General features: G+C 44.9%; 4 protein-coding genes across 13 annotated transcripts; all 4 read right to left on the reverse strand.

The window, feature by feature from the left end:
- Positions 1–555: 555 nt before the first annotated feature.
- On the reverse strand, positions 556–50995 carry PLAGL1 (PLAG1 like zinc finger 1). 8 transcript variants are annotated; one of them, XM_055810650.1, is made up of 10 exons: positions 50871–50940; positions 44585–45010; positions 43941–44191; positions 30685–30727; positions 15454–15609; positions 14326–14438; positions 11925–12074; positions 8319–8438; positions 6845–7341; positions 556–6469 (listed from the first exon to the last, which is right to left on the reverse strand). In XM_055810650.1, the coding sequence occupies exons 4-10, from the start codon at positions 30701–30703 to the stop codon at positions 5200–5202; spliced, it is 2325 nt and encodes a 774-aa protein (XP_055666625.1). In that variant the 5' UTR covers positions 30704–30727; positions 43941–44191; positions 44585–45010; positions 50871–50940; the 3' UTR covers positions 556–5199. The 8 variants fall into 8 exon arrangements, with proteins under 8 accessions (XP_055666625.1, XP_055666626.1, XP_055666624.1 ...); XM_055810651.1 differs by lacking the exons at positions 43941–44191; positions 44585–45010; positions 50871–50940 and adding exons at positions 27522–27695; positions 50839–50854; XM_055810649.1 differs by lacking the exons at positions 43941–44191; positions 44585–45010 and having other exon boundaries at positions 50871–50995.
- Positions 50996–53923: 2928 nt separating this feature from the next.
- Positions 53924–68274, reverse strand: RSPH3 (radial spoke head 3). The gene is made up of 9 exons (XM_055811115.1): positions 68033–68274; positions 67630–67717; positions 65848–65989; positions 64371–64516; positions 63611–63814; positions 62417–62579; positions 61268–61354; positions 56440–56721; positions 53924–54212 (listed from the first exon to the last, which is right to left on the reverse strand). The coding sequence occupies exons 1-8, from the start codon at positions 68152–68154 to the stop codon at positions 56459–56461; spliced, it is 1215 nt and encodes a 404-aa protein (XP_055667090.1). The 5' UTR covers positions 68155–68274; the 3' UTR covers positions 53924–54212; positions 56440–56458.
- A 10906-nt stretch (positions 68275–79180) lies between these two features.
- Positions 79181–88293, reverse strand: TAGAP (T cell activation RhoGTPase activating protein). Of its 3 annotated transcripts, none has more exons than XM_055810684.1 (10): positions 87633–88290; positions 87120–87204; positions 86955–87008; positions 86293–86359; positions 84643–84809; positions 83689–83850; positions 83095–83204; positions 82222–82417; positions 81579–81696; positions 79181–81374 (listed from the first exon to the last, which is right to left on the reverse strand). In XM_055810684.1, the coding sequence occupies exons 2-10, from the start codon at positions 87144–87146 to the stop codon at positions 80203–80205; spliced, it is 2073 nt and encodes a 690-aa protein (XP_055666659.1). In that variant the 5' UTR covers positions 87147–87204; positions 87633–88290; the 3' UTR covers positions 79181–80202. The 3 variants fall into 3 exon arrangements, with proteins under 3 accessions (XP_055666659.1, XP_027652490.2, XP_013160268.1); XM_027796689.2 differs by having other exon boundaries at positions 84643–84812; positions 87633–88283; XM_013304814.3 differs by lacking the exons at positions 79181–81374; positions 81579–81696 and having other exon boundaries at positions 82213–82417; positions 84643–84812; positions 87633–88293.
- Positions 88294–98527: 10234 nt separating this feature from the next.
- LOC129784886 (uncharacterized) lies at positions 98528–139326 on the reverse strand. The gene is made up of 4 exons (XM_055810530.1): positions 139229–139326; positions 134194–134678; positions 124364–124452; positions 98528–101343 (listed from the first exon to the last, which is right to left on the reverse strand). The coding sequence occupies exons 1-4, from the start codon at positions 139324–139326 to the stop codon at positions 101248–101250; spliced, it is 768 nt and encodes a 255-aa protein (XP_055666505.1). The 3' UTR covers positions 98528–101247.
- Between the last annotated feature and the right edge of the window lie 347 nt (positions 139327–139673).

Genomic DNA, 139673 nt, shown 5'->3' on the forward strand with positions numbered 1-139673 from the left:
GCATTTTCGCTAAAACTTGAGCTCTGCCAGGTGATTTGCAGAGTACTTTGGGCTAGTGAGAGATCAGTTTCAGTGCTGCCCAACTGTGCTTTCTAGCTGAGAAAGCAGACGTGAGAAACTGGCTTTGAGCGGTGCAAATAAATGTTCTTATTCTTAATGTGTCTGGAAGTGGTTTCCAGGATGAGCTTCTCCATCACCTTCCCAGGGATCAAGGTTTAATCTTCTCAGATAAAATGGAGTGAAATACAAAAGCTGTTTCTATACAAATAACAAGTATATGGCTATATAGCTTCTTGCTGCTTTCAGGCCACAAATCCGCAACAGAAGGTAGAGTGGCTGGTTGGCAAGGATGTGTTAAGGTTTTCTTCTGATGCATTATGGAAGACATTAAGCAACCCAGTTTTCCAGCACCTCTTCCACCTGAAGTGCTACAGCTACCACATGCAATAATAAGCAAATTAATTTCTTTTGTGGCTTACGGCTCCCCGTCCCCTGTCCCCCATCCCCCCCCCCCCCCCCGCTTTGCTGTGATATATTGAACAAGACAAATTAACATTTTGGAATTTCATGTATATATTTAATAGAATCTTCCAGTAAGCAATAAATGATAAATGACAGTGATTGATAAGTGATAAATGGCCATGTGTGCTGTGCATCAGTTTCAAAGCGCTTCAAGTTCAGAATAACTAAACCCAAATCTCATTCTCACATTTAAAAACTTCAATTGCTTTTAGAGATTGATTGGTAAGACAGAAATGTTCTGGAGGCACATCCCTTCTTATTTTTTGGCCACCTGACTATTACCAGCCTTGGATCACCTTGCATAAACTCCAGTGTTTCAACATGTTGGGTCTTTTTAGCCCAAAAATTTCCAATAAGGCTTTCAATTAAAATCCATAGGAATTTTCTTGCCTATTAAATATTTATAAAGTAAATGAAGATGGAAAGTAGTTGGACACAGCAGTAATAAATACCAGACCTTACAGAGTTTAATGAAACACTACGTAGGCTCTAGCTAATAGTGATTAGATAAATACAGAAAGAATTACACTGAAGGAAGTGTAACTCCTAGAGCTAGACTCAGAAACAGCTGGGAAATTAGCCCAAATATATTAAAGCAGTGCTGCTTAGCCTTTTTTTCAATCCAGAAAGAAGAGCGGGGGGAATCTCATGCCAAACTATTCTGTGCAATGTTACCACAGTTGCTTTCTTTTACAAGCAAATCCTCAAAAGTTAGAGCAAGTTTTACTGTATTTTTGTTGTTGCTCCTGCCTCCCTGGTTATTTTCTGTCTGTGTGCAGAAGTGTTTGATTTCACAGCTCACTTTCCAGTAGCTTACATAAAATGTAATTATAGGGGCAGGAACAGTGTATTGAAGAACAGTACTTAAAAATTCTGCTAGCAGGAAATGGATCAATTATTAATACATGGAACTTACCACCCTATTTCAGCCTGTGAAAAACTCCCTGGAATTAACAGCAATTCATTGGTTAAGAAAATGGAGCATCCCAACAGGAACAGCTGGTAAAAACTGAAGGAAAAAAGAAATTAATGTGGTTCCTATAGGGGACTGGAACTGAGCACTAGAAATATTTATGTTTACATGAAGGATGCAGTCTTTTGGTTCCATGTAGTCTAATTTTAGCTCCTTAACGTTATTTCAGCAGGTTTACATGGCTTCCTTTTATTTTTTTGTATGAGACCAAATGTTTTACAAGTTTCACTATTTTATGGTATCATTTGATTATAGTAATTCTGTTGTTTAGCAGCCACGTATTGCTCTGCTTCTACAGATTTTCAAGCAGATTCAGATTAAAAAGTATTTTTATCTCTATTAGGATGTGAGGTAAAAAGGACTGAGATCTCCCAGATCCTTCCGTTCCATCTCTTAGCATGGCGTAGCAGCTGCCTTCCCCCTGCCAGCTCTCTGCCCTTGCACCTTCTTCTCCCATTTGTACCAGAGAGGAGGGAGGACCGGCTACTGGTTGGGCTGCATTCCTCCTCCGCTGCACCCCGGCGTGTGCGGAGCCACCTCTCCCCACACCGGTGCATGAGCCAAAGGCAGTGCCACCGGACAGATGTCCTGCAGCTCTTGCTGCCTTCTCCACTGTCACTGCCTGAAGTCACACGTGCCTGCCTGGTGCAGCCCCATCCTCTCAGACACACAGGTGAGCCCAGGGAGAGCTGGCGAGGACCTGCTCTGTTCCCGCACCCCTCCTTTAGCACTGCCTTGCCTATGATATTAGCCCCACGAAACGGAAACTACTGCTCTTTCAGCAATGCAGTATTCGGGCCCACACCAGGCAGGTCTGCTGAGCCCAAAGAATTTGTTTGCACAGAAACAAATCATTCTCGAGCCTCAGCTACTGCTGGCCTCTCAAAAATGCTCACAGAAGTCCCCCTAACAAACCTATGAGAAAGTCCAGACCTACTTTTATTAGATGACTTGGATGTACCCCCTGAGTTGTAAGACTTTTAAAACAAAACATTTTTTCTGCGAACAGAACCTTTTGAAATAACCTGCCTGCCTTTGTGGTGGGATATCATCAGCTTCCTCTATACTGATGATGTCAAGAATCTGCAAAAAGAAATCTGAATGGACTAAGAGTTAAAGCTGCAATATTACGTATCTAAGGTTTGCTTCTGCTTTACTTTTTGACACAATCATTGTGTGATTTTTTTTTAAAGCATTTTAATATCAAAGGTGGTTATTTTCTTTTTACTTGAATGAGGCTTGGTCTTTAACTTGTAGTTACATATGGTAAGCATCTCTTATCAATGCATCTTTCCATGTTTCAGAACAGGCTGAGGTCAGGCAGCAGCACCGCTCTTGGCAGCTCAGAGCTCAGGCACCCTGCTACAGTTGAGCAGCTGAAAGAACACGTGTCAGTCTAGCTCAGTGTTTGCAAAACGTTTTCTTCTTAACATCTCTGTTTTAATTCAATGTATTTCAGTAATTAGTTACATGTTTTATAGAAGCACAAACCAAAATAAAAAAATGTCTATTAACAGTATACGATCAGGCAGTACTACAAAATTTCTGGGTTGGTTTGTTTGGTTTTTTTCTTACAAGTACATAAGCTTAAATGAAGCCAAGTGAATACAATTTGCAGGAACAAGGAAAACAATGCAGTAAGTGAATATACACACACCTTTCTAAGTCCAGATGAAAATATGAGCCTACCTGTAACAGCTGCTAACTGGGCATGGCTGTGCAGCACCACTCTTCCTCCTCCTGTTATCATTACAAGAATGATCTTAAACTTCCTTCTGGTTTGCCTTATGCCAAAAATTTTCATAACAAAAAATACCCCTCCAACAGTGTATCTGAAGAACATATTCTCGCATGAACTGTAATACAACAACCTTTCCTTAATCCAAGTACTGATAAACTTGTAAGAATATTTGCATCACTGTAGTTGTACAATGTCATTGTAGTTCATTAACAGCAAACCAGCAATCATTTAAAAATATTTTTTATTTGAAGCTGTTGGGAAATATTCCTGTGAATTAATGGGGGGGAAGAGAACACATTTGCTTCATGCTGTATTTGTAATGATCATTAAATACTATTAACTCTCTTTGGATTTAATGGAAGAGTAGCTCTCAGGGTTTGAGAATCTACTCAGATTGAGAAATCCTGTGTCTCTTTTAGCTGCAACGGAATCCATCAGTAACTGCATCATCCACTGAAACCAGGATTATTTTTTTTTTTGTAACTATGGGTTAGGCAAGAAAGTAAATCGTGAACAGTTTGGTTTGTTGGGTTTTTTTTTAAAATGTCATCTGCTGGGAGATGTGATTTTTGCAGTTTCTGCTAGTTCACGCATCAGATGATAGGACTGTCACACCAACACATCATCAACTGGAAATGTACATGGACAATTTACCCCAGGAAACAAACAAAAGTCCACATGGTTCTGGTTTGGAAGAAACTAAGGCTGGAAGTCCAGCTGTAGCTGTCCCAATGCTACTGAGCAAAAGCCCTATGATTAAAATGGCCTCAGCTGTTATCACACCCACTAATTTCAGGCAACACTTGTGAGGCAGGTTCATAACCTGGTTGTAAACAGGGGCCCAGTGTCAACGCACCCCTGCAGCCCTTCTATACATGGACCTGCCCCTGGCACCACAGAGGTGTCACTTGGTCACAGGCTCCCCTGGGCCAGGGTTGGCTTTCTGTGAAGGAATCCACATTTCAGATGGCTATGACTAATGATAATTTCCCAGACTAAACAAAGGCCATTTTTATCAACAAAACGTGAATAAAGGCCCCTTAGGTAGGAAGCATTATTTTTTATTGAGTGTTAAATCAATTAAGCCTTAGCCCAGTGGGGTAACAAGTGCTTAAATTTAACCAAATGCTTCAGTGTTTCATGAGAGAGAAAGAGACAGACCAGTGTCTGATACCTTGCCAGATCCAGTTGTAAGTGAAAACTAATGTTTTGCTCTAACCTTTGAGACAACTCACTTCCCATTCTGAAAGCTGCACGTATACAAGACATCAGTTCTTACACAGTCATGCAGAAGTGGTAGTTATTTCCAGCCCTAGAAAAAAAAATGCAGGAGATGCACACAGCTCAGTTGCACTTCAGAAAACAAAATCTAGTTAAACATAATCACAACAGTTATCTTCTTCATTTAAAAAAAGTGAAAAAAGGAGGGAAGATTTACTCTTGGAATGATTCTGATTTAAATTAAAGATTCATCAAGTTCAGTAATTAAGCGCTTAACAGAAATCTATGTGATGTTGATAAATTGTTTGTTACGTGTATAAATCTGCTGTGATTTATGGCTCATTAAAATGATTTTCCTGTGATTTCCCCCTTCTTCCCATTTATCCTAATCCTATTTCTCCTACTGCAGCAGCCACAGTTTCATTGTGCCTGTTATGATGCTTTGCTGTCATTGCAGGTATTTATTCAGTTGTTTGCATGAAAAGGTAGAAACAAAAATATAGAGGGCGTTGAGGGAAGTATGTTAGTTCTCCTATTTTCATATGCTAAAAACCTAATAGTAGTATGAAAAATAGAGCTTCTTATTTATTAACATCCTGAATATAACTACCATGTTCATAACATGCTTTGAAAATGTTTGGGGCAGTTTTTCTTCAAAACCAAACCAAACCACACCACCCCATCCTAACACATTTAAAAAGAACAGTCTCGAAAAAAAAGCCCAGCCAAACCACAGTGACAGTTATTTGAAGGCATGGTGAAAATGAGGCAACGTTACAGAATTGGTAGTGGATGGAAAGGAACGAGGAAGATGATGCAGATGGTTTATGGCCATCCCACCAGCTGCTAGCTGAAGACCTTGCTGTTGGCCAAGGCCATTCAGCCTGTGTGATGGTTCCTCTGGACCAAATGTCATCGTGATGTCCCCAGTAGTGTTCTGGTTGTCACCTGGTGGGAGCTGCCAGAAACTCATCACATGAGTTAGATCCATGAAAGGCAGGCTCGTAGTTTCAGCTGCTGCTTCTGTCTCCTTGTGCACTGGATACTTGTTAGTATCCCCTGCAGGCCCTGAGGAAGCTTCTTCCAGACTGATTTTGTGGAGAGACTGAGGTTCTGGTAACGGCAGGTCCTCAAGATGCACATTGTAACCTTTAACATCCACTTTTATTGGCAGATTCTTGAGGGATCCTGCTGCAAATGAGGTAGAACTAATGTCATATTTATTAGGCTGCTGAAGGTTCAGGTTGGCAGGAATGGCTGCTGAGCATGGTGCGGGATGGACAGCTGGAAGGCCGTCTGCACAGCCCATCCTTTGCAAGTGAGAAGTTTCAAGAGGAAGAGCGGTTTGTAAGCTCGGCTGGGAATGGAGATGTGAACAGTTGTATTCCTCTGATTCTGAACTATTCAAAATCCCATTCTGCACAGAGACCCCTTCAGGAAAAGGGGGCAGTGTGCTGGCATCTTCCTTCAGTCTGAATGGAAAAAGCTGGTCAAGGAGACCCACTGAATCACCATTCTGCAACCTGCTTTTCAGCAGTTCTTGTGAATGAGTCTTCCTAGTATGGCGGGTCAAGTGGTCCTTCCGCCCAAACCTCTGGGCACAAAACTGGCACAGAAAGTCTTTGCAGCCTGTGTGAACTACCATGTGACGTCGCACATCTTTACGGGTATAGAAGTGACGCTCACAGTGGTCACACTTATGTTTCTTTTCCTTTGTGTTGCCAGCTGGCTTCCCTGCATGGCTTTTGAGGTGTTCCAACAAAACTTCAGTACCACCAAACTCCTGGGCACATACCCTACAGGTAAGGTCCCCACTGGTGGCTGCATGCAGAGCCAAGTGTCTCTTATAGCCTAGCTTGGTGTTGTACTTCTTGCCACAGTCTTCACACTTGAAGGCCATCTTGTTAGGGTCATGAGTCTGAAGGTGGTTCTTTAGATGGTCTTTCCTGTGAAAGGTCTTCTCACAGTAGCCACACTGGTGAGATTTCTGTGGAGAATGAGTGGCTGAATGCCTAAGACAAAAACAACAAAAAATGTATTGGTATTTACATTTACTCTAGTACATTTACTCCTGCAGCTTCAAGACTTGACAACACTGGAGGAAGGCATTTTCAAAAGTTCACAGATTATTAGTATAAGCTTAACTTTTTTTTTTCGGGGGGAAGGTGTTAATCATAAAGCATAGATTAGGTTAAAACTGCTCAACATAATCTTTTTGAGTAGTCACTGCAATTGAGAAAGACTAATTTTCTCCAATTCCACCAAAACAGGAATAATAAAAACTAGAATTCAGAGAATAACTGTCACTAGGACGCCCCAGAGGAAAAAGATGTCCTTATTTTTTTCCCCACACCCCCATCAGATAAGGAATGCCTTCAGAGCTGTACCTGAGCAGTTTATATTTGGAAATGAAGGCTTTTGCGCATCCGTGCTGTGAACACTTGTAGGGACGCTCCCCTTTGTGCACGTAACTGTGGACTGTGAGCTTGTCAATGGAATCGAATATCTTCCCACAGAGTCGGCACGGGTAACTGTCTGGCTGCTTCACTTCTCTTCCCTTCAACAGTGAAGACCGGCTGTTTCTCCATTTAGGTATAAACCTCACAAGAGCATCACAAGTGCTTCCCGAGCTGGCACAGCCAAGCTTTGCAGCAGAGGAACAGGAAATGGTCCCAAAGCACTGAGCAATGCTTTTGCCTAATGCTGTTCCCCTCAGTTTCCCTTTAACTTTGCTTTTTGCTTTTACAGGTCCCAATTTATTTTGTGGTCTGAACTTGGTGGTAACGACTCGGTCTTTAAGGATGCACTGGTGAGATTCCAGCAGAGCAAAAGTTGCAAAAGTGCTTCTACAGCTGGAGCATATCCAAGGGTCTACGGGCTCCTTCTGCAATAAAAAAAGAAACAGGTCCTTCTTGTTAGCCATGCTAAGGAAACGTAATTTTCTTCTCACTGACCCTGCATCTTCTGGGCTTTCCCAAGACCTGTGATTGTCCTTTGATATTTACTTCAACGTACTACCACACAGCCGTTCAGTTTGAAGTGGATTCTCTCTAGAAATCTACAAACTCAAAGGGGAAAAAATGGCTGGCTGAATACTGATTTCCATGGTTTTGTTTAGCGTTTACTGTAACAGTTCCGAGTTGTTCACCTTTGTTTATTTGTGCTTACTGAATTCCAAAGTCTCTACATTTGTTCCTGTTATGGAATTGCTCATAGAAGCAGTTGCAATTTGTATCTTATCCTTAGACTGACACAATTTATCTGCTATTGCAACAGTACAAAAATTGGGTGGGTTTCTGAACACAAATGTATTTTAGCCATACAGGACTTCCCTATATTTTGGGCCAAATCCATGCTTTACCAGGCAGCAATAGTTAATGCCTCCAGGACAGTGTTCCTCGCTTAGCTTGACATTTGGCATTAGACTTTCTTAAACTTAATAACAAACACCTTAGGCTTGGGGATCTCAAACCTATCCTGACTTAGAGGCATTAAAACATTTTTCTGGCAAGCAACACATTATTGGGAAGTATTATTTCTGTGGAAATAAGAGCTCTACTTGCTTCTGTTGGATTCTCTTTAAATATTGACATTCTAAAAATTCCAATGAAAAATAAAAAAACCCCAACAAACCCAGTCACTGATGAAATGTACTTCCAATTAATACACGGCCATGTGCTTCCTTAGCTGCCTCTACATTTTATGTAAGCTTCTCATAACATGTCCTTACTTCCCCTGGCTCTTGGGCTAGCTTGCTCTGGAGAGCATGGTGAGGCTATGTCCACTCTGTTTGAGAAAGCGTGAAAATAAACTGTAATTTACTGTCCTGTGATGGCTTGAATGCAGATTAAGGGTACTTACTCCTACGGGAGGCAAAGGATAGACATCAGATTCTTCTTTAATGAAGACCGCAGAAGCTTCCATAAATTTGGCATAATCGGCAGCATACCACACTTTCAGTTCTGTGTGGGGTTCAATTGGCTGTGAATGGAAGAAATCAGCACGTTTACTTGTGCCAGTTTTCCTGTACCAAACAATACTGCGGGTTGGAGGGGTAGGGGTGCGCAATTTATTGTCCTTACCCAAGCTGTACTCTTTGAATCAGCTCAAATTATTGGTAACATTGTTCTGAGATCCAAGCACTTTTTGAGCGTTACTATCCGCTAGGGTTTGACACTTTCACGGTTTCTAAAAGCAGAAATGCCATATACAGAGATTGGGGGGGGGGGGGGGGGGGGCAGTAACAGGAGGGGTGCCTCGGCCCTCATGACCTTTGTTCAGTGAGATGTGTTGTCTGTGAGGTCCAGACATCCAGCAGTCCTTCCAGGCAACACCCCATGCCCATTCCTTGATGTCTCAAAGCCCAGTGAACACAACACTTAACTACAGGGTACAGGCAAAGGAAAAATGCATCGTGAAAGCACAACAGCTTGGATGCCTCCTGGACGAGTCGCATGGTTGTGTCGTAGTACCCACTGCGCGTGGGTGCAGAGCTGATCACTATGTGGGCTGCAAGTCAAATTTGTGTGTTTCCATGCACTGACTCTGATGTGCCAGACTCACTATACATGTGTTTTACTGCACCTCTGCCCTCCTTTCACTGAAGCCTGCCCACACAGGACTAAGGGAGCCCATAATCTAGTGTTTCCCGTCCAGCCATGCCTGCCCAAATCTTTCCTTAGACTGACTATAACCTCCTCTGACAAATACTTTCAGTCAATAATACAGTAAATAGAAGAAGACAGCACTGATTACACTCACTGGCTAAAGTTGTATTAGTTATTTAAAAGCAAAGGAGAAAACTAACTTTGGGATCATGATTTACATGACTCCCTGGCCCTGTACACAATTTTCTTAAATTCAGCATTGTTGCAACAGGGGTAGAGCCAATCTGCACTGTACCTGTAGTTTTATTTTAAATAAGCTAAACTTGTGCCACTGAAAAGAACCAGCTAGCCTGGAAGGACTGCATCTGAGTCTTATTCCACAAAATGTGACATCTTAAAATGCACTTATTTTATAACATTGGTGTTAGATAAGCATAGTAGGTGAAAGTCAACTCAGATTGTGAATGCTGACAGATGACGGGTAACAGCATGTATAATGTTGAAAACTGAACTTCTGAACTCCCAAGCACAAGCCTGCTTGCTAACTACAACCAGTGTGGGTTCGTTGTATGTTTTGATAACACCTGGCCTAAATGTGCTGAATTCTCCACTCAATAAAGGACATGAGGCAGAGCCACTAACTAGGAGGCTGATCAGGCATCGTGCTCCTGCATATAGTCTATTTAGATGGAGAAAACCAAGCCTCAGGGAGCTTTGCAGGGACAAATGCCTGGGGATGCACTGGGACCTTGGCCAGTGACACCTGAAACTGGTACCCAGAAACAGCTGCACAGCATGATACTGTCATGACTTTCTGCCCAGCATTCCTGGACCAGTGGCAATCTCCTCTGTAGGAAGCTGAGACCCAGTCATCCATGTGACTTTGGAGGGAGAGCAAGTGCATCAGTGTGTGAAATAATCAAGTAAGGTAACAGTAAAACTGAGATTAAACACCAGTATCCAAATCCATTACTAGTTGTCATTTATTGTGTCTCAGAGTCTGAGAACTGTCTCAAAAACACTTAAGAGAAAGCTATGGTAGCACCCACGTGAAACTCCTGTGATCAGACAGACAGCAACCATGGATCACTTTTATCCCCTCACAATTCTATAATTTTTTAAAGCATTTATTTCTAGGACTGCAGTCATTAGATCAGCAAGTACGCCAATGGTGCTGTTAGTATACCACTCACATGTATGCTTTTGTAGCTGCAGTTTCATGTCACTGAAATCCCATCTCTTTGTAAAAACTGAGTAAAGAAGCCAATCCTTCTATTCCCAAATTAACAGACTATATTCAAAATAACTTGAGAAAATATTTTCACAACCAGCCCTAAAGCAGCCTCATGCAGGGCATGCCTAAGTGTAGCAAAAGGCTACCACTTCCACTGAGCAGAACAAAACCTGCAGGATGCCACAGTACCACAAACAATACTAGGACTTTGGAAAAATAAAGCCCAAGTAACTCCCTATGATACACAGCACAGTAAAGGTTCCAAGACACATTCCTAATCCTAAAATACTCTTCATGTCAATATATAGAATGCAACTCTCCATTTGTTCCAATGAGCAGAGTTCTACTAGTTCAATAGTATTTAAATTGTACTGGAAATTGTGAGTTACCAGTCCGTAACTACAACTTCTTAGAAAAGCATTTGTTCATGCTTACCAAATACAGTAGTATTAATCCTCTCAGTTTCACAAGTGCAGCATGCATTTAAGATCAAACTGAAATCTCAAATGGTATGGACTGCATCGGAATCTCAAACGCAGCCTAAACAATGACTCAGATTAGCATATGCTATTTTATGTTGATTTTGTTTTTTTTAAAATAAATATCTTAATATTAATCCAAAAGAAATACTTTATACTGTTATAAAGACTTGGAAGCTGTTAAGTGTTATCACTAGTAACTTACTCTCACATCATCACTGTGTGATAAATATTTTTCTCATGTAAAGGTAGAGAAACACACATACCACAGAAACATATGCCAATCCTGGAAACTAAACTGAAATGCTGGATTTTAATCCCACAGTAACTTCTTTTGACTAAATATTCTCTCTTTTTTTTTTAATTTGTAATGTTGCTCACAATGATATACAAGCATTAACTTAAATATTAAAACGTTAAACAATGAATGTTCAACATAAAAATTTCAGTTTCCTAAGTGTACAAAAAAGTGATTACAGCAAATTTTGCCTGAGAAAGTGGCCAAAGCAAAAAACCCCGAAACTGTATGTTCCAGTGTCATTCATAAATAGAGAGTACTTTGTTCTCTCTCCTCCAATGAAGATGCAGTCCAGAATCTCTAACATAAACTGCTAATTTCATGGCAACATTGCGGTATTTTAAGTTCTGCAGTCAAGTCTTCAGACAATGAGCCCAGAAAATAGTTTGAAAAGATTCTGCTTAGCACCCTATTCCTAAGCACCTGGTAACACACTCAGAATACAATGCATGTCCAAAATTGTAATAAACGAAAGGAATGTGTTCATTCTTTCCAGGATGAAGTAGTTTTGAATGTAACAATGCTAGATAATCTCACCACATGCCTATCTGGAACTGAAGAACTTTGCAACATTCAGGTTTAAACAACCCCATCATGAATGGTATTTCTGTTTCCCCCTGCTCAGTTTCTTCACTACCCACAACAGCAGGTATGCATCACCTTTTACTGGAAACCCCCGTACGCTGTTTGCTTTATTACGGATTAAGTGATATAAAAGGTGGTATGTAATAAAGATCTAGTTGGCAGAATATATTCAACCTTTCATCTGTAAAAGAGGGTTAGCCTTTCAGAATTTTTGCCTATGAATTTCCATTTGGATTTTAGGTGAAGCAATGTGGATTTAACTACCTTAACAGTTGTGAAGTAGACTTCTCCACAGTGCTGATAAGCCACAAGGGTCTGTTCTTCTTGGTTCCGGGCTAGCCGGACAAACATCATCCAGTTTCCACAGTCTTCATTGGGAGTGTCCAGAAAGTACTTCCCTCCATCTTTCAATACCTGAAACAAAGGGGGAGGACAGGAGAAAGAACATGATAAAACCAAGTCCTCTATAGACGCACGCTAGTCTTCTTTAACTTGGAATCATGGCTATCAGTTACTTACCCTGTCTTGGTCACACCCCCTTTGAAATCGTGGTTGTTTTGAAATAGATCACTCTTAAAGAATACCAAGTGCAAAAGAAAGTACGAATGAATACCTGTCAAACAGCTACTAAAATAACTGTGGGCCTTTGTATGTATTTCCAGTTTATATTTCATCATTTTTATGTTATATAAAGATAATATTATAAGAACTAAGTGCAGGCAGGTAGAAAGATAAGCTTTATGCCTTAATGTACTTCCTGAGTACTTGATAATCTCAAACTTTAGTGCTGTATTAACACTACCTCTTGCATGGAACAATTGTATAACTTGTGTAATAAGATCAGAGAGGTAACATACAATACAATGGCATTTTAATTGTCTTCTCTTTTTCCCCTTAACAATGCAAAAAGTAAATACAGATGAAGATTTGTGCCAAAAGATCTCTTCCTTTTTGCTTTACTTCATTCTTCCTACACTCCTTTCCAAGAGAATGCCTCTATGAGGCAAACACTCCCAACCTCATACAAGACAGTTGCTTTTCTGCAATATAGTCTTGAACATGGGCAGCTGAAGCTGTACAACAGACGTCAGTACAGCATGTATCTGTTCTACTAAGCATGTAACTGAGCAATTAACTGGAAAAAAAGGTTGTGTTTCCATTGCTTCTGGGAACTATTTTATCTAACTTTGTCATGTTTCCAATGAAAACACCTGCCTGTAGGACAAGTTTGGTCACATACTCGGAACGCTGCTAGGGAGAAGTCAAGGCAGCTACTGCCGTCATGTAGGAAAACTGGGACTCCAGTCTCCTGAAGAAACAGTCCATTCATCTGTTAGAGCTGTGCTTTTATCATTGTATACCTTTAAGCAAACGGGGCTGACTGATAGAGGATAGGGTGTGGTTTACAATGGCTTGGTGAAGAGGAAGGAACTGGGTGCTTAGCTCATCCATGCTCACAAGCTTGTTAGAGAAGTAAGTTTTCTGCATTTGTGAGAACTAAAGTGTCTCATAAAAAGAGAGAAGAAATTTAGTTATGGAGAAGAACAAATCCTCTCTGGTGTCAATATGGCATGAAAATCCCACAGAAGGACAGCGTTGCTTTCCTAGCAGATCACTCACATGACTTCCACGAGCAAATGAAGTTTACAGCGATTACTGAAGCTATTACTTTTGCTCTCAAAGGAAGTTACAGAAGTGTCTGTATCTATGCCTTCCTCCACATCACACAGTATTTTTCAGTCCCAAGCTTCTGCACAAAGCTCAAATGAAAACATAAAGCATGTCACATGACAGCTGCTGGTGGTCCCTCTCTCCTGGGAGGTGAGAAGGCCTGATAAGAAATGCAGGCTCTGGAAGAACTGGGACCTGTTGGAAGTCCTGATGGAGGCTGTGGCTTGACCACGGACTTGCGTATGACAGAGGTGTGCCCGGGCATGGCCCTGTGCCGCAAAATGCAAAGACTGGAGCCTAGAGGATTATGATCAACTATTGCTCCCAAGGAATTCCTGTGGGAAAGGATGTGCATGTACATTATGTTTAAGCTAGGCTAGTCCTGAGAGGCCAGCATTTGTGCTCAATAAAATACAAACAATAATGTCACAGCCCAGATGCGCATACAGCAAGGGATGGTACCAGCCCCAAATAACAATCTGACTAAATGAACTGAGTTAGAGCACTGTGTGTCAAGGTTTATACATGATCACATCATTAAAAGTGCTTCCCCATCCCTGGCACTGTTCCTCCCTACTAAGCAGGTGCCTTAGTGTATATTTCTGTCACTATTGCTAACTCAGCGCACAAACTTAACCCTCCCAGTGGCATGGTGTTAAGCACAAATCCTTTTGTCTCATCTGGGAAGACAATACTATCCTTGGATACTTCCAGTGTCTATGCTCTGTGAAAAGTTTATTGAGAGTAAATCACCCCGTAAGTGGTAAAACTAGAAAACAGGAAAGCAAAATTCTAGAAAACACAATATACGGGAACATTTTGGTACGTCAGGTTATGCTGTGCTGTCTAGTAATGTGATTTACGTCCATGCATACAGATCAGATGTACAATTGATTAACTAGATCAGACGTCAAATTGACTGGTTAAAATACATAAATGCATACGAACTGTTAAAGATACATATGCACTTCATAGTAAGTCACTGGGTTTTTACCTGCAGGACTAGCCTGCTCTCATCATAGCGGGTCAGTTTTGTAGACAGTTGACCGACATAAGGACCAAACTGTGTTCTCTTCTGTATTACTTTCTTTGCAAATACTCCAAGGACTGTGAATAAAAAAAGACCAGTCTAATATTAATATAGACATCACTATTTAGTGTATATTTACAGTTGTGAAAATGGAGCTAAACACAATAGTTCAGAACCCATGAATAGTTCTTCTAGACAAATAACCCACATAAATAATTCTAATGGAAAGAATCTAAAATGGATATAAATATGTATAGACATTTTTTTTAAAAATGGGTATTACGTTGAATACAGAAATGCCTAAAGTACATGACAGGATATTAAACTGAGTATGCAACACAAATGTGTTGATACTCTTCAACCTACAAGCTGATGTTATCATAGTGCTCTGCTTGTTGGCATAATTTACGAGGTTGTTCTCTCCACATATGAGTGGGGAGATCCTATAAAAACACAGCATTAGCTATCTTAATCATTCTAGTTATTCTCCTACCTAATACCAATGGCATAACAAAACAGGAATCTTGTCATTTTCTTTCTGAAATGCAATCTAGGCAGGACTAATTTTACACAGGTAGCTGTCAAAAATTTGCACACTGAAGATCTCATTCCCTTGTTCAAGTCTGGGCATTCAAATTGCCCTGCTCTCAGAAGGTAACTAACAGTCTTTCTATAATATGAACTGAAGATGCTGCAGAAGGTAAATTAACCCCCTGTGTTCTTCTGAGTTTCCTGATTTGCATGCTTGGGGAAAAGAAAAAAGTATGTAATAGTGCATGGCTGTTACTGTTAGACACAAATTCAACATTCATTAAACTTGTATTGACTGAACAGAGCTAACTGCTCACAGCTAAATGCCATACCACCTCTGGCTAATATTCTGCCATCAGTCTGTGCATCAAAGTTACTAGAAATCAGTCATAAAAAATGGTAGCTGAATGTGAGCTTTAGCTGTGCTCAGCTGACAATAAAAGTAGTCTTCATACTGCTAATACCCAACGATTATGTCTTGAGTTATTGATGAAAAGAAGCTAGTATTAGTACTTTTGCCTCCTCTTCCTCAAATGTGTGAAAAGGAGCCAAAATACTTACTCTGCTGGTTTCCAGCTCGCAGCTCCAACACTCGCAAAGTGAGGTAATGAGGTAGGGTGAGACGGGCTCGGCTAGGAATAACCCTATCTTTAGCCTTGATGAGTGGTCCGTGGAGTCTGCATTCTCCTATAAGGCTTTTACCGCAATCTTCACACCCTACAAATCCAGAAAAGGGAACCTGTTACTAAGAAGGATGTACCGCTCTCCAATTTAAGTCTCTTTAATGTTGTCACCTTGAGAACACGTCTTGAATTACCAGTGCTTTTCTTCACACCACTGTTCCACATTAGGTAGTGAAAAGATAATCTGCAAGCCAAAACTGAACTAAGTTTGAAATAACACCTCCAGTTTGTGGATTCCCTCCTGTGCAAATTGGCGGGTCCTGACCTCCAAATATTTATACGCATGTTCATTTGAAGGTGTCGCAAACTGTGCCTTTGAAGACTAGGATGGCAGCAAAAATGGAGCCCACAACACGCACACCTATAAATCAAGGTGCATATATTTATACAGAAATGAGAAGGGCAAAGTTGCTAGTAATAACCAAGGTAATTTTTGCAGAGATCCAGGGAGTACAAGAAAGATTACTGTGACTTTGTGAGCCTGCACAGACCATTCTCAGAAGACGAGACCCTTGGTGTACCACGAAAAATTAGTATGACGGGTCTTACAGTTACAACTCAGTTGATAATCACGCAAGGGCAACCCCCTCATAGACTGTGCTGCCTGTGGAAGTAAGCAAAAGGGGTATGCCACATGTTCACTATAATGACATCTGCAGGCTGAACACACGAACCATCCAAAGAAGTCGTTAAGGAGAAATGCGTGTCTGCAAACTGACTCTCCCCCAGCACAGCAAGATATTTTTGGTTCAGCGTAGCTCAAACTGGTTGTCAGGGAAACCCTTACGGAACAGCGAAACAACTGAGCAATGAGACTCTCCAGCAGAAGGTCATCCCAGCACTGGTGTCACACAGGGCGATGGGAAAAAGGGGACTTCTTGCACAAAACCTTTTTATAGACAGTAGAAACCAAACCAGTGAGCCAGCAACGCTTTACAACTGAGTTAAAAGGAAAAGCTGATATTGGTCATCCATGACTACCTCTTTTTGTTTTACTTCTGAAAACTCTGCTGAGCAAGTCTATTCAGCAAGTGACAATAAGAAGCAGAGGACAGGAGCCAGAACGGCCAAGAGAGTCCAAGAGAGCCATGGGATGCTGTAGCATAGACTGGGGCAGGAGAGATGAGGCTTCACCACAGACGGGCTCATAGCCAAAGAAAGGTCAAGAGAAGCGTAAGGGCTCAGGTGACACCACCTGGAGGGACATCAGAGATGGTGTTTGAGAAAGGACAGCAGCACCACAAATGCCAGATTCAGGGCAGCTCAAAAAGGTTTCAGTTTGTAAACACAAGTAGGCACTTGACTAAATTACACGCCTCAAGAGCTTAGTCCAAAATCTCCACAAATAGGCCTAACGTGTTCCTGCTGAGTTCTTTGGGATACCCCACCAACCCTAACTGAGGAGGTACACTTACACGTTGGTCAGGCTGCGGGCACTGCAGTAGTCCATATTTTTCTATAATTTGGGGACCATGTAGAAGTTTTGCCATGGCTTGCAGACTGTACACCTGCACTATGAACAGTTGAAATACATTATTTTTTTTTTGCTAGCACTATGGACAAAGGACACGCCACTCTACAGCCATCACTTAAAATGCACAAAAAATAAAAACCACAGCTGCAAAGCAGATTTTTCTTGTACCTGGAAGTCCTTTACAGCTAGACGGCAAGAAAAAAAAATATTTTCTTGGTGATTTAACTTAAACTGACTTTTAAGTGAATTCCCAATGATCTGTGTCTTCTGGGGGCAACAAAATTTTAAGTGTTTCCTGAGCTTACCTAGAATAATAGTGACTTTGTCTCAAGTCGAACAGCTCCTGCTTGGAGAGTTGTCGTATGCAAACTGCCGAAAAACATTACCAAAAGCATAATAGAGACAAAGAACCACTGTTAGAGGGAGGATGTATCTAATCATAAAGTACACGACCTTATCAACCTATGCCATGCCTCTGTGATTCATCACTCCTGAGCAAACCTTCCAGCTGCCCTGGGGCAATGCCCACCGCAGAGGCCCCAGGGTGGGCAGCTCACAGGAAGGCTGGAAAGGGAAAAAAGGGTCTCCGTGAACTGGCCTCCAAATTCAGCGCTAGTGCCCCATTACCAGACCCCCATCAGTCCTCCAGATCCCAGATATAAGGTCTGAAACTACTCACTCAGGTAGTGTGGGTGCTGGGAAGGCATTCCTCCAAAATCAGGCACTGATTTGCATCCGAACGGGTGCCGACCATTCCACCAAGTTTCGTGGCCTCAGAGAGGGCTCCTCACCTGGCACACCTCACTGGCAGGATGAAACCATCAGCTAGCACTGAATGAAATTAGCTGCAGTGCTGGAAGTGGCTTTTAAGCACCTTGCTAGTATGGCTTGGGATTCTGAATGGGTGCATGGCACCTTGAAATATCCAGAGCTGCCCAAGGCTTGTTCTAGGATTTTCTGTTTCATTACATGGTGTATGAAGATAACTAGATGACTTATTTAACAGGTGTCTCAGAATTACATTCACTACACAGTATTTCTGACCCTACACCAGCATGTTAGTAGCCTGACTCTGAATTTATTGCACACTAAAAATTACCAGGTGTAGCAGAAACACAGGAGTGGACTGCTGTCAATATAATGTTAGGGACTACTCTGGGGAATGGGGGTCTTTGTAATTTCTTCCCCCCCAAACTAACAGCACAAAACTGTCAAGTTCACATTCTTCCTCAAAGATAAATACAGACCAAGTCATGATCTTTTGTATTTCAATGCTAAATTACTGATGCCATTGGCAAAGGAATGTATGCATTAACCATAGGTGCCAGCATGGCACTGGTTTGCAAAGCTCACACAGATTATATGCCTCCTTTTAACTTGGCTGCTTAAGTAAAATGTAATTTTTTCAGCAACAGCCTCAGAATACACTCTAACTTGTTCTGAAATACGGAGCATCCAGCTATGGAAACAACACACACTTTATCATATCAGCACCAGGAATGAAATACACTTGGTTAGAAAAATCACTTTCTGTGAAGAAGATTTTTCTGCTTTTTGTTAGGCACTTCAGTACCTCACTTGATGCTTTTACAGTTTCCCTGCTTTCTTAAATTGTATTTACACAAACAAAATTAACGGATCCAACGTCATGTTTACAGGAATGCTTGATAATGTGCAAGCATGTTCCTCTGCTCTGCTGTGATTTAGATGAGTAGGCAACAAAAAGAAATAAACAAGATCCACAGAAGTTACAAGCTGTCAAAAACCAGACCGTGTCATTTAGTGTATCTTTAGAGCAGCAGTGCTATATTGTCCCCTAGAGGGTACCTCTCTGTTCTTTCTCTGTGTCTTTGCAATGATTCTGAAAAAGTTCCAAATAATGCCTTTTTTATCTATCTGTAGATAAAACTACTCAAGCTTAATAGATCTTGTAGCTGGTAAGAGTTTTATTTTGCTGAACTCCACTGCAGCAGTGGGGAGGCACACAACAGAAGAGCCCAGCATGGGTGCAGGGGCAGACTCTGACCAGGTTGCAGGTATGCAGCCACCACCTTACCACACGGACGAGGTGCTCTCGTCCTTGCAAAGCACCGCTGGATGGGCTAAGAGAAGGGGACATCTCCTGTACACTCCTAGCCTGGTACCCCTGTATCTGAACACATCTGCTCCCAGTTCTGCCCAGCCACTGGGAGGCATGGTTGGCAGCCACGGCTTTCTCCTGCTCTTTGGGTCACTGGAAAAATAACTCCCACTGGCTGCAGGAGGCACTCCCACAACATGGGCTGACCAAAACACTGACAGTCGTGTTCCCTGAGTGGAGAATGATCTGTGAATGTGGCTCACCTGTACTGTCCTCACCGTGCTGGCACTTCTCCCCAGTCTAGGTCTTGGTCTAGGTGACAGCTCTCCTTTGCTGCAGACTACAGCCTGGCAGCCTCAGCGGCCAGCTTGCCTTGTCCTCCAGATGGCTCTGGGGCCGACCATGCTGCACAGCGACAAGCTCCCGAGCCCAGCGTTAGCCAAGCTGCCGTGGCGGCTCGGGCAGGCTGGACTTGAGCACAGGTAACAAACTCGAGTTTCCAAAACAGCAGCACCGTGCCACCCCCACAGGCACAAGCCCGTCCTCGGGGAGAGCTCATTAGCGTGGGCAAGGAGCCACAGGCTGCGGTTACACAAAGTCCGGCTGCAGAGATAACAGGAGCTATACATAGCCATACTAGGAACTGCAATCACTGTTGTGATAGCTCGAACATACCACCAGCTACTTAACCAATCAGTGGCAGAACATCACTTTTAAAAATCAGTTTGCTAATAACTAGATGCCTATCTGGCAGTCCTTCCTGCGTTTTCTCCAACCTCTACTTTCAAGCGAGACTTTACAGTACCTGAACACTTCAGTGGACCACAAGATGCCTGAGGTATGATGTATGTGCCCTGTGAAGGCACAGGTAAATCATTCCCTTTAAAATGTCCGCTTTGAGCAAGATGGCCCATGAGAAACAATCATCAGCTGAGCAGCACTCAACATTTGCTGTGTTGTTTTGCAGCATTAGAATTAGCTCCCGTGTGCAGAAGGGAACAAAGATCAGTGTACACAGCAGTCCAAATCCTAACCTAATTACAATCATAAGATTTGCATAGCAAACACCGGTAATTTATCCCAGAGTAAAACCGTAGTGCTCCATTAGTCTTGTACAGCTTGCATGTAGAGGAACGCTGCAAAAATACCTTGTGGACATTTTTTGTCTAAGACACACTGCATGTGAAGTATGCCGGTCTTGGTGGTTCTTACACAAAGGCACATGAGCTTTTCCTGCCATGTGGTCTGCCCTGCAAAGCTCCTTGCTGGGAAAGCTTCAAAACCTTGTTCTACAATACAATTTATTTGGCAAAAAATTCAAAGTATTCAATTAGCAAACAGTTCATCCCAAGATATTATCCTATTACTTGGGCCACTGCCACACATCTCCTCTGTAAAAAATGTTTGTGAAAGAAGCCTTACATGTCATAAGTTTGGTGTGCAAAGAGCATTTACAAAGGAGCTGAAGCTCTTAACTGATTAATAATTCATCCTACTTATATTTTAGTAAAATAGAACTTGTTATAATTACCAGAATTCCGAATGATTTTATTCAAATCCCATTAACCTCTGATATTCTGTCATGTGAAATTTTCTACTAGCGATCTTCACTTTTTCACTGTAATAACCGATACCTAGTCCAACTAGTCCAATAGAAAAACAGGTGAACATTTCTTCAGTGTCTCCTTTTCATGTTTCTTCTACCTCATACAACAAAACCTTGTATTAGCAGAATTTTACCTGCTCAGCTCTGCATGGAAAAAAGGTGAAGGAAAAAAAAAATTGGGAAAACACACTCCAGGCTGACTTTCTAATCATAATTGCTCACCTGAACAAAGACTGAAAACTTGCACTTTCATGCACCACACAGCGTATTAGTTGAGAAGCAGGTATTGTATTTTCCATAACCCTGCACTCAAAATAACAACCCCCCCAAAAAAGAAGGGGGGCAGAGGAGGGGAAGAGACTTATTCCTAAGTGCTTGAGTGGGAAACTTCCAGTAGATTTCAAGCAGTGAGTTCCCATGTCTTTGACACACTGAGACCCTGAAGCCTCACAGTCTGGTGGCACCAGCACAGACATCGTGGAACATGCTACTGGGGCAACATCGGCTCCCTTACCAAGGCCTTGTGCTGCCGACTGCCATCTCTGGGCTTGCAGGCAAGTGGACCACAGCCCCTGTGATGCTGGTGGAGGGGGAGGAAGAGCCTGGTCCTGCACATGGGTGAGCAGCACCCCACAAGTAAATGCCTATGCCTCTTTTGGGGTTGCCTTTCCCCAGGGAAGAGAACAATAGGTGGTTTGCAAACATCGCAGCAATCATCCTTAACATTAAACATATTGACAGGCACACGACCTCACTACTAAAATGTAAAACTTAAAAAATTACTTACTACATTTGGAGACAGAAACAGAGAAATATAAGAGCAAACATGACTTACTGCCACCCCATATGTTCAGTCAAACCAGCAGGTCAAGCTAATTCCTTAGAAGTGGGACCCAGCACTGCAGATGAGCCCAGCCCTCAGGCATCCTGACCCAGCCACTGATTTGCAGTGGCTCTTTCCCTCACCTCACCTCCATCGAGCCCCTGTCTTTATTCCCAAGAGGAAAGAAGATCCAGAGGCACAGTACATCCTCGGGTCTCCAGCAGTGGGAGATCATCCATCAAGGCACTAGTTCCTGCCTCACAGCAGTACAATCCTGTCCAGCACAGCTGTTCTTAGGGAAGGATGCCTCTAGAAGGGAGGCTCAACACTTACCTGACTGTAAAGAAATCTTCTAACACAAAGCACGCATGCATTTTCCTGACAGACACAAGTTCCAGTATGTAAACTCTACAGAACTCCAGAACTATTTGTTATACAAACATATAAAAGATAACAACAACTACGATGCATTACTAGTTCCTAATACGGAGTAATCATGATGACAGTCAAGCACATCTGGGAACAGTAAGCTTTTTGCTTGTTGATTATGAAGCTGTTGACAACAGGCACAGCCACAAGGAATTTAACCAGCTTACCATAAAAAGTCATCCTCCCACCAATCCCAATGAGGCTTTCTACTGTGCTCCTTCCATCTAGCAAATCTTAAGAGCAAAACAGTTAGAGAAGCCTCAAATGCACAGCCAGGCTGTGAAATTCCGCAATGTCACTGCACACAGCAGCTTCAGCAGGTTCCCAAAAAGCTTGCGCAGAATAAGGATACCTGTGCTATGCTGTATCTTGCAAACTTCTCAGCTAGGAGGAAAGAAAAAATTACCTTCACTGTTCGAACACCTGAAAGGGCAGTAACTTATAAAACTTTCCTGCAAACTTACAGAAAAAACCCCAAACCAAGCAAACCAAACAGCAGGGAAAGTATGTAGGTGTGTTTATCAAGTTTAACTTCACCCTGCAGTCTGAGCAACCAGTTTATCAAAGTTCTTGGTAGGTTCATTCATCTAAAAATGACTTGAGATCAAAGCATTGATTGATTGATTGAAAGCTCATTTTAAAAAATAATCTTTTTCTGGTTATTCCTGGCACTAAAATGTACGTGTCACATTTCTGGTACACCACATGGGGTTTGGTTGCTATCAGAACCCATATAGATAATGAGCACAGTTCAAGTGAAGTCACCTCCCGCAGTTTACGTGTAAGAGCTTCTTATCAGCATAGAGACTTCTCACATTGCTGAAAGCTGAATACATTTCAAAGAATCAAACTGAAAAATGCAGTTGGATTTTTGGTGGGGTTTTTTTTTTCCTTCTCTCCCTCTCCCTCCACTGGCTTGGCATGAAGTCATAAAACTGGATCCAGAAACAGGGAAAAAGGTTAACAGCAAATTCACAGAAACAACTACTATTTTTTTTGTGAGAAACAGCCCCAGTCAGCATAGGCTCATCCTACAAAATGCCCAGCAAAAGCTTCCTGAGAGCCAAGCCTTCCTGTTGCACTCTGTCCATCTCCCCCAGCAGCCAGCAGCAGCTGGTCCTGGTGCAAGGCTGTGGCTCCTTGGCTGTGACACTTTGCTTTAAGTCTTCACTAGTGCTGTCCAAACTGCACTGCTTCCATGTTGCAGGCAGCAAAACTAAAATCCCTCCGTGTCCACAGAAATACAGACAGCCATCAAAAGTCATATTCAAACTGCTCATAGGCATCCTATGGTTCCTGGGCCACATGCTGGACCCCCTAATCTACAACTCCCACAGCACTAGTTTTAACTCCCACAGCAAAAGCAGCTTTAGCTGGTCTCAAGCATTTTTCTTTTGGGGAGATCTTTGGCAGGCTTTAAATGATTTGATTTATTCTAGTGTCAGGCCTTTCAGCAGATGTTAATGCTACTGCTGCAATTTAACACAGACACCAGCATCTTCCATCTTTGTTCTAGCAGAAAAATTCACAAGCACGTATGTCTTCCTAAACACAGGTATGTATAAATACACATGCACACAACCACACACACCATGAAGTGCAGTAATACAGTTGGCTGTTTTATACATGGCAGGTCAACACCATGGTTTCAATTCTGATAAACGAAGTGCAGCAATTGTAATGACTAATGCTTAGTATTAATTAGTTGAAAGATTTCCAAGCCCTACAACATTCCCTTAAAAGGAAACCTTAGACTGGGTCTCTCTCTCCTTCACTGAACTTGGTTGCTACTGGCCACCAAGTCCAGATATCATGTGGAGGAGACTGGTGGAGGGCTCAGTGGCAAAAGACACTTTCGGAAACAAGCCCAAATCAATTCTCACTCTTCCACTCATGACACAGCTTTGAACGTGGACTTGTGGAAACTCTCCCATCAAAGGTGCTAGTGGCTGGGATATATTTCCAGCTGATTACTGGTAGAAAGAACCAGGCAGGTAGACATGCTTTGGAGAAGGAAATGTGAGTTTGCTGTAGGATGCAATGAGGAAGCCTGGCACGACAGAGTGAAGAGATGCTGTATTCATCCTGTGGCTGGAGAAATTGAGGTCTTTATAACAATATGAAGCAAGCTACATCTAGTGGGAATAAAAGCGCAGTGTGGAAACCATAGGACCGACTTCTGTGGGTAGAAGTTCATACATATAGCCCTACTGATGTGCGAGTAGCCACGTTATGAAAGAAGGAAGTCCATGTGGAGAAGTGAATACACAGACACTTAGGCCTGCTGGGGGCTGAGACGTTGGACGGCCAATCCTGAAAGAACACTCCAATCCATCTTACGTTCTAAGTCTGAAAAAATCCGGAAAATCAGTTAACTTCCTCAGTGAACTGTCCAAACCTCTTACAGGTATTCCAATTCACCCAAGAAAATAAAACAAAAAAAAATTTACTCATGAAACATAAAGCATATATTTAAAATACTGAAATGTAGGAATCATCTTTTAAAAGCGTTGGTTTTTGTAAATGAATGGGCATTAACAGCTTAGCAGAACAGCTTTAGTTCTTACTAAGCATCACCTTCACAACAGAGGATACAGCCAACAACTCCTGTTATTATTTGCTTGATTTCCAACATGTAAAGGATGTTTGATTCCCAGCTTCTCTGGGTACAAAACAGGTAGGAGTGCCTCATCCTTAGCCTTTATTATCCTGTTAAATTATTCTCCTCTTTTAAGGCATGAAGTGATTTATTTAAAAAACTGTAAACATTGGTAAGCTCTGCTGTTGAACAGACACAAAAATGTATTTCTATGAAATAAATACTCACATGCAGATGTCATACCTGTGTTTCCATTTGCTTGCTCTCTTTTTTTCTGAGATCCAATAGGTACTTCTTTTTTCTACTCTAAAGACTTTAAACGGGAACCATAAGGTAACTACCTAATGTCTTGACTGATGCTGTACTAAAGAAATTATGTCCACCTGAGCTTCTTTAACAAACTAATGAAGAAAGAATAATAAAATAGGCAGATTGGGCAGCCGTATAGTACATTTCCCTTAACATAACTACTCTCCTCAGGTGTAAGGACAGCCTTCAGTCTAGTTCTCCAAAACAAAGTATGCGATTAGAGAGTATTATTGAAGAATTGCATCTGAGAGTTGCAAAAATTTGTGGGTTTAGAAAAAAATGCAGATTTCTTCTGCAGATGAAGCACTCTAATTCAGATTATAATGTACCTCCATAAAGCCCTATTTATTCTTCTGTTGGCAGTCATCTCTGTTTGAGATGAAATAAAATCCAAACATTTTTTCTATGTTTCTGATTAATTTGTAGTTTCTTTAAACTATTTCCGAAAGTCACAAAAATAAAAATAACCGTAGTCTCTATTACTAGAATCTAAGAAGCAACCTTGCAAAGCAAAGATCACAAATAATTTGCTCCCATTTTCATATGTTCCTAGCTTGAAGAACAAGATCAACAGATGGTAAACACATCACCTTGGGGGAAATACACCATTCCTCAGATACTTATTTGTATAACCCTGGTCATTTAACATGCATATTTAGTTAGAGCTGTGTATAATCACATAACCAGGTTTGTATTGGGTGTCTCTTACTCTGTGGATTGGAATTCAATTATTTTATACTCCTTCCACTTCAAAATTGCCTATAGGTCACAATAATACTAGTATTTTATAAAGATCCCTGATGTTAGAAGAGGCAAAAGGACAACTGCTTGCCAAAACATCCCCATGCACTTCCCTACACACATCTGGCTAAGCACCCTCCAGTCCAGTAAGTTAAACATAATACACACTGCCTTGCCTTATCACCCAAGTAACCGAGAAAAATGCCACCTTCTGTGTCACACATGAATCATCTACTTTCTTCTCCATTACACTAACTAAAAAAAGCTCTCACCAACACAGCTTTCCACAATCGTAATTCTTCTCTATTTACACCACTGTAACTACCCAGAAACCCTCATCAGTCAACATTTTAATAACAAATCCAGATTACCGCATTAAAATGACCTACAAGTGTATCTCCTTTCGAACTTAAATTAATAACTTTAAATAAATAAATAAATAAAACAACTTTAAATTAGCTTTAGCTTTAAATTCTAGTGGCTTCCTGTGCCTGTCATGTATAAATATACTTAAGTGATGCCAAAAAAGACTTGACAAATTTGAATAACAAGTATGACAACAGAGCCCACAAACATCAGTATCAGCCTGCTTGAGCTCAGTATTTTTACATTTTTGTCAAAATCATAAATGCATTTGCATTTTTTGTTTTTCCCTCTGAAAATCTTGGAAACTTAAAGACAGAAGCCACAAGCAAAAATGCTGGCGCTCTACAGTTAAGCAATGTATTTTCACTTTCAGGATCACAAAGTATTTTAAAGAAAGCACATTTGCATATGGAGTGCCAACGCTTCCAAGAAAAACAGGTAAGTTATCTGCTGCAGAGAAGAGCAAAATGAGACAAAACTAGTAAGACTGCTGGCTCAAAGTCACTCAGAAAAAGTGCCAGAGTGAGGAACACAAACTACCCCGATAAAATGTGAAAACTTCCCAAGCACTTCCCCTGAAACTAGGGAGACTATCAAGGGCTTTCAAACAACTGCACACGTGCACAGACACTTTTAATCAGGTTTGCAACACAAACCCAGCAATTCCTACTGTCATGTAAGAAGGCGGCAGCACTATGGCAATTATTCTGTTTGGAGCTTGCCCTTACACTCATACTGACAAAGGAAGAAATGACATTACTTAACTTTTTTTCTGCAGTCATAAATGGGCCACACCTGAAAGTTATAGCTGCATGAGCTCAGAATCTTTTGCTTCAGTCACCACAGAAACTAATGCAGAAACTGGCAATTTGTTCTCCTGTTTTCAGTAGAAAATTTACATATGAATTACACACTGAATTCCTTTGGTCTGATAAACCTGTTCTGGACTCACATGAAGAAAATACTGCTGCTTCATTATCATCCTCCTCTTGCTATTCTTTGCCATCTTTACAAAAAAAACTGTAATCTAAATGCAGAAAGTAGTGGTAAGTCCATCTCTTGCCTTAAGTCTATGCATAGAAACAGAGGTTTAGAAATATATCCTTACATTTCAAGGGATTTTAGATTCCCAGATTTTCTGTCAGACAGGCCTGCTTGCTAGGCACTGACTTGTGTGAAGTATTAACGCAGCAACTTGTACCAGTCAAGAAATCATCTGAGGCAATTCAGCTGACTCTCAAGGACATAAAAAATTGCATAGAATAGCCTACATAAATGACTGATGTTCAGGACTTGACTGCAAGTCCCAAATACCAAATTATTTCCTATTACTTTTCATATTCACTAATTACCATTAGATAAAGAACAAAGGGACGTACACAGAGGCTAGAAAGAGCACAAGAGTCACTTGGGTGTTTCCCATAACAGGATACAACTCAAACACTGTTTTTGCACCCGAGAACACAAATGCAAACATTTGATAATCTCACTACATATGGGAAAACAAAACAATTCTTACCTTATTTAAAATGGCATTTTTAATAAAAAGTCAGGCTATGCTAGTACAAGGTGGCAGGAACCATGCTGTCCTCCTCCGGCAGACGCTTCCAAATGTCCCTGTGTTCAACTAAGTCTAACTGCGCGGTTTTGTTTCCCCGGGAGGACCCATTCAGCACCATGTGCTCCTTTTCAGCTGTCAATAAACAGAAGCGGTGAATTCCCCAGCGCTTCACAAAGCTAGTTAGGCATAGCCATTCATTTCTTCAGGAAAACAGGGCATTGATTTCAGCAAATTCCCAGGGAGCAGCTACAACAAAGAGATCAAAGATCCACCTCCTTTCCTGCGTGGCTTTGGCCGTTCGGGCCAAGAGGAGCAGCAACAGGTTTCCCGAAGAGCGGGCTCGAACCCCACCGACCACTGCATGCTCCATTCACGCCCGTCGCCTTCCTACATTCCCGGGACAGCCCCCGGCGCTAACCGTGACAAACCCCTACATTCAGGCAGCATAATATACTGCATGCTAGTTCATCCAAGGATAAAAAGAAAAACAAGCTCCAAGGGAAGTCCGCTGCTTCTCCAACTGGCCAAGCCTCAGTAGCTGCCAGACATTTTATAAACTTTATTTTTTTCCTCAGCTTCTCCACCTAAAACAGTGAAACACCTGCTACCTCAAATTCATCACGCTGAAACGGGATGTTGGCTTTTTCGGTTTATTTCCACAGGCTTGAAGACTTAGCTGCTGGAGTTTGAGGTCTAGCTGCAGCAGCCCTTGTATTGTGCAGCTGTGACATTTTCTTTGTGCAATTGCCCCACACCGCAGCAGTTTTTTTCCTAGGAATCTAAGGGGTTTTGTTCTGGTTTGGTTAGATTTTTTTCTGTTTAATTATACATCTAGTCTTCATTAATGTGACCTGGAACAAGATTTTTAAACCTAGAATATGACCTTGTATTGAACCAAGCATTACTGAAAGACTGTGCTGCAGTCAGGCCTTGGGACTGGGTGGTTAGGCTACATGTCTACTACTAAATAAGCACCAAAGACTTCCCTGGTGCTGAGACCACCTGGCATCAGCTCCACATGTCTAAATGCTCCTCACCTCCTTCTCTTCCCCCCCCTGTCTGGCTACATCCAGTTTCTTACTTGGAACAGAGTAAATGTTATCCCCAAAACACACCTTGGCGTTGCTTGTTAGCATAGGCCAGTACTAAGCCCATGGGCTGGCTCTGTGCTGTTTATTTATATAAAAACAGACATAATGATCTAGAGTCATTTCACATCTGTACAGATTTGCCATGTTATTCTTTAGCGTTCTCCTGTGCACTGACATATTTCCAAGGCACAACCTGGCTGTCACAAAGCCCAGACCACTGGAACCTGGGAAGTCCTCTCTGCGTTGGTACTGCCTCGAGTCTCTTCACACATCTCCTAAGTGAGAAGGCAAACGTCTATCTCTCTAGCACGACCAACTATCACAGGACCCGCCACAGCACAAGCAGTACAATAGTAAGACCAGGGACAGTTAGTCAGGATGACTGATCATTGCATATAAGATAGCTGAGGACACCAAGAAATACAGAACTGCAGAATTATCCGAGTTGCAAGAGACCTGTGGAGATAACTAGCCGAGCCTCTTGTTGAAAGCAGGCCCTTAGGTTAGTGTTACCCAAGGCTCTGCCAAGCCATATCTTGAGTATTTCCACTGTGGAAAATTCCACCATTTCCCCGGGCAGCCTATTCCAATGTTTAATCAATCCCATGGTGAAAATGCCCCTTACATCCAGGAGTATCTCCCCTGAAGCAACTTGTGGTCATCACCTCTTGTTCTGTCACAGTGCATGCTGGGGGAAAGAGTGCTTCCACATCCTTCCCCATAACCACCATTTTCGTACTGAAAAACCATGACTAGATCCCTTCAAGCCTTCTCTTCTCCAGGCTGAACACACCCAACTCCTTCAACCTCTACTCAGGTGATAACTTCTCTAACCCGCTGATCATTAGGAAAAGTGTGAGAGAGGTGCTGACACTGAGCTGAAGAGAGAAAAATGAAACTGCCAGGGCGTAAAATAGCTAAAAGATCAAACCAGCTTTAACATCTAAGTACAGCTGCAGAGTCAAGTGATTCTGACCACGACCACTGTGCAGTTGCCCTGACCTCTCTAACATTTCACCTCTGACAGCAGTTTTGCCTGTTGAATACAGCAGTCAGGCATATTACATTCCTTATTTTAGAGTCCTCCCTGTATCTAAATGGCACTTAAGCATGCCCCAAAATTGCCAGTTAGCAGATAAAATTTTAAAAAATGCACTTTTCACAAATAACTTGCTCTTGAAGTACAGAAACCACCTCCACAGACAGCTGCTATCTGCCAGTAAGCCACTGATGGTTTTATATTTATTAACTGATTACAGTTATTGAAAAAAAAAAAAAATGTTTCCTTTGTTCCTCTGAGGAAGTACTGAAGACTGATAAAATGGGTTTCTGAAACTCCCCTCTCCTATACTGCACAGCGTGCAGCTGGGCAGCCCTTAGAGGCAATGACAAAAAATGGCAGCTGAGGCACTGGAGAGACTCCAAAAGAAAGCATGTAGATCAGAGCAATAAGCATAGAAAATGAGCTTAACGCTGCAGATAACTTAGGCTGGAGCAAGAGAGTGTGAGTATCAGGGAGACATGAGCAGTAGTTTTTTTGCAGTACTTAACAACAGCAAAATATGTCACTTGTACATTCTTTGCTGTTGAAAAAGAAGGATGGATAATAGTGATGAGGTGTGAGATTTGGATGTGACTTGGATAATGACGCCTTGGAAACCCAAGAGTTAAATTCACAAAGTGATTAAAAAAAACCAAGCACATCACTCAGTAGTAATCTGGGATGCTATTTGTGCCAAAAATAGATAAAATATTTTAGACAGAATTATAACTTTAAGTCTCAATGAACCAGTCTGTTCTTATACATGGGCCAGATTTTTACAATTTTACTCGTATTAAGTCATACTTTACTCCAAGAATAATCTCGTTGATTATAATGGTAATGTTGTTCCGCAGATGTCTCAGAAGAAATGCAAATGTAAAAGCAGACTATACTTAAGATAAAAGACATCAATCATGAGCACATCTGGGAATCTGATAAAAACATATGGTACAAAAAAATCATGGTGGGACGATGGAAATGTACTTACATAGCAGGTCTGTGGACATGTTTACAGATCAGGCAAAGGAAACCTACATAAAATAAATGAAAAAAGAATGATCAGTTTTCTAAACTGGCACTATTCATGTTTAAACCTCATGCTAGTTATTATATGCATAGTTTTTTAGTTCTTTAGAAAATAAGGAGAACACATCTAGGGAAATCTAACAAGGAAGAATTTCAGTTTGTAGAGAAAGAGTAAATTCATTTATTTTTTACTCCTTAATAAGTTATTCCACTTCATTTCATAAAAAATGTGAACTGACAATATTCATTTAATGCACTTTAATTAAAAGCAGTTCACTGTATTCCACATATTCATTAACATTTATTATTAAAACAGAATTTTCAGGTGCCATGGATTTTACCCCATTGCATACCATGCTGTGTTTAAGCCTGCTATTTCTGGTATCCATCTTAAACGAGTCCTCACCCTTGCCAAGTCAAAGAGAATATTAACTATATATAGGAGAAGACATTTTATTTGCTCTCTAGGAAGACTTCTGGAGACTTCTAGCTTTCTGTCGAACTCTGTTCATCTTGTTCCCTTCCCATTCATCTGCTGGGTTTTGACTGAAATTTTACTATAAGCACACAGGAGCAGAGCCCGAGTTTTCTGTCTCCCACGCAGTGGGATTCCAATGTGTGGGTAAGGCTACTCGGAGCAACAGAAATAATAAGGCAGGTAATAATATGAGGGCATGCAAATAACTACATAAATCACACCAGCTTATGCCATTTTGTTGTGTCCTGTACAAATCTTGAAAATTTCAGGCAGTGTTTGAAGGTATACGTATATGATTTAGGGTGAAAACTTGACTCTGTTGAAGACAACAGTATTCTGTTTGCTGACCGAAATGGGTCAAAGAAAACACCTTCATTTTTAAAAACACAATGATCCTTAGTAAGATAAGTCCAAATTAATTGGAGCTAGTTTGAAGAACCGATGGAAGAGGAGTATGGGAGAAGGCAATATAGATGACAGGAAAAATGGATGGCGAAGAATAATGAGAACTGAGGAGGAAACAGACTCAAGGACAGTAAAGAAGTAGTAAGATAAGGTGAATGCAGAGCTTGACGAGGCAGGGAGGAGTCTGTGATCTGCTGATGAGTATTGGCCAAGGAAGAAGCTGTGACTCTGTCCATAAACAAGATGAGGAAGCTGACATCCAGCTATCTGCTGAAATCTATGAGCACACTGCAGTGCCATGTTCAAGTTTGAGAAGACTAAGGTAACCTTTCTAGTGATCCACTGTATAAGCAATTAAGTTGGCATCTTATCTTCAGGCCCTTCTGTCTGTCCCTGCATACAAAAGCAGCCATGCTGAGTGTCCCCCCCAGCGTTTACTCAATGATTATGTACATACAGATCATCATTCCTGGGCAACATAACAAGCATGCCGATTACATTAGCAAGTTCACAACTGATAAACCTAACATATCCTCATTTAAGTGCTCACTGACCCAATCCCAAAACCAAGAACACACAAGTTTAAGTAAATCAGACTTGCTAGCTTATGACGTGTCTCATCACAACATACTCAACCTCCCAAGGCTGTAAATTGTCAGTTCTAGCATAAAAGATAATATGTAAAGAAAATGTATTTTATAGATGCTCTGCACTCTGGAACTTGGAAGAGTTCTGACGTCAAAATGTAAGGAGCTGCCTGGCCTTTCCTTCCCACATGTTTAAACATGTCTTTCAAGCCTATGCTGACTTCAACAAAGAAGTACCAGCTTTGCATTTTAAAGAGTGATTTGCAGTGGTGAGGGGTGAGGCGTAGTTAACAGGTGTACTAAGACTTTATTGCAGAAAATTCATAATTTCAACACAAAACCAAAAAATTCCTCCCACCTTTGGGCTGCACACACTCCATAACATCAGTGGGATAAAGCAGCTCATCAGAGACTTTCAGCAGGGAAGACACCACAAAGAAAAACACTTCAATTGCCCATGCACAAGCATCCTGTATCTTTTGAGGTGCCCTAGGACATCTGAAGCACCCACACGAGGCTAACAGCTACAATATTGGTTATATAGAAAAAGGAATCCTCCTGGACCAGGAGCTAGAAGCCAGGTAGGGCTACCCAGGGCATCTCAGACAGCATTAGATGCTTACGTTTCAGCAAAGTAATCAAGTCCTACAGTATTGTAGTTTGCTTTAACAAGAAGCCAGACAGAGAACAGGTGGGCTGCTGGTGCATCACTTCTGTCTGAGATCAAGAGGACTGCAGATGAGGCATGAAACACAGGTGCCAGCACATCAACTTCTCTTCTGTAACCTCCGTCCTCTGCCAAAACAGCTGCCTCCAGTGAACATACAGCTTATAAACTATTTTTTGTCTTTGACTGGGACTGTGTGTAGATGTGAGAGAGAAGCAGTAAAGGGGTCTGCATGCTAAAAGGACATCAGCGAGTCCTCTTTCCAGATGAAAACAGCCATGCTTGCTGAGAGCAGGCTTTCTAAGCAGCAGGTGTCCTAGTCTGATTTCCACCGGCCAGAAAACACTTTCTTTCTGCAAAAAAAACTACTCTGCAGTTTGACTCCATTCTGGCTGAGAGCAAGGCACTTGCCTGTGGTGTTAACTTCTAAGAATTTAGGCCTTGCAGAGGGAACAGTGGACTCTAATAGCATCCATATGTGACTGTACACATGCCAACCTTTGTCATCCCCAGACACAGCAGGCTACATGTTGTCACTGTCAAAGCAGTGCCATCAACTAATAAAGATTTCATCCCCCCACTGAATTACTAAGCAAAATGACTTAATTGTGCTAGCATTCAATCTCCGAGGCAATTACCTGGCAAACCACCACAACATAAACTCTCCGCTGCCATATGGTTTTAGCCAGTAATACACCTTCATCCTCCCACAACTGGACTGCACCAGTCTCCTGTCTTGAGAAAGTCCAGCCTCAGTCCACCCTTTCCCTGTCCCCCACCTGTCTGCCATCCAGACATGTTCCAGTGACACTGTGGTCCATACGCCTCACTTAAGGTTTAGTTGAATTGTTCTGTGGTGTTCTGTGGCATGGAGAAGAAGGAGACATACACTAGCTGGGACAGAAGACCATACCTCTTGACAGACTGTTACAGGTCAGAATGACATCAGAGGGACTCAGATGAAGAGCAGCACAGTCCAGAGCAACACAAACACCCATGAGACACCTCCAATGCAATCAAAAGGCTACTACCTACTGCTGGGGTAGGGGCAGCTACCAGAAGCAGGAGAGAGTTCTCTGTTCACTTATTACTCAAAAGCAGCTACAAAAAACACAGCAGGAAAGACCTGTTGACCAGGTTGCCTCTTTCCTCCCACCACCTTTTGCCCATGCTGACAGGGTTGTCTTCTGCATCTGCAGCCAGGAAGGAATTGGTCTGTCATACTGCCATCTACCTGCTGTCCCTCACGGCATTAAAGGCACTTACCAGTACCCGCAGGTCACCTTGTACAGACCACTACTTCTAACAGTCCTCCTAGGATGTTATCAAAGGTACAACACCCTGCTGCACAAGATTTGCCCCAGAGAATGAGGGCACTATGAAAAGGATAACCATAAATCACCAAAGTGGTTTTCTCCACAAGCCATCAAAGCCTGAGACACCTTCTTTATTCCCATCCCCCGCCATACAGTCCTCTGATGAAGCGGCATTAGCAGCAGCAATCCCATAGCATCCAAGTCCAGCCCTTGGGGAAGGCACAGAGGCTACAGACCAAGAGGGAATGCCTCCGTGAGGGCATCCCAGTCACTGCAACAGAAGCCACTTGCAGAACAACAGAGCAGCAGGTACACCAAGACAAGTAACTGCTCCTCTTCCAGCAGTCGGTCAGGGCGTTATCTCCAACACGGCGAGGATAAGCACAGCGAGTTGTATTTACAGGGCCAAGGAAGTGTAAGCAGAACTACAAGCTCCTTCATAAACTATGGTAGCTCTTCCCTGCAGTTACCCTGAACACGGACCCAGAACTGCCAGTCTTCCTAGCTGCAGAAAACCACCACCATAAATCCCTCTCCTGCTTCAAGGTCAGCCTCTGGTGCATGAGGGCACCTCTTGCACAGTGTACTGCCCCCTGACCAAGCGGGCCCCAACACATGCAGGGTCATGGCAGCCACTTACGCTGCACCAACCAGGCACAGTGCCTGGTGGTCTCTAGCTACATCAGACACATGTCAATCCAACCTTAGGTGGTTGGCCAGCGCTCGTGCTGGCCTCAGTTTAACAGTCCCATTGGCCAATCTTTTGTAGTTTTACTCCTTGTAAACCACACTGACCTTTATATGAAGTACTGCAGGTATACTGGCCAAATCTGCTGTGCTGCCCACACAGCCAAAAGGTTGTGGTTGCTCTTAAATACTGTCCTTTCTCATTAATGAATGGGCAGAAGAGGAGGAAGAGTAGAGTGGGGGATGTTTCCCATACATGAAAATTGCAGCCCTGAAAATGTGAGGCAAAGCCTTTCGAGGTTCTTGCAGGCTTTCAGGTATCAGGAAATTGGCGTATGCATTTAGGTCAAACAGGTTAAGTATAATAGGTGGTTAACAGTCTACAGATAGCAAAACAGCGATTACGGGTACATTGGATGATGAAAAGTTCAATGCTTCATGGTGGTGAAAAGTGGTTATGTGCTGGTTAAGAGGAAATGGGGATGGGTTCTGCACTGCCTACCGAGAAGAAGGACATGTCACAGAGTGAAGGAGCCAGGATTTTAGGTTTTGGTTTTCTTAGTTCCATCATTGCCACAAATTCACAGACTATGCATTTTGTGTTTTAGAAGTGACTGTAGTGCGCACACTGTAGGCATGTATGACTTGGGATAAGTGCACATTATGGTTGTGGGACTGCCCTGGGATGTCCAGGGTTACTTCTGTTCTGATGCAGAGGATATGGGAGTAATGAAATCAGACAGCCTGTTTCCAGGTATGGCCCATGAGGAGGACCTACATGAGGACTGAGATCACTGCTGCACCAGAGGAAATGTGACTCCCACGAGGAGATGCACAGCAAGGGAAACCAGCCCACACAGGACCTCTGGGGCTGTTCATGATGCATGAGACATCCATGAAGGCTGTCAACAACAGCCTTGATAGCTGCCTTGCTTACCAATGGTTCGCATTGAAAGGCAGAGAGAGGGGCAGCAAAGGCTCCACTTTCTACTCCTCCTGTGCCTGCAAAATACTATGATGACACCTGGCTAAAGTTTCTGAATGCGGTTCTCACCCAAAGATCTGTATCCACTGCATGTCACTGCAGATTTCTAGAAGGATGACACAGTTTTACCAACCAGTGCTTGCTTCACTGGCCCTGAAGCTCATCTTTACCGCAGATGACAAACTCCACAGCAAGGGAGGCCAGGAAACTGCTCTGTGAGGGACCTTTGCAAAGTCTACAACGTAAGACTCCAAGCAGCTGTTCAAGAAAACTGTGCGGCATGTAACACCACAGATTTCTCACTTGGGTTCACGTGAGAAGACCTCTTCTGCTGACCTGACTCTTTTCCAGAAGAGGTAAACCTACCTTCCCTGGCATCATAAGCCAGAGGAAAAGCAGGCACTGATGTGGGAAGAGACATAAGTGGCAGCAACAGCAAAACCTTTCATACTGCTACACTGACATCCTGATGCCATCTGTAGATGACAAGAGAACATGCTGTCTGCAAAAGAGACCTATGCCATGGAGAGACAAAGACCAGGATCATAGCTTTTTAATTATGAATTCACTGTGAGTAGAAACACAACTGTTCTGAACCAGTCAGCATCTGCCCCTTCCCAAGCCTCTCAGAGGTTATTACAGAATTCCTTATATTGCTTTCTGCACAAAACCAATGTCAAAAACAAATTACAACAGTCAGCACTGGCACGCTTGTTCTAATTATCTGACATTGCACAGCTCAAACATGCACCTCAGTTTCATGCTGCACACCAAAGAGATGCAATAGTTAACCAGTCACCACCAGAAGACTCTTTTGATGCTATGAAGTCATCTGTCCACTGTACTCATTCGTGCAGCTGCTATAATTCCAATACTTTGAAGAATGTCTAGGACAACCCGTGTATAGATTCACAACAGCCCCATGTAAATGACATTGTTATCCAAGCACCTTTTGTCACATTTTAACTCAGTGAAGTTAAAATGCAAGTAAAAGCATTTTTTCAAGACATCTGTGGTAAGGAAGATGGTTGCAGATGTCTTGAAAATACAGCAGCAAAGATGTGACAGGAAACCCGCACTTAACCTACTTATACTGAGATTAAATCAGGAAGGACTCTCTTCCCCCATTACAGAAATCAGTTGCCAGGGTTTAACTTTCAGCATATGTTATGCCTCAGGTTGCATCCATCAGAAAAAAACCCCACCTTCAGGAGACAACGCATCTGTCACACAGCATTAGCATTCCACTAGTGTCCCTGCTTGTTTTCTTTTGGCTACTGTGAGTGCTCATGCTGGGCTAACTGTATTTCTGCTGACATAGTTTCTCTTCTTCCAAATTCATGATCAGGAAGGAAAATCATAATGATACAGAAATGATTTAAGGATTAATGGAGTATTGAGTTGAGTATGCAGGGCTAAATGCATACAAGTATAAAGGGCTAAAATCACCATTCAGAGAAACCTGTGTAGATCTGCTGAAGTTTGTGTTAGTCCCACATGTGCATTCAGAGTCAGGATGTGGTACACACCAGGTGCAACTCAAACATGTCCAACAGCAAAATTCCATGCATTTTGCATCTACCACATGTAGAGTCCCTCACTGGAGAAAACACGAAATTGTAAATAACTTTATAATTTATCATATAAAATAGCATATACTTGTTTTACAAAATTACATTTTTTTTCCAAATCATGGATTTATTTTATAATTATAAAACAAAGTAACTGTTTTGCCATCATAATGTCTGTCTTTATGCACAGGATACCACATCTTTCCCTGGATTAAGGAAAGAACTTGAGCAGTAAAACACATACATATTACGTCCCCCCTGCAGAAATATGGCTCACTGATACTGCTGAAGTTCTTCAAATACAAGTCACATTTGTGAATGTAAAAAATAATGAAAACCCAAAGTTATATATGGAACACCTCTCTCTTTTACAAAGGACTATGCAGATGTAAAAGAACGGTGCACAAAATCATAAGGCAGACTGTGGGTCAGCAAAAGCCATGCACTCAAGTATATGTTTCCTCTAATGTGTTTACCAAGAATATTTTGTATACCTTCATGGTATTGTTTTAAAGTGTGTATACACACAAAAAAATACTACTCTAATATATAAACTAGTCCCACTGTTGAAGGCAACATTTTAACTATATACATATCTCTACAGATTAAATGCCTTGGTACGCAAGAAACCAAGAACGCTGTCAGTTTCTAGTGCCTTTAAGAGGTCAGGCAATAAAGACACCCTATTGACTTCAAAAATTTTTGGATCAGTTGGCTACTACTTCGCCAAAGCTACACTGAGTGTTAAATTTGCACACATAATAGAGTCCTGCCTTACTATTCCCTGCAGCAACCAATCAATATTCTGACCTGGTTATGATCACCTCAGTATGTAGCATCATCAAATATGGTCCACATATGCACCTAATTATCCAAGCCTATTTTCATTTTAAAGCAAAAAAAAAAAATATCATTAAAAGTAAATCCATTTTATATCCTGTGTCCTGATACCAGACTGATACCAGAAACACAAAGACCGACAAATCCCACTCCTTGTTTCTAAGCAAGTTTTCCTGTTCTGAAATATGGCACTGTCTCTCATCATAATTTTCCTAGCTTTGTGTCTCACTTGATGTTTGTCTATTTTGGTCAGCAAAAGACCTATGGCAGACAAGGCATCAAGTGCAAGTCTTTGCCCATCCCCAGTGCCCTGATAACAGAACAAAAGCTATTAAATAGTATTTTCAAAAAACAATAGTAACAAAGGGAGATAAATCCCTAGGGAATGATACCAAATGGCATCTCATGCCAGCCTGCCTTATTGAGGGCTGCTCTTGTTGTTTGGCTTTGCAAAGCACTCAGCATTTTGATTGCGATCCAGCAAAACGTTTCTGCATTTCCCATGTCTTTCCACCACTGACTTGCAGGGAACTATTTGTACACATGAAGACAAACGTACACTTCAGATTTTTCTGGGTCAGGATCAAGGCACCAATCATCTTCCTGGATCCTTGGTTTTTTATGAGAATTGGTTAAAATAGCATAAAGAAAAAAATATCTTAAAAGTGTGAGTTCTAAAAAGCCTCAAGACCCAGGAACATTCCTAAAATAATTTGCATTCCAGAGCAGCGGGCAAAACCATTTCCATTTCAATGAGCCTGTGGAGAGGACTCTGGTCTGCTCCCTGAAACCCAGGGCTGAACCCCAGCACAAAACAAACACGGGACCCACTTGTACGAGGTCACGTGAAAAAGCACTTTTTCCTGTTCTCCCTCACTGCCTTGGCTAAAACTCTTCTCATCGCTTCAGGCCTGTGTCCCAACACTCATTTCAGGAAGGGTACTGCCACACCTCAGCTGGACAGGCTGGTGGCAGAGAGATCTCCTTTCCCTTCCCTGCATCCTCCTCAGGCTGCTTTCCCGGAAGAGTCAACAAGTCTCCTGCAGCTCCAAAAAGGTTTTACGAAAACCTTGGCTTTAACATGCTCTGCTTTCATAACCTTGCTACAAATAAAATGCATTAGCAGCCACCAGCTTTCCAACAGTGGCGAGCAAAACCCACTGCAGGGACAGCCAGACTGATACGTTCCTGCATGGTGTAACAGCCGCTCCCGTGGCTGGAGAGGGGGATACACGCTCAGCCCAGTACTTCGGCAACGTCAGGAAGTCTCAGCAAATCATAAAACCAGATTTGTCATCTGGAAGCCAACACCCTACCCCACACGTCTTGCTTATATTACCATAATCTAAAACCTCCCAGCCTCAGATACTCACAAACCCTGCACATTCCTGCAACATCATTCCAACATGTCCTAAAGCACTATTGCAATAGTGTAACAGTGTGCAATGTTGCTGCTGTGTTATGTAAATATCAATGTTCAAATGATTTGGTCTAATGTCACTTCGAGAGTCTTGCTCTCAACTCTTGCGTAGCTTTAAATTTCAATGCTGTGAAATGACCACTTCATTCAGAAACTTGTAAAACTGAGAAAGTTTTACCTGAAAAAGCATTTCAGGTTGAGAATATTGGTATTTTTACAAGTATTTTAGATGCAACATGTGATCTCAATGGTGATTTCAACAGGTTTAGTACCTTTGTCTCTTTAGCTGCTTCTATACATAAATTATGTATCAAAACATAATTAATTATCTTCCATAATATGCCACACTATTTGTTAACAGCACCTTGGCTAGTACAAATGTTTTTTTTCCTCTGTCCACTCCTAAAGGCCTCAGACTTGGAGAACTGCTTGAGCCATCTGAAGGAAGTAACACTAATATATCCTCAAAACCCAAACTAAAGCATAAGCTTTTCACTAAGAACTTAACACTCAGGGTAGAGAGAAAACAGCAGGTGATTTCTTTCAAAAGATGCCGCTAGCCTTGCACTGGGTAACAGTTGCCTGTCACATCCCCGCGTTTGTTTGCTGCAGCCTGCACACTCAGATTTTCCTCAAATAGCAGCTAGATTTGCCAGTGGCAAACTCGGCAGCAAAACCAGCCACGTCCTTTCACTCCTGTTGACACACGTGGACTGGCTGGAGTGGGACACTGCATGAAAAATGCAACCTACCAATTCATACGGTACAGATGCAAGAGGCAATTATTAGAACTAATTTACTGAAACGGAGCTATTACATTAAATCATCAGGGACTAATTCTGTTGCAATTAAACTACCTTGAGGAGCGATTTTTATTGCCTTTTCTTAAAGGGTATGTTAGTCTTAGGGGTTGTATTTTCATAGCAGTGCCTGGAATGCCTACAGTGCGCAACTCTTAAAAATAACCAAATTCTCCAAATACTGCATATTTGCTTAATTAATGAAAGCTATACACACTCCCAAATATTACTTAGCTGTTTCCTTAATTTTTCCTTTGATTATGAAGCTATAGGATGATTCTAAAAATCCACAAACGGCTCACAGGTTACTGTTGAGTAAATGTAGATACAGATTCAGATTCAGCACAACAAATCACCATTCATATTCAGCACAGTCACCTGTTTCTCAGATAAAGGAGAGAGATAAAGTTTCTCCCCGCTGTCAACTAAAGGTCAGCTGAACCTCTTGTTCTCCCACACTGAGAGCTTGTAACACAGAGTTATTAATTGGACTTCTGCTTTGCCGAGGTCTGGACTGGAAGCCTTCTCAGCAGTTGTATGTTATACAAATCTTCTTGGGATCCTGTGCCACTTCTTGCACATTACTCAAACAAGAAGCCAAAAAATGTGGCATCACATGCACAGCATTCATGCTTGTTTAAAATTTCATCCTGCAGATGAAAGTTCTACGCTTTTCTCCAGCAAAACTAAAACTTGAATAAATTAAAGGAGACTGGTTCTTCTCTATGCAAGCTTCTTTTTTTGGTGTAGGAGAATGTGAAAGGAATTATGAAACCAGAATAACAAGGCCAACGCTGAAGAGCCCTTTAGAGACCAGTAAAGGAAGAGTTCAGCCACTGCCTCCACAGAATGAAAAAAAAAGTGACCGGTAACTCCCATATCATTACTAAATTAGGAGCTTGAAATTTGGCGTAGCAAAGCGCAGTCAGATATAAAATATACCTAATATTTCAGCAGTTCAGCATTTTTATTACAGTCACTTGTCTGTATGCCATTTTTTCAGAGACAGTTTTGGAATCTGTTTACTTTCTCCAAAGGCTCTAGTAACAGAGGCAAAGAACGCCATTTCTTTACTTAAAAGTTATCCTGATACAGAAGAGCTTGTTACAATAATGTAGTAAAAAGCCTGTGATCTCTAACCTTTCATTAGAAGTTCACCAAGAGGTCATTTGTCCTTATTTCTTCACCCAGTTGCATGACCTCTTCAACTCCAACTTTGACATCTGAAACATCCATTCAGTATGGTTCAGTGAGTTAATGAAAAATAACCCCAAACAACTGAGACGTTTGACATTTGCACCCCACGTTACCAGAAGGTCACTTTAGTAATTTATAAAACCTACATGAACATATTCTGTCAGATGTTTATATGAGATGTGAGGCCTGAAAATGGAAGAATTTAGAGTTACCTAAAAGCGTCCACTATCCAATACTTAGGTGGTTTCAGTCAAGACACTACCAAAGTGTATTTTCATTGTGCACCATGACATTCTAGTCTCCAGGGTCTACCACATGCTAATAAAAACCCAACAGATTTTTCATGAGTGGTCACTGATGACTTGATAACCAGATACACACTGGGAGAATCAGGATGATTCAAGAGCCTCTGCTGGGACAAACTGAAAGCACACGTCACACTTTCCACAAAGATGCTGTTTTAAGTAGTCCTGTAAACTCCACAGATTCTACTTTTGAAGAGCAATCTTGTCAAAATAAATCAAATTAAAATTACAATGTAATGTAATTTAAGATTCTGGGACCCAAATATATCATTAGAAATATGATAGCTACTTAGGGTGCTAAGGTTGATGTGTGACAATTTTTGCTATCAGGTTGGAATTTAATCTTTAAAATTATGACCTGACTATGGGTTTTTCTGAATTAGATGATTAATAAAGTAATCAGTGCAAATCACTGACCATAAAGTCAATTCAGAGACTTACATAGTCTAAAAAATGAATTTGACAAGGAAAAGGTTTTAAAGGAATATATCCTAGTTTTTTTACAGCTAATATTTTTACAGATCAAAAAAGATACTCATTCTACACTGTCTTCAACTATTTTGCAAACCATTTTACTGATTTGGGTACAAAATATTTAAAATAACCTTACTTTTATACTCCATTTTCTGTTAGTTTAAGAAGCCTATACTCATTCTTGTAATGTCCTATTCTAAAACTACTTTAAAATGTAGGTATTTTTAATGCTGGTAAGAGTGGTATGAAAAACTTAACAAAAATTTACCTTTTTTTTTTTTTTTAAAAAAAAAAAAGGACTGAGATCTACAACCCCTTCTCAATCAAGCCACTTTTACAACCTCTGACATCCTCTTACATACTCTGTAACTCTATCTTACATACTCTGTAACTCTAGGGGTCTGTAAATACTTGCTTGTATGGGTGCTGAGTCCTGCAAAGACTGACACGTTCTGAGATTCAGGCTTCAACTTTAACAAATCACTGAAACTCTAAGAACAACTTACAGGAAAAAAAACCAAAATTCACTTAAAGTCTTCTCTTTTCTCTTAGAAGAAGATAAAGAGGAAAAACCAATTTATTCTCCCATTTGTCCTTATTTTGTTTTCTTCCTTGTCAGTCTCTCTGTTTTGGTCAGGACAGCCTCTCTTCATTTTAATCAATAAATGCCTGATAACTAAGATACATTTTACTAACCAAAAAGCTCCACATACCTCAGCAGACTCAGTGAAAAATCTGTATAGCAAATTCACACATTAAAAAGGGAGATGATTCCATCCATCACTCACACTAAGAATATTTTAGAGAGAAGAACAGCATGTAAACGTACACAGGTCAAGTAAAGATGATTTCCAAGCGTGAAAATTATTCTTGTCACTGGCAGCTGTTATGCGAGAAGCAATAAGGTCCAGAAGCCTTGCCGGGCATGACCAGTGATAAGAATATCATTACGATCCATCTGCAATCTCCAAGAGACTCAAAATGAGTCTGCAATCTTTTGTTCTAAGCAAAAGTAAAGATCCAAAGCGACAGGTTTCCAGACCCGGACATTGTGAGTGTCACCACGGCAGTAAGAAACTTTTCACAAACACCCCACCACAACACGTTCACAGAAAAGATAGCAGAGAATACTTTTCAGAACATCAGAATTTCAAGATCACAGATTTTACAGTAAACATGCTTACTTTGCCTGCTTATTTTACTTGTTTTGTAGGGAAAGGAGTGTTAGGTTTGTAAAAACAAGCAAGTCATGAACAAGTCAAAACATTTCCAGTAAAATTTTTGTCTGAATAGGCTGAGTTAACTGAAACCAAAACATTTTGCAGAAATGCATCAGTTTCACTGGCTTTGCCATGAATCAGTGTTACAGGATGTGTTATATTTCACTGGAAGTGTTAGTTTCATCCTCCTTCATTTGGGATATAAAGTGTGTGTCCCCCATCCCTCCCCCCTCCCCTCCCCCCCCCTCAGCTGTGGAAATCCTTACCTGACATGATTTTTCATTAGCACCTGCCACCAAGGACCAGCCACTGAGCAATCTCTTTCCAGTGCCTGGCACCATCAGAATTGGGAAGGGCTATTTGGCTGCCAGGTTTACAAGAAGGAAATGATACATCCACCTGGGATACCCCATATGCTAGTTTTCAAATTTCTCTTCCACCAAAAGAAGAAGTGGTTTTACCCTGGCACATTTGGATTCATTCTGGCCAGCAGCCCAGGCCTTTTCTTGGATGAGCCCTGAGAAATACAAAAAGGTAGTGTTTCAGCAGGTAAATCACTTGATTTCAGCAGGCAAATCACCTGCTGCTGTTTCACTGAGAGAGGTATTAAGTCACTTGTTTGATTAATATGGGTGATTGTTGAGATAAGTGTAGTTGAAGCAGAAAAAAATGTTACTTCTTAGCTTGTTTTAATTGCTTAAGAAGGGTGTAAAGCCTTTCACTCACTAATGCAGGCAAGCCATGACTCCAACTCCCACCAAGATAAAAGAATAAATCAGAAGCCAGAAGCATCCTTGACCACGTTATGTAGAGTCTTTTTGCTTTCTAGAACATAACAAAGTTTGCCTCTCTGCATAGAAAATTATGCTGGTTGCTAAGACCAAACGAAAATTGGATTAAAACAGAACACCTTATGTTGACAAAACAAATCTCTGGGGTTTGCTTCTTCCATTTTTCTCTTCTGCTTCTTCAATCCAACTTCAGTTATGTTTTTAGTAACTTCTTTCCTTCAGCTAATACTTTGAGGTACTTCATTATCTTTCCTTTGCCTTTTGCTTCCCGCCTCTTTGCAGATCTTTGTTCAGCATCACTGCTTCCCTTACTTTCATATTCCCCTTGGTTCTCTGCAGACTGCATCTGTGGTGATGACACTGAAGATAATTCCACCTGACAAAGAAGGAATATCCACCTCTCTGGGGACAAAATAAACTTTGAGCTAGCTTAGCTGTGTCTTTAACATGTGTTTTACTCGTCCTTCCACTGTTTATTACTGCAGGACAATACAACGATTAGATATTTGGTTGGTGTCTTCTTTGGGCGTCAGTACATCAAGGCACTGGCAAAACAGAACATTAATGCTTTATAAATCACTTGTTTATTGCTCAGCCTTGCAGCACTTCAAATTGCAATCTTTAAAAAAGCTGTATTGATTCCAACTTCACTTATCTCTGTAGGACAGGACAAACCAATGCTGTTGATCACATTATACAGCTGCAGTGACTGAAACAACGTTCCAGCTGAAGTAAACCAACAGAACTGTAGTGACAGTTTATGGCCGAAAAAGCACATGGGACTTCCGCTGTTGCAGTTCTCTCCCAAAGATATATGTGACACTCTTGCAGAAGATATCTTTGCTTATCCTCACGAGTCCCTCAACACCATTCATAGCAACAAGAACCTGGAAACAAGACACCAAGTGGAGGAGCAAAGCATAATATTGGTCACTGCACTACATTTGCTTGCTATTGTATATGCTAGCACAAGTTAGATACTGCTACTGTAGTATTTTCCCAAGTGCAATTCTATTACGTGCCCTGAAGAAAACCAAAGCATGTCTACGCTGACTTTGTTACCTGTACCACGGTACAAGACTTGGAGCAAATGCTATGCCCTGCCTTTGTCCGCTCTAGGTATCAGACTGCACATGGGCACAGTGATTATCTCTGCAGTCTCCGTGTGCCTGCACTGAAGGACTCTTTGCCTACCTACACCATGCCTGTGACTTGTATGCCCAGCGCACACAGTTGACCACACTGGTGGCAACTACTGTATGCACTCTACCAGCTGCTACTCTGCATTTGCTTCCAACACATTTTTTGCTACAGTTCTGATGATTGAGAGGCAATGACATCAGAAGATTGGCAGGGGACAGTGCCTCCCCACAGCGTGATCCCAGCAAACATTAATCTGTGGATGAATCTTGCCATTCTGGAGTGACTAGTGCTCCCCAACTGGCAGCACACAACTTTCCCCAACACAGTTAGCATCGCATGAAGACAAAGCAAGGTGCCATCTGCACAATGAATGTGGTAAGCCATTCCACACCGCATGTCTGGGTCACGCAGGTCGTCTGCAACACCTCTCAGCACACAGAGTTGACATGTAACACTGACACAGCTCTATGCGCAACATGCAGGTCTGGGCAGCCACCAGCCACCTTAACCACGAGCACAAGTTTCCCTGTCAGGAGCCCCACTGCCACACGTAAGACAAAAAGAATACTATCACTCCAGACACCCAAGAGATGACTGTTCTCCTATCGTACCTCAACACACAAAAGAGACAGCTCTGCTGCTCCTCCCCAGATACACAGAAAATAGGCAATGAAGAAATATCCTCCCATGACAGACCCATTTCCACCTCCCTCAGAACAGGGAAGGAGGAGACAGAGGAGACAATAATTGGGACAGGGAATCCATCCACATGGATCCATCCACATAGACAGGGGACTCTCTCCCAGCAGTTGGGCTGGGATGAACATTGGCACTTACTCTCTGACCCCTGTGGGTCCAGAGGGGTCAGAGAGTTGGACATCTTAGTCCCCATCACTTGCTGGAAAGTCAGGACTAGGTGCCACGCACAGTGCATCATGGTGATATTCCTGAGATACTCCCTACATCTTATTTTATATTCCAGCAGTAGCAGCAAAGTTAAGAAGAACATGATGAAACACACACAGTTCTTCTGCACAGCTGCTTTTTCAGGCTCTTCACTGACACAGAGAAAAACTAAAGTTTTCATTTATATTTGCCTCATATCTTCAAGGATTTATTCACAGAAAGATTTGGCTCTTTGAATTGTATTTGAAACTTGAGGCTCTCCAGAGGAAAAAAATGACAACAACCAAGGATGTTACCAACCGAGCATGACCGAGCTTGCTTTAAACCCTTTTACAACCCACCTCAAGAACTAGAAATGCACATTTCAATGTGTCTTATTCCCACTGTAATATGTCTTATTCCCGCTGCAGTCTTTCAGGGATTTAAGCATGGGAATATAGTGTCAGTGTGTTCAGGGATGTCCTTTGAAAAATCATGGAAACTGAATGGGAGAAAACACTGGGAGGTAATCAGTGTGATCCAGTTATCTCTCCAACTCATTAGAACTATAAATCAACGCCTTATGATACAATCTCTATTGTAGCACCATTCTGGCTTGGAATTATGAGTAGTTAATGCTATTTGCATCATTTAAATTTTGCTATCTCAAGTTGTTCAGGAAACAGCTTCTCCTAAAATAGTGCTCTAGGTGCAGGAAGGAGAATGATAAAAACAGATTTACTCTGTCCTCCAAGACAGAATTAGTTTACAAAGGCAACCTTGATCCTGGTTTAGCACTGCAACTCATGCCATTTTACAGAAGAACAATCAGTACAGGCAGAAAAAGCAAGAAAAAAAAGAGAAAATACAAAAAGCATACAGACAAAGACCTGTCACTTCTAGATCGTCATGTCAGATGGAACATCTGGAACCCAAAATGCTCTTTCACAGCAAATTCCAAATAGCCCGTATACAGAAGAATGCATGGAAGAAAGAAATAAGTCAGCTAAAAAGCAAAGCCAGAAGTAAAATATTTATTTGGTTATCCTCGGGATAAGCGTGGAATTAAATGTTACGATCAACTTCCAGGATATTCCCATGCAGAATTCAAGTGGACTGACCTTCCTTCTGTCCCAACTTGTTATTTCCTGCTAGTTATAGCAGTATCCTTGGCATCATTTAAAGATATTTCCTATTTCTTTCCACACATGCAAGAAAAGAACAAACAGTTTCTTCTGCGTGACAATTTAGTGACAATTAAATAATGTGGCCAGTCATACAGTGGCACGTGTTTAAGTAGAAGTGTGTGACTGCTGTTCCCTTGGCATTTGGAGCAGTCTCATTTGCTTCATGCTTATCTTTAAAAGCAGGAACATCTTAAAATAAAAACTCAGTGGAGCCAGTAGGGAACTAGTCGGCAATGCGTACTTTAAATACGTGCTGGTTCTGCAAACATCTTGTCAGCCAGATTGCTCTTCCTGAAGAGGACTATTAAGGTTTGTAAAGTTAGGTGTAATGCTGAATGCTCAAACACATGAAACCTTTTAGCAAACCCATGAAACATACCAAACAGACTGTCTTCAGTACAGTGTGTGTATTCACTTATAGACAGAGTGGGGGTTGACGTTTTTGGGTTTTAATCATCCACCAAGAAGTCAGGAGTCTGAGGGAAACAGACAGTGGCTCAGGTCCCAGCCCCTGCAACGCGCTGTACAATAAATGTGGCTGAACAGTCACGGGGGGGAATTATCTTACGCTGTTTCCTTTCCACAGAGCCCTGGCAGAAGGGCAGGCAGGGAGAGAAGACATGTGTGTGCTCACAGAACTTCACAACAAGGAGATTCTTGCTGCAGAGGAGATTACGGAATTGAAAGGAAACAGAAGTTATTGTCTTTAGTTAGAGAGCATGAATCTGTGACCTGCTGGCTTATGTATCTGCAAAATGAATGCAAAACAAGTGTCCATGTTAAAAGAGAGTCCACCTACACGCAACGCACTCAAAACGGTTTAACTCTTCATTTTCATCTTAAAAACTGAGCAATTCTAAATAACCCTGAAGACGCTAATCTAAGGCTTTAACGTGGTTAAACTTGGAGAACTAACCACATGATTTAAAGGCCCCTTCTGCCTTTTTAAGAAGTAATAATTTATTTTGTGGTACTTAAATGCCTTCTCATATCAAACTTTCCAAACCTGCCACTACTGTTCTCACTCTGCTGTGCAGTTCCAGAGAAACTGGTACAGTCCTTCTGATTTTATTTCTAGTTTTCATTCCCACTCATCCCATCTTCCACTTTTTACACAAATAATCATATTATCAATTTACAGCGATCAGAACCATAAGGTTCTATTTAAATGTCAGACATACGCATTTAGAGCACTCAACAATTCAAAACACAGTGGTGATCAGACTGTTACGCAGTTATTCTACTCCAGGATCTATACCAGCTCCCATTAGGTTTGCAAATGAGATTTTGACTGCTTTGACTTACAATGCAGGGCAAGTAAGTAAACACTAATGGCAGAAAATATATTGCACATACAGTGGCACCACAGCAGCAAACACACACAATATCAAATAATAATAACACAATTTGTCAGCGATCCTGTCACTGTACCCATATTTCTGTTCAGCAGAGCTGCCCATGTTCCACCCAGAGCCACCCGCCCACACAGCCCCGTTTTGAGCTGTGCAGTATGACTGCTCCCCAGGCACTGAGGGGGAGCCGTGTTCTGTGCGCTGCTTCTCCAAACCAACAACAGGGACAGAAGGACCGGTCAAGGGAAATTTCCAATGACAGCATCTGTATTTCTCCCCAGCAAAGGGTCAGAGCACAACAGAGGTGCTGCCCGTGCGGGGTCAGTGGAGTACTGCAGACATCATAAGGAAGAAAGATGCTCCTGTCTTGCAGGAAATGTTGCCAAGTCAGGACAGGACCACTTGACACTTCGTGCCGCTGCACATGATTAGGTATCTCAGGCTTAAACAGCCAGATTTTCCACTAAGCATTGGGACAACCAAGAATCAGGTCGCACACGTTGATGTTAATTTTACAACTGCAATACCGAGAGACTAGAGTGGTCAGACTGGGAATCTCTTCCTTCCTCATTCTGTCAGAGCTGAATCTGCTTATCTTATGGCAGTAACGCCAAGCACACCCTCTCCTACCACTTCTTGGAAAGAGAATGAATGTACCATTTGTGTTTACTCAAGATGACCCTCGTCAACAAGGTTATATGAATAATCCTGGATGTTGGACAAAGTACCCGCATACTAATATGTGTGTAGATTTATCACACACCCAAAACCATGGCTTGGATTCTGTCCTACACAGCCCTTTATAAATCAAAAATACTAACTAGAGGTGGGAAGATTACATTTAAACTCACATTTTAAAAGGCAGCTACTACTTTGTGTTCTTCATCAACCACTTTAAATATCTCCTACAAAAGCAGTTAGCCTTATTGGCCCTCCTTTGTAAGGAGGAACATACTTGTTATGCTCAAGTCACACAGGGAAAGCAACAGCCCTTGGAGAGGAGTCTGGCTGTCCCGAATTCACCTTTCCAGAAAAACAAACTTTCATTTGGCTATGGGACACCGACTTTTCACGAGGAAATAAAAAAATGCTGGAAGTTAGGTTTTAACAAAGTTACGCACTTTGAGAAAAATCGTATCATGTGCTAAATTCCTCTTCCACACAGAGAGGAAAAACCAACAAACAACTGTCATGCCTCCTGTAGGAGTCAATGACAGCTCCAGACTTGGCCGCAGCACGCCATCACCCCGCTGAAGAGGGATGCAGAAGGGACACAGACCCGCGCTGCGGCCGCCCCGCCCGCCCGGGCCCGCAGGCGGGAACGAGCCTCCCGCGCCACGAGCCGAGCGCGGGCCGGGGGCGCCGCGGGGCTGGGGGGAGGGCGAAGGAGCGGTAAGGAGAGGTGCCCCCCTCATCGCCGGCCCCGAGGCCTTTCTCTTCCCGGAGGCATGAGGGGCTGCAACGGACCCGAGCGCGTCAGCCCGTCCCGAGGCTCCGGTGCGAGGCTCTGCGGCCGGAGAGCAGGCGAGCCTGCGCGGCGGCTGGGTCTGGCGAAAAGTTGCGGGGAAGAACGGACGGGTAAATAAATAAAAAGCCAAATACAAAAGTCTCCTCCTCAAGGCAGACGCATGTGGCGCAATTCGCTTTCCTGCAGCGGCGGGCGGCCCGCCCGGCCCGCCAGCCCCGGTGCTCGGCGCTGCCGCTCGGCCGGCCCCCGCCACCGCCCCCCCGCCACGGCCGGCCCACCCGGAGCGCGGTCGCCGCTCCCCCGGCCCGCCCGGCCCCGCACGCCGCCGCCCCGCTCACCTGCCGCCCCGGCGCGGCGCGGCCCCGCTCACCTCATGGCCCAGCTCCGCGGGCGCCGCCCGCTCCCCCCGCGCCGGGCCGGGGAGCGCAGCGGCGGCTCCTCCCGTCCCCGCGGCGGTGCCCGGCCCCAGGGAGACGCCTGCCGGCGGGGCGGGCGGGCGGGCGGGGCGGAGGAGGGCCGGGCCGAGCCGCGTCCCCTCCCCGCCGCGCCGCTCGGCTCCGGAGCGGCGGGGCAGCGCGGGCCGGGCGGCCCCAGGGCTTCTGCCCTGCGACGGCGCTGCCGGGAAGCTCGTTGCCACCGCAGCGTGAAGTGTCCCGGCCCGCGGGTGTCCGGCCGCCGGCGTGCCCGCGGCTGTGGCCGGGCGGAGTTGTCCGCACTCGTAAGGACCAGCACAAACCCCCTCACCCGCACTTGCGGCGGTTAATCGCTTCCGAGGCGGGCACCTCGCAGCAGTGAGAATTCCCTGCACAGATACCGATTTTGCTTCGTTATCTCGGGATTTTGTTGCAGACCTGCAGAGGGGCACAGCCACCAGCTAGCAGTTCCCCCGAAGACACTGGTGGCAGTTTCCTTTTGTCCTGCCACAGGTCATCCTTGTGGAAGTGCTTTCACCTTCTCCGTAACCACCATTTAGGCGCTGGGAGAACCATGATCAGATCGAGCTGAGCCTTCCCTTCTCCAGGCTGAACACACCCAGTTCCTTCAGCCTTGCTTCCTGGGGCAAGTTCTCTGCATTTGAACATCTCTGCGGCCCTCCACAGGACCCTCCCCAATTTTTTAGTTACTCTTTGGAACTGGGGAAGACCACAGCTGGGCTCAGTCCTCCAGGTGTGGACCAACAAGTGCCAAATAGAGTGCCTCATAATGGCATCTGTTGGTTATGCTATTGCTGACAAAACCTGGGACATAGTTTGCCTTCATGGCTGCAAGGGACGTTGCTGCTCAGCTTGCAGGCCCCCAGGCACCCCAAACACCTTTAAGCAGTGCTATACCCCAGCCAGCCAAAGTCCAGCCTAATCTAGGGCCCTGCTTTTAGAAGAGTTTGGAGCAGATGACCAGGGATCCCTTCCAACCTAGCTAGACCTTTCAGTGAGCCTGTGATTCAGCACGCTGTGGTTTTGGGAACTGTAGATAACTCGAGTATTATGTCAGCTCTGTTTGAAACAAATGTATTTGATTGATTAATTACCATTAATTGAAATGGTAATGGTTTGCCTGATGGTATTTTCCCCTTAAAAAATCTTTAGGTATACTCTGTAACTCATCATACGTATGAGTACTTTCCAACACGATCATCTTAAAAAAAGGTATGTTTAAAGTAGATATTTCAATTGCCAAAACATGATTCAATCACAATTTCTATTAAGTCAAATTCCACTGTTAGGTCATTTTTCACAGTACACATTGTCTCAGCAGTGACTGTAAAATCCAGCTAGGACTCTGATAGGTAAAAGTAATCTTTCTGAGGCAGCTTCAAGCATTATTGCACCAGCCTCTTTGCCAGACTTTTTGCCAGAAATCATGAACCCCACGGCAGTCAGCAGCATGGGATATGCCGCCACTATGGGTGCTACAGTTCACTGTCGGATTTCTTAACTTAAACTGCCAGGGACAGTATATGTATCTAGTATTGTATGTTAATAGCCAAGGTCTGGGCAACCTGAAGAGTGCCAAACGTTTGTGGTGGGGCTAAGGATAAGTGAGGCAACATAAGGTGGTTTATAACTACAACGATACTGCCATGAAGCAGCATCACAGCTAGACCACTGAAATGTGCTCTGTGTCATGTCTAGCTTCTGGTTTGTACCAGTAAAGAAACCCTAGCAGTGAGAAAGCACACTGAAATAGTTTCACTATGACAGATACTGTCATGCTGGTCTGAAGGAGTCTCCTGCAGGAGGGCAGGAGAGGAGTCTTCATGGCTTGGTGAACACCACAGGGCTGTTGCTGTATATTGCTGTATACTGTTGCTGTTAATGTAATACAGCTTCTGCAGGCTCCCAAGGCTGATGCCATTAGAGATTGATAAGGTGAGGTTCATGTTCAAGGCATGCATATAAGAAGCAAGCAAACACTTTCACAGGTGTATTCTTTTTATTTGTTCTCTCTGCAGCTCTTTGAAACCCATGACTTCTGCCAGCAGCAAACCAGCCATGAACTTTACTCTCACCAAAACGCTCCCAGTCTGCCAGTGTGCAGTGGAGAAATGCAGAGGGTCCCGTTTGGTCCGTTAATATCAAGAGGATCTCGCAAACTGAGTCAGGGCCAGGCAGTATGTCTTTTCTGCGGTTCTGTGAGCTCAGTGTGGACTGTATTGGGAGACCCTGAGTGTTGGCTCCTCATGTTATGAGTAGATTTTGCAAAAGGTCAACAACTTTGGGGTTTAGAAGAGGAGGTAAGTCCAGACAGGTGTCACTACTGCAGCGTGCACCGTGTGCAGCAGGTGACATCAGTGTCTTTCTGCAGCCGGATTGCCGTGGGCTGCCCTGCCCTCTAGCGCCTGCAGTGCCGGCTGCCTCTGTCCCCTCCCCGCTCCCCCTCGCATGCACATGCGAGACCACCCCCGGGCCACCGCGGGTGCAGAGCTGGCTACTCTGCGGCTTACCTGCCTGCCGGGGACAACTGCTGCCGGAGATACTGACCTGAGAAAGGGCATTTGGAGGGGAAGGGCATCAGGAGGGGCCCCCGCGGGGATGCGGTGCGAGGGATGCAGTGCTCACGCTAGGGCTGGGCTGAAGTGGCTCCCCCAGCCACCTGAACGCCAGCCCCTGAGCCACCCTGTCAGAGGCAAGGCTTGCGCCACACCGCCTGCGTGTCTGCCGGCATCACCCCTAACAGGTGACAGCTATGCCATTACCCCAAATCCCTCTTCCCCTCCTTACTGTTGCTCATGGTTTTCCGTTTCTTGAGTGACCAACAGGGTGTGAGGGGTCCCCTCCCCTGCCAACCTGCCTGTATCTGGGGCTGAATTCAAGTACAGGGCTATTAATGGAGAACTGCCAGTAAGGTATAAAGAAAGCTTCACGGCTGTGTGGCCTCATAAAAACAACCAGTTACAGCAAAATCTACACCAATACACAATACTTGAGTTATACCTATAAGTTCTAATGAAGTAAAAAAGCAGGGCATACAATTCATTATTTTTTAATAATAATTTCAGACTACATAATAATACTACAACTTATTTAAATAGAATAATTCAACACTTCAAGTAAAATTTCTAGCAATCAAACACAGAGCAGGAGTGACAAAAATGAAGATATTCCAGGTGATCACCTTCCTCTTGTAATGTTCCAAACCCAAATACTCAAGTCAGCATTTATTTGAATCTTTTCAGGAATGATTATGGCAGTCCTCGAGATTATGCTGTCTCCTGTAAACACATGACAAAACAATCATTCAGTGACGAGGAATCCTTAAAACTGACATACAGTGTTCTGAAAATGAGCTGAAACATTTACAATTCTCATGAATCATGTCAAAAAGCCTTTTCATTTCTCTAGATAAAATTAGCCTGAAGTAATTTACCTGATCTATCTGAAGTGACAGGAGTCTCCATCATCACAGGGAAAAAAACAATGCAAAATCTTGGTCCAACTGAAATTGAGGTAAACCTCCCACCAACTTCAATGTGTAAACCATAGTTTTATTTCAAGCTTCCAATTCCAGTCATATGCATAAAAATAAATTCTTCTTATAAACTTATAGACCGAGCACAGACTACCTTAATTTCACATGCAACACATTTTGCTGGATGCTTTGAGGAATCAATCATAAGTGAAAAAACAAGCATACTTTGTTGAAATACTGTCAACTTAGCAAACAGAGGAGGAGTTTACAGGGGAATATTTCAGCTTTGAAAAGCATCCATGGGTGTGTTTGTCTACAATCTGTACTATGTGACTCTAGACACTCAGTTTTAATACATTCATATTACATCAAGCCACTGAGTGGATTTGTGGGTGGATACTTCTCCTTACTTCTGATTTTCAGCTACCTTCAGAGAGAGGTAAATACCTGAGACCTTCCAAGGGAGCTTTTCCACGTAAGCAATAGCTGCCCTGATTTCACTGGATGTCCTAGCTCAGGATGGAGGGGAGGCAGCATCTGCCTTGGAAGCCACGCGTACAAGTGGCGCAGTGAAAAGTCTGGACATTGATGCCAAAACAGCAGAGTAACCGCTCAGAGACAAATTTTGTCTTTAAGCAGCAAAGGTATTTATTTCATGCAATGTTAGGGAGCTAACCGATTCGCACCGGACAAACTAGCTCCGAAGTTTTCAGTGAAAAGTTAAGTAATTTATACAGTTTTCGTGAGAGGTTGCAACATCTTTACATACATATTAATTTGATTTTGACAACTAATCATTCCATTCATAATAGGTGGGATCTAGGTGGAGTAAACCTTTCAGCTTTCTTTGTTCAACGATTTCCTGACTGGTCTCCTTATCTCCTTCAGGTACCCACCTTATCTTTTCTAATTATTTAGAGTACATTCCTTTAACATCATTTAGTGGAACCTTTTCTTATTCAGAGTACTTTTCCTATTATTGAGTATATTCCTTTAACGTCCTCAGTGGAACCTTTTCTAATTATTCAGAGTACATTCCTTTCTCAACACAAACAGAGCATCACCCAGAGCATTGTACCAAACTCATCCTGACTAATTTTTTTAAGACCTTGTTCCGTTTCAACATCCCTTTTGAGGGTATGAGATGCGGCACAGGTCCTTATCTCTTCAGCTGTCATTCCTGACATCCCCATTCTCAGACTGAGATATAGCCAGCTGACCTGCAGAGAGGAGGCAGCACAAAGCAGTCTGGACAAGGCAGGACTTTTTCCACAGGCACAGCTAGCAAGGAAATGGTGTTGCTGCAATGAAGATGTGCTTTTATGAGTGGGAATGCCCCACTTGAGGAGCTGGCCTGTGTACAGACAGATACACATGGTAGTGCAAGCGCATCTTGTCAGTCACGTCTGGTACCATTTCCACCAGTGAAGCAGCAGGAAAGGAACATTGCAAAGAAAACGGAGACTGGACTTAGCATGTGTCTCCAGCCCCTTACACCAGGAGTCAGGAAGCCGAGGATTTTGCACTGGCAGCAATTCCCAGTGACAGGTAACTCTTTGACCCTGAAAAGCTTCAGGAACAACAGCCTTTGCTCTATTACCTACTGAGATGCCCATCCAAGATTGTCAGGAAAGGAGAGACTAACATGAGCAAAACCAGGTTTATCTAAGTGTTGTAGTAGCTACCTTTCAATATAGGGAAAGTAAAGAAATTCTGTTCTGAGAATGTTATCAATGCACTCGCAAAGGTTGTTAGAATGCTCTCAATGTCCTTCTCATGACCTTCTAGCACTGGGTGTGAGACAGCATTATTTTTCAACTATAAATATACCAGGTTTTGGGACAGAATTTCACTGCCATTCACTGCACTAGTAACGTCCCTCTTGATTCTTATAGCCTGAAACCAGCATATGGAAACACACTTCCATGCTCTGCTGTTGCTTAGGTTCATCCTTCAGCATGGCTAGGGCACAATACTTGTAAATAGATAGGAATTCATTTCTTCTTTCTAAGCCATTCATCTCCACTTACTTGATGACTTGCCTGCTTGTTACTCAGTTTCTAAATCCCCTGTTCCTGCTTGATCCGACTCTTCTAACTGGAAAGAGACGTGACGTGAAGGGTGTTCATCAGCAACAGGTTGGTCACCCCCTTCTTTCTCTGCAACCAGTTGGTCAGCAGCGTCTGTCTCACTGTTCGCCTGGGGTGCTGCATCTGCTGGCCTGAGCTCTTCAGCAGGTGCCTCTGTCTCATCAGACAGAGGCTTATGGCTAAATGCATCTAACCGTTTTTCAACCACTGTACGAATCAAGGCTGAAACAGAGAAAGCCACCATTAATGCACAGAGGAAAAAAACCTGTAATTTGAGATTATTTTATATATTACTGACCTATAACTTCTTAAATGGGAAAAAACCAAAAATAACACTAAAAATGAAAGAACACTTGAATGAGAAAAAACATCCCTGCTGCTGGAGCCTAGTTCCAGCCAAATAAGCAGTTTACCCTGAAAGCAGTGATTTTAAAGGGTTCACCTGGATGGTTTTATACATTTCTTCACTGTTGTTCCTTAGTTCCAGAGCAGGTCACCCCACCAGGAATAAGAACTAGCCGGGTTGCACACAGCGTGGTGTTTTTGGCAGTGGGAAATACTGGAACTATGGGAGGCATCAAAAGATCTTCTTTCTGAAAAGCAGCTGTAAAGCACCTATTCTTTACTATTTTTGCGGCTTAGCCTTTGTGAATTTTTCATTATACCCCTTCCAATGGATACAACAACAAAAAATCAACACTCACTTTGATATACATCATTTAAATATGAAAAACAGAGGCCAACAATGAAAGAAGAGACGTTTAATGCAGAAAATAGGACACGTATTAAGTTCCATTGTTAATTCATGAGCTGACTTCAGGAAGAAAAGGAGGGAATGGTCATCTCTGAGAGGACAAACCTAACTGCCTTACACTGAAGGTTCTTCCTTTGTAGTTCAGTCTTTTATTGGACAGTGACAAAATAAATCCTTTAAGTAGGCAGCTTCATTCAAATAGGTTAACGATGGATCCTTCGACTGTCCCCATATGGCTTCTGCATAAGTGGGGAGAGAAGCCACCAACTACTTCAGCTGAGGCTGTGTCTGCCTCTACAAAACTTGGAGAATGCAATTTGCAGTTCCTTTTGCAGAGAGGATGTTTGTTCAACAGTGGGTGACTAGATATGATACCAAGCTGCATGGTGCAGTCAACATGCGGGAGGGCAGGGATGTCATCCAAAGGGACCTTGACAGACTTGAGAGCTGGGCCTGTGCAAACCTCATGAAGTTCAACACGGCCAAGTGCAAGGTCCTGCATGTGGGTCAAGGCAATCCCAAGCACAAATACAGGCTGGGCAGAGAATAGATTGAGAGCAGCCATGAGGAGAAAGACTCGAGGGGTGTTGGTTGACAAGAAGCTCAACACAGCTCAGTAATATGTGCTTGCAGCTCAGAGAGCCAATCTTTGTACCCTGGGCTGCATCAAAAGAAGCTTGACCAGCAGGTCAAGGGAGTCTGCTCTCATGAGACCCCACCTGGAGTACTGCATTCAGCGCTGGGGCTCCCAGCATAAGAAGGACAGGGATCTGCTGGAGGTCCATGAAGATGATCAGAGGGCTGGAGCACCTCTCCTATGAAGACAGGCTGAGAGAGTTGGGGTTTTTTGGCCTGGACAAGAGAAGGCTCCAGGGACACCTAATAGCAGCCTTCCAGTATCCAAAAGGGGCCTACAAGAAACTGGAGAGAGACTATTTACAAGGGCATGTAGTGACAGGACAACAGGTTAATGGCTTTAAACTGAAAGTGGATAGATTTAGATTCGATCTTGGGAAGAAATTCTTTACTGTGAGGGTGGTGAGATCCTGGAACAGGTTGCCCAGAGAAGTTGTGGATGCCCCGTCCCTGGAAGTGTTCAAGACCAGGCTGCATGGAGCTCTGAACAACCTGTTCTAGTGGATGGTGTCCCTGTCCACTGCAGGGGGGTTAGAACTAGATGATCTTTAAGGTCCCTTCCAATCCAAACCATTCTGTGATTCTATAACATGCACTCATCATGATTTTGTGTTTCTACACAAGACAGAGTTTAGACTGTTCAGGTGTTTCACCTGCAGCCTCTGAAGACTGCCTAATGAAAGAACCTGAATACTTAGGTTGAACTAGCCCAAAAGAGGCTGATATTTTAATCTATTTCAAAAGCAAGGGCATGATTTTTGACTGCTGAGGAGGTAAGGCCTTGTTTTGATTAAAAGTGTTGGTCACCTGACTTCTCAGTCAACCATGGCCTACGATTATCCTTCTCTTCTCCTTTCATGCAGGATGAACATGTTACTCCATAGCTCAAGGAGCTTACACGAACAAGTGATGTTCATGGTATACATGTGGCTGTAGACAGAATGGGCTTTGCTGTCCCACTGGCACAACAGGCACACTACAGAGAGTGGCACGGCAATGGTGGCTGTGTAACACGTGAGAAATAAGAGTTCTGTAGCAGAGAAAATAATGGTGTTCTTTAACCATTCTGTTCCTGCCAAATGTATTGCGTCTCCCAGTATCAACATGGATAAACAAGGAACTTCTGGCAAACCCCAAACAGAAGAAAGAAGTTTACAGGGTGTGGTAAAGGGACAGGCCACTTGGGAGGAAAACAGGGATACTGTCAAAGCGTGCAGGAAGGTGACAAGGAAGGCTAAGGTCTGTCTGAAATTAAATCTAACAAGGGATGTCAAGGACAACAGGAAGGGCTTCTTCAAGTACATCAGTAGGAAAGGGATGACTAGGGAAAGCGTGGGCCCACTGCTGAATGAGGTGGGTGCCCTGGTGACGAAGGACACAGAGAAGGCAGAGTTACTGAATGCCTTCTTCACTTCAGTCTTCACTGCCAAGGCTGACCCTCAGGTTTCCCAGACCCTGGAAGTGAGAGATGAAGTCTGGAGAAGGGAAGACTTTCCCATGGATGAGGAGGATCCTGTTAGAGACCACTTAAGCAAACCTGACAGACACAAATCCATAGGCCCTAATGGGATGCACCCCCAAGTGCTGAGGGAGCTGGCAGATGTTATTGCCAAGGCTCTCCATCTTTGAAAGGTCATGGAGGACAGGAGAGGTGCCTGAGGACTGGAGGAAAGCCAATGTCAGTCCAGTCTTCAAAAAGGGCAACAAGGAGGACCCATGAAACTACAGGCCTGTCAGCTTCCCCTCCATCCCTGGAAAGGTCATGGAACAGCTCATCCTGGAGGTCATCTCTGAGCATGTAGAGGAAAAGAAGGTCATCAGGAACAGTCAACATGAATTCACTAAGGGGAAATCATGCCTGACAAACCTGATAGGCTTCTATGATGGAATGACTGGCTGGGTAGATAAGGGGAGAGCAGTGCATGTTGTCCATCTTGACTTCAGCAAGGCTTTTGACACTGTCCTCCATAACATCCTCATAGTTAAGCTCAGGCAGTGTGGGTTAGATCAGTGGATAGCGAGGTGGATTGAGAACTGGCTGAATGGCAGAGCTCAGAGGGTTGTGAACCATGATGCAGAGTCAGGCTGGAGGCCTGTAGCCAGTGGTGTTCCCCAGGGGTCAGTACTTGGTCCAGTCATGTCCAACTTACTCATCAGAGCCCTGGATGAAGGGACACAGGGTACCCTCAGTGAGTTTGCTGGTGATACAGAACTGGCAGGAGTGGCTGATACACCAGCAGGCTGTGCTGCCATCCAGTGAGACCTGGGCAGGCTGGAGAGTTGGGCAGAAGGGAACCCAATGAAGTTCAACAAAGCCAATTTGTAGGGTCCTGCACCTGGGGAGGAACAGCCCCCTGCACCAGCACAGGCTGGGGCTGACCTGCTGGAAGGCAGCTCTGTGGAGAAGGACCTGGGAGTCCTGGAGGACACCAAGCTGACCATGAGCCAGCAGTGTGTCCTGGTGTCCAAGAAGGCCACTGGGATCCTGGGGTGACTTAGAAGGACCATGGCCAGCAGGTCGAGGGAGGTTGTCCTCCCCTTCTGCTCTGCCCTGGTGAGGCCGCATCTGGAGCACTGTGTCCAGGTCTGGGCTCCCCAGTGGAAGAGAGACAGGGAACCACTGGAGAGGGCCCAGCGGAGGGCTACAGAGATGATGAGAGGACTGGAGCATCTTCCTCATGAGGAAAGGCTGAGAGAGCTGGGCCTGTTTAGTCTGGAGAAGAGAAGACTGAGCAGGGATCTTATCACTGTATACAAATGTCTTCAGGGCAAATGCCAAGAGGATGGGGCCGGGCTCTGTTCAGTGGTGCCCAGTGACAGGACAAGGGGCAACAGGCACAAACTGCAACACAGGAAGTTCCATCTGAATACAAAGAAGAACTTTACTTTGAGGGTGACAGAGCACAGGAGCAGGCTGCCCAGAGAGAGTGTGGCGTCTCCTCTGGAGACATTCAAAACCCGCCTGGACATGACTCTGTGCAACCGGCTGTAGGTGAACCTGCTTTAGCAGCGGGTTGAACCAGATGATCTCCAGAGGCCCCTTCCAACTCTGACCATTCTGTGAACACATCTCAAACAGTATAAAGCCAGCAAAGAGTGCGGCAATTTTATTATTTCAGTGGAGAATCCACTGCTGAGGTGTATGTAGTAGTAGTTTTTCAACATTAAAAATGTTTTGATATAGTTTAAGCCACACCCCCACCCCAAAAAAATAAAAAAACCCCACACCACAAAAAGCCATGGGTACTTGGCATTCTTGCTAAAATGACACCTCCTACCTTAACCCACAGTGACCCTGTGTGATATTTGTTCTGACTGCGAAAAAAACAATCAAGGACATCAAGCAGCCAGATTACATTCCGGGATTTGGTAACTTACAGTCAAGCACTGTCCTCCCCAGAACCTTCTTCTCTAGTGTTTCTTCCACTTCTGTCATCAGCCACGGAAGGAATTCTGTCTCAATATCTGTAAGAATTTAGCAGGAAGAAAGAAAGAAAAAAAAAGTGAGCAACAGGATCTTGGGGCCACTTTTTATTTGCTGTGACCATTAAGGGATGAACATCTTTGCCAAAAGACACTTGCTCTGCAAGAGCCAGATGAAATCTCTCAGGTGTTGTTGGGTTTCTTATCTCTTGTCTCTCTTACTGAGGTTCCTTATCGTTACGGACCAAGACCAGAGTCCTCTCAACTGCAGTGATTTTCCAAAGGGTCTGGCACCCCTGAAAGGCTAGCACAGATGAGATACACAGTAATGTTCTAATGAGATGAAAATATCCTGAACAAGTCAGGAGAATAACATTTCCTGCCTTGCTTTCCAAAGACATCTGGCTTCTGGTCTGCTGAAAGCATTTGTTCCCTCTGACTAAAGAGCTTTCTCACCCATGTTTTTCTCAGATCATACCCTTTGTACACCATGGTCCCAAAGCCTGTCCTGTTTGCAAAATACACTCAGTTCCTGCATTTACCCCATGACTCATTCTGGAGAGTGTAACCATTCCCAAACTGTGGTCTGTGCATCCGTGCAGGGTCTGGGGAAGTGGGGTCCAGCAAGGTAGCCCAAAAGAAATGCTGCTGATTCTAAACAGTTGGAAGTCACCAATGTACAATTCCAAAATTATTTTTGGGGCCTAATTCTAATTAACTAATCTCTCCTTTGCTCTGATAATCACTAAAAAAGATTCAGAATGACATATGGATTTCTTTTCATGTCCTATCAAAATACATCTACTTCACTTTGGATCTCTCAGCTCTACCAATCCTAACCACCCATTTATTTCTCTCCAGTTCAAAAGCAGCTCTTCTCATTGTCACACTGTCAGCTTTTGCTTAGTCTTGACTACTTGTACAGATGTCCAATAATGTTTGTGTTAAATGTATGAGGTTGGAAATTATCTGTTTGGCCACAAATGTAAAGAATAAAGTCTTATGACATTATTCTAAACAACAGAACAATAAGCTACGTTTCGTGGTTGTTTTGAGCTTTATATTACTCAGTTCACATATTAAAAAAAAATAATACATACAAACCTCTTTCTATAGGGTCATAAAAAAATCCACTATCACGAAGATTGTTGAAGACTGAGGGAATGAGATCAGCCAAGTAACGCTGAGCGAATGCCCGAGCTGCAATTTTCTCTGTAGTCTCTTTCTGTTTCTGCAGCATTTGCATGTGCTGGCGTTTGCGACGTTCCTGTCAAGGCAGTATTGCATGTTAAACTTCCAGGCCTTTAGCTGCTACTCTTTTGATCTAGACTTTGAAGAATGATCACAGTGTGAGAGTTATAAATAGCAAAGATAATAAAAAGTACAGATACTTATGGTCTCTACCTGGTATTTGTGGCCTCTAACTTCCACAAAAAATCCTCATATGAAAGGGTGCTTGAAAGCCAGCTTGTACTCAATCTACGGAGTACTAAAATCCACAAGGACTAGAGGGAACCACATTCCTTCAGTATACTTTTTCTCATTTTGGCAGGTCTGTAAAATAAGGGCCTTCTAGCAGGCCAAATGAGACCCTTCTTTAATACACTACTATGCATTGATCTCACGACTCTGCTTTATTACTGCAGATCAAGCTGATCATTGGCCTTGGAATGAGATGAAGTTGGGTCAGGATTTCCCAAACTTTTTATTTTTCCAGTATTATATCCTATTTGATGTAAGAAAAGATTAAAACTCAAATTGGTCCAGGAAAATATTAAAAATCCCAGTTATACAAGGCTGATTAATAGTGAGTGATTAAGACTTGCCTTTTTTGTTTATTCCTATTTCCTAGGAAGTACTAATAGAGCTTAATACTTGGAGATCTTGAGATGTATGTGTGCACATATAGTAGTGCATGCTTTGGGTATGAAATAATAGGAGGTGTCTCTCTTTCAAGCACTCTGACTACTCATTTAACAGTTATAATAAAAAGCCTTGAGCAACGGCTGTATCAGCTACAGAGGAAAATGCTGTTGGGTTTGGCCTCTTGATCAGGTGTCCAAGTACACCAGGTCACTGGGGCATGACTGCTCCAAATAAACACAACAGCATGGTGGTGGTGCACGAGAGCAAATGACAGAGTGCAGCTATGTGGCACTAAAATGCTTTGAGGAATATGAAATTTGACAGGACACTTTTGACCATATTCAGCTTATTTCACAGCTTGTCTTTCAGTGCTGGAAATGGTTTTCTCTCTTCTAGTGAGCAGAGGCCTGCTCTGCTGTTAGGAAGTCCTACCTTCTCCTCTCTGTATCGCCTGTCCTGCTCTTCCAGGCGCTGTACTTCAGCAAGCTCTGCATTACGCAGCTCGGCATAGGCACACTGATGTGCCCACAGCTGGGCCAGCTCTTCTTCCTCCATGACTTCCAGCAAAGCTTGCTCAACCGTTTTCCCAATCAACACTTCCAGGATTGGCTTGACTTCAACATCAAAGTCAAACAACTGAGGATGGAGTCAGGGAAACGGAGAGAAATGTCCCTTGATCACAATTGCTCTTAGCACCGTGGCAAGGAGGAAAGGAGGGTGAGCAAAGCCCTTGTGCTGAAGGCAGCCTGAGAAGTGCAGGTGGGGGCCAGCGTCAGCTAAATCCGAAGCAGGAATGCAACTGGGGGCTAAGTGGTGCGTGGGCTGGAGTGAGACACCACACACCCGACCACAGCCAGCGGGGGGGCTGCCAGGGAGAAGCAGAGCACTCACCTGGACCCTATTTCTGTGTTCCCAACCCCTTCTTGGGCTGGACGCTACTTCTACAGGGGAGAGCTTTTCTCAGCATTGTAGTTCTTAGCTGAAAGCAGCAGAACCAGTGCACATGAAGAAGCACCTTCCTGAATTTTGCATTTAACCTCAAAGCAAACATTGGAGACCTTTTGTTCGTTTGTTTGTTTTTGGCATATTCTGTGAGAAGTTCCTTTCTGGTTTTCCCCCAATTTTGCATCAGAAACATATTTTATATGGGAGGTGTTTTGACAGTGCTCTTGGACCTGATTTTGCTTCATACCTCTCCTTCTTCTATTTGCGTGGCCACATCTTTTCCTGTTTTGGCTGGTATGAAAAGCGGAGTGGGTGGTCTGTCCAAAAATGCATCTGTTTGACATTCTGTATCAACCTCTACTATCCGGTCACTAATCTCTTCCAAATACAGTTCTAGAATCAAAAGCACAATGAATACTGAAGTTGGAATCTTTTCATTTTAACTCTCAGCTATTTTGATAACTCTGCAGTGTGAATTATATCCAGAGTCCAATAAAAAGTATTCTATAAAGTTTTTTTAAAAAAAGACAACTTAAAACATAGATCACTTTGCTGCATAGGCCATCTGATGCCACATTCTCTGTAACATCAGATGCACTTCTTGGAAGTGATTCCTAAAAAGGCATTTAACTTAGCAGGTTTCCAAATTCAGTCTAGACCATTTCAGCCCACCTTGCAGAATAAATAATTCTTGGTAGTCAATGGGATAGGATTTCAAAAAGGGATAATGACTGCCTATCTACTAATGAGTAATACTGAAAACAGAACTTTTTCTCCATTGTATGGGGCAAAACAGAACACTGGATCTTTTGGGTCTAAAGAATTATATTCTACTTCTGGCCCAACCAGAGGTGGCCTTGATGTAACCACACATCTGTAAGAGCATGTGTTTCATTTGAATTATAACTGTTTGTCTCCTACTGCAGAGATAAATAGCCTAGCTCAAAAAATAAGGTCTGTGGAGTACTTAAAATTATCTGTGGTAGTCAGTGGAAAGGATAATAGACCAAGACTTACACACTAGACGGCCTCCTTCTGCATTCAAGAGTATTTGAACGGTGAAAACTGCTGTGTGCATTAGAGGTGGTATAGGAAGTTCAGTGGGGCTGGGGCAGAGGGAACACTCAGAAACCAAAGCTCATGTCTGATTAGCATGCAACACAGCTATTTTCCCAGTCTGTAAGTCAGACCAATATGAAAAGATTTTCGAAGGGCACAGCAATACATTACACTCACCTCGTGATTACCCCACTGCTAAAGTTTGTTTTTCCTACACATAAAATTGTTTTTCCCAAAATAGGGCAGTTTCCTACTGTAAATTAGGGTGTGTCCCCCAACTTTGCAAAGTATTCTTATTCTTATATGTGACTGCACTCTTAAGCAAAATTTTTTAAACCCCTCTATTTTAAGCATATACCAAAATTCTCTGATGATACTGGAAAAAGAAAGAACAAATCAAGAAGTCTTGACTAGTGCTCAAGAATGTAGACTAAAACCTGAAAAACAGAGCCTCTGGGAAAATGTCACTAATTAGCCAAGTGGATTAAATACAACTAAAAATAAGAGGTTATAATGGAAAGGATTAGAGAACCTCTGATTCTAGAGTTCTATGATTCTAACCTTAACCCCACATGATTCTACCAACTGCATCATCAATTTAGTAAGTGGATATAGATCCACAAGTTTTTGTTTTCAGATAGATTTTTAAAAATTCAGCCTTTTACCTGTCTGTACATGAATGTGCTCTCTGCCTTCCACAGGCTCAGGTGTTCTTGGTTGCATTTGCTCTTTTGCACGCTTTCTAGCCAGTGCTCTTTCCCGTGCTTCCCTCTGCCGTTGAATCTCTAGGGGATTGGGTTGGGTGCTCTAAGCAGGGATGAAGAAGAAAAAAACCCCACAAAACAGAGTAATTTTTGTACTTATACTGGTTTTGGCTGGGATAGAGTTAATTTTCTTTTCAGTAGTTGGTAGGATGCTGTGTTTTGCATTTAGTATGAAAATAATGTTGGTAACACACTGATGTTTTCAGTTGTTGCTAAGTAATGTTTATACCAAGTCTTTTCAGTTCCTTGGGCCCTGCCAGCAAGAAGGCTGGAGGGGAACAAAAAACTGGGAGGGGACACAGCCAGGACAGCTGACCTGAACTAGCCAAAGGGATATTCCATACCGCAGAACATCATGCTCAGTATATTGGGGGAGTGATCCAGGGCATTGCTGCTCAGGGACTGGCTGGGCATCAGTCATTGGGTGGTGAGCAATTGTATTGTGTATTACCTGTTGAATTTTTTATTCCTTTTGGATTTTATTCCTCTCTCTTTCTCTCTCCTTTGCATTACAATTGTTGTTCTTAATATTATATTTCATTTTATTTCAATTATTAAATTGTTCTTATCTCAACCAATGAATTTTTCCATTTCCTCAACTCTCCTCCCCATCCCACCAGAGGAGGGGAGGGGGGGAGTGACTGCATGGTGCTTAGTTACTGGCTACAGTTAGACCGTGACAATACTTGAAAATTATACTAATTTCTCTCTACAGGAAAATGAAGGTTGTTGTTTGATATTAATGCTACAAATCTAGCATTTCAGATTTGCTTTTTCCTGACCCTAAATTTTGAGCTACCTTAAAGACTGTAAGGCATGAAACTAACAAGGTATGCCAGCTGCCTACAGTCACATACTAATGGCATCTCATACTAAGAGCGATTAATTATTATTTGGAAGTGGATATTGTATACAGAACTTTTCTTTGTGAGATAAAAGTATATTAGAATGGCACGTTCTTGCTGACAAGTGAGAGTTTCTAGGTAAAACTTTAAGAAGGTCAAAGGGACTTCAGTCCAGTTACGATATTATCAACAAATTGTTTGCTAGATAACAATTATAGGGTCTTTATTGCTGATGAAGCAAAAGAAACCCATACTAACTTTTCAATTCAGTCCTCTTTTATGAATTGAAATGAACGTGAATTTTGAACTTCTTAAACAGAAGATGTGCAAAATTCACTCTAAGAAACAGCTACTGAACAAAGCTATATCCACAAAGTAGCTTTTAAGAATACAGACTGCTTTAAATTCTTACACAATCAAATTATCTGTACAGAAATATTCTCCAAAAATAAAATATCACTAAAACATTTACTACTGTATCAGGTTAAATAAAATACTTCAGATACCAAGACAATTTTCTGAAAGCTACTATTCTCACTGATGACACCTGTATATGATAATACATTATGCAGCGATGATTTGTGCTCAGGATCATTACACTGAAGAAATGTGGTGGTGGGTGGGGGAATAATCAAGCACTTAACTGGAAAAAAAAAAATCAGAACTACTCAAGTGAAACTAAGTGCTTTAAAGAAAAGCTGAACACAGGCACATGCTAATTTAACTGGGCCTGTGACTGCGTGAAAAATTACATCAGTATTTAAAATAGAGGAACAGCTTTCTTTCCCTACCTATTACTTTTCAACAAAACGGCAGCAGGATCCAGATAAAAACGTACCACAGGTTTGACTTGAAGGGAGTAGGTGTTGCCACGCGCTACTCGGCGGTCGTACATGAGGTTGGCGTAACGGAGCGGCTCCTTCTCGCTGCAACACGAAGCGCAGACAGCGCGGTCAGGGCGGCAGCCGGTGCGCGGCCCCCGCACGCAGGCCAGGGGGCCTCTGAAAGGCCGGAGCCTGCCGTGCCCCAAGTTATGGGACGAAGGACCTGGCGGCCGGGCGGCGGAGGCTCCCCTCCTGCGGGAAGGGCGGCGAGGGAGCCGGTTTGGGGGGGGGGGGGGAGGGGAGGCGGCGGGGGAGCCGGGTTGGGGGGGGGGGCGGCGCGGAGGGCGGGAGCGCGGCCCGCTGGGGACGCGTAGGCCGCAGGGCCGGAGGGCGCAGCCCGCCGACACCGGCACTCACGGCTCGGCGGCGTCCGGCGGCGCTCGGTACTTGGGGCGAGCGGGCAGGGCGCGGGGCCGGCTGCAGTAGCTGTAGAGGACGGCGGGGGCCGCCGCCACCTCCAGCTGGCGGGCGGGCAGCATGGTGGGGTCCGGCCGGGCCGCGGCGGGTCCGGCTCGCTGAGGGAGCTGCGGCAGCCGCCCCGCGGCGGAGAGCGTCGCCGGGGCAACGCGTGGGCGGGGCGGGAGGGCCCCGGGAGTCGCGGCGCTGTCGGGCGGCGGCCGCGCCGCTCCCTCTCACGCCGGTTTTCCTGCCAGGAAAGAGCCGCAGCCCGAGGGAGGTTTAAGGAGGCCGTGCCCGCTCCCCAGGCTCTGGGGTGCTTAGCGGAAAACTTCAGCTGCTGGCGGGTTTGCGCTCGGTAGCGCTGCGGGGCCCCGGCTGGGCCGAGGTAATGAGGGAGTTTAACCGCGAGGTGTCGCCGTCCCCTCGCCCCTGCGCGGCCGCTCGGGGCCGGGCGGTGGCTCAGCCCGGTCTGCGGGGCCACCGGCGGTGCGGACGTGGGCTGGGGGACCGGGGAGACCTGGTGGCTGCCTTGCCCGTGGCCTCAGTGTCGGTGTCCTGAAAGGCAGCCCAAACAGCGGTACGTCTAACGCTGTTGTTTGCTTGGTGGGGGTTTGGGGTTTGTACCCACACGAGCAGGGGATTTGGATGCTGTAAAGGTGTCGTACGATGGGAGGGAGGACAGTGAGGTGGGCCCTCGGGGTGCCGTCCCGTCCGTAGTGAGCTGCACTCGCTGTCATCACAAATCATGAAGATGTGTTTTCAGATTCTGTGAACAATTTCCATTAAGAGAAACATAGTAGCAATTAAAGGTTACTGATACAGTGATAGCTCTTTTTTTTTACCTGTGTGGGTAGTGATATGCCTTGATTACTTTGCCAAGACTGAGTATGTAAAATAATCCACGTCCTTTGTTTCTGAAATATTTGGTTCAAATGTAATTTATGGGTGAAATGCAATTTATTTCAGCTCAGTTATGTTACTGTGGCAGGTGCCTGTGCAGCGTGACAGCCCTGTGTGGACAGTCACGGACAAGAGAACTGGAGGTAGCAAAGAGCACTTCATAGGATGCTGCAAGGCACGGGGAAGCTGTACAGCAGGGGTCCTCAAACTATGGCCCCCAGGGTCCTCAATCCGGCCCCTGGTATTTATAGAACACACACACCCAGCCGGGGGTTGGGGGGGAACCAAGCAGCCGCAGATGAGTGCCTGCCACTGCATCTGCGCGCCGGCCCCCTGGTTAAAAAGTTTGAGGACCCCTGCTGTACAGCAAGAGAAACTTTTAGAAAAAGAAGCAAAAAAAATCCCCACCCCAAACAAAAAAAAGCCTCTCAAAAAGCAAGGCCGTGTGTGGGAGACAAGGAAAAAGAGGAAGGAATGGTTTTGTAATTAATTAACAGGCAGCTGGCAGAATCAGTACAGGAATGGGAGTTGTGTTGACTACACAGTTGCCTGCTGGGTGGTGGGACAAGAGGATATGGGGCTGCAGGAGCATGGTGCCAAGTGTCATGGGGGTGGGAGGGGAGAACAATCCTTCAATACTTGCTTGTGTTTGAGCAAGCAAAGTTAACGAATCTGCTGCTTCTGCTTTTGGACTGGGAACTTGAAATCTAGGTAGGTATCTCCAGGCTCTTAGGGACATGGTGTTTTGTGTTCTCCTGAAAAACAGCTGCAGCATAGTCTTCAAAAATGTCAGTCTGTACATGTCTGGTAAGGAACTGAGTGTGCTTGCTGAACAAGCCTAGAAATCTGGCTGGAATGGACTGGGTAGGGAGACGATGAGAAGAGTGCCTGTAACCATGAGCAAGGATTCCTGGGGAGCTGCCTGTTAAATACCTGTTGCCCACAGATCTTGTAAAGATGAAGGTGTTGCATCATGGGTTGGTTCTGTTAAGCTCACCTCAGCCTGGTGTCTCATCTATTGGTGAATTACTGATTCACCTAACGTGCACTGATTGAACAGCAACGACTCTACTGCTTTCCTCTGTGAAACACTACTAACTCCTAAGTTACTAATTTAGTGCAAATGGGAGAGGAGAAGGTCTCTGACTTTGCAGGTTAGCAGAGCTTGGTAAGTAACAAAGCCATGCCCAGGAAAAAACACAGCTCTCTTCCCTTGCCCCCTTTTATGCTGTTTTTTGCTAAAAATAACCCCCAAGTTCTGGAACATTTCAAGTCCTCACAAGACTGACTGCAGCAGGAGCCAAAACCACATTGATTGTAATCAGATGGCTAGGCTGCTGTTAGTGCCCAGAGCTGCACTCCAGATCTTGCAGTCACAGTGGCTGTTCCACATATTCTTTGGAGGGTCGTCTAGGGCCTGCACAGATCTTAGCGCAGGAGATACTGCCTGGGAAGTGGGCCTACCTAGCAAGGAATGAATCAATCCATCTCCCACATGGCAGCTAAGAAAGGTCTTTTGAGGTGCCTTCAGCTGACTTGAAAGCTACATAGCAAGGGCTTTGTCTCCTTCCAAGTTAGCTGTGGATCTGTTAAAACGCCTTGGAGCCACAAACAGACTATTTGGTTTTTTGTTTTCATGAGAATGACAATTTCCTGGCATTGTACCATACCTTCTGGCATGCCCCTTGGCTTTCTGGATGTGAAATGAAATTATTCACTGCAAAGCAAATGCGAAGGTATTAGCATCTAGTAACAAAAGATGTGCATCCACTATTTGTTCCAGCACCTGGGATGCATTCTATAACTACTGAATGACATCTTGAAATACAATATGAGAGGTCTACAGTGCTGAGACTGGGCCTTTCTGGGGCCCTAGCTTCGATGATGCTAGCTTTTGAGACCTTGTGCCACAGTCCAGTGTATAATGATGCTGAGCAGACTAGCTGTGTCTAGTTTCCACTATCTTAACTTTCTGCAGCACTGCATAATTAAGAAAGGGAGGAGGTTTGCAGCACTAATTTGGATATAGATGGTGTACACAATGCTTAATTATCAAGGAATGACATGGAGGGGCATATTGCTTTCTCAGAGCATTGCCTTCTGTCTGGAGAGAACCATGACTGCTTTTAAAATTACAGGAACACTTCCCTGATGTAATACTGTGTAATTGCCTGAAATTTGGATTAGATTTGGTTCTCCATGGTCCTGAGATAGAATTTTAAGATGCAGTTCTTACCCCTCTGGGCCTGCAGGTAAAGGGATTGAGCTCGCAGTCTTGGGAGTAACTCTGCTTGAGGCCAAAATAGTAGACATCACAGAGTCATAGAGCAATATAGGTTGAAAGACACTAGAGACATCCAGAATCTAATCCCCTTGCCTAAGCAGGGATAAATTAAAAAATAGATTGGATTGGTCAGGGCCTTCTGCCAGGTTTTGAAAATCTCCAGGGATGGAGATGCTTTGGGTAGCCTTGAAAATCCCAGAAAGCATCATGCTACTGCTAATCAATGACCTGAGATGTCTGACAGAAATACAAAAAGCAGTACAAACATGGACAGCCATCAGTGTGGCTGCAAAGATGAAAGAAGCACAGAGCCACATGAGGTGCATATGTACTGTTTGCCCCAATGCTGTTGGAGAACAATTAATAGAAGCACACTGAAACCTGCTTTTAAATTGCTGCGGTGACATGATCAAAGAGAATCAGCAATACTGCACCAGTATTGTGTCACTGGTGTCTGCCAGCCCACAGATGGTGTCTTTGCTGCTGTTTGTAAGCACTTGGTTCAATGCATCTGTGATATACAGATACTGCCTACGTATAAGCCTGGTCCTAATTGTGAGATACTTTGTTCTAAAAAAAGGAGTGCCAGCCTGAGAGTTTTGACAGATGAGAGACATAGAAGGAAAAATAAATTAATACCCGAGCTAAACCTGAGTCCCTATGGTGACATCAATATTTTTTTAAGTAGGGTTGTTAATCTTGATATGTAATTGTGCATAGAAAAAAATGCAGGTCCTATCACTCATGTCTTCAAACGCAAATTTTTGCATTCCTTTTCTCTGTAGCAGCACAGCATCCTCTTGGCCCCAGTCCTGAACTCATGGGGTTAGGTAGGACAAATTCCAGTTTTGAAGACCTTCATTTCTCTAACACTAGTCAAAACCCAGAGTTTATTATTCATGGTTTCCAGCCAAAATGAACAATTCTGCTTCCCCTTACCACTTTACCTCTTTCTCTCAGGACCATTTTCCCTGGGTTCCCTTCCCTCCGTGTCCCCCACAAGCTTTGTTCTTCAGTGTGACAAGCCTGCTCTCAGGGCTTGCATTCTTGCCCTACACCACGGTGGGACTCCAGAGCCAGTGACTGGAAAGAATTATGGAGGGGGAGAAAGCACCTTAGGGTTGGAACAGTGCACACTTAGCTTTAAACTGTCATTCATTAAACTTCTAACTGGAAAATCAGTTGCTGGTGACCTCCCTGTTTAAACACAAATAGACTGTGTGCTGCTCATCCCTCTCCAGCTCCTTCTTACCATTTCCCTCCTTGAGCAGGGCTCTCCCAGTGTTTTCCTTTTGCCTCAGGAAGCTCTGCCTTATTTGCCATCTCCCTGTATTGAGAGCAGTTGTTCAACTGCACTAAACTTGCAGAGTAAGGATCAAGACTGATCTGCTTCTGTTGTCCCTTCACTGTAGCCTTGGTGTTTGTCCATCTTGAAATAAATTGCCCTTTATCATATCTCTAGGAGGCAGAGCAGTATCATCTGTGCTTTGCTGGAGTTAAAATGCACAGATTCAAGAGTTGCACTGGGCAGGAGGCATGTGGAAAAAGCAGACCCTGGTGTTAAATAACCTAACTACAAGTCTCCAGTCTTTATCTCAAAAACGTCCTCCTTGATCATCGATGGAGAACTAGTGACTGCTCTGCTCTTTCACACACCAAGAGTTCTCAAATGCCATGTCTTCTGGTGTCTGTAGCTGGTAAGATGGGTGTGCATCTGTGTATCATATCATGTAACATTGCGTACTCCTCAGAGTACTTGAGTGTTGAATGATACTGTGGTTACTTTCATACCTCTTGACCAGTTGTGCTATAAAAAAGGAGTTGGCGGATTACAGGCAAAGCTGTGCCGGTGCTCTTGCTGTGTGAAGTCACAGCTCTATGATGGGGAGGCAGAATTCACACCTGGGGTGATGGGAAGGTGAGTCCAAAACCCTTTTCCTCAGTGTATGGAGGAAGTAGACAGGGCTATGCCCTGTATATGATGAGGTTGAATTGCACAGCCCAAGACTGTGCAGCAAGCATGTGGGAAAGCAAACTAATCTCTAATCTTTGTCATAAGAACATCTTCTCTGATCATCTGTCTTGGAATCTGCTTGGGTTTGGCCTTAACTTTTTTTAAAAATACAGGTTTATAATTTTCAGCTTGGCCTGTGTGTTGGTTGAAGGTGCAAAGTTTGAACTTGGACTGTAGCATCTGTCAAGGAAGTTGGTGAGAAGTTTTGTGGGTTGTAGGAAGGAAGAGTTTCAAACAGCCGTTGGATCAGTTCTGTAAATAGCTGCTTGGCTAAAGAGCATGTTTTGTTTAGAAATTGTGAAAACCTTCATATAAACCTTTTCATAGTATTACCTAGCAGAGGAAGCAGAACTAAATGGAGTCAGCCCTGTTTGGCATTTGTGAACCATTTGTTCATACTTGTGTGCTGGCACTTCAGGTTAGAACAGAAAACAAACTCTTGTAGAAGTTCTACCCTTGTAGAAGAACATGAAAAATTTGGAGTGAGCTTCACTCAGAAGTGAGATTTAAATTGGTATATTTATCACAGCAAATGGAACAGACTGATTTAAAACAATAAACGTGATGCATTCTATAGAAAAAAAAAAAAGAATTAGATAATTAGCATGTCTGAGTAACGGGCAGAAAAAACAATTGTTCACCCAACAACCACAGAGACTTGCAGCTGGCTGTGTATGAGAGTCAGCTGTCCATCTGAGGATTGTATCACCTCTCCAACAGTGTTTTTTCCCATGGATTTTTCTCTCTATTATTGTCAGACTTCGTATTACAAAGTTGCTTCCTTTTCTGAATTATTAGTCTTCAGAAGTTCCTCTGAAGTTTTCACTTTGTTCAGATGGCACATGTGATAAGGACTGACTGCTAACAAAATTCAGAGAAAAATGTAACCAGAGCGCCTAACCAAGGTGGGTTTCCTTTTCCTGTTGTCAGAAATTGTCCTCGTGGAGAAACATGATAGCCACAGTAACTGCTATCTGACTAATGCTAGCAGCATGTCTTAATCACCTGAATTTTGCAGCTGGACATGATCAGTTATGGACATGAAATGCTTGTGGGGTTGGACAGCTAACCATGCTAACTTCAAGGTGAACTTGGTTAACTTCATGGCTGAGTTTTCAGGTTAACTTCGTGAGTTTCTATGCTGCTTTCCAGCTGAGACAGATATATTTGCCATGCAGAGGGAACAGGTACCAAGAAAACAGTGTTTCACAGCTGTTCCACACAGCTCCCAGTGCCCCCTGAGCCTGCAGAGCAGTGGAGAAGCAGGCCTGCTGTCCCAAACATGTCTTAGAAGGCAGGTGAAATGGCTCATGTATCTGTTTTTGCAGGCATGATTTACTTTGAACAGAAATGTAGGATTGCCTGAATGGCACTTGAAAGCATCATCTTTTCCTGAGAGAGGGAATACATTCATGAATTTAAAGAAAGAAAGATGGTGTTATTGTCATGGAATTTTTGGCAGTGAGCCACTGGGGATTTTTCTTGGCCTTTTTTATGAAGGGGTTTCTTTTGTACAAATCCAGTGGAAAAAATGTCTCTGGACACATTCAGGTGGCAGAATGATAAAATTCCTGACAGCCATAATCCCATCTTCCTCTAGGGAACCCTTGAGCTTGGAGGTCCTGCAAAAGAGGCTCTGGAAATCGGTGGTTCCTTAACTTGAGAGCTCTTTTATTTGCTGTAGGCTATCATTCAGGATTCTGGGCTACCTATCTATACTTGTTCAGAGCTCACCTCTGTGATAGCCAAGTGCTATAATCTCTTGACCTCACTACGGTAAAAATTTTGTTCACTTGGTCAAGAGACCTGCCTGGGTGTGATGGAAAGCTGGAATTGTCACTTGTAGTGTATGGGTGAGGAATGAGTCAGCCTGGGAATAAGCATTGCTGGTGTGGTGCTGCAGCAAACCACCTGGTCTCCTGTGATGGATCAACACCAAAACCAGAACAAGCAGTAGAGAAGTAAGAACTCCCATTCCTAGACTAGTAACACATATGGGAATTTGTCTGCTGTGATACTTCTTCCTGTTGTAGTTGGAGACACTTCATAGCAATATTGCAAGAGGGAACATTATGGTAAAAAATATCGGTGTGGAGCTCCCTACAATAGGTAATGGAGTTATGAGGTAGTAATTTTATCATTTATCATTAGCTTTTAACATTAGTATTAGCTTTTTAACGCCGAAGTATACATAATCCAAGCAAAATCCCAAACCATCCATTTTGGCTTTTGTGCTACAGGAAAATATAGACAATTATGTTTAAGCAAAAGGCTGAAGAGATACAATCCATTAAAAAAAAAAAAAATAATCCCGAGTTCTTGGCTTTATTTTAAGTGTCAGTATTGTGGAGCACAGTCACATCCTACAGAGTGGTTCAGCCTCAACAGAAACAGAGTTCTTGGGTGACCAATAGCATGCCCTGCCTTCCCTAATACCAGCTGTTGAACTCCAAGTGATGTTTGTGAATCCAGGTCATGCAGTCTTGTCCTCCGTTTATGTAATCTCCAAAGAAAAAGACTGCAAATCCTGTTTCATCAAACTACAGACAGTGTAGGAAACTGAATAGCCAAGTACACCTGAAAAAAAGAAAGCTTTACCTACGGAGAGACTAAAACAAGATGGCAGGGTGTGGGACTGAGACTAGATGAGTAGAGTGTTGGTGGGGCTTATTGCAATAATGACCAGTGCAGATATGGGGGAAAAACATGGAAGAATTGAAAGAGAAAATCTGAAACTGGCTGACTGAAAGAAGTGAGTCTGGGGTTGGAGAGGACAGAAATGAAATTGGGACTTTGACAGCAAGCCCACAGGGATAGATTGGGGTTTGTTCAATTGAAAGATAAATAACTGGATGAGGTGAGGAATGCAGGCTGGGAATGGGGAGGCAATGCAAATGAGGCAGAGATGAGGAGTCAGGACTGAAGAAGAGGAAGGTCTGAGTCAGGGTTGTCTGTGGTCAGATGGAGCAGAAGGCCTGAAGCACTGGAGGAGGGCAAGCAGGAGGGCCTATACCTGCTCAAGAATGGTTCCTTTGAAGGCTTAGATGGAGCCTAAAATCCCAAGTTTTACTGTTTTTCTGCTGTCAGTACAAGTGTCAGCCCTGGATTAGAGAGACCTACATTCAAAGTACCTAAATGTAGCATCTACACATGAGTCTAAGCTCCCATCACAGTCAGAGAAGATTTTAGGGGAGGATTCAGATGCCTAAGTATATAGACCTGCATCCACTTTTGATGCCTTGGAAAATTCCTTGAAGTGCCGTAAGGTACCCAAATGACTGCAGACAGCTACTTTCAGGCAAGTATGTTCCACCTGCACTTAACTCAGTCCCAGGATTTCAGAGAGATACTCAAATGCAGACTGTGCAGAAGATGAGACACAGGCTCACATAAATGCTTGCATACAGAAAACTAAATATAAATGTCTATGTCCACAGCCTGCATGTGAGTACCAGTCCGAATGTTTGTGAAACCTGCAGTCATGGTGTTTCTCTCAGCCTTCACTGATGTTTGGCCATAGAGTTGATGGCAATGTGCTTCTGCTGTAAGTTGCTGTCCTAATTCAAGTGGCAGAGAGCAAGAGCTTGCAACTCCCTGGTGCACAGCATGGGGAAGGAAGGAGAGGAGCATGTTGCTCCATGAGGAACTCCTTTGTTCTGTTAACTCTATCAGACACAGACATATGTCCAAAACCTGGGTGCCCTGCTAGGCAAGCCGTGCTGGGGAATGGCAGAATTAAAATTTTCTCCTTTGCTATACAACCTTGGTTCCTCCTCAGAGCAGATGCAGAGTACATCATGTGATTGAAAACAAAAGCAGGATGCGAACATAAGGAACTGAATGCAGGCTGCACCAACAGCCTTAATTCCAGCATTGCCTTACAAGGCAATGGCTTGGATTTTCTGCTTTAATATTGCTTTTTTCCCTTTTACGGTCCTGTATGCCTTGCATATTTAGAGTGTCTTCATGAAATTTAATTAGAAAATTGGATGTGTGAAGCAAGTGATGCAATATTGATGATGGAGTAACCTGCGGAGAATGGGAGGCTTACTGTCATCATTCAACTCTTGTGCCAAAATCCACCTCCAGCTGACCCAGCTGTAAACAGGTATTTGATCTTTCTGGCTAAGGAGTCAAAGGCAGCTTTGACAAGGACACTCAGACAACTCACTCTGTGGATGAAGCAGTTAAAGGGGGCACTCTTGAAGGTCAGGGTAGCTGGGCTGGATCTTTGAATGTGGTAGGGTGGGCTGGTAGCATGAGAAACTGCTTTTCTGAGCTGAAGGCAGACGAGTAAGTGCTGAAGCAAAGCTCTCTGATTTCTGTGTCATTCTAGTCTTTTGAGGTCTCCTAAGTATTTATATAGAAGATAAATCACTTCTGTGGAGGGATGTGACATGAAAATAATGTTGACTAAGCAAGCAAGTCTTAAGGGATGGAGAAAGACAAAAGTTATCTGTCAATGAGGGAGTTAAAATCTCTTCTGGGGTCCATTTACATTTAGATTTTGTTTAATCATGGTGTTTCCTGGACTTGAAGAAATGTTAGAGCAAGGTGAGGGGAACTGGGCCCCTCTTTTATAGAACTACACCTTGCTCGATTGTTTGTTAACAATGCATAGAGCTCCTCTCCCTTTTTCTCTTTCTATTGAAATGCTTTACAAGAAGATTCAAATGGGCTTTCTTACCCCGGAGCCAGAAGGTTTAGGCTCATCCATATGGAATATTTAGAGCCCAGGTAAGCTTTCTGAGCGTGACTGTCCTGTATGCCTTAGGACAGCTGGGATATAAAGAGAGATTTTTCTCATCTTTGGTGATGAATAAGCGACCATGCTTATTCTCCCTGGATTTTCTGGTGTGGTTACAGGACAGGAAACAAACAGTTCCTCTTCTTGGTATCCTTAGCCTTGCCACAGTCAAAAAACCTGAGTCACTTACCAAAGAAGTAGCCATGTTGTTGGAATACATTTTGAAGTTCATGTTTTCTGTTCTGTGGCTTCTGAGCCTTTCCACTGCATGTCGATTATCTCTTCACATTCATTCTGTCATGAGGGCAAGACACTTGTGCTTTGTACAAAAGAAAGCTGTCATTCCCGCTCGACACAGGACAAGAGGCAACAAGCACAACTTAAAACACGTGGAGTTCCATCTGAATGCAAGAAGACACATTTTCACTGGGAGGGTGGTCAAACATGGGAACAGGTTGCCAAGAGATGTTGCAAACTCCATCTGTGGAAATATTCAAAGGCCATCTGGACATGGTCCAGAGCAACCTGCTGTAGCTGACCCTGATTGAGCAGAGGGGTTGGACAGCAGGATCTCAAACCTCACCTATTCTGTGATTCTGTGACTCAGGAGTTGCAGATTCCAGAAAATGGCAAATGCCTTTTTCAGCTTGCAGCAGAGACCTGTCATTCAGCTCACTTGGAAGCAGAGTGCCACTGCTTAGGGAGCTGAGTGAAGTGGCATTTTCTCCAGTGGCAGCCTACCAGTATGGTTATTCTCACATCATTTCTCCTGTCTGGCCAGGTACTCTCCTTCCCCTTTCTCTGTGTCTTGTGAACACCCACGCCTGGAAAACATTGTACCTGAGGCGCTTCTATAGTTTTCTAATCTACTCCACTTGTGGAGCGGCATGACCTCTTTGCATCTCCCTTTACATCTCACTGATAACTGCTGTTATGTTGCAGTGTAACTTGTTTTCCTGACAGAGAGGGATTTGTCCCCAAAATCTAGCCTGCAACCTCTTACAACAACAATAGTAGTGATACTATTATTAGTTTCCTTCCCGCTACTTAGATATGCCATGTCATTCAAGCAGACCTGCAATACCTCTAGAGTAGTACAAAAGTAGGTACAGTACATGTAGGGCCTGGAAGTTTTAAAGACAGACAGCAGACAGTTCAGCATTCATGCAGAAAAATGTTTTATTGTAGTGAAGTTACACAGGAGAAAAACAAGTCTCCCTGCTCTTGGTTCAAGGCTATGCTGAGCTGTAAAAGGGGAGGTAAGTGCTAAACAAAACAAATTCCTACATGTACAAACACATTGCACTTCCAGTTATTTTTACAAGGTTATAAGGACATGGCCTGGCATTTCATTTTTTGTCCTTTTTTAATGAGCTGCAGCTTTAACTTTTTAAAGCTGGAATACAGAATGTTTCTTTACAGGAGTTTTTATTGTTTGGGGTTTTTTCCCCTCATAAAATCCAGCCTAAAGAAACTCTTTCTGCTTAGCCTGTCCAGTTTATTTAGGCAAAAAGCACCTCAGGCCACATGAGGTTTACTTGATACGTTCCCCTAATGACCTTGTAGGGCTTTGGTGGCTCTAAACACAGGCTTGGTATATAACATGAATGCTGGTTAGTGGTCAGATCATCCTCATCACCAGCAAGCAGAAAGAGGGAATGGCAGCAGGTACTGGAGGTTTATGGAAGAGTGCTTGACAGAGCAGCTCTTCCCCGGTTAGGGTAACTTTCAGCCCACTTCTTTAATGCAGAAAATAAGCAAAGCATTCCTTCAGCCTGGCACACACACGTGACAAATGGCCTGGAGTCTGTGATCATACAGAAAAGAAGAGGAAGGTGGAACAGGTTTTGGACCTGCTAACCTTCTAATTGTCCTTTTGGGGATACAAATACAACACTGTTTATCAACTACTAACTAGTTTTCCCATACAACAGGTTATGTACAGCACGTTCACTTACATTTTTACATAGTAATACACAGGTTTTCCCCATCACCACCTCTTGTGGTGAAAGAATGTGATATGTCAAGCTGACAGACACTTCAGGAAAGCCTCAAGGAAAAAAAAGTTAATGCAGAGTTAGCTTATTCTTGGTCTCTTGAAAGTAAAATCTTACAAATGGTGAGCAAGATGTCTACTTTTACAATACTTCCTTTGTATACTGCAAAGAGGAGGAATGAACTTTTTAAACATAGGATTCCTTCGCATACTGGATCTGGTCTACCTCAAAAACTGGCTGGCTGCACCTCCGAGCCATATACTCCAGTTTGTTCTTTTGACAGGATTCAGACATGGCTCTCAATCGGTAGACTCCCGGGGTCACAGGTAAACTCACACGAGAGTTTATTCCTACAGTGACACTGAGGGTTTCAGTTTCCGCATCAGAATCCTTCACTGCAGAAACTCTGCCACTGGGTACATCCCTTAGAGTCATACATGTGTCCTGCGCATAGCTGCTGCATGGGTGAGGCAACAAAGCATCCTGGTTTGACAGCTTTAATCTCATAGTTTGAACTGTGAGATTGTGGGAAGGAACTTTAGTGGCCAGGCAGTTTTTAGTAGCCTCTTCGTAAGAGGGTGGTCTTCCAGGATTCCTCTGGTCTACCTCTCTGAACACTTCATCAGCTGACCTGAAACGGGATCTTTGCTGGTACTCCACAGGCAATGGTTCTTTATCATGAGGGCTGTGCTGGACAACTCTGCAGGAGAACTGGTCTTCTTTCTTTGTGAAATTGTCTCTCTGAAAACTCATATTTTTTCCAGGCCCCCAACTCTGGGTTTTTAGTAGTGTTTTCCTGCGGTTTGCGAAAGAGAACGACATGGAATGCTTTTTAATCTCTCTGCTAGGCGTACTGCAGTCTTCGGTGGCCTTGGTGGAAAAGGACTGGGGCCTATTTAAAAAGTTTTTTTTGGGACTAGCAGGTGAAACTACTGGGGAGCTGGTGAAGACTGAGCCATCAGAGCTCTCCAGGGAGCAACTGGAGGATGTTTTGGGTAGAGAGTCAGTTGATAATTGTGAAGGTAAGATTGCAAGCTGTTTCTCCGGTGCCTCCAACCCTAGCCGTTTCTGCTGAACTGAAAAATTGTCCTCACTTTTATTTAGCTTCTGTTTCCTTATCCTGCCTTCAAGGCGGTTCTGGAAGGACAGGTCTGGCTCTGAGTACCTCCTGTCCATTGTCCTGATGTCATTTCTGAAATTAGTCAGTGAAGGGGTAGAGATGTGTGTTGAATATCTTGTGCTCACACTAGTGCTCCTTCCTTTAGGCTGCTCCGTCTGAGAGGTACGGGGGCTGCCTTCAGCTTCAGGGTCTGGACTGTCATAGGCAGAGTCATTCTGATGAGCAGCACATAGGTGTTCTGTGGGGATAAAGCACCTGTTAGTTTTCAATGACCATCTGAGGATGAAAGGGAACTACACGGAAAGAGTTCCTGTAGAAGGGCATTGCAAAAGTGTCTTGAGCCCTCTACAGCTCTGTGTTTCCACAAATGTATTCCCATATCAAATTAAAGAACTTAGCCCCAGCAGCCCCAGTCTGTGACACCCTCAGTACGTTTTCATACCTGTGGAGCTGTCTGTGTGCTCCAGTGACTCCTCAGCGAAGGCACAGGCAGGGAAGGCAATGTCGTCCCCAAATATTTCTGAGCAGTTATTTATGAGGAACTCCACCAACACTGTCACCTGCACACAGAAAAAAGGTTATTTCAGTCAAAAGGGCTGAAAACATACTGAACAGTGTTTTCTGCCCCTGCCTGCTGTCTTGGTATGAAGGGAAGCACAGAGCAGGGTATTTTCTGCCAAAATCCTAGCTTAAAGTCAGAGGGTGAGTCCACTTTGGAGGGTGAGGGCTGATGCTGCAGATGAATTGATCTGCCCCGATACAGACAAAACGCCATCAGCCACAGGCCTGGCCTCGCTGTGCAGAGGGCCCATGGTGGCAATGCCACCGGGTGCCCCTTGCCCCCTGCATGCCAGGCATTCAGGAGCTGTGCTACGACGTAGGGGGCTGCAGGGCAACTGCTACTTTTGCTCAGAGGCAGCGAGAGAAGGGGCAGCCTTGCCCATCACGTTGCAGGCGCCCGAGCTGAGGGGCATCCCCGATGTGTGGGGGTGCTGCTTTGTTCAGCTTTTGCCATGGCAGCGGGGTCCCTATGGATGGCTCTGAGCTGCCTCGAAGCGGGTGGCTGCCTGGTGAGTTCAACACACCTTGTCATTCATCTCCTTCTGCACTTCCAGCGGGAGCGTGTTGTCCGACTCTGGGCTCAGCATGTTTGGGCCGATGCAGATGGCCAGATTGCTGGAGTCCATCCTGTTGGTGTCGGCATTTTGGCTGATGTGGTGGAGCAGAGAGAGCAGGTGCTTGAGCAAGACCAGGTTTGGTCTAGGCAGTTTGTCAGCCACCCTGCATGAACACAAACAAAATGTGATGTGAATTCATGGTGCAGCAGCCGCTGCTTCTTTATTTAGGCGAGTCTCAACTGAACTCAGCCAGATGACGCTTCCTCCAGAAAGAGGCAAGCGTGTGCTTTTTTCACTGCTTAGCAGAAGTATCATTCAGAAATCCCCAACGGCATCTGAGTGTGTGGTTAATTCTAAGATCTTGAATTACAAGGTCTTGACTGAAAGGCAAGCATTAGAGCAGTGCACGTCCTTGAGTAGATGCGATGCCGTCAGGAGATGTCACTGGAGGCTTCCGAAAGGCATGTGCAAGCCTGCAGTTGTGCTGTGCGGCTCTCAAAGGCCTCCACATGGCAGTGGTCTCCACGTGCCCGTCTTTACTGGCAGCAGATGTGAAGGCTCCCTGTCAGTGCCTGTCCCACAGCACTGGGACTATGCTAGCTGAGCCACTGCAGCCTCTCACCTCTTCCTACACTAGTCATTTCTTGGAGCAATCTTAAATAACTTCAGGAAGTGCTGATGATAGAGCCCTCTAAACCAAACTCCATGGAGCAATAGTAAGCTGATATAAATGACAGGCTTTTTTAAAATACGACTTAATTTTGAGAGACATCATTGGCCTCTGCCAGCCACTCCATTACATTGGGGCTGGTTGCAAAACTTCCTGGTTGCAAAACTTACTCTTTCAATTCTTCAATTTTTTCCTGCTTGCTTGGCTTCTCCAGAGCTTGCATCCACCTCTCATAGAGGTCAGCCAACAGGAGTTTGGAGGGAATATTTCGGAGGAAGTCCTGCAAGGCCAAGAGATTTGGATGAGGCTTTGGACATTACCCCTCAGCACAGAGGGAGCATCACTGTAACATGGGCTCACTAGGAGTCACACTGGCTTAAGCTACCTGAGCATCAGCACTGGCACAAGTGCAATGCACAAGTACATGCCAACTACACTTGCACTGGGGTAACAACAGGACCCAGCTCCTAGCCGCTTTTCGTTCACCCATAAATCTCAGTAATCCTCCCCGGGAGGATGCTGAAGAGGAGGATGAAGCGAGTTTCCCGTAGGCAGGCAGGAAATCAGCAGCACAAGGGGACTGGAAGTAATGTGGAAAAGGAAAATGCTAAACTTTCCTAAGCCTGAAATGTTTTGCCTGAAACATAAAGCCTGGCTTCTCTCTGGCTTTAGCTTGGAGTCCCACCTAGGTCAGCTCTGGGCACTGAAGTGGGCCTGTGCAGAACAGCAATGTCCTCCCACTGCCTCAAGTCAGAGGAGCTTACCTTCAAGACGACCGCCAGCAGGTGCACAGATTTGCTTTTTAAATCAACACTCCCGCCTTTGTTTAAGTCCTCCTTCAACTCCTTTCGTGCTTTCTCATTGGCAGCTTTTCTGAATATCCCTTCAGTGAAAGGTCCTTTCATATACAGTATAGCTAGGAGATCCTGCAGGGGAAGAAAACAAACCAGAATGGGAGAAAGTTACTTGGGTGAAGGAAGATCCTTTAGCAAGTGAACATTTCTTTAGAAACAGAAGAAAAATTGTCTGGAGGTACACTGTGCTCTGATTAGGTCAGTATCTAATTCTTGCTCCAAGTAGGTTACAGGGGCAATAACCTGATTTTCCTCCAATGCACCCTCTTTTTGGACTGGTGAATACCACTAACTTCAGTGGAGTCATCCCTGCTTCCTTCCAGAAGGAAATAAAGGATGGCTTGAGTCTTAGTTCAAATTCCTTCCTTCCCAAGCCAGGTAATATTGCTTAGAAGAGACAAAAGCACATCTCTTGGAAAAGCCAACTCAGTGAGAGAATTGTTGGAAGACCATTTTTGTCCAGAAGATAATGTTTAGATATTTGTCGGTGGCAGTCCATAGCTGAACACCTTTTTCAGGGGAATACAGAGATCCTTGGAAGCTTGTGCTGCTGAAAGATTAATTAAAATTACTTCTGTAGAATCACAGTTGTTTATACTAAGGAGCAGATCTTCTCCTATTCCTGGTCCTGGGTTGTCTCTGCTCAAAGTTACTTCCAGTAAGAGCTGGGTGGACTGGCCAAAACCTGCAGACATGGCCATTGCTACATCTGGGATGGGCTCTGAGCTTTTGGGGGGGGTGTGGTGGGGTGGTGGTGGTAACACCAAAATAACTTATCTCCTGGGTGCTGCAGCACAAGTACCAGGGGGATCCTGCCTCACACTGGAAGTCAGAGGTCTGATAACTATCACCAGGCTTGCTTACCTGGACTGCTTGGGGCAGCATGTCATCTTCCCCACAGATAATTGCCAGAGGCTGGCCAAACAGAGCGATTTTGGCACCTGAGTCTAGCTGCCCTGGGGAATTCCCATTGGTAGAGCTTCGTCTCAGAGTAAATGACTGCGATATCACCTTCTTTTTCTTTGTTCCATCTGCTGCAAACAAAAGGAAAGCAAAAAATTAATTATTAAAAAAACCCCAAAGCATGCATTGTGGCCTTTCATCTGTGTGCAGTGCAGAGATGTATGTTGAAACAAAAGCTAAACGACAAGAAACTGAAAACAACTAAATGGTTGCTAAGAAAACAACTGCCTAAACTGTAAAACCGTGACCATCCCTCTAAGGACACCACCTTTCCTGTTTGGGGTTTTGGTTTTTTTCACATTCTAGTCACTGTTTCTTCTTAGAGAGTGGGAACATACAAGGCACAGAAATAACAGATTTTATAGATTTTTGATACTGCAGTGGTTTCTGTGATAACTATCTAAGGCAGATATGTCGCTTTGGCAGCTGGCAACGACAACAATTTTCACTGTGTGGCCTGACTGCCACAGCCTTAGGGCAAAGGTGGAACTGGGAGCTCCTGCTTTTCAGCCTCTTTCACAGGCTGAAATGAAAACACATGGCTCCAGCTCTGCCATCTTCAGAGCCAGCTCTGGTGATAGTGATCCTGCTAGAGCTAGGCGCTTGCCCCCTGCCAGCAAGCCCGTGGAAGGTGATAGTTGCTCCAGAGAATGGCAGCATCACAGTAGGGCCTCATTGGCTTCAGCGACAGAAATCTCTTAGCATGGGTTGCGTATCTGCATCTTAAAAAGGAAAACATGCTAGGAATTTGGAGATGATTGTTTTATGGGGAAGTGTGGCTTTTTTTCCCTTTCAGAAACAATGAGAGAAGGAACTTTTTGCTAGAGAGCTTTCTAAAGGAGTCATTTTCTGCAAATTTCCTATAAAGAGCTTGCCTTCTACTCCAAAATGAAGTTGTCTTACACAGATGAGAAGTTCTCAGGACGTGTATTTGTGGCTTAGCACAAGTCCTTGGTAGTGGGGAGTTAAAAGCTACAAGAAAGTAATCTAACATTATAATGTCATATAAAATCTGTCCTTCTGATACTCCTGAAAAATGGTCTGATATGATGATCTGCTCCAAATCCGATCCTGCGCTGCTAATGTTCTCCTCTGGGTTGTTTACAGGTGCTGAGGTTTTGCATGGTGAGAGAAAACAAGTGCTGTTGCTGCTGCTGAGAGGGTTTATTTGCTCTGGCATGCAACCACTAGTAGCGGTACTCGGTACTCGCAGTACTTGAGCCACACCTCAGTGGTGATGCTCAAGTGAGAAAGGAGCACATTTACTTTCAGTCACTGCCAGGGAACACAATGATACATGGCTCTGAGGACCAGGAACCAAGGATACAAGACCTCTGTCACACAGCACTGTCACACCTGCCACTGAGCGTGAGGGAAAGAAGTAATTTGCACGAGTGGCATGCTGGGGCTTAAGCCATCTCCTGGATGGGGCTCAGGGCTGTGGATTGCTCTCAGGAAGGTGAAGTGGGCAGTTTTGGGTGGTTTTGCAGAAGCGCCGGCTTGCAAGCGTTATGTAAGAAGAGAGTTCCTCAGTTTGTTTTTAAAACTTACCAGCTGAGTGGTAAAGTCCGTCTTCAGTATCTGCTGGGACCAGTGTGGGGCATTTCTTGGCCTCAGCCTGCAAGAAGCGTGAAGAAGCGTTACAGAGCTGCCACCAGCAGCAAGGGCCACCCACCAGCAGGATGCTGCAGCTCCTCAGAAATCTGTGGGAGGCTCTGGGGAATAACCACAGCAAGCCCAACACCTGCGGAAGAGGTGCCTTGGTCCAGGAGTGACACTGCCTCAGTGCCCAATAGAGGGGTTTGTGGTAAACCCTGCAGCCAGCCACCCCAGACCTGCCCAGCAAGTCACAACCCCGTGCTCTTTCAGGCTGCTGTTTTGATCCAGAGAAACCACAGCCAAAGACAGCCTCCTCTTCTGTGCCCTCCCCTGGCACTGAAGGTTTCCTCCCAAACTCCTCCAGGAAGGCTTGATCGCTTCAGAGCCTGCCACATTCTTAAGCAAAGCTCCCTGGGAACCCAGGGAATGCACTGGCTGCTCACAGCAATGTCCAGCTCCTGCACAGTGCTCCACAGAGTTGCCTTTGAAGGGCTCTGCCTGCCTGTGAGTAAAGGTAGGCAGCCAGCAGCAGGGGCCACCCCCGCTTTGCTAAGATATCCCCCATCGATACCCAAGAAGGAGCAGGGGAGCGGGGGAGTGCAGCGGCTGCTTACCTCTGACTGGTGCTCAATCAGACTTTCCATGTTCCCAGCATTTAGTGTCTTTGACTAGGCAAGAAAACAAAGACACTATATGTGAGTAATTGAATGCTGTGATTTAGAAATCAGAGCTTTTAAAAATCACTCTGTTGACAGAGCCGAAACAATAAAGACACTCACAGTATTACAGCTGCTCAACACTTTCATTAGGAGTTTGATTGGGGGAGCTCTGGATACTCTGGTTTCCTTCGGTCCTTTTGTTTGCCTGTATATTGAACAGGGAAGGGACAAAAAGCTTTGTAAAACTTCACCTTTCTTGTCTTTCTCCCCTGCAAGCCAGTCTAGCATTTAAGTATGATCCCGAATAAGCAAGATACCCCACACGAGTCATAAAGCCCTTCTCTGGAAGGCATTCAGCCCCGCTGCCCTATCTGCCTCTTGATTAAAACAGAAAAAAAAGCAGCTTTCCATTTTTAATCCATGCAAAAAATGAGCATGTGGTGACAGCTATGTATGGTTGTTAATCTGCAGGCACAAGGCTAAGCGAGTCAGTCAGCTCTACCCACAGGCTACGCTTAGCAGTGGGCGCACCTCTCCCCTGTCTATATTTTTGTACATTTCTGTGCAGCTGCATCTGGAGCACTCCACTGACTTCACTGCGATGCCACAGATTTTACCCCAGACAGTACTTACCGAAGGAGTGAGTCCAGCCAGAGCTCCTTCACCTCCGGTGAACTGCAGAGGAAAGGAGAAAGAGCATCACTCCCCACAGCTACTAATCCTTTGGACGGAGGCAGGCGACTAAACAGTTCTACCCCACGTGTGCTGCCTTATATATGCAGGAGGGGCAGGTGGAAATTCACAGGCAGGAAGAAGCATCATGGGGCAGGACTGAGACACTACGAAATTTCTGTCTTCCTCTTTCCTTTTAGAGGAGCTAGGGTTTTTTTCCTTAAAGAAAAAAAAAACCCACCAGTAAGCTCTTGTATCTGTTATGGATGGAAAAGATGAGACACTCGCCAGGTAAAGGTTCCATCTAGCATCACCAGCATGAGGTGGGATGTGCAGAGGGGCTGCAGTGTAGGCAGCTTCTCCTTACCATTAAAGGGCAGTGAGTACAGTCTGTCCTTTGCTCAGAGACCTTAGGCTGTGCAGTTTAAAGACACGCCACCAGATCAAATTACACTAAGAACAGTTAAAAAGATGGGGGAGTGGAACAGCCAAGATGCAGAGAAATGTTTTTGTATATTTTTTGAAAAACTAATGGCAACAGTTTACTGTCTGCAAGCAGATGTAGACACACACTTTGCCAGGGCCAACTAGTTCTTGAGGTTCTAAGCGCTGGACTTCTATAGAAGTGGTGTTATGTAACAATTTAGTAATGTACGACTATGTAATAGAATGTCTTGCTTAAAATATGTCTTAGTAAGAATTATGTGTCCAAGTAATAAAGTTTAATTCAACTGAAGAGATGAAAAAGTCCAGGAAAAATCTACTTTTGTTCTTCAGGGTCTGATGCTGACTCCCCCCCAGCCTGGGCACGTCGGGAACATAGGGACAACAGTACTCACTCTATCAGGCCATTACCAAAGTTCAATGTTTGATGTTAAATGCATGATATTAGTTCTACTGGTTCATTGACAAAGGCAAATTAAAACCTGGTATTCTGGGTACTTGTTTTTTGATCTAGTGAAAAAGAGGAGCTGAAGCTGAGAAGTCAAAGGGTTGGGAATATTTCAGTGGTGGATTTAGGTGGAAAGCACACCTGTAAAACTGTGGTCTCTCTACTGTCCCCATCTGGATGCTCCATTTCACATGTGCAGGGGACAAGGCTGTGTCATAGCACAGCTCTTTGCAGATGCACTTTACAGCTACATCCGCTGCTGAATTCACCCTGAAAACCATTCTTTGCTTAACCACATCAGACCTGGCCCGTGCAGTACTGACCCTGGGTTGTTGTATGAAACAGAAAGGGGGTCTCAGCTTGGCTCTGACAGAAGCCCAAGGTACAAAATTCACTTTTGGTTAGACAGAGATGTGTCCAGAAGGGCAAAAGGAGAGCTGCCCTGCTTTTGCGATGAGCGATGCTGTAGATGACCTTTCAAGTCCTCCTGGGACCATTTCCACACTCCTGTAGAGACACCAGTCTGTAGACTTGTTTAGGGCTGAAACTTACAGGAATCTCAATTACTCTGCAGCCCTGTGCATTTGCCACTGATCATTTACTCACTGCTATAACTGATTTTTTTTTTAATTAGCAGTCCTGTGACATCTGTCATTTCCCTACTAAATCCCATGGGTTGATTCACATTCTTGCAGAAATACTGTCATCCTGCACTGCATTCTGAGAATTTCTTCCGAGGCTCCTTAGTAGCTTCAGCACCTCTGCTGATAGTCCCAGCAGGATTCCTGGGACAAAGGGCATTTATTTTTCAGTACATCTGTTAAATGTGTATCTAAACATACCTGTCTGTTAAGTATCTCAGAGGTTTAGGGGACCTATGCAATTCAGTTCAGCCTTGCCTTCACTTCTAGCGCTGTATGCAGATGTATTTCTGAGCTCAGTCTGTTGCAGATTAAGACATGGGGTTCGATCTGGAAAAATGTGCAACTTGTGAAGAAAATGGGATTTTAATGGATGGTGATTACCCAGGCCAGAAGCTTAGATTATAAATAGGGCACAGCTGTACACAGGCATAATGCTTTGAATTTCCCAGGAGCAAAAGATACAGTAATGGGTGGTGTATTGATAGTGCACCACCAAACTGTTGGCACACACTGCTGTATCTCTGTCTAATTAGTTCCCGTCTATTAACAGTTGTGGGGATGTGATGGCCATTGTACATGGAAGGTATGTGTATAGGCTTGTCTGCCCATATGGAAAACAATTTGATTTTTCCTACCCTTCTGATGTCATTCTTTTTTTTTAATAGATCTTTTATATGTGTATCACAAACACTTAATTTGTGCCAAAATTACTTTAGAGCAGCTTATTTCATTACAAACATGCCCCATCTGAATAACAGGCAGACAAATTGTGTAGCCACACAGAACAAAGCATGGCTGCATTTGTGAAAAGCAGTAAGCGAGCATGTGCTGGCTCCCGTCGAGCACCACAGAGCTGCATGCAGGGTCCCAAAAGAGCTGCTTGTGACAGGTGGGTGAAGACAGGACCAGCACACCGTGAGCTGCCCTCACACCTACCATCCAGAGCAGCTTCACCGCTTCCTCCACCAGTGTGTAAAGGGTAACATAGATGTAGCTTCTGAAGCTGATATCTGCCCTGAATACTAACAGAAAAGACCTGTCATATGGAATGTTTACAAATGAAGGTCACTTACACGAACAGCTTCTCTCCCTGAAGAGATCAGTTCCCTCTCTACCACACAGCTCTTCTTTGTAGACTCAGAGCCTTTGCTCTGGTCTGCCCCTCAGTTTGGTACAGATCTTATACCACAACACATTAGGGCAATATGTTTGTTGTACCACAGTCGTTGCCCTAGGGTGAGCAGAATAGATGGCAGGTAGCTGGGGCACCCCTGGAGCTGTTTGCAGGTGATGTGTTTCTCCCAAGCCATCCCTGACTAAGTGAATGCAGTCTCCTTCAAAGGCACAGGGACATTTATGCAAAGATCAGGGCATGAAAGACAAGGTGGACTTACAAGGGTTTTGTAGGACTAGTCTGTGTGTGAGCTCTTCCCCTCCTGTACATCAGGTGGCTTCCCTCACTTCTGCTGAAGTGCTTTGCATTCAGAAGTGCTCCATTCCTGGAGGGAAAGCAGGAGTGGGGAAGTCCCACCGAGCAGCTGACCCTGGGTAGAACCAGGCTTCTCAGGACTGGGTTTTCTCCTTGAGATGTGAAGCATTTTCCTTAAGAGAAGCCAGGACATCAGATTGATGCCCCTGCTTCCCCCCAGGCCTAGGCAGCCCCTTTCCCCTCCCAGGCCATGGCTGCTTTTGTGGTTCACTCCCAAGCACTTTGCCCCACAGTTTTTTGGAGAGAGGTCTTGTATGGTGCTTGCTGCCAACACAGACCAAATGGTGATTTTCCCCTTTGTGTGAGCTACAGTCCAGCTAGGCATTTTCTCCTCTCCTCCCTCCTCTTACGCTGTGGCTCAGTGAAGGACACCGGACTGTAGCAATGAAGGGGCAGCATCAGCTGGGAAGAGAAAGGAATCGGGAGCTGTAAACAAAATCTGCTGTGACTGGAATGTATTTCTTTTCTTTCCTCCTTGTCAAACCACAAATGGGAAAATCCCAACCACAGCTCACTTTCGTTTATTTCTACTACTTTCACAAATGTTTGACATGATGGCTTTTAGAAATGAGGGAGTGTGTGAATGAACCCTGAAACCCGCCTTCACGCTGTTATTGTACCAGCCAGGACGCAGCAGGACTGTAGCTGTGAGAAGGGTGCACCAACATGTACCCGGGGCAGTGACTCTTTCAAGCCCATATAGAGCAGAAAGAGCCTTCATCAGTGCCTCTCCATGTGGAAAAGGGCTTGTATTCTAGTTTTGTCTTCACTGGCACAACTGCAGTCTCCCTGGGGGACAAAAGGAATGTTTACAAAAATAGGGAAAACAGTTATGACAAAGTTAGAGACTTCTTGGGTTATGGGTGTTTTTTTTGGAAAGGAAAACTCTGCATGATCTGTCCATGGGCTCAAAAAATAGGGTGGTGTGTAGGTTGCTGGGAATAGGTCAGATTTCTACATGTCTTCTGAAGACAACTTTAATTTCCTACCACTCCCCAGAGTGTGTTGTGGATTGCATAGGCACAGTTCAGGGTTTGATCACAGAAAAGGTGTCTTAGGCTTTGATCAGACCAGTCCCTACCTCCCACCAGTTCAGAACAAGAACCAGCTCGTGCTGAACCCTTGCAGTGTTAGTCAGGTAGGACCTGGGTTCACGCTAACCCTGCCTTTGGAAAGTGAAACCCACTGTCAGTTTTCCCCAGCTCTGTTCAGCTGATTTCTATCCTTAATTAGATATCAAGGCTAGATTGCAGTGTGGGTTAGATTGTGCCACTCTTTTACTACAGTAACAGTGGGTTACTGCTGCATAGGAAAAAAGTTACAAATAAAAAATAATTCTGTAAATACAGCCCAAGGTGTATTCTGTGTGCTTCCCATGACACCCTTTTGGTTGCATTTGCTTTGCAGGATGGTTTGTTTACTCTTTTCTGTGTGCTCCCCCTAAGACGAAGTTGGTAGCTCTGATGTGTTTTACTCGTCATCAGATGACTGGTTCCTAAGGGTGGTTTTTAGCTGTGGAGGGCAGGCACACATAGGTCATTTTCCCAGAGGGTCCGTGCTGGTGTTCAGCTGTGTCTGAATTCATTTTGTTGTACCTCAGCGGTGCTTCAGAATCACCCATTCCTGGGGATCCCCAAGGTGGCCACCACAAAGGTGTCAAAGAATTGAAGTTTCCTAACATATCTAACGGAGCAGATGCAGATCTAAATCTTTGCTTGCCCACAATAAATAACAAGATAATAGACAATGCATGTAGTTAAGTCTGAATTCTATTTTTTTTCAAGATTTCTGGTTGAGGGTACTCAAAAAGTATTGAAAAGTGAGATGCTACTCACTTTGTTACTCCAGCAGGCTGTTCACTTATTTTGCTTCTTCATGTTGTTCATTCACAAATCAGAAACTGAAATGGTGCTTTTCTGTTAAGTTCATTTGTTCTCATGGACGGATTACATTTCTTACTGAATCCAGAGAGGTGTGAATCTTGATTTTGCTTTTCAGGATTAATACAAATGTTTTCTTTTCAATTTTGGTTGATTTAGGCTTGTATTTCTCCTGCTTCTGCACCTTGTGTTTTGCTTTGAGTTTCAGCATCAAAATGATCAAAGATTTCAAAATGAGAATCAGTGGAAAGTAGAGGTAACCTGGATTTCACATTGAATTGTAACTTGCATGTGATTTTCAGGCATTGTTCATCTCATTTTCACATAAAAGATGATCTGCAGACTGCCAATGGCTTAGAAGCCAGTCTGGAATAAGACCAAGAAAATTTGGCCCAAGCGTAATTTTGGGGGGTTTTGTATATGTGTCCCATTGATACAAAACTAGAAAAGAAAGTCAGGCTCAGGAATGGCAAGACCTTACAACTCCCCTGGTATAGCAGGAGCTGCTCCAGGCATAGCAAGCGCCCATGGCCATGAACATGCTGGCCATTGTAGGCACCCAGGTGGAAGAACCAGAAGTAGTTGGAATTTCCCCATTGTTCACCTCAAGTTGGCTCCCTCCAAGCCCCAGTGATACAATAGGTATGTTCCCAAACTTTTCATCATAGTGATGCCCTGTGAGTTTGTCATTCCTGTGTTGTACCTGCTTCCTAAGCAATAAGTAGAACTGCCAGTAACCACTAAATTAACCACGAACGGGAACATTTATGACAACACACCTGGACTTCACCCTCCAGGCAAAAGCAGTGTCAGGCAAAGTAAATCCTTCCAAGCGCAACTTTGCTGGCTGCGATTAAACTCCCCTGAGCACATTTGACCCTGTACTGTGGGAGAGTTATTTGCTGTCATGCCCTGTCCTTGTGCATGCACATCCACACACAGCAAAATAAAATGTTCTTCTGTGAAGTTTTGGCCACCTGTCAAAATCAAGATGCTAAATTTGAAACAAACATCTCCATATTAGCTGGTGATTGCCATATTGTTGCTACTAGCAACTGCTGCCTTGTTAGTGTTTTATATAAACACTCCACTTTTGTATTGCTATCCCATTTTAAAGCACAACTACCTTATGAGGATTTCAGAAAGCAAATGCTTCTTGTGGCGTGGGCTCTGCCTCCTGCCACAGGGCACCACAAGGTCTCTAGGCAAACAGAACCGCCACTACTGCTGTGGAGGGGACATGCGGAGAGTGGATGTGTGTTGCACCACAGCTGCTGTGGGGCAGGGCAAGCCGGCCTCAGGCACCAGCACTGACTGGCACAACTGGGGGGCACTGAGGGCTGCCCCGCCTGGAACTGGGGCAGCTAGTCCTTGCCTCTGCGTTTGCAAAAGCATGGTGACTCTTCCAGGCTGGTAATAAGAGAGGAATTCCCACCCTCCAGAGCAAGCAGGACCTGGGATAGCCTGCTAGCGAGAATGGGGTGGAGAAAAGAAAAATTGCTTTTGAGACTGAGTTCAGCTGTATCAGCTCATTGCTGGAGAGGGCTTGGCTTGAAGACCAGGCTGTTCTGTTCAGGCCTGTGTTCCTGCAAGGTTGGCCGTTAATTACTGCTCCTGGCATGCAGACCAGGTGCTGTTATGACTGCGTTTGCTTATTCCACTCCTGTGTGCCTGCTCTGAACCCTGCTTTTGCTTTCAGATCTGTAGTGGCTGCACAGAGATGACAATGAGGAGTATGTAGAGAAGGTAGCCTGCATGCCACCATGTCCATTTCCCCATTCAGTTGTGTCTGAGGCTCAAACAGAAGACTTTGTTCTCCCTTTCCACTTCCTTCTAAAGGTTTGTTTGTGCTTTGTTTGAGCTTTACCTTTTCTCCCATTTATCATATGAGTATGTTTCTTTGGGATTTTTCTCTTTGAAAACAGTCACTGTGTGTGGTCTTGCAGTCATGAACGGCCTTATTAGCAAGAATGTTTGCAAGGGAGGATATATCTTTAACCAGGCCAACTGATGTAGGTGCAAAACCCTTCCCCAGGTCTGAAAAGAAGCGCCTGTCTTCAATCTAAGGACAAGTTGAGAAGAAATGCTCTGAATTTTGCTAGATACATTAATCAGTTACATGGTTACCTATTGAGATAAGATAGGCAACCCAGAAGAACCTCAGGAAGGGTCTTTTCAAAGAGAGATTGAATCCTTTTACCTTTAGGCACCATAAGATATCAAAATGCTAAGCCAAAAGATGTACAGTCCAGCCACTGCTATAACATTTGTGTAAGCCAAAAACCATATTGCTACAGAGCATCTTAGTATTGTTTGTGCAACACCATGAACAGATCCTGTCCTTGGGTAACTTAACTGAACTTAGTACTCAAAGTAAAAATGAACATTCATTTTCCTGTAAGTTATGCCGAACCTAAGATGCTGGTACATTTGCAAGGGGGTCCTACTTCCATTTGGTAGGTAACAAGGAAAGGTACCTATTCTTATTGAATTGTACACAGATCCCCAGAATGTATCTTTCAAACATAACCCCTTGGAATTATTATAGCTATAAGTTAGTCACCTCCAATGCTATACTCAGCAAAAAGATTTGCTAAACTCAGGCACTGAAATTCAACATATCACTGTAATTGACTCCTGCCTGTGCTGTATTAGGAGAGCCAGATGTGCTAGAAGAGGAGTCTGAGAGGCCTGTGCTACATTCTGGTGGTTGTCCCTCTCCCCGCATCATTTCTGTTTGCTTCCATAACCAAGCATTCCCACAGTTTTCTTTGGGTGAGAGTGTGCTGCAATGTAAGCCTGTCGTTAACTGTGAGACTGGCATGAATAAACAATGCAGATAATATTTCAGTACTGACCTTAAAGGAAAAATCCTAACAAAAATCGCAAGCATGGAAAAAGTCTAACGATTGAACAGGCTTACTCATCAAACCTACAGTGCTCAGTAATCCCCCTAATAAGGGAATTTTCAGACTAACCAAAACCTGTAATTGCATCTTTGTGCTGGGGTTTTGTGCGTTAACTCCAGGAGGTGCTTTGGGTTTGCCCTTTGATTTTTCACGCACCATCTGAAAGGTAGCTTGCCTTCTTTCTGCCTCAGTTTCTCATGAATAATGTGCTGAAAACAGAAGGTCACTGCACTGCATAAGGTGTTTTGATATCTTTTGGTGAGAAGTGGTACATGCAGGAGAACCCTGTGAAGAGTTTGGCAGTTGTTGCCTCTTCCATCTCCTATATGTGCCACATAGCAAAGAGAAGACCTTAATTTTAGCTTTAGTGGCAAATCTTTGACAAATGAAGGTATTTTAAATGCATCATCTGTGAGGACAGCATGTTATTTTCTGAGCATTACTTGTGTCCCTCAAGGTCTTTGTGGTTCTACTTACCACAGCAAAATGCGACAGTCACTTTCTGGCCAGACCAAATACTTGCTTATTTTAAGCATGCAGCTTATTATTGGGAGGAAATATGACCTTCTGAATGAAATAACCATTCAATATTGTAACTGAACTAACCATTTTATCTAGGTTCTGTAATAAAAATGTTTTGGAGCATGAACTGCCCTCCCTTTGCCTGACCTCTGAGAAGGGATGTGACGTGGGGACTCCAGCACAGTCACAGCAGCGGCTACCCTTTAAACATCAAGCAGATCATGGGAATGGTGTCTACAGGCTCTTTGAGGAGCTACTTCCTTCAAAGTGAGCTTGGGAAGGGACACATGGCATTGCAGTCATTGCAACCACTGTGTACCCTCAAGCTTCTAAAGAGGCTCGTAGCATCCTCAGCAAGACAGTTTGCAAGACCACTTAGCAAAAAGGGTCTATTTCTGCATGGGGTTGTGGGGCCTCCGTGGCACCTCCTCAGAAACCCCCAGCCCACAGCTCTCTAAGACACTGGTGTCTTTACTTCTCACACACAATATTCTTTGTCTTCTATTTTTTACTTTCCTATGTCAAATTCTTTACCTTTAGCCATGCAGAACTTTTACCAGATTTAAGTGGATTTAATCCTCCGTATGCTTTTAATCTTGGGCTCCTGGGCTCACAGGCAAGGCATATGTGATTGCACTTTTTTCCCCGGTGTTTTTTACTCCTCTATGACCCCCAGTAACTTCTGGTCTCTGCATTAATTTCAGTCACAACAGGCAAGTGAGCAACTCTTCCCGAAGCCAGTGAATTTCCTACAAGCATTTTGGAAATCAGTGAGTGGTGGGAGGTTTTTTACCTGAGAAAGAGTCATTGAACAATTTTGGGTGGCTAATCGGCATGTGTGCCACAGCCACCATGCCCATAGCTCTGGGCTATCTGTGGTGTGCCTGATGGAAATGGCATATAATCATGGTGGAGATCAAGCTCTTTGCAGGGAGGTGGATCAGGGCACAAAGGACACAGCCTGCAGGAAGTGTCACACGGCTGGTTCCACTCTTCCCAGAACAGCATGTTCAGATTTTCAGATAAGGCTTCGGTGACTACATTCACCTACATTCGATTTTGAGCTACAAAGATGAGGAAATGGAGGGTGTAAGGTGGTTAGATGGACAGCCCATTCTGTCTGTCAGCAAGGCCTGTGCCAAGGTGTGCCTCTGTCATCAAATACATCTCTGGTGGGCTGTTAAAATATACAAGAACTTCTTTTCAGTATACAAGAAGTGCTGAAGATAAGAGGTAGCAGCTGATTTTCAGAAAATTCCTATTTACTCTTCTTAAAAAAACACTGGGATGGTGACTGGAGGGATATATGTAAGGAGGTAGACTTCTTGCTCTTTATCCTAACGACAAGCCAGAGAACATCCCTTTTCATCAGTGTGACCAGTCTGGTCCCTTTCCTCTACTGTCATCATAAGCAAATGAAAATCAATAGCATTTGGGCTTATGTATCACTTCAGAGCTTGAAATTCCCCTCTTCCACTTTCAGTGCACTGGGGTACCTGGTCAAGAGACAAAGGCCCATTTTATACCCCAAAGATTACTTATTTTTAACGTGTGGGGAGAATACAATAACAACTAGTAATAATATTTTCTCTTTGGTCAACTAGTGATTTTTGCTTAATTTACCTTAGAGAATTTTGGCTGAGGTTTGGCCAGTACTCTGTGTAGATAAAGTGATTTTAATGAAACTAAGGAAAAAAGATGCCTGTGTTTCCCAGTTTAGTTTCTGAATGCTGAATTATGTTGTACTGATTGAAAAAACCCAAAACTTTCATCAACTTGAAAGTAGTTGCTTAATGTCTCACACAGCGGTAATCCTCTAAAAGGAAATTAAGGTCAGACACTGTGGTTGGTTTTTTCTCTTCCTTCTCTTTTTTCATTCTTTACTGTTGTTTAGCAGATCCTGGTTTTAGTTCCTCAAAACACAGTTTTTGTTGGTTCTCTTTTTCTTGATGTGTAAGATACCACTACTTTTGCAGAATGAGTTTTCCCGCCAAAAATGCCTTCCCTTGCAGTGGTTTGTGTGGCTGGTTCTGCGTCCGTGCAGGTATAACTGAAAAGGGCCCGATTCCTGCAGCCTGGCTCTCCATGCACCCCAGGTATAAAATGCCACTATTCTGATCTAGGTGTCATTCAACATTAAACAGCAATAAGTGACAACAAAAATGGGGGAAAAGTCCCAGGCTTTTGGTGTGGGATTGTGCCTTTATGAGAGAACATCTATAAAAGCCTGCTGTCAGGAAATAGCCTATTACTTTTAATAAAACCTTCTGTCCTCAGAACACAGAATTTAGACACCACAGACTCTTTCACAGTGATACATATGTATGAGGGCTACACTTTATATGGTCAAAGTACCACCCTAGTCTCTGTTCCTTAGAAGAGAAGAGGGATGGAAACAGCTTTTGCCCACTTATGGGGTTTTATCTCCTTTGCCGTGAGTTCTGTGCCGTTGCGGCAGAGGGAGGCCAGAGCAGGCCCCACTGACTGCGGGCAGCGCTGTGCTGGGGAGATACTGCCGAGCGCTCTGGTGAGGAAGTGGAGCCAAGGACCAGATCCTCAAAGATACTTCAGGATCTATTGCCTTTTTAATCACCTACCCACCCTGATTTTAAATAGGAGTTGGGAACAAGTGCCTTGGCAGATTTTGAATGAGGTGAGTGTCAGGGAGAGGGTGGGCAGGCTCTGGCAGTGTGAGGTGTAACTCCTTTCAGTCTGCTCTTCTTCATGACCGCTGTGCACTCAGCATAGCTGAGAGAAAACTACCCTGCGCCTGGCCAGTGGTTTTCATTGTGATCCCTTTTATTTTCAGTACCAGCAAAAGGAGATACAGAGTCTACATGATGCATTCCCCAAATCATTTCTACAGAAAACAGATGGTAAAAGCATGACCTAGGCTGCACCTGATCGTTACAGAGGATGTGTTTAATATCAGGGTGCTTGCCTGGAATGCCAAGTCTGGGGACACAGAGAGAAAAGGGAAAGAGAACAGCATCTAAAATTTGATTTGAGTTGTCACAGAAATATTGCACAGGAATGCTGCAAAGCTGGAATTCAGGGACGAGTTGCTCTAAGTGGTACTTGAATCAAGTTTTAGTCCATGACTCATCTCTAAAAAAGTTAGTATGATTCAAAGATCTACTACCAGACAAAATTTTATGAAGGAAGAGATCTCACTGTGTCCCTAGTGGAATTCTGCTCTGAATGAACTCTGCCTTGGGCTAACTTATGGGGCCACAGCAAGTTGTTTCCTGTTGTGCAATTTGCTTTACTGCAACTGGGCACTGGATCACTGAGATCCTCTGGCACATCTTTACCATGATGCCATGCTGCACAAACCTTTAACAGGACGTTGACATGCTAACGATCTTGTGCATGGGCAGAAGCCATTCCTTCTCCACAAATCTGATGCATTAAAAGTGATATGCATCATGACAGGAAAATGAGGAAGGTTTCCTTTTCTTTAATAAGTAGTGTTATAATACAAAATGTAAAATATGAATCCTGCTAAGATCTTGCAAGAATTCAGGAGGTGTTTGGATGTGCCCCTAAGATATGCAAGAATAACAAAAGTGTAGAGAAAACCAAGAAACCATCCTATTATATCAGCTGATTGTGGGTGACAGCACTTGCACATGTCAGAACTGATTTGTACTACAGACTCCCTAGTTGTCACTGGGCTTTACCCCATTAATGCTGGCTAACCTGATTCCTGCTAACCAGCTGTCCTGCAGGAGAGTGTGTGCATGCTCACACTTCTCTCAACACCTCCAGGAATGGTTATGCTTCAACTTAAGAGCAGCTAGTAACAAATCTTCAATGTACCTGCTGACTGTAGCTCTCTGTAGAAGGGGGTAAAGATGTTTTAAGGGGGAATAGATTGTGGTCCCTGGTTTTGCTATATATGAATCTTAAAACCTTTCATCTGAAGGACCCGCAAACCTTCTCAGTGTCTTTGCTGGTCAGCATATGGAAAGCTACAGAATGATACAAATACCTTTGCATTATTTTCTTGAAGTCCGCTTGGTGTTTGGGGAGGTAGAAAGTACCAAACATTGTCAAAGACCTTCCCAAACTTGTGTTGCCTTGGGAACGTGTTGTTGTTGTGTCCAAATAACAGCTAAAAGCAGGAACACTTAAGGCAAAGTTCCCATCAGTACGAATCCAGCAACAACAGCAGCCACCATGCTGAGAACATCTGACAGCTGTCAAATGGGCTGTAACAGAGCAGGGAGGAGGGAGATGGTTTAGTCGGTTGAACAGCTTCCACCTGTACCCTTGGCACATAGCTCCTGGGCCCATGAGAGGCGGGGCAGCAGCCGACAGAGATGCTGGGTGAGGAGTGGCTGACTCCTCAGATGCAAATATTGAGACAGCACTTGGTGCAAGCCACTGTGACTTATTTTTGGACTCAACCATTACAATGACAAAGGGTTCAAACCCTTCAGCTGGTGCATAGTGGGAAGGCTTGTGGCAAGGACATTTGGCTGACATCTTCAAGGAGACAAACATACCAAGTAATAATTACCAGAAAGAAATATTTTTTTAATATCTATGTAGATACAGTATTCTTCTATTTTTCTCTCTCATTTTCTCCTTTCAGACCATGGTCTGATGGTAGGGTGGGGTAAGAAATGCAGTTTCTGGTGAAAGTTCAGATACCGGTGAAAGTTACATATGACAGGCAGAAGCTGGGTAGATGAAAGAGAGCACTCAGTGAGGAGCAAGCAGCTCTGATCACTCCCATGTTACCCAACTAGTGCAGTGCCCATAGCTGAGGGCAGTGGTAGCATGGAGGTCAGAGACGCCCATGGAAGGTGGACAGGAAAAGTGACAAGCAGAAAGAACCTGCCCTCCAGCTGCTCAGCTGTTTATACATGGTTTTCCATTTGTTCTTCCTTTGGGAGACAGATCCAAAGCCACAGCAGAGACTGGCAAGAGGGAAGACAGGCTAGAAGAGGTCTGCAAGGTTTCTGTAGAGCCACTTGAAGACAGTGAGGAAAAGCTACGCATCATGCTTTCTTTGAACAAGAAGGACAGGGTTCTCCTGAAATGTAGCTGCAGGCTGTCTTTATCAGTTCTCACTCTTCTTTTTTTTTCTCCCGTTTGTGGACACTTTTATCCCAAATAGAAGAATGAGAATCTATGACTTTGGTGGGAATGCTGTCCAGTTATGGCCGTCTCCCTGGATTTGGCTTAAGCTGAGTTTGTTCCTTTTCTTCCATTCAGATTTATAAACATAGCTAATTCTCCTTGTCAGGGGCTTGGGAACCCCAGCTTTCAAACTCAGGCTCACTAACAACACGAGCAGGTGTCTTTGGCTTCCCTCTCATAAAGACCTGGGAAATTAAATTGAAGAAAAAAAGTTACCTTGATTGCCAAGTCAAGCTGGGAAGTGGCTGGGAAGTATCCACTTTATGGTTTGATGGGCAAACCTATGGTAGTTGCCTTGACTCCATGTGCTCTCATAATGTCTCTGGTCATATGACTACATAGATTATTTTTTTTTTCATAAGATCCACATGTCATTCTGGGTTTGAAATGAACGCATAAGGAGTGGGCTTAAGATAAATGTAAATAATATTCTCCTCTTTCTTATTTCAAACATTTTGAATGCATGTCATTGCAACCCATGTGATGTTTTCTAGCACATTTTTATTTCTGCATTGAGCTATGCAGCTACCACACAGTTTTCTGTGATTATGTTTCCCCTCCACACTGTTCAATATCTCTTGTCTTTGACCCATCCAACCTGACGTTTTTTTCCTGGAAATGGATTTCTCACTAGACAGATAACTTCCCTCATGATTTCATGGAATATGTTTCACAAGAGGGGAAAAAGGACAGTTACTTCTGCATTTTATGGAGATGTTTTTCTTAGAGGCTCAACATATCCATAAACAGATATCACAGAGAATGATGTTGCAATTAAAATCCACCCACTGAATTTAACTTTCGTTTTACTAGTTTGCAACAAAAGACAGGAAAGTGGCCCAATATTGGTAGGTCTGTGACTGACATTAACTGTCTGTCTAGCCTGATTTTCCTGCTGCTGTTTTTCTCAGTGCAGTTCTTTAATCTTCCCTTCCAGTGTCTTGGGAAATACTTTGGGAACATAGAGCGTTGTGCAATCTGAACAGAAATTTCTTTTGAAAATCTGTAAGACTCAGAAATTTTTCATGGGATGGGTAAAGTGTTTCTCACCCAGCTCATCATCCTGTATCTGAAAAGACTGGAAATTCCTTGTGGAAGAGGAACCAAGGAGGCCACGGAGATATGGGTTTGCGTGTCAGTCACCAAGGGCTAGCAAGCCTAAATCCCAACTCCCCTTCAGCTCTGAGCACAGACTGTAGGTTCCTCCTGGAGCACTGTTGGTGCTGCATGTGCCTGCACCAGCATTCCCACCCCAGGATGAAGGAGCTCTGCTCCTACATGGGATAGCCACATGACTGGGCTTTCCCTTTCCATTTTCCCATTCTTACTTCTGCTGAATGAAAGGCTGCTGTTCATCTGGAGTATCTTTGTACCCTTATAATGCCTGCCAGGGCTGCAGTGCCAGTATTCTTCTTCAGAGTAGTCATGGCAATGTGCAAGGGAGGTGACCAGGGCTTTTCCAAATCAGCATATTCCTCTCTTAGCTGGGGCAGAGACTGTGTAGGGTTGGTAACAGGATCTGACATGTCAGCACCTGGCCCTATCCTATCCTATCCTATCCTCTCCTATACTGTGGGGACTTCTTGTCAGTGAAAACAGTTTTGCCATCAAGCCACAGCTGATCTGTCATCTGGGCTCTGCTCTGACAGCCACAGATAGTTTCAGAGAGTCTCCCCAGCTTGCTACTGGGTAAAGGGTAGGTGATGGCCTCAAGTGACTCTTACACCTGATCTCATGATACTTCAGAGGAGTGAGATGCCTCTTCTCGCTTGCTTATTCTGAAGCAAATGTGGAGCAGATAGTGGGGGGTCATCTCCCTGATCATACAGGAAGGGATGTTGGAGGCCAAGACCAGGGCCATGTCCCAGTGGTACAAAAAACACTTGCCCAAAAAGGAACTCTCCATTACTTCTGGGTATCTCTAACTAGAGGCTGCCATTCCACCAGGAACACACAGGTTGCAATGGACAAAGGAGATGAGGTGGAAAAGAGGCAGTGTTCTCTTTCTTTGGCAGATTAAAAGCAGAGAAATATAAAATGGCTAAAGCTTGTCTGGCACAAAGAAGCCAGAATGTGTCTTTACGGTAGTCCCTTTCAGTCCTTGATCTCTACATCTTGTCTAGTTGCCACTTACTGGTGAGTCCTGTCAAGAAATAAAAGAACTCAGTTGGTGGTCTGGATTTTTTACAGGCCATCTACTTCTTCCAGAGCTGTCACAGCCTGCAATTCAGGATTTCTAACAGGAATAGTGCTTACTGGTGTTTAACTGGGTTTAGACAACTCTTAGGTGAAAGTAAATCTGTGGTGTCCTGTGACCAAGAGTGACCTCATTCCTCTTGGTAGGAGTACACAAAGGACGCACCCTGCACATATGTCCTTCTCGTTCCATGTGTCCACACATGCACACCTCTCAGCACACTCCCTCCTGCAAACCTGGCCTCACTGTTGTGGTGCTGCATGTTTACTGCATGGTCTGTTGACAAAGGGGAGAAGATCAATTCAAAACAATGTGGTCATGGTCTAAATACAAGGTGGTGCCTCTTCTTTCACTTCCCACATTCTGACACAAGCCTAAGCTAGCCCACATAAGATGGCAGATGAATGCTATGGCATACAACCGCACAGCTATGTGAAATGTCACCAAAATTCACCAGAAAGTGGCAACAGGGAAGCTGGTGGGCCACACAAGGATAAGAGAACTACTGCATCTGAAGATGAATACTTCCTTCTCTTCTTCACACCTGAACGCTGCCTGCTTGCTGTACACAACCCACAGCTCACCAAAATCCAGCCTGTGTGTCAGGCAGAAGTTTGTGCCACAGCTGCGGAGGGGTGCAGCAGGGACTAACTTCTAGGTTGCCTTCTTAGAACAACCATGGGAACTATCTCTGGGAGAGTCATTTCACCAAGTCAGAGCCTTGGGAATGAAGGCCCAGAGTCTCAGATGGCAGAAATCAGCAGCAGTCACTGCTGTGGCGACATGTTGACTGGCACTGCCAGAGATTCTGACCTATGACAAATGTCTCTATTTTTTCCCTCCGTCCCGCCATTTACACTAGCATTGGTACTCCAACACTGAAATCACAAAATCATGAGACAAACATACTTTTATTTTTTTGGGACGATGGCTATAATCAGTTTTGCATGTGGCAACACTAGGGGTTTGCTGAAGGAGCACAGACTGAACCCTCATTGCTCAAGGTGCTGTTCAAACACAGCACAAAATAACAGCTTTCACCCAAAGAGGATGCAGTCAAAAGCTGAGACTGAGAGTGGACACAGTCCAAGGGGGCATCACAAGGAACTGGTGAGACATCCCTGTCAGTGCAGTGGGCATAACACCCACTGGCTGTTTTCTCTGTCTAAACTGACACATCTACATCCAAGCTAGTCATCTAGACTCTCTCCATAGTCCGGAGAGAGAGCAAGGCTTGTCTACATGGAGAGGAATCCTGTCCTACAGTAGGAACCTAAGACAGCTCAGAGAGCTTCTGCAACTGGAACCACCACTTTCTCCCTGTTGACTATAAAGGAGCTTAAACCACAGGCTCAGATGTTTGCTGTTTCCCACAACACTATATGCATGTGGTAAACACATAGTACATACTGAGTAGCATACACAACATGAATGGTAGCACGTTTCCTTCAGTGTAAGAGGAAAACTGGAGGGAGTGTATTTTCCAGATGAAGAAATAAAATGAGATGGAATAAAAACTTCTTCTTGCTCTTCTTCATAGAAAAATGCTTCTTTCAGTTCTTGATAAAGACATTCTTCTTGTGCAGCTCTTAGGAAATAACATCACCGTTTTCCTTCTGCCTATACAGCTCGCATAACAGTAGCACCTTGCTCTTAAACTCTTCTCCCCAGCAATAGCTCTCACTCTGCTCTTTTATGCTCTTTGCTCACCTAAGACCCTTCCAGCAGCATGGGTTTGTACCATTCCCATGCCTCCTTTATGACAGAAGCAGCCTGGGATTCCCACATCTGATTTCTCCTGACCGTTTTGTAACAGCTGCTTCAAGCTCCCATCATGCCACCTGGGGATGCTCTGAGTTGTGTTCTCCCCTGCTTTGCCTAGGGCATGGTGAGTGCAAAACACTCCCAGGCCCAGGCAGCAGTTGGGTTTATGCCTCCAGTTTGACCAAGCAGAAGGCAGAAAGGTAAAAAAGGAATGAGATCAGAGGCAGGTCTGCAGTTGTGGTGGCATGTGTCAGGAAGAGGCTCCTGCGAAGGCTGCGGAATAGTGGTGCTTGTAAGAGGACGTTTCAGCCCACTGTGCATTCAGAAAACAATTGCTGGTGACATTTCTTCATGCCCTCCTTGTCCACAGAGAGAAACTGGCAGGTTCTGAGGTATTATGCTTTTTGTTTGCATGTGGGAGGGTGATAAACTAGAAGCGGGGTCTACTTCCCTGAGCCGAAATAAGCAAGCAAGCAGGGAAAACCCAGTCCCTTTAATCTGACCAAGTATAATAATTTTTAGACTTTAAACAATCTACACTGGATTATGGAAAGGTAGAAGTTTTCCCACTCTCACCTCACAGAGATTGGGGGCCTTTGCTTGTCTCTCTCTTTAGCCCTGCTAATGACTCTTGAGAACAAGGGTTTAAGAATACATAATGGTACAAAATGGGGAAGACAGATAGCCTTCCACAAGGGCCACAGCAGCTGATCTGCTGAGTAACTGTCTAAAAGGCACATCAGAGAGATTTTCTCTGCAAAGACGGTTCATGTGACTGACAGTATGACATGATCCATGGCAGCTGGCTGGTATCTTGCCTCAGTGCCTAGTGGCTTGTTGTGCAAGCATAAAAGTTTTCTACAATTCAGACATGCTTAGTTTCTTTTAAAGGAGGTCTTAATTTTGTTGTCAGTCAAGTGACTTGGCTTCACTTGTGTCATTCTTTTGAAAGTGACTGCATGTCTTTTGCTGAGTTGCTCATTCCCATGACCAGAATTCCCCATTTTCTGGGACATGTTGGTCATCGTTGCCCCACTAGGTCTTCTCTCAGTGCTGAGATGACATTACTTGTGTCATCCCCGCAGTAGCTGAGTACTTAGTGATTACAAACCACAGTATATTTGAAAAAGTCAGAGGTGGGGTTTCAGATTGTCTGGTAACACAGAGGAAAGCCTACAGTTGTCACATTCATGCTTCAACAACTAGCATTCAGCCAGGAAATCTCTTCTCTTGGATCCCTGAGAAACTCTTATTTGTCACCACCTTTGGGTGACTTCAAGCTATTTTTTCATATTTTTCACTTGGAAGTTTTAACATTTCACACATGACTTCAAGCCTTTGCAGTCCTTCAGAGACCAGAATACACATGAGAAAACCTGTGTCCATTAGCCCAAATACAAATAAAATTTGTGACATGCCACTGACACTCACGCCTGTTGCACTTTAAATAGGCTGAACACCATTTGCATTTATCAGCCTGAGTCACTGGGGCACTTTATCTGTCTTGACATGTTCCTGAGGTACCTCAGCATGCCCTCAGATGAGAGCCTCAGTTGGCTGCAAGGTTAGAACAGCAGCACCTCTGCCATCCTCCCCACCTGCAGGACAAAAGACTGATGAAGAAGACAGGCTTTGCAAGGTGAGGAAAAGCCATGCCTGAGGTGGCCTCATTCTTCTTCAGGTCTCCTCAAATGCTGGCTGGTCCCTGGGACCACTGCTAGCCAGCTCACAGACCTCTCAGTGCTTCTTGCCTCTGCCATATGTGGCATCTTATCATGGGTTCTCGTGACAGAGATACCCTTGGAGGCAGAGCAGAGGAGGTTAGCCAAACAAATCTTTCCAGAGTATGAAACTTAACAGGACTAAGAGTCTTTTGCAAGTATTTTCTAACCTGGAAGCTGTTGCAGGCAGGTCCCAAACCTCAGGGCCAGGAGGAAGGTCAGGGAGCTCTAACTGGTTCTCCACACACCACCTGTCCTCTCAGCCTGTGCACTCTGTTCTGGGAAGGAGCTGAAATCAGACGGTGCTCCCAGACTTGGGAAGGTCTTCCAGGGCTATCAGATGACACTGGATATACAGCCAGTGTTACAGACAACATCCCAGCCACTGCTCTGAACTGATGGTGATAAAGCAGGATTCTGCTTTTGAAGTGAGTCACTATATTTCATTAAACAAGCTATTTTTAGTCCATTTAGTTATTCCAAATTGAACAAGAAAACTTGAATTTTGGGGAGGCTGGCCAGAGGCTCAGAGCTATCTGAGCATTATTTTGTGTCCTTATAAAAATGCATTGTATAAAGAAAAGACAAGAAGATCCATCCCACTAAATGCATAGTTACATATACAGACATCCATATACGCAGACAGGCAGCATTTGTGTGCTTGCACAATTCTGTCATTTTTACTTGGAAAAAAATCAGACACCTGGGGCAGATTTGCAGACTGAATTTATAATTTGCATCCATAATGGTTCTGGTACATATACAATGCCCATGTAAGGGGCTGCCCTGCCCTTTCTCCATGCTGATTGCGGTGAGGTGTCTACAAAGCAAATCCCCAAGCAACAAGCTCAAACAACCTGAAGGCTTCTGTGGTGTAGGCTGGTCTTGAGAGTTTGTGGTTCTCTGAACAGCCACGCATAGTCCCCTTACTTTGTACTTAAAATATACTCAAGGATGGGAAAGCCCCAAAAAATCTGGATGGCAGAAGCACTCAATAAGAATGGCAAACCTTGTGAATGAGGCTTATCACTTTTATTAGCTCTGGAGGTCTTACCAGCTTTCTTCTACTTCCTGATTTTAGAAACAATTTGGGGAACATCCTTTCCTGTGCTATTCTGGAACTTCTGCTTGTAGTTGCAATTGAAACCAAGATCTGTGAAGACCTGTGGTGGTGGGAAGCCCCTACAGATGACCACAGCTACCTCCATATCCAAATACTCAGCAGCTCATGGAAGCCTTGAACAGAGCTGAATTTTCAGCTTCAGCCATCTCACTGAGGAAAAACAGTGTACATATAACATAGTAACATAGGCATTAGCAGGTTGGATCAGGCTCACGAGCTGCCTAATCCAGGTTTCTATCTCTAATGGCAAAGGATGCCACTTGCTTCAGAAATGGTTGCAATTGTAATGCCTTTATAAGAAGGTTTTTCTTCCGAGCCCCTAGTTTATTAATTTTATTTCTTCTTCAGAAAAAAATATAGAAGAGGGCTGATTTAGGTCCTTATTTCATTAGAAACTGTTTCCCTAAAAAAAGCAGGACTAACACACTGGTAACGATTTCAGTTTTACCAGTACTTCACCTTCTGTCCCCATGGGCAGAAAAGCAGTGTTCAAAGGAAAGATTACTGGTAAGAATCCAGAGTGTTCTTCTGGGGCATCTTCTACCCTCCAAAATAGCATCAATTAACAAATGTTTGTCTAATCCATGCAAGCTGCGACACATATGGTGCCCTTTTGCATTAAGTTGTAGCAGCAGAACTCTGAGCTTGCTGTCCTTGAAGGGAAAAGAGCCTTTCTCTCTGCTGGAGCCTATGCTTTTCATGTCACTCAGTTCTCTCGGTCATATCCAGAGAGACCCTTATCTTGGTTTTTCCTTGTAAAGCACCATACAGTCATGTTAAAGAATGACTAAAAAAGTGAATTGATGTCTTCTGCTATTGCTTTAGTCTTTTCACGCAACATAAGGAAGACGAAAAATGCTTGAATGGGTTTATACTCAAAATTCTGGATTTAATTTCTCTTTTTTCCAGGAAGAGTCCTTAAAGTTATACTTTTTTAATGGTCTGCTAAAGAAGGTAGATGAAAATGTTTCCATTAAAGGTGCAGTCTTTCTTCTCCTTTAAGTGTCAGCTGCTGAGTTACCATTTACCTTCCTTTGTCACCCAAGAAGGGGCCAAGAAAAACAAAGACAAGATTTACAATTGCCAGTAACTTTACCAGTAAAAAACAAAAAAACAAAACAAAGCAAAAAAACACTCCAAAGAACCAGGAAGGATTGTTGTTTTTCTGTGTGCTTTTCAGCAGAAAAAGAAGCCCAGATCTGCACTGTAGGATCACAAAAGTGACGCAGCAAATCAATTTTAAGAATTCTGCCTATAGGTATTATGTAGGGGAATTTCTGCTGGGAAGTGTATCTAATACAATAACTGAAACTTTTTTAAGTACCCCAAACAATGGAAATTAAAAACTACATCTGAACTGACTGTGAGAAGAAATTAGATAGGAATACATTTAGATCTTTCTGTTCTTTTTCAGTCAGCTCTCTCTGATAAGTCACTTCTCAGCAGAAATGAGTACCATTGATGGGAAACACAAGATGCACTTTGTCCATCAGTATGACAATATATTGCAATTGAGGCTGCATCAGGAGGTGTAGCCTATTATTTCCCAGACCTTCAGACTGATATATTAAGTTCCCCCCTGAGTAATTTAAGAAGTGTGGGCTTTATGAAGAAGTGCTAACTTGTTTGAATGTAGGAGGAAAGCAAAAAGTCAATGAAATGTGGTAGGCTGGCTGACCTGTGCATGGGCTGAATGTTTTGCCTGTGTGAAGAGAAAGACTGTCCAGGGGTGTTTGCAGTTTAAGACTGTAGCAGACACTCTTTCGGGAAAGCTGGTATGTTTTCTCCCCCACTAGGATTTAGAGCTTGGGCTGTTAATTTTACCTGAGGAGAGGGTCTTTCTAAGAACAAAAGCAAAGCCTTTGGGCCCTGCAGCACAGAGTCCCTTCCTCCAGTGCTGCCAGGAAAAAGAACATTAGTCTGATTTGTGGTGCATTTCCAAATACATGGCACAATTACCTGGATGGGATGCAGGAGGAGAATGTGATCATTTTTACTACGTGTATGAGCCACACAGAGTTTAGATGCATGCATGCAGAACAGCTGCAGGAAAAAAACCCAACCCCAAAATCCAGCTGAAAACCAAACACCAGATACCAGGGTACACCATACTTCAAAAGCTATTCTGTGCCTGCTGGGGTCCAGAAAACTTTTCCTTCTATTGCTACAAGAGAGCTGTCTGGTCCACTGGGCAAAAGCTTTGCTAAAAGTCAAAGCCAGCTCTGTTTACATCCTAGATTGCAATGCATCCAGCTGGCATTTGTTGAGAGTGGCAGCATTTTCTGAATAACAGCCTACACAATGTAGGAGATTTCTGATGCATTTTTGTGAGAATAACGGGCTTAAAAAGCATTGCTCCCCGCAGGGTGCCTAGCCTCCTTCATTTTCCTCTAGCTGTGAAGCTTAAAAAACACAAGAGCTGGGACCCTGAAATGAGCACCTTACCCAGCAGAGTCTAGGGGAACATTTATGATCTGTGAAGCTGATGAAATGTATTTAAAAGATGGACCTAACTTTTTCTGCGATGTGGACTTCCCTGTAGCTGTGCTAGCAGTCCCCCTCAGACCAAGCCTGCCCAGGGAATTTCCCTTTCTGCCTTTAGTATCCTCCTGATTTATTATATTTCAAAGCTTCTTTAAAACAAACAGAGCTGCTGTCTCTCTCACCTCCACTTGTTTTGAAGGACCTGCTCATTAGATAGCATCTGAACCACAAACTGTCTTACCAAGATCAGAATGGAGAAGCCCAACCAGAAAAGTGGCGCTGGAGGCAGGAGAGCTGCCCCCGGCTGACCGCCGGCGTGAAAGGGTGGTGGACATCAACGGCTTCCTCAAGCACAGGCTTTGTGCAGGTGACTCTCCTGAAGCAAAAGCTTGTGCCCTTTATATATAAATCGGGAAACATCAGATGGCTGATTTGAAAACCAGTGACGAATGCTTAAATGCTAGAAAAACAGTCAATTGTTTTGTATAAAGAAAGGTTACTGTGTCAGTGTGTTCTATATAGAGAGCCTGGGTTTGGGCTCTGGGGGTGGGCACGCTTGATCGACTCTGATGTTGTTGATCTAGCCATTAGCAGGATTATTATGAACCTTGCTTATCATAGTGCCACGCCTGGGGCTCAACCAAATCAGGGCACCACAGCTGAGAGAGGGACCAGGTTTCTGCCTGAGCAGGTTGTAGCCTGGGCACAGCAGGTACCTGGGGTCCATGCAAGGAAGTTACCAGTTTGAAGGGATCTGGTACCTGCTACCACTTTCCTGGGGCATCTTTTAATGAACTAAGCATAATAGCCTGGAGGTCTGCGTAAGTAGGCTCTCGGAAGTTAGCATGGGGGTGGGTTTCCCTGGGGGGAGGACAGGGGCAGTGGCATGCCCATTATGCAGGGTCGGGGTTAGGGAGCAGGGTGCTGCTCGACTCTGCTGCCCCCCCAGCCAGCTCCACGGTGAGCCCCTGTCAGGGTCAAAGTGGTAAATTTCCTGAGGAAAAATAGCTTGGATTTCTGTCTGTGCAGAATGAAGGGAAGACTGAAACTGTTTTGGAAATGATTTCTGCATCATGAAAAATTTAACTGAATATAAAATGCTACTGAAAAAGTAAGGTTTCCTCGGCTGAAAACCAGCTATTTGAAATGTGAGTCAGCTTCTTGCGTTTCTTCCACTTTCAGCAAGAAAGTCCCCAGCAGCCTGCCAAAAATAAGATTTTGAGCAGCTGTTCTTGAGAAATCAAGCCCCTTTCAAATTTCTTTTTCAAGCCAGCACGAAAAAGACCTGTTTATTTTCTCTGGTGTAGGTCAGTAAAAGTGGAGTCGCAGATTTACCCGTCTCGCCCGTCTCCAAGCACAGCCCGATTTTTGCTTTTGGTTTGGCTCTTAGTTCACTCATGCAGAAGTTGAACTTTGAGGAAATCCCCAAAGACAAAGCCTGGCCACAGTACTACAGTTAGTCAGGTGCAGGATTTTCCCGTCATTTGTTTATAACTGACTGGAGAGTTTCTTGGGTTTTTTTTGTTATTTTTCAAAAAATACTTAAGGTAGGGGAGTTTCAGGGATTATTTTTGGAGCTATTATATATTTTTTCATATCATGTATTTCATATATGATATGAAAAAAAGAGAAGTATAAGAAGTAAGAAAATCCATTTGACTTGATATTTGTGAGGCATAATCTGTGTACACGTTTTCTTGTGTAGAAGTAGGGTTACTGCTGCTGTTAGCCAAGGGGAGATGGATGCTCATGGCTGGGTTTCTGGGAGGCTGCGATCGAGGGCCACCACGGGGTCAACTTTACAACTGCAGATAAGAGCAAAGTGTGGCTGGCTGTAGTTAAATATTGCTGCTTGCCCAAGAAAGGGAGGAGTTGTCTCTTTAAATGCCTCTGGATGTGTTTGGGCCCTTTTAGCTGCTTATTCTTTTCCTGTCTTGCAGCTGAACCCTTATTTTTGCAATGAAGCAGTGGAACTGGCACATCAGAGATATGATGTGAGCCAGAAGGGCCAAGAGTGAGACCTGGCCTTGGCCTTGCAGAGGATGTGAACAGCACTTTGGTGAGGCTGATGGAAACTGTGCTCACGTGAGGACTGCAGGATGAGGGAACGTCAAGCAGAAAAGTGATTTTTTCTTTTTTCCTCAGGAAAACAGGTAACATGGACACATAGGTTCATCCACAAAGCCAGGAGAGTCCATGAAATCACCTAGTCTGCTTGCATGTCCACAATGGAATTTCAGCTGGTTAGTTTTGGAGTGAGCCCAGTCAGCAATGCATGCTTGACTACAATACTTCTGCTCTTAGTTAACACATACACCACCACCACCCAAAAAGCTTTTCCTTTCAAATTGGAGATCTCAGCAGAGAGATCACCATTTAGCTTGATATTTTCTTCACCATGGTTCAAATGTTCATAATGACTTTACTAACAATGTGGTTATTTCCACATTTTATTTTTCTCAGCTTGTACCGCTACCACTTCTCCTAATGTCTATTTCTTCTACTTTCAAGAGCCTCTTGTGGCAGCTCTACATTTCCTCTACATGAATGAATCCACACCCATACTCTGAGTCATCTCCTAATCTTCCCTGTAGTAATTTATCTGGGCTGATATCCTTCAGATTTGCGCTGTAGAGCTTTCTCAAACCCTGCAGCAGTTTTTATGGGACCTTTCTGCAGTTTTGTCAACTTTCCAGATCCTTTAAAAAATACAGACAACAGTGTGTTGGAAGTCCTTCAGTTTCATTGTTTCAAACACCCTTCTAAGGCAAAATTAATCTCCTTACTTCTGCTAATTGTTTTTGGTATACCCAAAGGTCACACCAAGATCTGAGTGTATAAAAGCTTCCTTACAAGTGGTTGTCTTGCCAATAAACAGCTGAAAGAGGCTTTAAAACAAGCCAACTGTCCCAGCTTCCATCATCTACCTGAATTAGTGAGACATGGATATCTCCTGGATATGGTTACACAGTGTACAGATCGACTCACAGAGGAGATGAGTCATTTTGATCAAGAACATTTTGAAGAAGTAAAGGACTTGCATACAGTTGATACACAGAGAGGACAGGGCTAAGGCATCCTCCTGGATGAGTTTTGTGGGGTCAGGCTGAGTACAAGAGGCTTACAAAAACAATAGTTGGCAATATTTATATTATTTTTCTTGATTATATTGTTCAGTAAGAAATAGATGCAATGAGTTTGACTAAATCCCTCCTCCTGCCCAGAGGTGGGCAACACAGTGGGACTTCATTTTGACCTTAAAGCAAATGGCATTTTGCTTTGATGGCTATAACTGATTTGAAATGAAATTGCCCATCCACTGATGGACAAGGGTTGCATGGAAAGCACCAAGGAGGCACTTTATCCTCCAGTGGGAGCTCCTCAGTTCCCTTGCTTTTCACTGGTTATGAGAAATCTCAGAGAATGCCATTTCTTTCATATGCAAAACCAGAAGCATTGCCTCAGGCTGCAGATTAATGGGGCTAATTTCCACAGCCAGGTCTCTTCTCATTAATCCACCAATACGTGTGGAGCAGGGGAACCACTGTGACTGTGCCACAGCCCTGGTTTTCTCAGTGCCTGAGTTTTGAAATATGTAATGGGAAGCTAGGAACTTGCCACTTAGCTTCTCAGCAGTGGACAGTGATATGTGACTGCTGCCTGGGACAAGAGAGGAGGCAAGGTTAGTGGCTGAGGATTGATGTAACAGGTCCAGCAGCTGGGCTGTGTTTCCATATAAAATCCAAACATGCAGGCTTATCTGCAGTATACCTGGGTTCTCCATTGGCTTGGATGGCCTATAGAGACTTGCACTTGCCCTGGGAAGGGCAGCAAGGACATCTGCTTCTGGCAAACCCTGGGTCCATCCGTGGGCACAGGTCCTCCAGTGAGCTGGGCTGAGACTACCTCAAGACACTGCACCTTCCAGTCTGCCCTCTCTCGTGGAAGGTTAAGCAGCACAGATGTATTTTCTACCTCATTTACACCTGGTTCCCATGACAAGATAACACTCAAATCTTCAGCAACCTCAAAGAGAGCAGAATCAGAGCAATACGGTGTGAAGCACACCTTGATGGTGTACGAAGGTTCTCCTATATCAGCCAACTGCAGCTTTGTCCGCTTGTTCCCTGTCTCGCTTGTGACTTGTTACATGTCTTTTCCTCTGCAGAGCAGGTGACAGGGTCACGTGTGGAATAAGAAACATGAACGATACTCCAGTAACGCCCATCTCTTGTGCAATGAGAGGAGCACACCCACGTACACCATACCCGGTGCTTCCTCCCAAGGCCCTCACTTGCTCTGCTGGCTGCGTGGTACCAGGGAGCTCAGGGCTGCTGCAGATTTGCAAAGGTTTTTCTGCTTTGGGTGACATTTAACTATTAACCAGTTGTGTGGAGACTGAAGTAAAAGGTGCCATTTGTGGGAGGTGATGTGTGGATGGGAGAAACAGTAGCAGTAGTAGGTGTCATGCAGTAAGAACTATCTGGTTGTGTTTACCCATTTAGACCTTGGTTTTCTTAAGGAGAGAGCCTTTCTGGGTCCCTGGCACCCATACGAGGCTGCAGGCTCCCATGCTTGGCTTAACCTGGGTGCTAAGTACTCCTGGGCCTGGCTAGCAGGAGATTGCCTGGCAGTAGAGGCAGTGAATGACTGCATGACTGGGCTTAAAAGCTTGCAAATGTGGGAGCCCAAGTGGGGAGTGGGTGGAAACCTTCAGGATCCATTCATGCTGGTGGCTGAAATAACCCATGCAGGTTGACACCATGGCACGGTTTGATGCTGATCTCCATGCAAACCTGGAGCTATCTCACCCTGCTGAGATGAGACTTGCCCAGCTCTGCCTAGCTTAAGTGAGCACCCAAGGCTCTGTCAGGGAACAGACACTGCTTCAAGCATAACTGAGCAAGAGGAGGATGAGTGTTACTTGGCTCAGCTCAGCTCTGGGGCTTGTCATAGCACTGGGATGGCCCCACAGCCCTCTGGCTCATCTTTCCTGCTCTTAAAGGTGCCTGTCACCACTGGCACAAGTGCAATGCACAAGTACATGCCAACTACACTTGCACTGGGGTAACAACAGGACCCAGCTCCTAGCCGCTTTTCGTTCACCCATAAATCTCAGTAATCCTCCCCGGGAGGATGCTGAAGAGGAGGATGAAGCGAGTTTCCCGTAGGCAGGCAGGAAATCAGCAGCACAAGGGGACTGGAAGTAATGTGGAAAAGGAAAATGCTAAACTTTCCTAAGCCTGAAATGTTTTGCCTGAAACATAAAGCCTGGCTTCTCTCTGGCTTTAGCTTGGAGTCCCACCTAGGTCAGCTCTGGGCACTGAAGTGGGCCTGTGCAGAACAGCAATGTCCTCCCACTGCCTCAAGTCAGAGGAGCTTACCTTCGAGACCACTGCCAGCAGGTGCACAGATTTGCTTTTCCTGGCTAGGGGGGACCCTGCAGCCCAGGCACTGGCAGGGTCTCCCCTGGACACAACTGAGTGCAAGGGGCAAGGGTGGGAAAAGGGGCTCCCTGGCAGCGTTACGAGGGACTTGAAGGCACGTGGCTAAAGCAGGGCTGTGCGAGCCAGTGCCAGATGACTCCAGGAAACAGGAATATGGAGGACAGGGACATGTTCTCCAGGCAGCCTATGGGCTGCCACCACTGAGTCCCCGGTGCAAAAGTGATTCAGGCTCTCAAGATGCTTTAGAAAAAGAGACTGTGATTGCTTGAACCATCCATGCCGGAGCTGATGAGACACAGCAATGAAGGAGGTGGTTGGGTGTGGGTCTGGCCTTCGGAGGGGCTGCTGCTCCCCAGGGCACGGGGGCTAGCATGCAGTTTCTGTGCTGGTGTTAGCAATCCTCCCGCTCTCCCAGTCATGGTGAGAACCCATCGCAAATACAGGGCTGGGGACCTCCTGTCAGGCTGAGCGGGGGAGGTATTTTCTTGCTTGCTTTCACTCCTTCTGCCTGGTTTCTTTCCCACAGGTGTTAATCTGCCCAGTGTTCAGTGCTTTCCCCTGACCTTTCTTCCATGGGCTGGTGGAGGTAATGGGAGCTGACACCGGGACAGCCAGCAGGGCAGGGCAGAGCTGCCATGGAAAGCAGTGCCTGCTGGTGCTTTGCACACAGAGGAAGCATGAAAAGGTCCTGTGGTGTTTCTTCCAAGAGGAAATGGCTTGCCCTTCATGCTTGGTAAGAAACCTTCCACCCCTACAGGGCAGAGCACTGTGGGTGGCCAAGGTTGAAGTCTTCAGCACCCGTGGGGAAGCCAGGGTTGTCCTGCATGCCCCAAAAGCAGCTGTGTGCCAGGACCTCCCGAGAAGCATCCTGCAAAACCCACTCAAGGGCTGGGGTGCTGCACGGGGCAGCCCCAGTGAGAGGAGGTAGACAGTGCTGCTATGGTGGGTGTAGCCTCCCAAATGCTCATGCAGCACCAGGGAATCTCACATCCAGGTCTGACCTATGAAATGAATGGGGCAAGGTGGGTTTACTGGGTGGGGAAGGAAGCTGAAGAGAGCAGGGCTGCACCCCTGGCATAGCCAGGTTCTGCCCATGCCCTGAGCTCAGGGCAGAGGATGGTCCTCTGTAGTGTCCTCACCCAGCGACTGGGGAGATGTCAAACAGGCTGTGGCAATGCTGGCGCGTTGCATGGGCCTAGCTCTGGGGCAATCTTGCATGGGGCAGCCCATGTCTTTGCTGTCCAAGGCTATCGCCCTGCCAAGCAGGGAGACCTTGTCCAAGCCACCCACTGGGGATGGCCAGCTCGTGCCAGCCTCCGGACGGTGCCAAGGAGCTACTGGCAAGGGCTGGCTGGCCCGGGCAGAGCCGTGCTGAAAACACCTGAACACTTTCTGAGAGGGATGCTCCTGTGCCAGTGATGGCACAGTCACCGAGCCAGTCCCCAAGATCACCCTGTGTGCTAGCAGAGCTTGTGCCCAGGCAAGCCCAGCTTTGCTGGCAGGAGAGCTCCATGGGCTGCCTTGTGCTGCCGAGCATGGGGAGGTCCTGGCTGGAGGCACTGGAGGCATCGCCAGCCATAGCCAGTGCTACCAGTGCTGCTGGCAGGCTTGGGAGCACAGGTCCCCCTGCTCGTTATTGGGCTGTATGTGCCTTTCCAAGATTTCCAAGTTCTGCAAACGCTGTGCGGAAAACTGCTGAGTTGGAAGGGGCAGCAGTTGACTAGGGGGAGGCCTCAGCAGGGATTCCCCCCGTAGCCAGCCTGTGACCCCCATCAGAGCAATGCCGCTCCCCCTAGCCCCCATCCCAGCCGGGTGTCTGCTGCCAGCCCTCCTGGGCCCAGGGTTCCAGTGGTCCCCGTGCCAGCATGCTGACGGCTCTGTTGCCCACCCCGGCAGCGTGGGGGAAATGCCAGGCATGAATGTCAGCCTTGGGACGCCTACAGCATGTTTCCTTTCCACCAGCAGACAGGATGTAAGCTGTCATGGGTGTTAATTAGCCTTCCCCGAGACCTGCAATGTGATGCTCCTGATTTTTGTCAGCGCATCTCTCAGTTTGAGGCTATCTCTTTTCAGACTAGTCTTGAGAGGGCCACAGCACTGAAGCCCCCATCCCTCTAAGGCTTTTTCCGAGCTCTCTTTTCTAGGTACAACGTTTTTCAAAAACAGGCAGAATCCTGTATTCTAAAAGCATCCTGTGAGTGCTGCAGAGTGCTGGCTGTTTCTGAATAAAGTTTGTCCAGATGTCTGCAGTACTGCTGGACTCAGCTAAGTCTTAGATGTGCCCAGTAGCAACATTGCACTTGGCCCTGCACATTTCTTGTGGCATACAGATGGGAATAGCCGTGTGTATGCAGAAAGGTGAGGAAAACCTTTACTGGCTTTCCTGAGAATTTCATTTAGAAATAAAATGAAATTGTTAGCTGTTTAGAGACAAGTTGGTTACAACTGAGGCTTGGACACATAAAATTTTCACTGCTTTGAACAAATTGTGTTGGTGGAAGCACAAACTGCCCTGTGTGGAATAACTGTATGAATCAGCATCGGGGAGGGCAGCAGCTGCTGCCCAGCAGCTGGGTGGATGTTCCTTGTCACTGGCCTGCAGGTAGACACACACAATGAGTGTCCTGCTCCCACGGGTCTGCAGGTAAAACAGAGCACGTGGCTTTCTCCAGTGGGAGATATCCAGCTTATTTTAAATCTCATCCCTCAGCACTGTAATAAAGAAGTAACAGGTTTGGTACCAGAGCTGTGAGATCCCACCCACCAGCCTATGCTGCTGGCTGCACCTTCCAGACAGGGAAAGGTGACCAGTAAGAACAGGGCAGTAATGCCTGAAGTCCCTCCAGTCATTGTAAAGCTGCGTGTATGCTTTGGTGTGCTGGTCCACTGCAACCTGGCCACCTCTTGTCACACCAGCAGTGTGGGCTCTGCAGGCCATCCTGCTGCAGGCTGAGCCCTGTATGGGGAACACCTCAGCTCCAAATTCACCCCATCAAATTCATCTGATCATAGTCCCCAGTGACTGGTCTTGGAGCCACACATATGTGTATGGTCACATCAATGGCAGGGTGACATTGTTTCAAAACATGCTTAGCTTTCTTGGTGTGAAAACCACGGTTCTGGTGTTCGTTGAATAAATTTGGATTGCAACTTTCATGAGACTGTAATTTATCAAAAGCACAAAGGGGAGTCACGCATGTCATTTCTAGAACTCAGATGAAAGTTAGAAAATTGGTAGAAAGAAAGGTTTAAGGTCTCTACCAGCAATGATGACATGTTTTTCCCATTAAGAACCTTTTTAGTTTGGGTGATATTTTTAGTGTTGTTTTTTTTCAACAAAAATGTAACATTTCCAAAGAAAGCAGACACCTTCTATAATAATATCAGCCAGCCTTTGAGTTTCCCATCAGAACAGCTTCTGTGAACTGTTTTGAACCAACCTGCATGAGAAGCTGAATGTTACTTCTGTCTTTATAAATAGGCCAGTTTTCACAAAACTCTTTCTCAACTAAACTGCTCTCACTTAATATGAAATACTTTCACTTATTACTTGCATTACAAAAAAAAGAGGGATCCTGCATGGATCAAGCCTGTTTTGCTATCAGTTAATAAAGGGACAAGTCTTACTCTGAAAAACCTCATATTTTGGGTTTGCTCCAGGTATCTGCAGTTCCTGATTGTCTTATTCCTACCTCCAAATCAATCAGCCCCATCACTGTGTTGAGTTGTTAACTATTCCTTGCCTCACCATATCCGTCTGAGGAAAGGCAGTATTATTAACCACCTGTTACAGATGGGGACTTGTGGCGCTGAGAGATGAAATGCCATGCTGCAGATGATACAGGTCGTCTGGGCAGAGCAGGGAGGGGATGCCCACGCTTCCCCTGTAAAGCAGCACCCTACCCACTATGCTTCCATATAGCTGGTGTTACGATAATATTATTTTTTTATTACTCATTTTCCCATCAGTCAGCCTATGAAAGAAAACTCACAGTGCTATCATCAGCTGGTTAAACAAGGGAGCTAAAGCATTTAGCTAGCATAAGCACACAAAGGATGAAAAATGGAAGGAAAGAGTAAAAGTGAATGAAGAGAAAAAATGAAAGGCAGGAGCAGCATGGCTGTCCAGAAGTAGTAGGAGGGTACAGAAATGAAATTGGAGTTTCAAGATGACCCATAAAACTCTATAGTGTTACCAGCAACCTCACTGATTTTGCCCTCAAAGTTCTTGTTTTGCAACAACCTTCACTTGACTCACCTACATCTGCCCACTTCAGTCCTGTGGCCAGCAAGAAACCCTTCCACCTCCTTTAACCACAGCCTTTCACACAAGGGTCTCTGCCGTCAGCCCCCAGACTCTGCATGACTCACCCGCTCTGCATCTCTGCCCACTCTGCAGCTCTCTACAGATATTTCCCTGAGCTTTCTCAGCTTGGCAAGTCTGTCGCACCATTGGGGGGAAAAATAATAAAAAAACATGACTAAATGTGGTTGCATGATGACAGCAATCAGATCTTCGGTGTTGGGATGGGCTCCAGCATCTCTGCAGGAGAGTTCAGTACATGCTGTGCCTCCCTGCTCAGACCTGGCTGCCTGGAAGGGGAAGGAGCCAGGGCAACAGAAAAGACCACACAGAGGCCAAGCTCCCCCGCTCCTTGTTCCATCAGTGTGAAGAACCCCCTGAACAGGTGTTTCGCTTTGCAAGGAAATACAGTGCTCAGGCTAGAAATCAAGACAGTGGTTAATTAAATTACTTTCCCAATGTCACAATAAAAGCTGCAAACCAGACTGGCCTCACTCTCTTGAAAGCCCCATTGATTGTCATCTTCAGTGCACTGCTCCTCTCACCTTCTGCAATTGCATCCGCAGTCATGGTAAGGGTTGGTCTGGGTCTACTGACCTCTCCAACACGATGTGAGTGGAAAACCCAGAGGAAAATCTTTGGGATAGGAATCCTGTCCCCATAAATGTCTGAAGAGGATGCATCTTGTTTAAATCCTCTTTCCTGCCAGGAGAGGGCAATGAAGTTAGCACCTAATGAGCAATATGCAAACTCAGCCTCAGAGGTACAGAAAACGCCTGGTACAAAAATAATCAGCTGCCAGGAAATGTCCTCTAGACAGCATCCCAAGGAATAAGTTCCTTCAGGTCTCGGTTTGCTATGGAGGCTGTGTGCTTTAAAACAAAAGGTTTGCCCTATTTACTTCTTGAAGTTTGTCATTGATAGTTTTCCAACATAAATCCAAAGGATTTCTGATAGGCGTGTTGGTTAACAACCAGAAAGTAAGCGTGGGAGTATGCTTATATTACCTTTTCCTAATGCTACTGGTAATTGCTCAGTAGGTCCAGAAACCAGACACTGCATTGACTTTGTCTCACAAGCTAACTCTTTAGTCAATGCCTGGATCTGCACTAGCATGTCCTGCATGCTACTGCAACCAGGAATTGGTTTGAGAGCTGGAGGAAGCTAGTTTCTAGACATTTGAATCTGCAGGATGAATAAACTCATCAATTTTCTGGAAATGACTTTTAGTTCAGTTATAATCCCCTGCATTAGCCCAGTCAGGTAGTTTGTGAACCTCCGTAGGAGAAAGGGAAAAATCACTGTTTAGACCAAGAACAGTCAGGACTGGATGGTCCAAGGGGTTGGCAGCCAGATCACAAAAGCTTTCACTTCCCCTTGAAATCCATCCTCGCTGTAGAGCGGCTATGAAGGACAATGCTCCAGTAAGTGCTCTGTGGTACTTGTAGAGCTTACTACCTGCACAGAAAAATTCAGGGGATATTCCTGATACATCACAGGGATATCTGTGACTGCTCCTAATCCTGAAAGGTGACAGCTTTATGAAGGTGGACTCCTTGTGACAATTCCAACTTGTGGCAATCTTCCTGCTGTTAAGTGTAATAGAGACTTTTCTATTTATGCTTATGTAGATTCAGAGGCTCTAGACCACGTCTGCAGGCAGCAACTCCGGGGTGTTGCCCAAGATGGCAACATTTTTTGGAATACAAAAGACATTTTTCATTTAAAGGCTGATTAGTTTGTGCTGATCACAGACAAAGAAAATGCTCTTTCCATAGGGCTTTGTGGGCCTTCTGCGTGTTGCTTCATGTCACGGTGAAGCCATCGGTGGCTTGGCCACGGGGCTGGGAGGTCGCAGGGAGGAACTGTGTGTGTGGTACGAAGGAAGCTGGGTTTAACCTGACTTTCACACAGAGCCTCTTCTGCACCTCAGAGGTTTTGTGTATTCCTAGGCTCAACTGTATTCAGTGGAAACTGATGCCTCCTTTTCTGAGATGAGCTGATTCAAGATTTGTCGCCACTAGTGCCGTGAGGCAGGTGCTGATGAAGCAACTGGGGCTCTGCCCTGGCTGTTCAGCAGGATTAGCACCAGCTCGAGGGATAGGCAAAGCAGGCAGTCACCCAGGGGAGCAAGCTACTGAGAGGGTGAAAACCAGCACAGCTCTCCAGCCCACACTGTCTGTTAGAGCGATGTTCCTTGGGCAGCCGGGCGGGCTGCAGAGGCAAGGCTCAGGGCAAAAGGACATGGCAGCTGTTCTTGAACCGCTGCTTGGAGGAGCAGCAGCTCCTGCTCTGCCCGGCTCCAGCTCACCACCTGAAGCGTAAACAGACAAACCTGGGTCCCAAGGGCTGTTTCTCCCAGTTCTGCTGCTTGCCCCCTCCCTCCTCTTTTCCTTCTGTAGGGGCAGCCCTGTGCTGGCACCTGACATTTGATTGTCCTGATGAGATATCTTAAACTAGCTTTGTCTAGCGGGGTACTAAAATAGGGGAGACTGCCAGAGCACGCCTCCCTACTCCATACACCTAGGTCACTGAGAAATTAGCTGTGGGCACCAGTTGCAAATTAGCTGATGGCACTAGCAACAACGTGGATTACACCACCAGAAGTGCACTCTTGGTAAATGCTGCCTCCTGCAGAAATGAGAGGGAGGACCCATGTTGTGCACGGAGGGGGCATGAAGCACTGGGACCGTTTTCCTGCCCAGCTGGGTCTGTTCTCAGGGACAGAGGTCTGAAAGTCCAAGCCAGAGGCTGAGGAGGCAGGGACTCAGGGCTGGAGAGGGGGCACAGCTGCCTCTCCAGTCAGGTACCCATCACCAGCCAACACAGGGGTGCTGGTGTCTCCTTCCTATAGAGATATCAACAGCCCCTTTTTCCTGCAGACTCCTGGAGTTTGTAGGGCTTGAGGTGGTGGGGGTGTGTATGTGATAGTATTTCACTTGTAACACCTAGTAAATTATGGCATTAAAGAAAACAGAGCAGGGATTCCTGGGTACTTGTTCAGTATTTGAGTTCCACCTGCCCACCTGGGCTGTAGGATGATTCTGGGCTCTGAGATGGAGCCGTATGGCAAGCCAAGAGGTGTCACAGAGAGCCACTGCAAAGGCTTCAATCAGGAATGTTTCCAGTGAAAGGAAAACATGTTAAACAGCCTTTCTCACAGTCTGACAGCTCCTGATGTTCATGTCAAGAAACAAATGCAAAAAACGTGCTCACTCTGAAGAGAGACATAACTGAAGAATAATTAGCTGCAAGCGCTCATACAGCACAACTTGCCCAATTCCCCAAGCGAGGAATGCTCAAAGACTCGGACTTCTGCTACCTGAAGACCAAAGACACGGCTTCCCTTCCTGCCTTTCCTCTGTAAGCTTTTTTTTAACACATACTGAGCCTACTTGCAACACCACCGTGTCCAGTTAGCGGTGCCATTTGACTAACCAGAATGAGTTTATTGGAGAACAGAAGGGAAATCAGGGCTTTGCAGTGAAGTAGCTGCAGTTCAAATGATAGTGTTCCTCTGCTTACTGGAAAACAGTTTAATGAAGGAAGGAGGCACTGCCGCTAACGTTCAGCAGGAATGTCCCATCAGTTTGGCTAGGCAAGCCATGACCTGTAGTGAAATAAGGCAGTAAATACTATCACAGCCAACTCTTCTGCCTGCTTTAAAGGTTTTGTTACCCCAAAGAAAGAAGAACAGCTGGAAAGCAAAAAATCTAAATGCTCTGCAGGGAAAACTGCCAGTGGAGGCTTCCCGACAGCATAGGCACAAACTAACGTGAACAAGGAGCCAGCACTGGCAGCCCTTGCCATGGAGGGGGAGAGATGGAAGAGGCTGAGCTCCTGCTGGGCTCACACAGGCACGGTGGGAGGGTGAGAAGAGTAGCTGGGGGGCAGTGCCAGGAGGTGCAGTTCCCACCGCCTCTCCCCTCCATCCCCTCTACAACAGCAGCCCCTGCTCCGCACCCACAACTCTGCCATCTCAGCCACCCCAGGCACCGTGTGGTTGCTCCCTCGTCTGAGACTCTCCTGGGGCCCGCTAGCACGGGACACTGACAGCACTATATGACAGACCTGACACATGTATAGGCAAGCCGAGGTATATCGCCTTGCTCCTGGGCATTAAACATCTGTGCAGGCACTGTGTATATGGCACACAATGTACATACCTGGCTGAAGGCAACCATGGCTTGCTCAGACCTTTGCTGAATAAGAGTGATGGTGCTGAACACCGGCGGGAAGGAACAGTCTTGAGGGGCTGAAAATGAGAATGAGTTTCTTATCAGTTTCCATCATCCAGCAAAGCTCCCACAAAGGTGAGGGATTTGAGCATTTAAAGGAGTCATTGCTACAAAGCATCTATGGGAAGAGGATACAGTCTGTTTGTGCTCCTAACTCCTGAATGCTGCTGAATTTCCCCTCGAGTGCCAGGGCTCCAAGCCCCACAGCCGTTGGCACAACAGCCGAGCACGGCAGCGCTGGCCGTGGCAGGTGCACAGCTGCAGCACCATAGGCAAAGCCTTGGGGCCACCAGCTGAGGCACCCCGGTGGGCGTCTGCCCGAATTAAGGCAACTGCAGAACCAGTGTCTGCATGGGCGCTGCTCCCCCTGAGCTTCTTCAACGGGCAGTGGGGAGATACGGGCACTTGCAAGGCACTGTTCTTCCTTCTCTGCTTCTGCAGTCAGCTTTGGGAGAAGAGGAGCTGTGTCATTTCCCAGAAGTGCCCGCTTCTCCGCACTGGCTGTAAAAAGCCCCTGGAGCAGGTGGGTTGGATACAGACCTCCGCCTTCTGTAACACGGGGTGAGAGGACCCTGTCCAGCCAGGCTCCCAAAAGCAAGCTGGGTGCCGTGCAAAGGCAACCAAGCTGGCTGCAGTTAGAGGTGGGTACGCTGCCTCCTGCAAATCCATGGGGGAGCTGCCTGCCTCTTAAAGAGCTCAAATCCCTCAGATTTGTACTTTGGGACAGTGGGCTCTGCATGGCCACCTGCCATCCAAATATGAGCACTAGTGCCAGGGGACAAGGCTATTTCAGGAACAAAGGACACAGCAGAGGAGCATCAGAGACAAGAAATGGCTCCTTGCTGCCAAGCGTTGACACGAAGCCGATAAAGGGCAGGTTACTGACCTTCGGGGGATGCCTGTCTTGTTAAAGCTGTACTTGCAGTATTATTTTTAGATACTTGAAAAGCAGGTTGGTATATTTACAGACAACTTTCTGAACATTTGGCCTCATTTACTGAGTGGAAAAAGAATGATTAAAAACACCATCTGCTTTTTATCGAAACTTTGTCCCAAATTCATCAGATTTTCAGCAGCTTTCACCTCTAACTCTCAATTTTTACTTGTGAAGGTTATTAGCAGCTGTGCTGGTTTTGGCTTGGATAGAGTTAATTTTCTTCATAGTAGCTAATATGGTGCTATGTTTTGGATCTGTGCTGGAAACAGAGTTGATGACACAGGGATGCTTCAGTTTTTGCTGAGCAGTGCTTACGCAGAGCCAAGGCCTTTTCTGCCCCTCACCCCACCCGGCAGCGATCAGGCTGGGGGGGCACAAGGGCTGCGAGGGACACAGCCAGGACAGCTGACCCCAACTGACCTAAGGGATGTTCCATACCATGGGACGTCATGCTCAGCATATAGAACTGGGGGGAGAAGAAGGAAGGGGGAGACATCTGGAGTGATGGCGTTTGTCTACCCAAGTGACCATGACACGTGATGGAGCCCTGCTGTCCTGGGGATGGCTGAGCACCTGCCTGCCCATGGGAGGTGGAGAATGAATTCCCTGTTCTGCTTTGGTTGTGTGTGTGGCATCTGCCTTACCTATTAAACTGTCTTTATCTCAACCCATGAGTTATCTCCCTTTTACTTTTCCAGTTCTCTCCCCCCTCCCACCGGGGGGGTGGGGGGCAGTGAGTGAGCAGCTGTGTGGTGCTTAGTTGCTGGCTGGGGTTAAACCAAGACAGTCCTTTTAGTAGCCCAACATGGGGCATGAAGAATTTGAGATAAGCAAAGTAATTGGGAGAGGTAACAAGCGAAACATGGACCAAACATTGCTAGAGAGCTGAACTATTGTGGGGAATTTCTTCTGAGGGTTAGACCAACCCAGCACAGCAGCATACTGCTCCATGCTGTTTACAAATGGCAAATAAGCCCTACTACCTGTGTCTGCAGATCTTGTCTCCTGGGAGAAGTGGCAAGGTGGCCTCAGTCTTCTGCTAGGGAGTTACAGAGGAAAAGGTGAGAGTGTGTGTGTGCACCACTGCCAAAGCTGGAGGTGAGACGAGAACTGAGTAATTTTCTAGAGGGTAGAAACGAAGATCTCATCAAGTTGGTGCAAACCAGCCCAGTGCAAAAGTCAGGCACCTGTGCAACACGGAGCAGAGCTGGAGGCACCGCGTGCTCCCTGAGGGTGTTGGAGACCAAGCTCTGTGAAGGGTGATGGGGAGTCAAGCCAGCTGAGACTAGCCCCGTGGTACCCCAGCCCATGTAGCCAAAAGCAAATGCAGTTTCCCAGAGTAGATGAATGATGCGGTCCCAGTTGTCATCAGCAGAGAAAAGTAAAGCAGCAGCAGAAGAGAAAGGTGCTGGCATGCATGGCCATGAAGCTGCAGCAGCACTGCAGTGAGATACTACGAAATTGCTTTCTGCTAGGAACAGTGAAAGACAGGAGTGACACTGGTATGTTTACTCCTGGTTTATACCTGATTTATACCAATTTGACACTGGTATATTTACTCCTGTGGTCTCTCTGCATGTGGAAGGTTGTGTGACAGGCGTGACACTGCTTCATATCTGCAGAGGAGATGGTTTCTCAATGCAATGGTTGTTCCCATGCTTGTACTATCATGACCCTTTTTGCTGCCTGCCTTTGACAAATACCTTAAAATACAAAATCAGAAGTCAGAGAATTGAACATTGAAATTGCTTATTATGTCCATGTGTCTGTTATCAGAGCAGCAGGTTTTTTTTTCCTTCAATGAACATTGACTCATTATTTGCAGAAGCTCTTTAGAAGTCAGCTGTTCAACAAAAGGTCAGTAAGCGACAAAGTCCATGTTGCTCTCATGGCAGTCACTACAGAGCATGTGGATTTAAACGTGCTTTGGGGAAAGTTTATTCTCCTAAGATAGGGTGTTGTCCTCATGCTTGAGCCCAGCAGGACTCCAGCTTGGGGAGTCCTCCAGCTCCAGTTTAAAATATGGTACATGTGGGGAGCATGGTCTGTCCATCACTGGTTTTGCAGTACCAGGATAAATCACCTGTTTAGTGATGGAGTGATAGAAATAGCTGCACACTGCGGGGAAGTGAGGATGAATCCTGACCCAGGCAGAGATCTGTTTTCTCCCCAGCTTACTCCCTTGTATCATGAGTTCTGACCATATCTGCTTATAAAACTGTCAGCATTGTCTGTCAGTCCACCTCCATTTAAACCCACAAGGACTGTTCAGTGCAGACTCCCAAGCAAGCTGCACATGGGAGGGCAGACACCACTTTCTTGATGCAACATCTGCCAGCAAGTAGCATCAAGAAGTTGGCCAGGAACCATTTCTGAACCACCTAGGGCCACCCAGAGGCATGCTTTCTGCAGAGCAGGTTCAGGGAAAAACCTTCCCAACTGGCACCCGGGGTGGGGATGTGTGTTACAGCTGGTGCCAGCATGATGCTCAGGCTGCCTGGATCAATGCATCACCAGGAGGGCAAAGAAAGAGTACCGCACTGTGGGGAAGAAAAAGTGTGTTCCTCTCCCTGAATCAAGGGTAAAGCAAATTATTTCTCTTGCTGTTATTCCTGTTATTCTAGAGTTGCTGCGATTTCATCTACCAAGCGCATATAGCAAAGATTAAATAAGCTGTTTCAAGTTACATATGTACACATGCACATGTTTTGGAACCAGTGAAAACAACAGACCTGATGATCCTCCTCTCACTCCAAATATGAGGAAGAACAAGACCTGGCTCTGGGCTATGATGCTGGAGGGTCTCCTGAGAGGCTGAGGCATGAACCCAAGTGTCAGTCCTGTGGGGTGGGTAACCATGGCAGGTCCTGCAGAAACTACTGCGCTTTGCAGCAGGATTATGTGCTTTAGCAGACCTTGCTCTGGGCAAAGGACTGGGTCAGACGTAGTTAACTACCTTCTTGCAGAGGTAGGAAGCAGAGCCCTACAGCAGGGATGGAGTACAGATCTTCCTTGCTTCACCCAGTTCTGCTGCTTATCACCTGCAGGAGTGCACTGGCTGTCAGCTGAGATGGCTGAGAAGTCCTTCCAAATGATGCCCTTCCTTAGGTCTCTAGGTGATGGCCTCTCCGCTTGGTGAATTGAAAACCAGTGCTACCTGGATGGGGCAAGAGGTTTCCTACCACAGTTCATTAGCAAAGAACTAAATCTAGGAAGCGAGAGGTACTGGGATGTGGAGAATCAATCCAGTGCATGCAACATGTTTCAGATAAAAGCAATAAATTACTTCATCAGGGTCCAGGGGCTTGGAACTGGTTATTTCCACATGGAAAGTGCATTCAGTTTTTATGATTTTAAAAAAGAAATTAATGCCTTGTTAGAAGAGTTTGCATAGAAGTTCCCACATGGGGTGCATGTTTTTACCTTCTGGCCCGAGTCCTTATCAGTGCAAGAAGAGCTCCATGAGAAACTCCCACCAGCCCTCTGGGACTGCTGGGCTGTCTCCCAGCCTTTGTGTTCCTTCATGGCTACTGGGCATCTTTACTGGGTATGTCATCCCCTCTCCAGCCTCCTAAGTGATCCCTGGTAAAACCTCCCTGCCCTCTTTGGAAATCCCTTAGAAAGCCAGTACAGGTGGACAACGCCAGTGTCAGGTTGGTGGTGCAAAACTTGTGGACTTGGACAGACTTATACCTGGCAGATTTTGTGTTTGGTCTTTAATTTACATGGAGGGGATGGTATTTTCATCTGATTTATTGGACAGAATAATGTTGTGTCACAAAGAAAAACCTTATTCCCAAGTATTGCTGCTACTTTGGTGGAAAAAACCTACATGTGATTGCTACTGAAAGACTGCAGCAGGTACAGAGAAGCCAAATTAACTTTGTCCTGCGCTCCAAGAGTCAGGAGAATTTGAATCCATTTATGCCGGTATTGAGTATCGATTACATCATGATTTCTCTCTTCAGAGGTTTTACTCTGCTTAACAGAAAACTTCTCTTGCTTCATGGAGGATATTGCAGTATCTGCCACAAGATAAACTCCAGCCCTTCTTACTCTATCCTATAACCTGCTCACATCCTGAGACACCAGATAACGCAAGGATGACATCTGCAGATTGCAGAATTTCAGTTGCACTCACTGGGAGCCATTTGCTTAATGAAATTGCCCACATGGACAATGCAAGGGCTTCATCCCAGGCACCCACAAGGAGAACTGTCTGAAGATTTGACCATAAGTTGGAAAACAGGAGGGAAAGCTTAAAAAATGCCTCGCTGCTTTGCATGTTGCAGTGGGATATACGGTACTGAGAGTGCTAAGCAACCCTGGCACCAAATGATGTGCTTTTTGAAACTGGCAGAGACTTTTTTTAAAAAAGTCAAAACTCCTTTATTAGCTTAAAGCACTCCACCAAAAAAACTGAAATTCCAGAGTTTAGTAATTTTTCCTTGGATGAGCTAACCACATGTTGCTGGTTTATAGGTGCAAACGCATCGCTTGTTTTTACACATTCAGAAAGCCTTTCAAAGTGTTATCTCCTTCAGAGATATACAGGGACATGATTTTGCCATCTGGACAGACTTTGAAGTGGCCAGATTTTTCAGCAGGCAAGGGCCAGCACTAGCTGAAAACTAAACCCGTTTCTAAAACCTTGGACTTTTATTTCTTCAGGACTTTCAGAAATGCCCCCACATCTACACACCTACTTCTGCAACCCTTAAGGATGAACTAAAAGCCTCTTCACCCCGCTCCACCACACTAGGCAAGAGGCCTTGTGAAAATGGCAAACCCATGTCCTTCCTTCTCCTCCTGCAAGAATCCATCACTGGCAGGAACACAGAGATTTCACATGATTCACATTAAGATATCATTTAAACCAAACCCCACAAGACACCAGAAGCAGAAGCAGAGAGGGGAACCCAGGGGGTTTCCCGGAGGTGTGCTGGCAGGTGAAGCTGCCTTTCCTTGACCAGGTTTTCCCAGGGGACATACTAAAATTCCCAGGGACTTTCTCAAGCCACATCATGCATGTGCACGTGTGGAGGAGGCTGGGGAAGGGCCAAACGTGACCACCAGAGCATATCAGACCACAAAAAAGGGGAGAAAAAGGGGCTCCTGGGGTGGATGATTCCTTTAAATGAGCTTTTGGCTGGACCTGTCCCCCAGTTTGCTTCTCACCTGAGACCAGCAGCAAGGAGGGGACAAGAGCTATGGGGGTGGCCCTGCTGCACCTTGGAAGTGGGACCACTGCTCTCCCCAGCATGGTCAAGCCTCAGCCCCCCAGCAGTCACCACAGCTAGGGCATCATCACCCATAGCCCCCTGCCCATCTGCAAAGGGGAAGGGTCTGGTTCCCTCCTGCAGTGAAGTGAGTGGGTGCAGCTGGCACCATACAAGCACCGCGGTGCAGGGGGCCTTGCCCATTCAGGCACAGTGGGAACTGATGAGGTGGGCATGTAGCAGGGGTGACCAAGGTGATGGGAGCAAAGGACCAAATTTTGTTATCACTGTATAACTGGTGTCATTCAGGAAGGATAAGGGAAATGGAAGAAGAGGAGGAAAGGGGATAAGCCAGGTGGGAACGGCTGGGGTGAACTCCCATGGCTGCAAGGGAGCGGGAAGAGCTCGGAGCAGGTGGTGCAGGGCAGAAGCATCCAGACGCTCTTCAAGGCAGTGCAGTGCTGTTAAACCCAACTGCCTACAGATGCTGCTGGTGCCACAGCTAAGCCTGTGCCTTCGGTAGCTAGTGTTGCCTGCCCGATGCAGGGCTCTGCTTCCGACCGGGAACAGCCTGGGCTGCTGCTGCCTCAAAGAGGGCAGGGGTTGAGTGGGGCAGTGCTACTCGGCATGGGACAAATGAGTGCCCGGGCTGGCTCTAACAGTTTATGCACAATATTATAGTTTATACCAATTATAGATAATTAAGCTGCAGTGCCAGGGAGGACTCCCAGGTAGTGCTGCCTAACATGCTAGTGTAGACATACCCTGACTGGCCCATGCCCTGGCCATTTCTGCAGCCAGCCCTGCTAGCTGAAATTCTGGATGGGCGGCCTTTGGCGAGTATTTCCATGGCATGTAGATGTGTGGCATCAGCTGGCTCCTTTGTGCCCCCTGGAGCAGGGCATCTCTGTACCCCCTAGGACCTGTCCTGTGCCCTGCTGTCCCACCACCCCCAGCAGCATCCACAAGGGTTTGGGTTGGCTCAGTCAGGCGGGCTGGGAAGGAACTCACAAATACATGCAAAAGAAGGATTTCTGGTCTCAGTTGTATCAGTGCAGGCAGAGAGTGGTTCTTCTGAAATAAGCAGCAGCACCTGCAATTTAAGCTAGCCATCCCAAGAAGTGGCTCCAGGCTTATATGGAATAAACCACACTGGAATTTGCTTCAGGCTGGTCTGTGTTAAAACTCTTTTCCAAAGCTAAATTGTGCTACTAACATTGCTGAAGCCAGCGTGGTTACTCTGAACTTCTAACTGAACCACAGCAATAAATAGATTTTTATCTAAAGAGGTTTAAAAGCCAACCGCCTGGTTATGGGGACTGGTGAGATTTTCTTTATTGACTGTGCAATCAGTGTGATTTAGAGCCCCTGCAGGAGCCCTGCTGCAGGCTTAAGAGCCAGCTGTGATAAATCCCCCCACAAGCTCCACTGGGAACTGCTGCTGATCCCAGCAGCAGTGGCACTGGGAGGTTCCTCATCATCATCATCATCTTCCCACCCTCCTGGTCCTGCCTTCCCAGTGTCCTGCCCTCCCATGGAGCCAGTCACTTGTCTGGCATCACACCCCTGCTTTCCAAGGTAATAAATTACTGCGGGATGCAGTTTTGCATGGGACTTCATTAACCACAAACACTGTTGTCCCTTTTCCTGCCACACATCCATGACTATCGGCAGTAGATACGCATTTCTGAGGCTCCCGGGAGGACCCACCAGGCTGCGACAGATGGTGCACCGGACTGATGGATGCGTGGGGCTGGGGAGGCGATTCACTCTTCTTATCTCTTGGGAACATGTCCCAGTACAGCCTGGCACACCACGACACTTCATTCCCATGGCATTGCAAGGGGTTTATATACATTGTTAACACTGGAAAAAGTGGGATGTAAGTTGAGGAGCCTTATTTGGTACTGTCTTGTTCCATTTTTTGAGATCATTGATACTCTGAAAAAGTACCAGACTTAAGTAAAATAGTGAGGGGCCAGATCCATAAAACTAGAAGTGGAGACAAGACTGTATGTCAAAGTGCAGTAAGACAAATCCAACCCCTGCTATGGGTGCTAGTGCCGGGGCTGTGTTATGTCTAAAGAAAACTGATTTTTTTCCAATGTATATTGAAGGGTTACTTTTGCAAAAAGTTACATAAAGCAAAAATTTATCTTGGGGCAGTCAGCATCCCAACCTTCTCTGTTAAATAATCACGTAATTTTTTTTCTTTTTGTTTCTTGCCTAGTATCTCACCAGGAATAGAAAAATAGAGAGATTAAAAAGAAAGAAATGGGAAGAAGAGAGAGAAAAATAAGCTTCTCTGAAATGTTTTTACAAGGTTTCCACAGACAACTCTGAACAAAATATAACTATGGTTTCTTTTATTTTTTCCCCTCTTAACTCTTTCTTTTCAGTAAACTCTTTCTTATTGGAAAATGGTCCACTTCTGCTAGCAGCCCTAGTTTTGAAGAGCAGGAGGAACAATAGAAAACTGGATCAGTTGGCATGTAAAATACACTTCCAGGCTTTAAACTGGGAAGCTCTGAAGCTTCTCCTTACGATCCATGCATCTCTGTGTAAGCAATTCATGCAGAGAGCCCCTGCCACTAATCTCATTTTTTGTGGAAAAGTCTATTTGTCAAAGCTGACAATGTCATGAAGAAATGCTGCGTTTCAGTGCAGAGATTCAGTCCCTGGCAATTTTCTTTTTGTTCCCCCGCCAGCACCTCTCTCCTGTCTGAGGTCAGACTAGATGATGTAACGGTCCCTTCTGGCCTCGCAATCAATGGGCCGGTGGCCGGGGCTCCTCTCCCTGCTGATAGCAGCGATCGCTGCAGCTGAGACCCCTCTGGGGACCCGGCCGTGGTCCTGGGCCACCAGGCTGCCAGGTGCGGTGGGACAGGCTTCACAGCATGTACTAATGTAAAACACATCTCTCGCAATGATGTTAAACCTCTCCATAACAAGAACGACAACGACAACAAAAAACCCCTCTTTAACTCTTCCCTCACACAGATGTAGCCAAGAAACCCTCCCATTTTATTCTAACCGGTACCCGTTTACCCATGGCTGAGGGGTTTGGTTGGATTGTTGGTTTCCAGGACTTTGCTGCCCAAACGCGGCATCTGAGCAGTTTGACCAGGCAGCGCTATCCTCAAGCTGTGTCTTCAGGTTCTGTCCCCGGCCAGAGGTGGGGGACCGCACGTTTGTGTGACCCGGTGCCGCCCGACCCCCCGGCCGTCTTTCTTGGGGAAAGGAGCGCCCTGCGGTCCGGGCTGGGAGCAGGAACCCGCTGAGCCCAACGGAACGGGACTGGCCCCCGGGAAGCGCGTTTCTACAGCTGCGCAAGACAGGTCTCGGGTTTGCGGGGGTTTGGGTTTTTTTTGGGGTGGGGTGGTCTTTGGTTTGGTTTGGTTTGGTTTGGTTTGGGGTGAGTTGCTTGCTTGGTTGGTTGTTTGAATTTTAGCAAATTCAAGAGCAGGCTCAAAGACCCAGGCAGTGCCCCTGCAGTCCCTACCCCCGGATAACGCGCAGCAGCAGCCAGCATCCCGTTAAAGCCGGGCAAGGCGGGTGCTGCCCCGCGCCCCCGCCGGCCCTGCCCGCCCCGCCGCACTCACCGCCTCGGGCGCGGGGGTCCCGCCGCCGCCGCCGCCGCCGCCGCCGCCGCAGCTGCCCCGCCGCGCCGCCCCGCCGGCCCCCGGCCCCGGCATCGCGTCCCGGGGGCGCAGCGCTGCGCGGCGGGTCCGCCTCGGGCGCGGAGCCGCAGCGAGTGAGCGGAGACCCCGCTGCCGGCTCCCCCGGCCCCCCCCGCCGAGGGAGGAGCCGCTCCCCCCGCCGGCAGCGCAGCCGGGGGACCGCCGGCACGGGCAGCCGTCCGCCGCGGGGCAGGGCTTGCCGGAGAGGGGGGGGCGAGAATCGATAGGAGTAGGGAGTAACGCAGTGAAAGGGCCTTACGAAGGAAGAGAAGGACCTTCGGGGCTTCTCATTTCTCGGCGGGGCAGCCCAGCCAGCCCTCCCCGCCAGGGTTGTTACTGAGGCGGCGTGGCCGATGTCGCTGTGACACCGCAGGGTGTCAGAAATAACGAGCACCGGTGCGGGGGGACTGGCAGCCCGAATGCGAGCCCATCAGGCATGCAGGAACGAGGGATGGGGCCAAGGGACAGTAGGGATAGCGGTCTGTGTCGCCACTGGCCTGGAGGTAGAGACTGAGTAATGCGCTCATCATCCCTGCAAGTGTCACTTTGGTCTGGAAAAGACATCTTCAGCGTCCTCCTGGGCTCAGGTTCGGGGAATCGCCCTTTTAACTCTAGTGAGAATTGCACAGCGCTCTTCAACAACTGGGACTGACTCGCTACTACCGAACAGGCTCCCTCTCCTTACTGAAATCTAAGTGATCCAAGCACAGGGGAGCTTTATCGGTTCAAAGCGGGTTATTTTTTCTGCAGACTTGCCTGTACTTAACCATCATATTTTACAAGTGACCTGCTCTCACTGAGCTGTGCTGCTTGGCAGCTAGTGATAAAGTTGAAGGATTTGTTCCAAGTAATGATGAATTGCCTCCAGATGGGACACTACCTCTTGCAGTCCAGATCATGGTACTTTGCTAGGAAAAAGCATAGGAACTGCTCTTTGCCATAAAGACAAGTGTCCTGTCAAATGTGGGCTGGTTACTAAGAGCTTATCCTTGACGAGGGGAAGGGATGAATTATCATGTGTCTGACTGTCCACACTGCACTCCTTAGGAGAAAAAAAAACCAACCAAAAACCAAAAAAACAACATCAAAATTTCAAAACCGCTTTCAAAACCGCTCAGCCCCCTTGCAAAGGTAGGTAGATACAGACTCCCGCAAAAGTTGCACCTAACCATAGCAGCTCTGCCCTTGCTTCCCTACGTCCGACTGCTATAAATCAGCCCCCTAGCTCTGCCAGTATGACCCTCCCTTTCCTGGCTCTCTGTGATCCAGGGAGTTCTGGGGGCTTTTTGCTTTGTTTGGCTTTTTTTCCTCTTGTATTTTTCAGCTTTATTGCTGAGCACATCTCTTCTATAAAATATTAATAAAACTCCTTTCCAAGGTGCTGGGTTCCCTCCGTGACACCCTCTGGCAGCTTGCAAAAACCAACAGGGAAGTTACATGAGGTTTGGCATCATCAATGCAACTATTGTGAAGGCTTAGTTAAGCCCTCCAGGATATGAACGCGGGCCATCTTTTCTGGAAGTTGCAATATGTTCCCAGACAGCATGATCAGGAGTGATTGATTTCTACATTTATAAATCTGTTTGTTATTTGATATTAGCTTAAGTTGGACAGATAAAATTATGGCTTGAGACTTTCAGAGATGTGAAACAGACCACTGCTTTCTGCCTATTGTTGTTTAGATCAGAAATGTTTTCTGGATCACTAGAAAGAGAAGAAATTTTTTCTAAGCTCGCACAATGTCTTGGCCAGGACCTATCTGCATGCAAAATACTGGAGATTTTTGAAAGGTGGTAACTGAAGGCTACAGTGAGGGGAAGAAAATGAAAATCATAATTGCAAACGTGGTCATCTTATTTCTTACAATTCACATTTCTTTTGGTGCTTATGCTAAAAAAAACCCTCATGTTTTGCTGTGCACAAAGCCTCGTACATGTAATCATTGTAAGATTAACTGTGATGCCTAATTAAAACAGGCAGTCACCAATTAAAGATAATAAAAAATTGCTATTTGAAATTCATAAAAAACTGAGAAGTTAAAGAGACACTTATCTTACCGAAGAGCTTAGCAGGCTTCCATTTGCAGACACTTCAGGAAAAAAAAAAAAAGAAAAAAAAAAAGGTGAAGACGCACTCTGGAACACAGCCCAGTAAAATCAGAGAGGAGTCTGTGAGCTCCTGTGACGCTTCATTACTAAAGTGCCTGCTGCTAGCCAGCCCGTTTGCTTTTGCACTCCATCTGCCACGTCTTGTACATACTGAGATCCAGGTTCTGCTACCATAACTTCTGTTGACAGTTACCCCTCAGGTGTCCCTAACGGCACTGCTTGGACCACCTGAACCATGCAGGACCTGCGACGGTGCCTGGGTTTTCCTTGGGGCAGAGACAGCTTTTCACTGACATTCAGTCAATGTTTCTCGTTCTTACCCCCTGGAAGCTCTGTGCAATACAGTAATAATAATAATAATAAGTTCAAGGAATTGATAGCAATTTTCCAACCTGAAGTTTATTTCAAATTTATTTTCACCATCTGAAAAGCTGACTCAGTCTTCTTTGCCTGCTGTTACTAAACAAATTAGCTAGGAGAACATACGCATGTTCGGGTATATAAACATATGTACGAAGCCTGTGAGTACGTATGTGCATGGCAGTGTGGTGAGCTAACCTTGGCCAGCTGCCAGGTGCCCACCCAGATGCTTTCTCACTCCCTCTCCTCAGCAGGACAGGGGGAGAAAATGAGATTGAAGAAAAAACCTTGTGGGTCAAGATAAAGGTGGTATAATAAGAAAAGCAAAAGTTGCACATGCAAGAAAAGCAAAAAGAGGAATTCCTTCCCTACTTCCCACGGGCAGGCAGATGTCCAGCCACGCTGTGGGAAGCAGAACCTCAGCATGTGTAATGGTGGCTTGGGAAGACAAACGCCATAACCATGAATGTTCCTCCATTCCTCCTTCTTTCCCTGAGCTTTTATTGTTGGGCATGACATCACGTGGTATGGAATATCCCTTTGGTCAGCTGGGGTCAGCTGTCCTGGCTTTGTCCCCTCGCCATCTCTTGCCCATTCCTAGTTTACTTGGTTTCAGGGGTGCAGGGAAGAGAGAGAGAGAAAGCCTTCACACTGAGCAAGAGCACTGTCCAGCGGCGGTGTGTTACCAACACTGTTCCAGCCCCAAATGCAAAGCACAGCACCGTACAGGCTGTGATGGGGAAAGTTAACTTTGTAACTCCATCCCAGCCAGACCCAGCGCAATCTTTGTCCCTAATACCATTTGCATCACGCTCAGGTCCATGTTGTTCAGTACATCCAGGTGTCCTCTGACCATCCCATTCTGTCTGCTTCTCACTCCTAAAATCCCCCCTTACCAACACTGCACTACATACTTGAACCTTCTTTTCACCTACCAGGCAGGTTTATACATGCTCGTTAACCACCATACCCTGCTCCTTGACATACAGAGGTATTATTTTCCCATTTCATGGGCCTTCCCCACAAAATTTCCGTAAGAAGAGTCAGTGACTCAGGCCCCATCTGTCAAGGTCATTGCCCAGGACAGAAGAAGCAGCACGTGGGATCGTTGGGTGCCAACATCAGTTTGGGTTGGGTCATTACTGCACTCACCTGGTTCCTGCTGAAGCTCATTCTCCATCAGCTTAGGTGATTCCTGCTGCAGTACTTACATACAACTCAATGCACATGCTATTTTTTCCCCAATCCCCTTGAGATACACTTGAGATCTCCCCATCCCTCCGCATTACCCACCAAGTGCGCCCAGATCCTTGAGCAAAGAAAATCCCTGGAGTGGGTTTGCCTTTTTCCCAAGAGAGGAGCAATGCACATGGCCCTTCCCAGCCACTTCCCCGTGTGCACTACTACTGGGACAGTATCTTCTTCCACAGTACGCAGGGGTATTGCTTGGGCAGGACAAGGAGAGGTAGCAGACTCACTGCTATATTTACATCCCGGTGTTTTCATGCCCCAGGAGTCTTTAACAGTTCGTTGTGTTATTCAACCTTTCCAGAGGCTCATGGGTGATAGGGAATGTGATACACCCAATGCTGCATTTCTTGGCCCAGAAATCTATGAGGTTATTTTGGAATTAAGTCCCATGGTCTGACTCAGTTCTTTTTGGGGTACCCACATCACCACAGAGCTTGCCTTTCAAGGCCCAAACGCTGTTTCAGGCTGTGGTAGGGGTTACAGGGTGTATTCCCAGCCACCTAGTAGTGGCCATCACCATGATTAGTGTGTTGCAGCACTTGCCCTGGCAGGTGATCCAATACAGCCAAATCGGCCAGGCTTCACCATATCAGTAACCCAACCACTGCCATCTGCTCCAGGGTTACTTTACTCACATGGGTGACTTGATTACAACAGATTTCCCATTCATGTGTGACCTGTGTGATGGCTTCAATGGTCAGGTCCACCCCTTGATCACGAGTCCATTTGCATCTTGCATCTCTCCCTAGATGTCCCAATGTTCATGGGCCCACTGAGCTACAAATAGCTCATTTGTACATTCCCAGCCCAGGCCCACATAAGCCACTTCAATTCTGGTGGCCTGTCTACCTGCTCATTGTTTTGATGTTCTCCAGTGGCAGTTCTTGTGAGCATGTACGTGATGTACCTTCACAATGGTAGTACCTTCACACTACCAGGCAGTGACGTCTTGACACAATGCAGCAATCCAGAAAGGTTGGTCTCCTTCTATTGATATAACCAGCCCCACAAGGCATTTGCAACCACCCATGAGTCAGTATAAAGACAGAGCACTGGCCATTTTTCTCTTTCAGCCATCTCAAGGGCCAGCTGGACGGCCTTCACCTCTGCAAACTGACTTGACTCACCATTTCCTGTAGCAACTTCAAACTTGTCATGTGGGACTCCACACAGCAGCTTTCCACTTTTGATGGTTTCTTACAACACAACAGCATCCGTTGGTAAGCAGAGCACATTGCCTTTCACTTTCTGATGACTTGTATGGTGGTGCTTCTTGGGCAGGAGTCACCTCCTTGGGCAATGCTCCTAAATCTTTGCCTTCTGGCCAGTCCATCATCTCTTCGAGGATTCCTGGGTAGCTGAGGTTTCCCATTCAAGCCTGTTGCATGATCAGTGCTACCTACTTATTGCACATAGTGTTGGTTGCTTGGTGTGTAGAGGGGACGCTTCCTTTGAACATCCAGCACAGCACATGTAATTCTGATGCCCAGAGGATCTGTGATTCTGTGCCAGCAGCTTCTGAAGCAGCTCAAACTCCTTCATATGCTGCTAGTATCTGTTTTGCGTCTGCGGTATAGTGGGCTTCAGATCCTCGATACCCCTGGCTCCAAAACCCCAGAGCTTGACCACAGGTTCCTCCTGGTGTTTTCTATCAGGGCTCCAGATAAGGCCATGCTCCCCAGC

The sequence above is a fragment of the Falco peregrinus genome, chromosome 7 (assembly GCF_023634155.1).
Source record: "Falco peregrinus isolate bFalPer1 chromosome 7, bFalPer1.pri, whole genome shotgun sequence".
Taxonomy (NCBI): Eukaryota; Metazoa; Chordata; class Aves; order Falconiformes; family Falconidae; genus Falco; species Falco peregrinus.

What these genes read in the sequence shown, in the direction of transcription:
- PLAGL1 (XM_055810649.1), bottom strand. An exon ending in TCTACTTCACAACTGTTAAG is followed by an intron (nt 8,439 to 11,924) that starts GTAGTTAAATCC and finishes TTCCATTCACAG; the next exon opens with CCAATTGAACCCCACACAGA. An exon ending in ATCCTTTGCCTCCCGTAGGA is followed by an intron (nt 7,342 to 8,318) that starts GTAAGTACCCTT and finishes TTTTTATTGCAG; the next exon opens with AAGGAGCCCGTAGACCCTTG.
- RSPH3 (XM_055811115.1), bottom strand. Translation starts at nt 68,154, where the DNA reads ATGCTGCCCGCCCGCCAGCTGGAGGTGGCGGCGGCCCCCGCCGTCCTC. An exon ending in GCACATTCATGTACAGACAG is followed by an intron (nt 64,517 to 65,847) that starts GTAAAAGGCTGA and finishes TTTTGATTCTAG; the next exon opens with AACTGTATTTGGAAGAGATT. An exon ending in GGGGAGGACAGTGCTTGACT is followed by an intron (nt 56,722 to 61,267) that starts GTAAGTTACCAA and finishes TCTCTGTTTCAG; the next exon opens with CCTTGATTCGTACAGTGGTT.
- TAGAP (XM_027796689.2), bottom strand. Translation starts at nt 87,146, where the DNA reads ATGAAAGTGTTGAGCAGCTGTAATACT. An exon ending in TGATTGAGCACCAGTCAGAG is followed by an intron (nt 86,360 to 86,954) that starts GTAAGCAGCCGC and finishes CGCTTCTTGCAG; the next exon opens with GCTGAGGCCAAGAAATGCCC. An exon ending in AAAATTGAAGAATTGAAAGA is followed by an intron (nt 82,418 to 83,094) that starts GTAAGTTTTGCA and finishes GTGTTCATGCAG; the next exon opens with GGTGGCTGACAAACTGCCTA.
- LOC129784886 (XM_055810530.1), bottom strand. Translation starts at nt 139,326, where the DNA reads ATGATGGACTGGCCAGAAGGCAAAGATTTAGGAGCATTGCCCAAGGAG. An exon ending in AAGTCATCAGAAAGTGAAAG is followed by an intron (nt 134,679 to 139,228) that starts GCAATGTGCTCT and finishes TCGGGCTGCCAG; the next exon opens with TCCCCCCGCACCGGTGCTCG. An exon ending in GGACCCCCGCGCCCGAGGCG is followed by an intron (nt 124,453 to 134,193) that starts GTGAGTGCGGCG and finishes TCTCATTTTCAG; the next exon opens with CCCCTCAAGACTGTTCCTTC.